The sequence below is a fragment of the Rhyacophila brunnea genome, unplaced genomic scaffold (genome assembly GCF_057557595.1).
Source record: "Rhyacophila brunnea isolate RB1 unplaced genomic scaffold, BYU_Rbru_1.0 scaffold_9, whole genome shotgun sequence".
In the NCBI taxonomy this organism is placed as follows: domain Eukaryota; kingdom Metazoa; phylum Arthropoda; class Insecta; order Trichoptera; family Rhyacophilidae; genus Rhyacophila; species Rhyacophila brunnea.
This window is the reverse complement of record NW_028233361.1, coordinates 34922238-35039308: the sequence shown is the minus strand read 5'-3', so window position 1 is coordinate 35039308 and position 117071 is coordinate 34922238. Positions and strand designations below refer to the sequence as shown.

At 33.8% G+C, this 117071-nt stretch overlaps 2 protein-coding genes across 3 annotated transcripts; both read right to left on the bottom strand.

Annotated features, from left to right (window-relative positions):
- Positions 1-4920: 4920 nt before the first annotated feature.
- Cdc27 (cell division cycle protein 27) lies at positions 4921-9280 on the bottom strand. The gene is made up of 4 exons (XM_085959563.1): positions 9090-9280; positions 8920-8995; positions 8651-8798; positions 4921-8255 (listed from the first exon to the last, which is right to left on the bottom strand). The coding sequence occupies exons 1-4, from the start codon at positions 9111-9113 to the stop codon at positions 6371-6373; spliced, it is 2133 nt and encodes a 710-aa protein (XP_085815689.1). The 5' UTR covers positions 9114-9280; the 3' UTR covers positions 4921-6370.
- A 7693-nt stretch (positions 9281-16973) lies between these two features.
- On the bottom strand, positions 16974-111429 carry axo (axotactin). 2 transcript variants are annotated; one of them, XM_085959561.1, is made up of 31 exons: positions 111363-111429; positions 111031-111201; positions 60819-61048; positions 58726-58908; positions 53214-53442; positions 50934-51073; positions 49629-49844; positions 48151-48435; positions 47104-47210; positions 45722-46345; positions 44942-45122; positions 44635-44752; positions 43459-43607; positions 43140-43342; positions 42002-42213; positions 40440-40654; positions 39040-39213; positions 38625-38850; positions 37625-37872; positions 36012-36440; positions 35587-35787; positions 35098-35315; positions 34116-34195; positions 33098-33210; positions 32067-32270; positions 31413-31606; positions 30369-30521; positions 29265-29399; positions 27792-28056; positions 25639-25820; positions 16974-17237 (listed from the first exon to the last, which is right to left on the bottom strand). In XM_085959561.1, the coding sequence occupies exons 3-31, from the start codon at positions 60964-60966 to the stop codon at positions 17124-17126; spliced, it is 5946 nt and encodes a 1981-aa protein (XP_085815687.1). In that variant the 5' UTR covers positions 60967-61048; positions 111031-111201; positions 111363-111429; the 3' UTR covers positions 16974-17123. The 2 variants fall into 2 exon arrangements, with proteins under 2 accessions (XP_085815687.1, XP_085815684.1); XM_085959558.1 differs by having other exon boundaries at positions 111031-111423.
- Between the last annotated feature and the right edge of the window lie 5642 nt (positions 111430-117071).

Here is a 117071-nt window from a genome sequence, read left to right as displayed (position 1 = left end):
CACTAGTACTCACTACTCGAATACTAATTCGCCCTGTCTACACATGATGCGAGTAGTGCTTACTAATAGCACTCAGCACTCAACAAGCTTTATAACCTATTTTACACGTGCATGGATTTACTGATGGCAGCGACCATAACAATAAAATGCAAATGTATTATCGTGCAAATTGCAAGACTGTATGCATAGATCAAAAAAGTTTAGCGGTTTCTAAAATTTTCACGCGATTGTTGCAACTTGTGCGCGATACAATGATAGTGGCGAACCTGCCGGAAAAAAATACAAACCACAACACACGCAGGGTATTCCGACGTTTACCAATTTTAACAACCTGTCAAATTACATGACACAATGTGACAAAGCGTCCTGCTTATGCTTGAAGAATGAGAATGCCGAGATAGTCAGGACCAACACCGACTTACCGAGTGCTGTCCTGAACATCGCTGTATTTTGATTTATTAATATTATATTCATGCCACGCATGGATATATGAGGAGGGGGGGGTGGTAATTAATAATGGAAAATAGTCATGATAAATCATATTTATTAAGGGTGACATTTATATTTAGAGTATACAGTTCTATTACATTATAATGTAGCTGCTGATTTTAATCCTTTCAATTTTTTTCAATATACAGTTACCAATGGTCAGCATAAAAATTCATCAGTTTTTTTAACACAAGCCTAGTATTAAATTACTGTTAAGGATACTGTATATTCAGCATTATTATTTATAATCACTATTAAATAAATTAAAAACCAAAACATGCTAACTTCATTGCTGTCATAACGTGGTTGGAAGGTAACTTAGTACAAATGAAGACAGTTGATGCTTAATTAGTGAAACCAGTTATAAGATATATGACAATTTGTATTATGGATGAACAGAATAATAAAAGCATTAATTAGGTATATCAAATAATTCTTACGGGCTTGTTCAAATGGCACGTTTTGATTCGCGTGCATTCTGGGTACATGCGACCTCATTGAGCCATCCCCACGCATTCGTGCCGTGACGACTGTTGCTTACGGTCGAGGTACGGGTGACCTCATTGAGCCGTTCACACGTACTCGCACGAGACATACAGACAAGGCCTTAAAAGTTATTATTTTTAATTTAATGTTTTCTCGTTTATGCGAAGATTTAAATGAAATTATTGAAACAAGGTAGATCTTTTTTAACATAATATACAAATACACTACAATATTATATATATATATCAAAATATGGCACAGGAAAAAAGAATAGCTTATAATAATTAGATTATTTGGTTTCTCTTTTATTAAATTATAATCCTTCCAAGATTTTTGATACAACATTGTAATACTTTTAGTGTTTGGAAGTAATTAATTATCTGAGACTTGCTGCAGAAAAGTCATAATATGTATCAGTCAAAATAGTTATGCATTTCAGTGCAAAAATCAAACTACAGTATACACAGCAAAAACAATACGTAAATTAAGCATATACTTGGGAGGGGGGGGGGGCTATAACCATTCTTATAATTCGAGAAATTCAAAAAATACACTATTAATCACATCAGTCCCAAGCTAAACCACTCCATTTGCACAAAATCTACGTTCAGTAGATGGCGTTGACCGACACTTTTTTCGATTAAATTGCTAGCACATATGCAATTAAAAGACAAGTGTGTGCTAGACAGATTCAAATGCATGCTGTTTATTTTAATCATATAAAAGTGCCTATAACTTGTCACCTACTAAGGAGGTAGTGTACACAATGTAAGTATATAAATATTGACACGCCTGTTCTAACTTTCGAAATGAACAAGTTTGAAGATTGAATCCAAATGTATATATATATATTATACGTGGTAGAACAAAAATATAATCAAAATGATAAAAGTATGGCAATACTTGATTGACAGCAGGGTTGATGTGATTAACAAAGCCTGAGTACAATATGAAAGGTGAGGGTTAGAAAAGCTTACATTCAGCAGTGTACAAAGTTATGCAGATGCAGAGAAGTGTTGAGTGTCATTGCACATTTTTTTTGTATAAACTTAATTATTTACCAAGCACCTTCATTACCACTTTATGAAACACTTTCAATTGGATACAATAGCAATGAACCATACTATATTAATAATATACAGTGATCATTCCTCATAATTAATGTTTAGCAATTTTCAATAAGCTATTACTATCTGTTCAGACAGAGCCAGTGATTTAGTTAAGTAGCTTTCACACACCAAATTAGTGTTATTTTACTTGATTCAAAATAAAAGTCTTTTCACACTGACAAAGGTACGTCATTGCTTGCGCTGAGAAAGGATTACTGTGATCGCCAGCGACTAGACACCCGTGTGAAAAGGCTTTTAGATGCAACCTTTTAAATGAATGATGGCATTTTTGTCAATTGTCACGTCGGTTGAAATTAATCACTGAACAAATTAATGGCTGTATCTGAATAGATTAAGATTTTGATGAAATAATACGTTGAAAATGGATTAGGGGCAGAGCCCGACAAATAAATCTTTGGTCTTAATAAAATAACAATCTTAAGTAATACTCTTGACTCCATTCCACAGATGAGCAATACTTTATGGTTTCAAGCATTTCGCGGACTTCAAAGCATCTTCGGGCTGACAGATAATTTAAACACCTCTTTTGATATAATCAGTCATTGTGTCTTGAAAAGCATTCAAATTAATAGTTGTTTATTATTATGCACTAGAATGGGTAGACCGGATCCTGAGATTATATTCTGGTTTATCTATAGCACCAATGTTTCGGTTGACATTAATATATCAGCTGTTCGCTATCGGCCATTGTGAATTCATTAGCAAATAATTGTTTCTATACTTAATTAGGTAGTACACAAATAGCATTTAGTTTGAAAGTGCCTGTACCGACATACTCTTAATTTAGTTGTCATAATGCACAATGAATATGGATTTAAATTCTAATGGATTCAAGCTCTGTAATATTCCATTTAAGTCATTTTTTGTGACCCAGGTTTTGAGTAGTACAGAGCTTGAATCCATTAGAATTTAAATTCAAATTCCATCAAGTACCTTCGGTCGATAGTATGAATATGGATTTGTTTTTTGAATGTTCAATAACTTGTATCGATGTATGTGGTGTAGACAAAATGAATACATGTATCTTTTAAAACTCATATATCTCATTTTTATCAGGTATCTGTGTTAGATTCTTGCACCCATAACACATCTAAATATTTAAAAAAAAAATCATAAATTATGTCCATACAACTGAAAAATTTGCAAACCTCGTAAATACTAAGAATCGGGTGTCATTTACTATAGATTCTTCCTTTTTTTCAATTTAAAAATTTTATTTAAAACGAAAATTCGACAGTTTAAACTGTCTCTTGAAAAAAAAGTTGTTTTGGATTTACAAGATAAATATGACACAGCAAGTAAAAGGTGAGATTTGTTTCAGAATCTAAGCAGAAATGTTAGGTTTACACATTTGACTGATAACCTATCTTACAGATCACCTTCCTGTATTATCTTCTGGGAAGGTCTGATTTTGTGTCTTAGTAAATTATCGAAAATATAGCATCTGTGTAAAATTTATGTATATTCCGTTTATGAAATTACACATACATATAGTTACATGGCTGCTTGTTATATTTTAAATGGTGCAATTTTGATTTACGGCCAAAAAATAAACCTTTTGATATTGAATCAAATGTTTCAGGCAAATAAACAATTGTAGATGGAAATATTTAGACCGGTTTTGCTGGATAATAAGAAGTCATGAACGCCTGCATCATACATTTTAAATGACACATGACAAGGACAAAATTTGGCTTTTTCATTTTGAACACAATGAATATCTACTTCAAAATATTGATCCAAATGAAGAACGCAACAATTTTTGCAATGGAAATGTGGTTATAAAATTGGAACTGACCTTATGGAAATAAATGATTCAATATACGGTATTTTGATGAAGCCACATTTGGAATAAACGTTATTGCAATACAATAATAAATGTAGTGTCCATACTGAGTGTACAATAACAATTAAAACTAGAGATAATTTCTATACAAAATAATGTGGAATGGAAAGAGTTGTACTCTATATTTTATTTTCAACTAAAATTATTTATTAATACCATTGCACAGTAATTAGGTATTGACCCGTTAGCCTAATATTATTGTATTTGATTATGATCGATTAATATTTTGTAAACAGTGAGTAGCATCGGCACATGATACAGATTTCGGTCATTCTATGACTATGGGCAATTGTATGCCAAGATTAATGATACATTTCCGAGGTATAGGGTGACCGATAGCTGTTTAATCTATCTAACCGAATCCGCATTTAAATAACATGAATATTGATGCTTGCAAGATTGACATTTTAATAGATTTTTTTTGTCTAATGAAAAAAATTCACTCACTTCTTGATTAAATGTAACCGTTTAAGCAGATACATAATAATTTAATATGAAATACCTAATTTTTGTGATTATTTTTGAATTATAAAAAAAATGCCCAAAATATTAATAATGTCTAACCAAAAATACCTAGTAATTCAGATGAAAACATTAAAAAGCATTTTACGATATCTATAATTTCACTGTCAAAATTTAAAGTGAACAGCTGAGTAAATGAGAGATCAAATCACAGTTTTCCATTATTAAATATTTGCCACTGGCGCCTGTATTACATTGCACCAACAGCGAGTGGAAAGTATCGCTTGCGGATTATCGAATTGTTATTACCTCGGTTCAGTGTTGCCATCTTGATAGTATGCGGTTCAAGAAATTATAGTATTTCAGCAAAAATTATAGTACGCGTTGTCATCTGTTGAAAATGTATAGGTTGTTTGTTTCTCACAAGAAAATAGCAGAATTTGAGAAATTTCTATATACCTCTCCCGATCAAAAATGTTTACCAACGAATTCAATATTTTCCATTTTAAATTAAAGTCCTTTTTTCTTTTTTTTGAACAGCTTTTATTCTCGGCAGTATTTTGGGCATACCTTTTTATTATCGTACAACCGAGGTAATAACTACTCAATAATCCAAGTGCGATATACTCCATTCGCAGTGGGTGCAATGAAATAAAGGCGCAGATTTAAAAAAAAATAGCTTTTACACGGTTCCATATTGTAGAATAGTGACAAGCAAAAACATATCGATCTGTCATTTTTTATTCAAATTGTCTATAGGAATTATTAGTTTCAACCGCAGACAGATTACTTATGTACAGACCTACAAACTTATCTGGATAATAGCCAAAAATGGAACTACGGACTACCATAGGACGCCGTATTGAAAAACGTCATTCGAATGTCAGATTTTGCCAGTTACGAGTCGTGATTGGGTAGTTTTCGACAGTGGCTCCCCCATCTCATTCTCCAGATAAGTTTGTAGGTCTGTAACACTATTTTTGTTTACTTGTAATATTTATAGTGTTTTTATCTGAATCACTTTGTAGAAAATGGATAACTTGGGTGCTTACAATTAAAAGATCTCTGCGCTCATTAGCAGCAATTCGAGGGGAAAATTAGCAACAGATTTCAGACAAACATAGACAACGGCATATGGTAGCAAGTAGCAAAGGCAGTCAAATGTCTATATTTCTCAGTAATATAATAATTACGCTACCTAATAATTATAAATAAATATGTACAGGAATAAATTGAAGGTAGGTATGTACATTAAGTGTTTTATTTTTTATATAATAGTTCATTCTTCTTATTCAAAATTTGATCGAAACCGATGTGAATAGGTGTTTTCTATGAAATGGAAACGATAACATCATCATAATATATTATATTGAACTGACATTTACAAGGTAGAGTTCCCATTGTAATGGTGACAGACCGACTTAAAATAATGAGCTAATTTTACATATTATCTTCATTGAACCTGCGAATGGAATTCAGTCCTGTTGCAAACTAGATTTGAATGTTCCTTCAAGGAGCGAACTGAAACAGGTTGAACTTTCCAAATCTCCGGAATCAGGGTAAGTTTTCTTCTCATCATTGAAAGAGTTGAAAGCGGAAACGATTCGATTAATAAAAATAAGAATATGCACATCGTTTGTCACAGTCCGACTCGTCGATCTCTCACACGATAAATATTAAAAGCGACATGAGAAAATATTTTTTGTAATCTCAAAAAATTCATATTCACGGCTGGACGATTTCGAGGACTCGGTCGCGCGGGACATATTTATTAACCCGGGACGAGTTCCGCACGTTCATAGCGAGCCGTCTCACGTTTGGGGTCACCGACTCGCTCCCGAGGCCGTCGGCCACAGTTCGGGAGGGAGGGCCACGATGCATCACGGCACGATTTCACACAAAATTCGACAGTTCAGAGGCGGCGGGGCGCGGGGGCGGAGGGGCGTCGCCGACGCGGCTACAAGGCGGAGTCGGGGGCGTCGTCAGGGCGGGCGGGCTCAAAAGCCTCCTTAATGTGGCCGCTGGCTCCCTTAGGGTCGAGGTCAGTCGCCCAGCTGAAGTGCATGAGCGCTAGGTGGGAGTCGCCCAGTTTGTTGTGCACTTTCCCCAGCAGGTAGTAGACGAGCGACTCCTTTGGCACGGCGTCCTTGAGCTCCTCCAGCTCGCCCAGAGCTTCTGGCAGACGTCCCGCCGAGAAGAGTACGGAAGCGCGGTGGAAGCGGCAGAGTGGGTTTTTGGGATCCACGGCCACCGCTCCGTCTAGTGTGGCGAGCGCCCGCTCCGCCTTGCCCAGCGCCACCTGTACCACGCCCAGATGACAGCGCAGCACACCTGACTCGGGGTGGATGTCGGCAGCGCGCCGGAAGTGCACCTCGGCCAGCTTGAAGCGCTCCTGCTTGGAGTAGACTGTGGCGATGCCGAACCATGCGTTGTAGTGGCGCGGGTCTAACTTGACAGCGCTGCGGAAGCATGCCATGGCTTTGTCCGTTTCCTCGGTGGCCACGTACTCATGCCCTAGTAGTGTGTGTGCATACGGCCGGTCCGGTTGCAGCTGGATGGCGCGCTTGAAGAAGCGGACGGCCGCATCGTGCTCCTTGTGCAGCGAGAAGCAGTTCCCGGCTACTAGCCATGCTGTGGCGCACCGCCGATCACGTGCCACTAGCTCCCGCGCCAGCGCTGACAGCTCTACCTCGCGTTGCAAATGCCACAGGCACGTGCTGTAAGTGTCTAAGTGTTCCGTTCGTAGTGGCCGTGCCGCACGCACCTCCGCGAAGTGGCGCGCCGCGGCCTCATACTCGCCCAGCTCGTGATGTGCCAGCGCCAGGAGCGTGCGTACCCAGGGTGAGCGGTGCTGACGGGGAGGCAGCTCGTCAAGCAGGGCCAGGGCGCGTCGGCACTCCAGTCCGGCCAATCGCCGGAACGCTTCCCCCAATGAGCGCATCAGGGCCATCAGCCCCTCTGAGCTCTGACGTGCGGCCAGTTGGGCGGCCGCTCCGGTTCCGGCTGTTCTCTCGGCGGCGTCTCGTGGCCGGCCGTCGGCCGCTTCCCCGGTCCCTACCCTCGCCGGAGCGGCCGCCTTGGACAGGCGGTGTTTGCTCTTTCTGGAGGGGCTCTTGGGTGCGGCAAACTTCCGGTTGGGTGACTTGTTGTTCTCCTTGACGGAGTAGCTATTGCTGAAAATGCGCGAGGAGCGGCGGGTGGGGCCGGCAGGCGTCTGGCGCGGGGCAGGGTTGAAGACGGCCTCCTTCAGCTGACCGACGTGCGCACGTAGGTTGTGCACTAGTTTGGGCAGCGCCTTCTGCTCGTTGGCATCCGTGAGGGTGGGAGCGTAAAGCGCGAGGGGGCTTTCTTCGAGGGGCAAGATGCCGAACGAGGGCGTCAGAGGACTGGTCACCCCCGTCCCGAACAGACTGCGCAGTTTCCTTCCGGGGACTACGCTGTCCGGGGTGATCGCGCCGAGACCGACCATGGTCAGCGCCGTTGGGGCATTGGCGGGTGTGACCCCGTTGGACGCCGAGAGGTTGGCCCGATTGGGTGTGGAGACTGCGATTTCGGGAACGGGCGGGACCCCCGTCGGCGCCCCGCCCAGGCACGCAGAAAGATTTTTCACATTGGACAGCTGGAAAATCTCCTCCGGGTCAGCTCTCTCTCCCGAGCGGCATAGGCGAGCGAAAGAGTCCCACAGGAAGGGGTTGAGGCTCAAGGCTCGCCGGTGGCAATCGGCGGATTTGCTCTTGCGCTCCGTGGAGCCGTAGAGACGTGCGAGAAGCTGCAGGGCGAAGGGTGTCACATCACCGAATTCTGTATCCACGCCGTTCAGAGCTATTTCTGCTTCGCTCAGTCTGAAAATCATCAAATAATATGATCATCCATTTGTTGAGTGTAATTATTTTTATTTGATCATCTTTCTGATTTCCGACTGCTTTCCTAATAATATGCTTCCAGCATCGGTGAACTAGCACCGTTTATAAAAAACAAATAATTTCACATAAACTGCACACAGACATGAGGGAAAAGTAATAATAGTGCACAATTTTACACACAAATTATTAATCTAATCAGTCGTACAGATAACTCAGGTAATGTGAATAAACTTTTGATAATGTTATAAGTAGAGGACGTTGACATTGTAATATTGTAGTTAGTTTTAGCAAGTCTAGTTATTCAATTAGTAGTATAATGGATAAATAAAAAAATCTATATATTATATTGATTAGGTACGATGTGATATACTCACTTTTCTAAGTCAAAAGCGCATCTCGCCAGAAGAAATCTTGCATTAGGCGAGGTAGGCGCCGCATTGCTCAGTAACCAAAATGCCTCATTGACCCTGCCGGTTCTGTAGTAACAAGTCCCTAAGAGAAATACGCTCTCTTCCGATTCCACTGTAAAAATAAAAGAACAAAAAGCGTGGTGATAAGTTTGTACGTACCCTATTCATATTGTGACAGCATACCTAAATAATTTGAAAAAATTACAAGGATACACAATTACATAAACACTCACATTCTGCATATAATCGTTCGGCAAGAAAAATAGCATCCGCGTACGCGTAGTGGTTAAGACAGTGCCATATTGCAGCCTGGAAAAGGTAAGAGCGAATTTCAGTCAGAGGTGCATTATTTTCCAAGTCGGTTGTCAAGAAAACTGACAAGTGAAATTTAAAAAAATATTACCTGGACCGGTTCTTGAACAATCATAGTCGCTAAATTTTTATTATTATGTGCACGCGATACGTGATCGATCAGATATAACAGGGAAATGGGTTTCTTAAATACATTTCATAAATTACAAAGCTAAAATATTATATTTTCAGTCGACGACAGTTTACCAAGCAGACATTTCCTACCGATAAAATTGTATTGCCATATGAAAAAATTAAATCTTCAAATCGTCACCGTTTTAGCAAAACCATCTATGTGCACTTTCTCAAATTGTGCAGGAGAATTATAAAACTGAATAAAAAAATAATGTTACATTTAAACATTAAAATTATGAAGAATGCTTTATTATAATCAGAAAATGGTCTAAGATTATTATTTTGTTTACAAAAATCTTTTATTTTTAATACAAAAATAATAAAAATACAGTTTGTGATGTCACATAAGTTGTTTTGACCGTTTTGTAAATACACATAGTTTAATTTATTCATCAAAATGTGAATAATAATAAATTCATGAAAAACTGTTACATAAATAATAGTTGAAATATACATAGTGCGAGTGATAAATTGCAATATCATTTTATTAATTATTAATGCAATAGTGAGATGATATTATATTTATAAGTTCGTTTACTTTCTATTAGCAGGTTTAAATGTTAGGTTATCGTAGAAATAGTGGTGATCTTTCTCTATTACACTTTTTAATTCCTGAAGATGTATGTATTTCGACTGTGATATTGGCAATGATTCATTATATATATTATAAAAGCTGTTGAATCTCGATGTTTTTTCTCTCTAAAGATATAACTTAGAGCAGTAGCGAATAATTTATTTCGGTTTTGATATCCACACCCATCCGATATTAGAATTATTTCATTGTATTGTCCTGCTTTCGATGAGATGAGACAAATTCATTAGAAGATACATTATGAAGAATGTATATGGTGAAATTGTGTAGTTGCAGCTTTTGTTTATAATACATTTGTGCCTGTGTTTTGGACATAGCAGCACACTTTGGAGATCCATTGTGATTACTAACCGTCCAGTAATACTTCTGGTACTCTCCTTCATTTCATTTTTGGTCTTCTAGCATCTTTTTTTTTTTTAATAATGTGGCTATTGTATTCCATTTCTGAAACATTCTTCATTTTATAACTACAGCAGATGGCAGTGATGGCACACTGATCTTTACGTGGTTGGTGGATACTGATTTTTTGGTGGTAAATATACTGGAGTATATTCAGCTGCTTTATGACCATTTTCCAGAGACCATTTTTTATATTCATCATGCATTTGTATTTTGGATCGGAAACACGATTCCACATACACCCTGGAGGTATTTTCTCTGCAATAATGGGTGGGAACTTTGGAATTAGATCCAACCATAATGTAACATTTTTCCACAAATCTCTCCGTTTTGATTTTTGGTTGCACTACCAATTATTTATCTTCAGTCAGATTATTATTACTTGTCATTGTTGCTTTCAATTGGCCACTGTCATCGAGGCGTTTGTAGTTGTTTATCCAACTTTTAAATTAATTCTCGCCTATACCCTATTGACCATGTAGGCATCTTCCAGAAATTATTGAATATTTCCTGTCTCTCTTTTTGAGAAAGCATCTTTCAAACCGTCGTGCAAGACCATAATGCATAGCATATAACATAGAAACAAACAATGTGTAGCCAAACTGTAAAAAAACATTACACTCTCGATATCAAAATACCATCTTACTTATATGTTACTATAATATACACATAGTTGTTTTTGTGACCGTGGTTTTTGAACCTTACACATAGCTGTTTTTTATTTTTTGAAATAACTTCGGAGCGAGTTTACCCAACACATAGATCATTTTACTGGCCTATAGAGAAAAAAATAAGGAATGACGTGGTATTTAAAAGTCATTTTTGATAAAAGTGACACATAGATGGTTTTGCTAAAACGGTGACGAAATACCAATGTTGAATGTTGCTGCTGGAAAACATTTAAATGTAGATGGAAAACTTTGATTTTTTGATTTTAGCCACTAGAGATGTTCCTACACAAGATTTTTTGTAAGTTGAAATTCATAAACATTCTAATTTAGTAATGATTTTGTGAATCTCTATTACAAACCGACAGTGGATTGATATTTTAATATGGATAGTTATATCAATATAATTAACTATAAAATCGATGGATTAATGTCACCCCAATTTACGGTAAAACATTAAATTTATTATTGGCGTTTCAAACAGGTTGGACTGTGGAGTTAATTTTTATTATTATTATAAAAATAAAGAAAAAAAAAATTATTATTATAAATTCTCAAATATAAACAATCGTCTATTAAAATAAATAAATTAAAACAAACTTCGGATAGATGAGCTTACCAACATAATAATAATATGAAATAAAATTTTATTTGGCTTTTGAGCAATTATCAGGTAGGTACAGAAAAAACAAAACAATGATTTGGTTTGTCGATTGCATGTGTACGAATACGTATACCGTTGTCAGCGCTACGAACTACATCGACTACCAGGTAATTAGTACCACTAGTATGGCTAAACGGGCTAAACATCCGCACGCACACCATCGATCAACCGAATCATTGTTTTGTTTTTACTGTACCTTATTGAAACAATTAATCCGTATTTAGGGCACAGATTCTAGATGGGTACCTACTTGGCTCTAGAGCTTGGCAATACTGGGACCAATCTAATTTTCTTCATCCTGAAATCCAGATATTGAAAATCTTGAAGCTGTGATTAGATTTCATGTTATGATTTACATTGATTACTGGCCGAAAAATTAAAATAATAATGTAGTTATTAAATTTAAAGAAGCCACACCATGGCCGATTTTTTACAGGAGGTTGTTTATTATGCCAGTTTGTGCGTTTGATATATTGATAACCCAGCGGGTAACGTGTTGGCCTATAATGTCATGAGTGCCGGGTTTGAATCCCGATCTGGCAAAAAATTCAGATGTTGTTTTTCAATGTGTGTTTGGAACCAGAGTATGGACCTGATAGGCTATCATCCATTTTTCGTCAAAAGAAAAATCTGTTAACAGAACCTCCACTCTGTGGAGGCCCATATTATGATCTTTTTAGGATCGGATATGGTATTAAAAAAAATATATTTCTCCAAGGCGTTTTCAAATTATGTGTGTTCGATAAAGAATGTTACATTCTTAAATCTTGTGAATTATTCGTTTAATAAAAAAACGGTAAGTAGGTATATTAACATTTATAATAATATGTTGATTTAAATATAAGTGGTATTTGAAGCCAAAGATGGTTCTGATCTAATGATCCAATAATTCGGGGTGATGTGACATTTTTTAAATTTTCTTCCTTGTTTTCTTCAGCCCCCGATGATTAAATAGAGTGTTTAATAAATGGCTGACAATCCTCTTGAGCAGCGGTTTACAAACTGAGGGACACTAAAAGCTTAACTTTTATTAATCCTTATTGGTACGTGTAAAAATACATTATTTTTACAGAGGTACCTACAATTTTTATACATTTGAAATAGGTGGGTGCCAATATATTTTTTTAAAATATGGGACGTAATAACTTGGAAACCACTGCTCTAGAGTCTAGGGGCAGGGTTGTCGAACCTTTTTATGTACGCATGCCAAAATTTCCAAATATTATTTTTCGACTGTCCGCAGTGAGCAGTTTTTCAAGAGGAAAAAATGAAAAAAAAATAGTTTTTAATGATACTATCAAAAAACTTTAAAAATTATAATTGGGTTTATGAGATTCTATCTTTCATCATGTTTCTAGTCGAATTTATAACTTTTATTCTTTGATTTTTTGAAAATTTTCAAAGAGATCGAAGGACCCAGTGGGACCCTTTTAACCGCTCTTTTTTCATTTTCATTCTCCATCACTGAACAGTTTTCCATTTGTAGCGTTTATGTTTGAGGCAAAATAACAAGCAACAATTATATTATTTGAATGACTGCCGATAAATTTCATTAGATTTGTCGATTGAATATTTTTATTTTTAATTGTTAGATCAATGAAATCTTTTTGTTCGTCCTTGATTTTATAAAGAACTGATTTTTGGTTTGTCTCATAATACTGATTTAATGATGAGGTTCTGCATACAACTGCCACATGATACAAAATGCATACTGTCGTATTTATAGATTTTTGGGTTTTCATCGTGAGTCCTTCCTTCCTTCTTTCCTTCATGTTTAGGGCTCGTTGCTGAAGCCATTGTCAGAAGATATGTTATGATGAAGTGTAGTGTAGTTTTATGAACGCGAAAACCGCTTTAAGAATGTCGTTCCTGTTTGCGCATGGCACTGCGATTGATAAAAATCATATTAAAAACCGAAGAAAATACGAATGGCTATGTCGTCATTATTTTTAAATATCATAATTATTATAATTAAGTAGGTACCTATATATAATTATATTTATTTGTAAAAAAAATATTTTCCAAGGTATTTTTTTTTCTTCTCTTCAAAATAAAGCAATCGCATGCCATGCAAAATCTCCTCGCATACCATATGTTCGCCATCACTGATCTAGGGGTATCAGAAACTCTGGGGTGAAAATTAGGATCTGGATTTTAAGATCAATAAAAATAAATTTTTAAATGATTTTCATATTTACTTTATTCACATTTCTATAAGAAGAATCAACCTTAATCTAGTATTAATTCATTATCACATTTTTTAATTAAATTTCTAATTTATTGATGAAGAGTATTAGTTATGAACTATTAATTATTATTTATTATTAATTGGAAAATAAGTTATGTTTATTTTACCAATAAAGTCAAGTAGGAACAGTAAAATAATGATAACAAACACGGTATTTATGATTTATATGTGTAACAGGAAATAAATTTATTAATTAAATTTCACTCATTTGAGGGTTGCCGTAGTTTTAAATAATTGAAAATTCTTATATTCTGCTGGACATTGTACTTAAAACTAAGTATTTAAAATATTATATTTTTAATTAAATATATAAGGCATAAGATCCAGTGTGCGATATACTGTATATTAACATTTTAAATATTATATTTAAAGGCTATACTATGGAAATATAGTTTTTGAATGTATTGATTTTATAGAAGATAAATATTGATTTATTTAGTTTGATATTTAAATACATCTTATACACATGTCTAATTCATATTTATTATTTTTTGCAATGGATTACTTGATGATGTCCAATAACCCTTAAGATATGAGTATTAAAATATTAAATGTTCTTTGGAGACTTAAGGTAGAAACTCGGTTCCTTCCAATTTTGCGGCAGTAACGTGGATGGTAAATAGTAGAGTTAAACATTGAATAGACATTTTTGATGTGTACCGTTGGGGAAGTTTTACAAATACAACAGCGCAATGTATGAACACCACGATCCTTCAAGAAATGCAGTTGCGGCAGGTGCTCTCACTGAGAAATTTCTTCAGTTATCTCATTGACATCACCCGTCAATAGAATAGCTGTATAATTGAAATAGTATTAGATAAAGCAACTGGAAAAAGAGGAGCTGGCGGGTCTGTGGATGCTTTGCAGCTGACAGGAGATAAGTTGGAACAACAACATTGTGGAGGTATATTGACTTCACCAAGAATTAACAGAAAGTTCAGAAGAGAGATTTAAATGTTGGACTCAAGTGACAGGAGAGATTCCAGGCTTGCCGCTGATGATTCATCTATTATTGGCCCTCCTAAATAGCTAATTGGATTTCTGAAGATTCTTGTATTGTCATAGAATAGTATTTGACACGGAATTTTGATTTGTCGCCTTGGTTTGTTTAAGTCCTCATTTTCTGATTCTTCGCTATCTAGAAACATAATAAAATATTAGGTACATTGATGATAAATATATGTATCACTCACCAATCAAAAACAGGAGAAATTTCTGCTTTTCTGAGATTATTTTGAGCTAATTTATTTCTGACATGGTAAGGGAAAAGTTAATTTTTGAATTGCTATTAGTTATCACAAATGTGTGTTATACTTTTTTTATCAATAATAGTTGACCTAATTAAGTCTTCGCTACCCGGAATTCTTTTGGTGCTAGATTCATTCTTCAAACTCGATTACCATAAAATTGATAAATTGCATTTATAAGTTTAAATTCTTCTTTTTCTTTTGACCATGTCTGATCTTAAAAGGATCATATCGTCTCTGTTCTGGCAGAACACACTAACTGAAGAATACTAGTTTTGAGTAATTTGACTTTGAAGTTGTTAAAATGTTTGAAATAATGGTCTATCATGTGAGTTTATTAAGTAATCGTAAAAAAGGTGACTGTAAAATAAAGACTGTTTATTTATTAAGAAGGTTTCCAGACGGTAAAGTTTGAAATAAGGAACATTTTGATACTAACTAAATATGTCATTTTTTCGAATTAGTGTCTTCTGCCAGAACAGTGACGATATGGGCCTCCACAGAAATGGATGTTGGCCACTTGCTCAACCTATTATGTACTATGTATTAACCTATTAGGTCCATACTCTTATCTTCAAACACAGATTGAAAAACAATATGTGTATTTGTAAGACCCAGGATTCGAATCTGGGACCCACGACATTATTAGCCAACTGGTAAGCCGCTTGGCCATCGCGGTTTAAATTGGAGTGACATTATCTAAGTTCAATAAAGATAATAATTAATTATGTAAGTAAGTACATACATAATATAATATTTTAAAAATTTGTTTGCCGCTGGCTACCCTTAAACCGAGAAGAACCAAAACATTTTCTCAATTTTAGCTGAAAATCAATAACTTTATCATTCTTCGTATTCATAAAGAGATAATTTATTAATTATGGTAATTTTGGAGTCACGTAAATAAGAAGTAAATTACTTGCTAAAGAGGGTTACATACGCTCATGACGTATTCTTGTGCAAAAAAAAAATGTACAAGTATACCTACCGATCAAGTATACATAAGTTTGTATGTAGGTATATCAGTAAAGAAAATTTTTACAGCTTGCAACAGAAATTTGTAAATAGAATGCTGCTATTAAATAAATAACAAAAATTTAAACTGACCAGAAAATGAAGATTGTTTGCTGTAGTCGAGACAATTGAAATTTTCCAATTCGTCTTGGTCCTAGAAGAAATATTTGAACACATTGTATGAGAATATGACATTGTTATTGTATAATAAATGCATTTACATATTATGTGATATATATATATAGTAGTTCCTATACATTAGAATACAATCTTTTATTATTTATAAGATAGACATTCTGTTATTTTTTAGAAACACAACAAAACCCTTCACCTTGAAGATAGAGACAGAAGTAATCTAAAGCCTCAATGACGTTGAGCTACTTTACAAGCTGCTTGTTGGCGAATTTACAATCTGCTTGTAAACTCCCCCAGTGTCATCATCGAACAAGCTAACAAGCAGATTATAAACAATCTACCAAGAAAAGTTGAAAGCCGGTCAACTTTACGCGCTACACGCTGGCGTGTGGGCCTACTGCGTCTGCGCAGTAGAGCAATAGTAGCGACCTCACGGTAAAAAAATGAACTACTCAATACGTCCTGTCAAAATAGTACCAAAAATGACAGTTTCAACTCGCTAGTTTGTTGGGTTCTGAGCGAGTGGAAAGCTTTGTGTCTCATCATCACAATCGCACTAGCTGACTCGCCGACTAGCAGCTTGTAAAGTAGCTCAATGTCATCGACGCTTATGAAAATATCGAAAAACAGAGATAGGCGAATCATTTTTCAATTCTTTTGTTTTCCATTATGTATTACCAACAATTATTTTAGTAAAATTATTAGGTTGCATTGAAATTTACTGGTTATGTTCTTCTAAATAAAAAAATGCTTAACTAATCTCTGTTTTTTCTTTTATTATATAAAAATGAAAATAGTAAAACGAATTCCCACCTTGTCGATTCATGAACCAATTGACGCCGATCACAAGTGATGTCGGCTGACATAGAAAATGGCAACAATAAACATGTAACATAGTAGTCTTTATAATAATTAATGGCGGTAATTTTTGCTAAGACAAAGGGTGACCGATGGAGAAGTACCAGTCGCGGAGCAGAAGAAGTGTTAGTTGTTAGAGGCGAGCAGTTCATTGGATCCTTGTTCGTCTATTTTGTATGGCAGCGGAGTGGTGAGCGTCGGCGGTCCTCTGCCCATCTTTCTTTGAGGCCTCTGGGACACCTGGATGTATTGTACGCATAGATTAGTTACAAAATAGACACAGAAAGAAATATTAAATGCATTTTTTGACCGGCCAATATGGTCTAGGTTTTAGAATTTAGACAAGAAGTCAATCAAATCATATAGATAAGTTGATTTGCATTGCAAAGAATAACATTGTTTTGTAAAACGTAAATTAAAATATTATGCAATAATTGATATGACGCATCCATATTCAAAAACTGATAGTCCACATAATAATGGTCAAAATACAATGAAAAATATGTAGGTTTCACACAATATCTAATTATTATCTATAACTTCCAAAATCTCTCAAAAGCAAACATTTTTTTTTTAAAATTAAACTTATAAGAATCAATAAATTAAAAAGATTTATATATGATAATGCTGATAATAATATGTCCAATAATTTTAATTTGATTATATTTATTACAATAATTAAAATTTAATTGACTAATAATTCTGTTGGTAAAATCAAATTTTTGTTTTTGTCTCTATAAGTCTGTATCATTCAACCTGAATCAAACAAATGAAATGGAACCGTTTGGTTTGGGACCGTTTGGTAAATGTCCACAGAAACGCTTTTCTGACGACTAATTAGTGTTGCCAGTACTTAAAATTAATTCATAACATATTAGTCTCTAAAACAGAAACATATTTATTGAAACGTCAACTTGTTATGAAATTCTAACCTCCTATCGTTGTCTACAATAATACAAATTCGTATTCATTCATTTTAAATGTACAAAATATAAAGAATGCTTCGTGAATAGGTAGCCATTTAGTTAATTTATAAGATTTATAGGTATGACAAGTTTTTAAAAATTACTTTTGATAAGAGCTTTTTATAATTGACCACTTGTTCATGTCGACAGTATGATTTTGTGACTTAGACGACAATCGAACATATTAAATTGATAAAATTCATTAGGTAGGTAATATAAAGATCATTCCGGGTTGATTTAACACAGCTTGTAGTTTAGAATCTCTGTTACAAAATATAAATAAAATGAAAATAAATCCTTGGTCTGACATAATAATTATAGTAATGATATTAAATCAAACTCTTTGCATAGAAAATATGGTTGGATTTTGAGATAATAAGACCAAAAGCGGCTTTTTGTTCGCGTATGGTTATGTTATTATAGGTATTGATTATTAATCTATAATATCCATAATTCAAGTAAACTTCTATGGTGTAAATGTCTAACATATTAATATGAACACCTCACGATATATAAATGCCGAATAATGCTTGTGAACACTTTGACAGATTGCCATTAGTCTATGGATCGTCCGAATCGGTTTGACGTTTCATGTCAAACCATTTCTGATGGTCCGAGAACGGTTTGATTTTCAATGATACACTGAACCAAACGTCAAATCTCAAACCATTTCCGGTCAACTTTCTACTCATACAATTTGTATGTATATTGTCTATGGTTTAATTTGATTTGTTTCGTTCAGATTGAAAGAAACGAACCTTAGAGTGCATTGTGCAAAAAATGGGGTAAATTAAATTTTCTTAAAATTTCAAATAATAGCTCTATGTACTCATAATTGTAGGAAAATAAAAAATCTCAATATTGATTCATAAATTCAACATATTGATAAAGATGTTTGACTTGGTACATAATTATAATAATATATTATAAGTGGGTACATGATATCATTTACTTTTTTGTAGAGACATGCATATAATTATATAAACAATTAAAGAAATAAAGGCATAGGTATAAGGAACAATGGTAGTTTATCTGTTTTCCAATTGAACTAGTTTCTTTATTAAATTTAATATTGTGCCATAAAATTGTGTGGATTAAATAAAAATGGTGGAATTTTTATACCCAGTAAGGTACCGAGCTTATTAACATCATAATTTAAACTCAAATCTTGATTTTCGAATAAAATAAATAAGCATGCTATTGTTTAAATTTTAAAATGTGGAAAATGGGCGGCAATATTTGGTTGTTAGCGTAGTTATACGATTCATGTAGAATATTTCACAATACCTTTATTTTCTTTAATCGTATAGTTGATATTAATTTATAACCTACATAAAATTACAATATTATCCTACCTTGAATCAAGCAATCACCAATATCATGCAATTGTAAAATTAAAATGATTCATGCATTTTCTCGTGCACCCGTTGACACTAGGGAATGTAAATAAAAGAAACTTTATCCAATCCGAGAATACAGTTTTAATTTAAAGTGATTGAGCAATGTCTCATGCAGTGCTTTATTTTTTTTATACATTCGAAATAATGATGCAATGAAGGTTTTTCTTCTCCCTCTCCTTCTATTTATGAACTGTTTATTCTTCTACGTCCGACTGGATTGTTCTTTGATTGTTCATACAGTGCACATGCGAAACGAAACATCTCCCAAGCTTGATTGATCGAAACGTTTTGGTAGCATCGTTGAGACCATAGAAGCTCAGTGTTGTATTGTTCCTTCTAATTGTTGGATGTGTTTCGGTCATTGGGCAGATGATTGTGTTGTATAATTAATAATGCAATGTATATTAACAAACAAAGTGACATGTTTAAAATGAGTTATTAATAACACATTATATTAGTAAAACTTTTTAATCGTACACCAATTTTATTAATGTTATACATATTATATCTTTTCTATTCTCATGCACGGTGAAGAGTCATGAACTCTTACTTAAGGGGGATGCTTATACATACACAGGCACCTAGCGGAAAAATATGAAGCTTGCAATTTGAGACATTTTTTTAAAAATTTTCAATTTCAACTGTATTAATTAATAAATTAATATGTATCTGAAAACATTAAAAAGAAAAATATTTTTTATTTTAAGTCAAAGATAAACTTACAATTATTGTAAAAAAATGTTATAAAATGTGAATTTGTCACAGGACCGCATCTTATTATTACATGATATTTTATGGTCATATTTATTATTAAAATTTCGTTTATTAAGTTTTCAATTTTTCCTTGTAAAGATTTTTTAAAAAAAAACATAAAATATATATTTTTTAATGCTTTCAGATACATATTAATAATTATACAGTTGAAATTGTAAATTATCAAAAAAATGTCTCAAATTGTAAGCTTCGTTTTTTCCGCTAGGTGCCTCTGGTAGGTAGAAGCATCACCCTTAAGCAATGACTGGCAAAATAAAGACTTTTGAGATATGGGTAAAATAATTAAAGAAATATCTTCAGTTTTAGAAAAATGTCACCTGTTTATACTGTCCATTTAAACAGTATTGTATAGATAGAATGATGAAATCACAAAAACACAAACAGTGAAAGTTCTGAGACTTGATTTATAATTTATTTATTTGATAAGCAATTATTTTATTGATATATTATATTTAATGACTATACAGATATAAATTTGTTGATTCTACACAATTTAAGCAGTTAAAATTACGCTACATCGTAGAGAAGATAATGTAACTTGTCAGATCAATAATTGAAATGGATGATTAACTAAGGCACACCATATTATGGATTTCTTTCAAACTTATTCACTAGGTACCTATGTTATTTTTTCACTTAACAAAATTAAGTGAGATCGACTGATTTGTCCATTACTCTCCCAGTATGCCGTTTACAGCTTGTATTATCAATTCAATATCCACACAAAACACTCTCCTGACAGTTAAATACCTTCATGGATATATCAGTATTCTCTAAAACTTCTGTCAACATGGAAAATTTAGGTTACAGTATGAAAATAATTGTAACAAATCATTCGACCACCCTTAACTAGACTAATTTGTTTATAATACTGAGTTCACATGCATTGTAGGTACTAATTTTGCAATGATTCATTAACCCATTGGAGACAATCGGCGATGTGGTGAAAATCAAACATTTGTAATTATATTGCTATTATTTTATTGCATTAGTTGTATAGAGTCTGATATATTTGTTAAGAATTATTTGATTTATAAAATCTATTTTTATTTAAAATTGTCAAAATAATGATCAGTTTGGTAGGTATCAGTTGTTTAAAAGAGTAAACAACATAATATAATAATTGTCCTCTGTCTTCTAACTATCCAAAATTATATTATTTACCTCCAGTTTTAATAATATATCTTTCATTTATCATTTAATTCTATCATAGACTTATAACCTTTGTCATTTTGTATAAAAAATGCTAAAATACATAAAACACTACATTTTGCATGAGTGGTCCTGAAAAAATTACCTTGTCCCCAATGGGTTAAAATATTATATGAAAATTTGAATACATGTATGTAATTTTAAAATTGTATGTAGTACAAATTTAAAAAACAATTTTTGGCACATAGAAAAGTTCTCATGGGTCACCCATTTAATAATAAGTAATTATAATTTTAATAATTCTCAATTATAATTTGGAAAAAAATCAATTAAGGTGCTTTTAAACGATCAGTTTTGCTATGCAATCAGTCTCCGTTTCTGTCGAGCTGTCCGTTAAACTGACGTGTAAACGCAAAACTGAAACGGCCGACTGAAACCAAAACGGAGACGAGACAGAATGGATTTTCTATCAGTTATCGTATCCGTCTTTAGAGTTGCCAGTTAAATTGACGTGTAAATTAGTATGTTGCCATATTTTTAACACTACTTTTCTAATTTGGATTGAAATATTATAATTTCTTTAAATATAGGTACTGCATTATACCAACCAATATGTTTAGATAGTAGTTAATTATAAAAATAATATTCATTTTCAGTGGATAAAAAATACTTAAATATACACCGCTGATTTCGACCTGACCTGGCAACTGAATGGACAACTGATCGTCTAAATACACCACAGTTTCAAAACTGAACAGAACAAAACGAAAACCTCTACTAAATGGACAATAGAACTGATGTTTAAAAAAACCTTTAATGAAGCAGTATTTTGCATGACACATTGTGTTTTCACAGTGGCCAGTCTATAAAAGGCAAAAAGAACCGCATATCATGAATACACACATTGAATATCAGTGCATGGATTACAAGGATTGAATGCAATAGTGAAATAGAGGACGAACCAACTAAATTAAAAATATTATTAAAATATACAGTTTTTTTAATTACAGTCAATATTATGATTATAAATAATGTTAACAAGATTTTATAACCAATTTATATTCTGTTAATTTTTAAAGAGTTATAGCCTGTATACATATGCATGGATTTAGTACAAATTATCGCAGCTGTAACAAGAAAATGCATGTGTAAACATGTATTATCGTGCAAGTTGCAAGATTGCAGGCATGGATCAGAAAAGTTCAGTGGCTTCTAAAATTTTAAGCGATAGTTGGAACTTGGTGCGATATCTGTGTGTTACCAGCAGAATGATAGTAGCGAACCTGCCGGAAAAATACGAACTACACCGAGCAGATGATGTTTACCAATTTTCACAACCTATCAAATAGCACCTTACAATGACAACAACGCTTCTTTCTTACATTCGAACAATGAGATTGGAGAGACAGTTAGCAGTTATCGCGATAGTTTAATTTACATGCTATCCACCAATATAAGTTGTCCGCTGAGTGAGGGCGCCACATGCTAACATTTGACATAGAATTCAATATTTTTTATACCGTGATGAGCTTAGTTCTAAATTCGAACACTGGACGATTTATGATGGTATATCAAATTCATGCATGTGTCATTACCTAATATATAAATATTATTATCTATATTTTATTACACGATACACTATTTTTTTGGTATTTGTGACCAAACATATCAGAGAATACGTTTATTGTATGATAACACACAATAGAAAAATACTTGAGACATTGACTAATACTTAGGCATTTAAATTTCACTATTTGACAACTACATAATATTTAAATTTATATTAGTAATGGCAGTTTACATATAAATATAACAAAATAAATTTTTAAAATTTCGGTATACACCAAAGAGATTTGGTATACACAAATATCTACATTCAAGTTTGTAATTAAATCAATTAGGCCGCGTCCAGACACGTGTAATGTAACGTGAATTTGTCATCCATACGTAGCTACGATCCTGACATGTAATGGTCATAGTGACGTTAACGCTGATCCATCAGCTGTCGGTTTTTGACACAAACACAAAGGCGCTCGCAGTGCTCGATAATTATTCAAACAATAACAGGATTCGCATCGAGCTCGTGTGCCGTCCATACAATTCGCGTTACATTACATATTACATCACACATAGTCTGGACCCGGCATAATTTATATAAAAATAAAAATAAAGTTATTTACGATCATAATATAAACAATAATTCATATACCAATTATCAGTCATAAATTCTACAGCTCTAAATGTTGTAATGCATGATAGTTTTAGTACTAAATTATGAAATATTAATTATTATTAGCCACATTTTTTATTAAGCGTTATTTAAGTTGATCCATCACCATTGTATTAGTAATTAATTAAGTACATACTGAAGGCTTATTATTAATTAATTAAATAATTAATTTTAATGATTTGTATCTTCCTCCAATAATAAGGTTTTATCAATAAATAAATATATAATAACAAACTGTACGATTTTCATATAAAAATAAATAATACTAGATTGAGAAAAGTTAAATTTTATGAAAAACTTTCAACTGTATACAATTAAAAACAGTAAGTAGAACAGGTAGTACCTACCTTTAGCTGTTCTAAAATGATTTTTATCATATTTTAAATTAAATATGTATTCACATCTAGTTATCATTATATTTTTAAGTTGCCAACAGCTGTATCTTTTTGGCCAAGAGACTCACTTTAGGGCCATACCTTTATCCTTTGGACCAAGCTTTTGACATTTCCGGCCAACGTGGCCAAAACAAAAATAAATACAGCTATAAAATGTCAAATTATTCATAATTTTTCTGCAGAAGTAAATAATTTCGTCACAAGTTAGGTGGTTTTTTTTTTGTCATCTTCCATAATGATTCCTATATTTTTACCCTTTTTATCGATTGTAGTACTTATTTCAATTGACAAAGATGTGGACAGAAGTCTGAGTGTTCTGAAAACCTTCCAACTCAAATCATCAACTGAGTTTCTCTGCATTTACAAATACTTGGGTAACATCCTTAAGCCGCGTTGACACAATCAGAGTACGATCCGAGCACACTCGGACCGAGTGCAATCATTCAAGACAGCTTCATACTAATTACTCCTATAAGAGCTAGCTCGGAAGAGTAGAATGCGGTCCGAGTAGCTCATATAGGAGTAATTTGTATGAAGCTGTCTTGTGCTCGGATCGTACTCAGATCGTGTCAATGCGGCTTTAGGTTGGTAACCGTCATAATAGCATTGACTATCTTCACAGCGATGTAATAAGTGCTTATCATATGCATGCATTTTATTCTCCCCCTCACAATGCGCACAGCAAAGGCAAATGTTGGTGTTCTTTGATGCGTGTTAAAACACTGACAATGTGTTTATAGAAGGCGAACATTTGCCAGCCAAGGGTCACAAACGAGAATGTTGTTCTCTTCACAATGGTGACGGTGTACATTCACCCTTCTTATGCCATTGTGAAGGGGAGCATTATAATAATAAATTATTGGATGCAGCAAAGCAATTAGTAAGTTGTGGCCATATTTTTTTACATACACTTAATACTATTAGTGGTTAATTAACTTAAAATGGAAATCTGCTTTCATTCATAAGGCAAAACTTAATCCCCCAGTTAGTGCATGTGGGTTCAGTTTTTATCGAACTTGCATTATTATACCTACACAAAATTATTGTGTACCCAAATAGGATATTTGAATGGGATTATATTTATTTAAATATAATCCCATTCAAATACATGATATTATCCATTAAGATAAGTCCATTTTTCTATTTTAATTTTCAATCAATCCACACAAGATTGCACCTTCAACATCTGTGCACTAACCACGGCTCGAAATGGACCGGAGCACACCGGAGCGCCGTTCCGGTTTATAACACAATTATTTCTATAAAATTAGATAAATAGGTTAATATTTTCGTAGAATTATCAAGCGCTCCGGTTCGTAAAATTTTCCATTTCAAGCGCTGGCACTAACCCATCGAACAAGAGTACATAATTAATTGTTAGTTCGATTATTCATTCCATGCCGGTATGTAATTAAAATTTAAATATTATTATATAACAGATAAACTAAAATAAAAAATTAGAGTTTCAAATACGTGCTTTAAGGAACTATTTTTGGTGTTTTTTTTATTTCAATTTTTTATTATTATTGGTAAGGAAATTTTAAGCGCAATCGTGGTTATTTGATATATAAAATAAGCCATGATTTTTAACATATTTAAACTAAAGCGTTGAAAAGTCTTTCAGAACTCATCGTCAAATCTCTCATATCCGCGAGTCGGTTTCCCAAAGTCAAGTTTATCGAGAGCACATTCACTGATGGAAGACAAGGGGGCGCGCTTGCTTACCGCTGGAGCCGACGAATCGGATTCTTCGGTGGCAAGAGCGGCGCCGCCCTCCGCCTTTGTCTTGTTCTCATCATAGTCTCCTTCCTCCTCACTGTCCTGCTCGCTTATTTCTCGCTCGGAGGGCAGCAGCTCTGTCGACTCCACCAGTGGCTCCCACGCCAACTCTTTCTCTACCAGACTATCTGTAATTCATTGTTCATCGTATAATATTGGATATTTGAAAAAACTCATTGAGGTGAGGCGTCTAATTACAAAAAGCGACAAGTCCACAATTCAATATTTTCGGGAAACAACGTTTTTATGTTTCAAGCTTCAATTATTTGTTTTAACGTGAGATTATTTCCGTCCATATATTCCGTTGTATTCTATGTCGAAATTAGAACCAAATGGCAATTTGTTTCAGCCGATAAACTCTTAAATGTAATAAATATAGGCAAAATAAAATTGGACGTAGCGCTATTTGTACCTCACTTTTAATTTATTCCGCATAAGGCACATATTCCGTGGCACTGTCACGAGTTTACCAGATGCTATAGCATGGGAGACGCCCTTTTCAATATTGAACGTTTCCTTATTGGTTGACTTAAACACGCGCGAAATCAACCAAGCAAGAAACACGGACTTGGCGCTTTTTGTAATAAATCGAAACTTAAAATATTTTTTTTCATAGGGTTATGTCGCGTTTTGGAATTTATAGATCAATACATAGTGTAAAATTATACAAAGAATGCGTGCGTATTTTTGTCTCCATTTTGACCAAATGTGGACTTTTCGTTTTTTGGAATTAGACGCCTCATGTCACGTGACATGGGAATTCTGCAGTTTTTAAAATTGACAGATGTTGTATTGTGTGATGCTGTCTATTGTGCGGTTCATCTGTTTCAATTGAGAAGTCATGGATTCAAATCCCACATCGGGCAAATTCACATATTGTTTTCAACGTGTGTTTGCAAGCATAACATGGACCTTTATGATAATGGGTTATCATTTGGTATTCACTACATAGAGATATTGTTTCTACAACACGTGTTTTGCTCACATGGTGAGCTTTGTCATGTATGGCTACTGGAATTTATATTTGAATGTGTAGAGGGTTAATAGTTATTGTCTGTTGACTACAATTATTGTATGTGGATCTGGACCGACTCATGAAGAGGTTGCTTAATAGATTTTTATTTTACAAGAAATGGATGTTAATCATTTGCTCAAGCTATTAAGTCCATAGTCAGGGTTCAGGTTTAGGTAGCTGATTTTTAAAAACTTACCAACACCATCTGAAAATTGTATTCTTAGTTCAATGATAATTAATACATACGGCTGTCAAAGTTTAGTGTGCACCATTTATGTCAGATCTTAACAGCTTACTTCCACTATTCACCACTGCCTTCTGCTGTTCTACTTCCTCTCTTGTGGTTGTTGGCTTGATAATATGATTTTGTTTGAATATTTCTATCCTGTTGCCAATGTCTGCCAGATGAGTGAATGAATGAATTACAAACATAATCTATACCTAAGCTCATACTTTCTTTTCTATGTACAGTCTGATTTTATAAAGTATTTTTCAATGTGAAACACATAATTTCTAATCACGTTTATAAATTTGTTGGGTCACTAGTGTGGTGTTCGATGTGTAGGTTGAGGACGATGATAATGAAGTCTACGATGTAGCAGGGTGAGATTTATTAGCAGCGTATCGGTACAATAGTATATTATACAATGATAGTTACGAGCTAAGTACTTGGATTCGAGTGACATGTAGATAAATTATTCTTCGTTATTTATACAATAAAAAGTAATACATTAACATAAAATTCTGGTACATAATCATATTAGACTAATTATTAGAGAATCAGCGTTTTAAATCGAGTTGCGAAATGAAATATTATTTGTTATTACAGTTGTAAGAAATTGTGATAAAAAATGATTATTCGGCTAATACACCGTAATGGTATAATGTGCTGTGATATGATGTAATAATACACCGTCTCTAATTTCGCCAATCGACTTGCTGGTCTAGCTAAGTTGTTTACTGGAAATGGATTCGCTGGGAATATATTACTGCAGAGTAATTTGAAACCTTTAAACAATAGATATTTGATCGCTATTACTCTGCAGCTACAAATTAATTTGAATTATAAAAATAAAATTATTACCTCTAAATCCAATTGATTTAGTTTTTGGTGGAGGCGGTGCATTGTTTTCATTATTTATTTCCTTATCAGGTCCATTGATTACAACAACTGGATAGCCAACAGGAGTACTGGGTGTGGTGGCTACATTGTTGGCTACACTTGGTACACCGTTAGTCGGTGGGCTTACTCCATTGTCCTTGATGCCCGAAGAGGGCTTCGTACCATTTGGTATGGCGATTGTCACTACCTTTTTAGGTGGAGCTGCGGCATCATCTTCGGTTGGAACCTGAAAGAAAAATTATATGGCAACAATTAAATTTTGCTGTTCAAAACTTTATAAACATGGTATGTTTATGGTAAATAGTATAATTGTGTAGATTGTGTCACCACAGTGGCGCAGAATGCCTGTTGGACGGAACTAGGTTGGCAATGGGTACATAATTGAGAAAAAAAGTGCTAGGACAGTACTAGGAGATGTAGTTGATTTTTGTTTCATCTTTAGTATTTTACTGAACATAAAAATATATTATATAATATATTTTTTTAAAATATAAATTTTACTAAAAAAACATAACATGTACGTCTGCTGCATGATCGAACCTGCAACCCACGCCATGGCTTCATTGACAGCTGCTCTATTTCAGTAGGTCAAATGGCAAAGTTAGATGCAAATAATTGTGTTATTAGAATCGCTAATCGGCAGGGAGCCAACCGAGCCGGCGCGGCGCTGACGACGCAGTGCTGCCACATTAGATCGGAATGCTTCACTCACGGACAATAATTGTATTTAGCGGCATAAAGAGTGGGGAGTAGTAAAAATCTATATATTTTGGCACAAAATGGAAAAGCCAAAAATATTGTATATCGAAAAGCCCTAGAATGATGGATTGGATATTTTATATTATATAGAGAAAAAAGCCTTAAAATAATAAATTTAATATGTAATACTTTTTAAAATATTTAAATACAATAGATGTTCAAAAATATACTATATTATGTTAAAAATAAAAATCTCTAATATTATATTTTCTTACTTTTTAAAATTCAATCCTTTGCACTCTACGTATTAAATTTAGAATTTTTATTTTCAAATATTAAACCATTCCACTCCTGGGCAGCGCCGGGTGATACGGTTAGTATATATATAAACCAGACTAGACACAAACAAACTCATAGTAGACATACCAAAAACATAAAACCGCTATCAGTATATTGTTATTATCATATCATTATATTTCTTTTCAAACATACTGTTTCATTTTTCCGGTCTGCCATAGGTTTCACAAAAAAATGCCTATTTCGCCCATAATATTTGGAATATTATTTGTGACATCATCACAGGTGTTTATTTAGATTTTGAATTTGTGGAAAAGGCTGTGATATACAATAGATGACACTTCAATAAAATTTTTAACACAATGAATAATTAATTAACAAAGTTGATTAATACAATGGGGTAAATAGATTCCTAGATTTACAAAGTGAAAGTCTTACAGATTTATAAGTGTGTGATCGGAGTCCAAGGCCGGGTGATTCGTGAAGTTTCGTGGCCTGCTCCTTACTCCAAATTATGCTTTCGTCTGTCTCTCTTTCTAATCTCGCTTTGTGCTGCTTGTTGTTCCTCCATACCTTAAAAAAGTAATAATTATTAAGAGGGTCTTTCAGAGAAAATGCGATGCCCGGAGCAACCGGTAATTTAAAAAGAGTCCTTTTCAAAATCAAAACCATCAGAAAGATTTTATAAAATGCTTGTTTTTATTTTAGATACAATTTAATATTATTTAGGACGCAATGACATCTGAACAAAAGATGCGCGAATCTCTTTTTGTTTACCTGTAGCCGTTCGACAAAAGCATCATTTAAGACGATGGCCGTAATAGGAAATTGTTTTGTACAACTACCATATAAATGTGTTTTGTTGTATGTTTAATTTAATATTATAAATAATTACAAGATAAAAAGAACTTTTTATAGACAACATTTTTACATTTTCTGTTGAACCATATAAACTTGACTTGACTAGCTTAAACGATCAAAAATATTTGTTCTTGACATGTCATATTGATTTCCATAGTAACGCACGTATAAATTAATAATTTAGTTGCTAGGACCCCAGACCCCTAGCAACCAATAATGGTGTCGAAATAACTTTTCATACAAAACAGAATTAACTGAAAATGAATTCAATTCTACTTAAAGATGGCTGAAAGTATTAAAAAAATGCATTAGCATCGTGTTCTGATATATTCTAAAAGTTTCAAATGTCTAGCTAGTCGGGAAGTTAGTTAAAAATCGATTGCAAGATTTGTACCGGACAAAGAACCACCGGATAAATAAGAATACGAGCTAAGAAAAACGTTGTAAAATAAATGTGTTTGGTAGATCCTAACCATAAATAAAATATCTGCCATCAATTACCACACTCTTCCCTGAAATGAAGTCCCAACATGACCCTCTGCCGTCAATAGAAAGTAAATCAAAGCCTGAGTGGATAGAGTCCATAGTTTTACATTTTCCACCCACTTTCATTGATTCCCATTATAATAAGTATACTAAGTAAGTATATAAAATAGGCAGATATTTGGTGTCTGTACTTACCTCATAGGAACAGCCTATGACCACAATAATAAAGATTGTCGCTAGGATTATAAATACTATATTGGAGCTCTCTTCTTCAGTAGAGGTACTCAAATAAAGAGATTTGTAAGGGATTCGGGCTGGAGGCTCTTCTGACCACGTTTTATCAGTTGCCTGCAATGAAAAACAATGCCAATTAGTAAATAAAAGTAATAACAACTAAGGCATGTAGAATTACCGAAAAAAGTCGTTACCAGTAATTTCGTAATGAATTTTTGGTGTATTTACCGATCAACCAGATTACCGAAAAGCAGTAAGTAATGCATGCTCTAATATCTACTCAAAAATTAAATTGCTCATTTGAATCTGAAACCAAATAACATAGACTGCATGGGGAATGGGACAACTGGACGCCAGGACAATTGGACGCCGTACTGTCGTAGACACGTATACAGAACGTAGACGAGGAATTTTAATCAGTATCTATCTACTACTTAGTTGTTTTAATTCATTTTACTCTTAACAAAATGTTTTTTTTATTGCGGATTGAGAATTACAAAGCCTAAGGCTTTATATAAAAATAAAGAACTCTTATTTCGTTGGAACTTAAACATAATATGCACGATTAAATCATTATTTACATGTGCATATTTAAATTCTCACCAACTATTAAATCATAAATTATAATAATCTAAATTAATATAAATAATAATATTAAATATTTTTTTTAAAAGTACCTATAAGTATCTAACGTTTATTTATTTTCGAATTGCGTGGCGTCCAGTTGACCCGGCGCCAAATCTTCCTAGACCCGAATGCATGATCGTTGTTTTATCTTCTCATTTCTGACAAAGTCGTCGGTACCATCATACTCGCAGTATTAACTACAAGCATTTGTTCAAGAAATTCAATATAAGGTTGCCTCTGATATGCTATTCTAAAGTAGCAATGTCTGAACAAAAACTTAGAACAGGTGGCAGTTGGAATTACATTTGGTAAAATTAAAGGCTTCACATTCGTTGCTGAAATAATTAATTGTATTAGTGTGTAAATGTGGTTCCTCACCAGACTGCCGTTGTATTTATCGGGATAAGGATTCTGGAGTTGCATGTCTGGCGGAAGGTCGAAGCGAGTGGAGCACTGAGCGCTTCTCACGCCCTGAGAATTTGTAACGTTCACTTTCTCCGCTCCGTTCTTTGTGAACAGCATGTATTCCTCGAGAGGTTTCATCGTGTATGAGTTCACCGATAAATAAATATCTGTAATATATAAACATGGTAAGAAAAAGTAATGATGTTATTATTTTTTTCTCACCCTCGATTTTTCGAAAAGTGCTTTTATTAGATATTAACAATGTATACAACTAAATACACGTTCTATAAAAAGGACGTAAGCCGCAAATGCCGAATTATTATCTAAATTCAGGTTTTAATTGAGATTAATTAAGTTTTAATTTAAGGAAGAAAGCATTTTACCTCAATTTTAGTGATTTTTCTGTAATAACTTCTTTAATTATTATTAGATCGAAAATATATTACACCAAGTCATCAATCATCATGCACCCAATGTCAGTGCCTATTTTTTAAAAATATTAAACTAAAATCATTCAAAAAACGTTTTTGCCCCTCCTGTAAAATTTGTTCTGTGAGGGTTACGCCCTTTTTTCTAAACACGGTCGATATTTAATTTATTTTAATGTCATAATAACGGTAAACGTACTGGAGACACATCCACTGTATCCTTTATAAATGGCAAAGCGGGCGTCGGTGGTGTTGAGGCCACCGATCTGAACCTCATTGGAGCCAAGATCCGGTGCGGAAATAAGGTTCTGTATGGGCACAGCCAACAATTGGATCTCACTTCTGTCGATCAAGAGCGATGCTTCCGATCCATTTCGAGTGTAGTAGAGAGAATGACGAGCACCTGCATTAGAAATTAGGATTATAAATTTACAGTGGTAGTTATATTTTTATGGATCATGTTGTTATATTTTATAGATCTAATAATATATTATATATTTTATAAATCATGTTGTAAAAATGTTATAATTAATTAATTAATATTTCTAACTACTTTCAATTGAATCTCCAAAAGTAATAGTGGTATATGAAGTTATAGGTAAGATAGGTAATTTTACATTTTCCAAAAAACTAAGAAATGTAAGCTAAACGAAAGTTGATGACAGAAGAACAAAACAAATGAATGAGAATTACTCTCTGAAAAAAAATAGTTATTAATTTAATTACATACATTACATAGGTATTATATACCTGCATAATTAAATTATAATATTATTATAATATATTGTAGTGGTTCCATAAAATAATGGGGAGCATTTTTGGATTTATTGGAAAGTTTCAGAAGGCATTCTGGTCAATTGGATGACTTCATTACTTATTAATTTTGGAAATAATACTTCCATATACCTAGTTATGCAAAACATTTTTCTTGATAGTGGTAAAGAAAGGTGATGGGATTAGGTACCAACATAATAGGGGGACTTTAGGTAATATTATTCTGTTATTTTACATGAGACACATTTGTAAATAATTATAGATGCCAGAATAAAGTTCTTAATAATGATTATAATAATAATAATTATAACAAGGATTTAGATAATATGTTTTGTACATATTTGGATGGGCTTTGTGGCCGGAATATATTGTTGCAGTCATTATCATCATCTTGTCAGGTTGTGTCATTTAAATTTAGTTGTGTAAGTGATAATTAATTTTGTTTGTATTACCTACCATTCAAGAAATTGCGATCCTTGATTTCAGCACCAAACGCAGATCCTTCTCGATCTTCTTCAAACTTCAAATAGCCTTCTGGAGTGATGGCCACTAATAAATAATAACTGCGTCTGAAAAGATTGAGTAATATTAGTTATTCTTTATTGTTATAAAATTTAAACAGAATAAATGTTGCTGTAAATGCTGTAAAAGTAGAAGTCCATTTATATGGGAGGTTTCCCCATCTAAATTAACGAATTTAATAAGGGTTTTTCTTTTTAGTAAGACGTTGATACCAGATGGAAGTCCTCCACAGGAGCCCACCTCAAAGAACGGACCGAACCATCAACTTTCCCATAACACCACAGCCTACGTCCACTCTTCGCGGCTCTCGCAACCCCCGGCCGAGCGGAGCCTACCTCCACTGAAAATACGAACTTCAAATTCGTCCACGCTCCCGGCAAAACACAGACGCAGTCCGTCGAAAACGGCCGCTCGCGTCGTCACTAGTCAATCCGTCGGTAAAACAGGGAGGTTCCCGACCGACAGACGAACATGACGCCGCCAATCTGATAGTTGGACATGGACGCGCGCGAAAAGCTCTCTCTCGCATCGGACGCCGAACAGTCAGCATCTGTTCTCTCGCTTCAGACGCAAAGCTAAAAGCATCTCCAGCCCAGCCAGCATCTCCCGCCAAAAAGACCGCATCGGCAAGCCACAAGCCCTGACTCTCTCGCCTCGGACGCCGACTAGCCAGCAGCATCTCAAGCAACAAGCATCAGCAGCCCAGCCCGCGACACCATGTCTGCAGCCCGCCAAATCGCCATTACCAACCCACCGCCTAACGACAATACCCTGCAACAACGATAAAATAAACCAGCCTCAACAGCATACACCGTGCGTTTCTGTCTCCACCCACGCTTCTTTGGCCATGACATTATCATGGTTTGCCATCTCCGCCTAAGCGCGAAGAAGGCCGGTGATAACGTTTTCTTTAAATAAATGAATTTTACAAAACATAATCGGAAAAACTCACTGATTTTCTGTTTGCAGTAACAATAATACGGTGCTTTTTTGTCTGAGATCGTTGCTTGAAAATGCCAACTGCACCTTCACCTGTAAAAATGAATAAAAAAATAAATTATTAGTAATACAAAATATACCCTTCCCAAAAAAATGTCTCTAATTCAATATCGAAAATCTAATCTAAAATCGCAGCGTTCGACGGAGCAACAGAGATGACAAAAATATACCGTTACATTGCCGATGTAGAGTTATCCTCCACCTAACCTTGCCATTTGGAATAGATTTTTTTGAATTAAAACGTGAGTAAATCAATCAAGTGCTTGGAATTTACTAATACAATAATTATACGGAGTACGTGAGTAAGCCAATCAAGTGCCTGGCTTTTACTAATACAATTATACGGTTGTGTATACACACAAATCCTTGTCACTGTGTACAATGGGCAAGGTTACGTGGAGGATGCTCTACATGCTTGAAGTTTACCCCCCTGCACCTTCTGCTTGTGAAAACCCCTCACCCTTAGGAGATTTAGATATTTTAAAATAAAAATCAGTTGAAAAATCATCCCCGTATCGAAGAGTCACGTCGCCTAGCATAGTGGCCCTACCAAACGTTACATTCACGCGCTAAATATCCTCAAAAAAGTTAAAAAATATACTGCTTAATAATAACCTAGAGAAACACGTCTAAAATAACGAGTTTTAAGAAATTGCAATCCTTTAATATCAGTGATATAAAGTGCTGGTCAGTGAGTGAACCACATCGCCTCTACCTTAACCACGTGTAATTTTACTGACAATGTCTCCAGTGTTTTCACTCATTAATTTTCCGATCTTTATAATAAATGCCCCTAATGACAATGTTTTCATAATAATAATAAATATTGAGGACTTTAAAGTACCAGCCACGCAGAATCTTACCCACTTCGATGTATCAGTTGGTAGGTAACTAAAATTAATATTTTATAAAGTATGATAAAAAAAACATCTAACTTTTTCCACGGGTCCTTCCAAAACAAATTTCCTTTGCAAGACACTCTCCCCACTGAAGTCTGCACCCTTCTCTTCCATACAAAACTCTCCAAAATAACTGGTATGCTCGCAATCACATGAACTTTCTTGTCGGCTGAAGTCCTCTGTACAAATACCTCCATTTTTACAAGGCTCTAGGTCACACTTCATGTTGCAGTGTGGCAAGACACCAGTGAGATCTGCAGATGAAGTGATAAAAATATTAAAATCCTAATGCTCCCCTTCACCGAGGCGAATATACGTAGTCAACATATTGTTAGCCGTACTTCGACACGCATCAAAGGTCGCTAAGATTCGCGATTAGGTAGTAAAATAACATTATTTTTTGGTGAAAAAAAATTGACATTGTGTACATGGCACACTTTTGGATGTGACATACTTTTGTTTCTTTTTTTTTTGATCAGTAATTAATTTCAATAGTTTTGATGCAGGCAAATTTACAGACCATACCTTGATCAATATTTTGTTGGGCTTTCAGAGGTAGATCAATGACATGACCACCGATCTTGAGTCCCCTGACGCAGCCCACATAACCTTTGGTTCCTTCTTCCGCCCCGGCATGAGCCGCTAACGAGTGGCTGTCGATTCCACCAAGATTCACTTGGAAATAGTCTGCAGGCGGTGACGGTGGCCGCTGAGGACGTAATACTTCTATAAAAGAGAATTAAGAAAACAATTAAAACGCAACAGTAATGGTAACTATTGAAGAGTTTCTATCGATATAAGAGCATGGATTTTGGATGGCGAAGTGCACTTAAATTAAAATGTAGTCTAACTTGCGCTTTGGAATATTCCTAATTAAGATCAGTTGTCGGTACACAAGGCAGGATGGGATGGATGTTGTATTAGTAGTAGATAATAAAATAAAATCTTGCCTGCTTCCGGATTCATCCAAGGCTTATTAGAATACTCCGTCAAGAGAAGAGCAGTTTTTTGTATGGTTGCATTCTTTTCGTTGACATGTAGAGTTGTCGAATTCTCATCTCGGACTATTGCCAATTGAATGCTGTCTCCCTTGTTTAAATTGTCGTAGCCGACCGACAGGTTGACTATTTCATTGCCGTGGTTGAACAGATAAACGATTCTGTTTCCCTGCGCTATGTACAGATGGAAGAAGTTGTTCAGGTGATCATTGGCATACAGCACAAGGGCATCACTGTCGTAGGTACGCAGATTGACTAAAAGATTCTCAAACATCATCTTCTTGAGACGAATCTTCTCTTCCACGGTTGTGTTCGACGACAGGTAATTTTTCCTTAAATATGAATCGGCAGTGATGAATGTCAGAGCTTTTGTATTTATATCTAAAAAAAAGAATAATCAATGAAATTATTAATTCATCTAATTCTACTCTTACAAATACTCGAGTTCGTGAGCAGACACGGCAGCCCTTGATCATGAAAAGGCGTTACACATGGCCGGGTGCCGCCAGAGAGTGCAAAACTTCATACCTTTGTGGCACAGCCTCAAGGATTCCGTCGCCGTGGCCAGCCCTCCCTCACCCTGTAACGGTGCTATAAAACCGACCCACGCGCTGCAAGTCTGACATGGCGGGAGGCGCGTGAGTTGGCATTGGACCGAGGGAAGTGGCGCAAACTTGTGCTTGCTCTATGCCCCAACGCTGGAGCGTAACAGGGTGAAGTAGTAAGTAATAGTAGTAATTCTACTCTATAATTTAAAAAAATAAGCTTAAATCTGAAACACTTTCCTGTCTCGAATTTGTGTCACGTCTATACGCTCAATTTTCACCTACACTCCGTATAGATACCCAGAGACTTGAAATTTGGTACATAGGTGCTAAAACGGTGACAATGTTAAAAAACTAACTTTTTTTTAATGACACTATCGGTGTTTCTTTATAGAAATATAAAAAAAACATGGGTGTGGCTGATCCACTTTTTGAGATAATGAAACGTAAGGAGTACATTAATGAGTGTTGCCGTTTTGCACGTGTAGTCAAGGACTGGTATGGACCACTGCAATGGACTAATGGGACGTTCTGCCTCTGAAGACGGCCAGGGGGCAGAGCCCCATTAGTAATAGTGTAATTATAGATATGACGAGTGGTGGGGCGTTGAAGGGGATAGTTAGTTTACAATTTTGAGGTCTGGGAATACTGCACTAATTTTCAGATAAACTCTCAGAATTATCCTGCTTGTTGTGTCTTTCTTCCATATAAAAATGATACTTAATAACATGTCAAACAGGAACTTGTTTCTGTGATTTCTGGATGAAGGGTAAACATCTTTAGTATTTACACTGTCTACATAGAAGTTGATTGGCAAGAAAGAGGTGATTTCAGACATATGGGTAAGTATACGAAGAAATTAAAAATCCCTTTATACTGAATGACTTGCATATCCAAGATAATATATATACATTATATAATATACATACTCTTTCGATTCTTTAGAAATTTCTAATAGTACTTATACAATTAGATGTAAAATGACTGTTCAATGATAAAAATAATAAAAAAAAAACTAACTTATTTCGCAATGTGTGCCTAAATGAGCCCAAGGATTCTGACAGATGCATTGAAACGTAGACCACAATTCCTTGCACACGGCTTTGTTTTGGCAAGGATTCGGTACACAGGAAGGTTTGCAGTCTTTTATGATCTCTGAAAGGTGGACTGACATATAGCTGTAAATATCCAGAATTTCTCCATTCACCACTAAGCCTCTGAAGCATCCGATTAGACCTTGTTTTACAGCAGATTTCTTCAGAAGGTCACTGAAAATGTTAAAAAGAATGATTAATAACTAAGTGAGATGAAGTACAAACTAATTTACTTGTTGGGGTATTCATATAACTGCATAAACATGACATATCTTTTTCTCTTAACATCTATGGAACTTTGAGACAAATATAATATTTTTATAATTTATGTAAGTATTGATTATATTTCATAATTATTGTTGTACCAAGGATTAATCATTAAGATTTTATAGCGCCTGGATTACGTGCATGGATTTATTTGCAGCAATAGTAAATATTTTAAACTATCGTGACAATAACTGTTTACACGTAAAAGTGCTGACTGTCTCTCCAATCTCATTCTTCAAGAGTAAGTGAGACGCGATATTGTCATTTTATGGTACTATTTGACAGGTCGTAAAAATCGGTTAACCTCAAAATGAGTCTCTCCGCGCGGTGTAGTTCATTTTTTTGCCGGCAGGTTTGCCACTATTGTTCGTAAAAAATGTCTAAAATGATCAGTAGTGATGTTAGAATTATTATTAGTAAACTTTTGGTTTATTGCGAAGAAGAAAAGGAGTCGCATCTTAATAGAGAGCCGATACATTATTTAAACACGCCTGCCGTGCGCGCGTTGCTGCCATGATAGGTACTTCACTGAGAAGTCTTCTATATGCGACTATAGTGACTTTTATCTAGCCTGTTTTAGCCGATTTCTTGTTATCGGACTGTAAGAAATGTATTTGATACTAATAATATATTTTTGAAAATGAACATAAGAAACTTACGCTGTTGCTCCACCAATAAACATGGATCCTTCGAAAGGTCCAAACTCCTCCTCCAGCAAAAGATCGACCATCTGGTACTCGGTGTTAATCATGAATCTCACATGATAGAAATTGTAATCGATCCATATCTTATGCCATTCTCCTCCATTCAGTTTCCGTTTCGAATTGATCACCATTTCTCTAGTAGTTCCCGTGTTTAATGTAAAATTGAACGTCAGTTGGTAATCTGAAATAAGATAACAATCATTGCAGCCAAGTTTTTGTAATTTTATGTTGTGCGAAGTGTTTTACTATTTTTATTTTCTGGCAACATATGAGGAGTGTTGGTAATTTTTTTATCACTGAAAGTGTATTAGCATGTTGGAAGTGTGGAAGACACTGACATTGGTGAAAAGAGATTATAGAAAATTCTTACCGCTTGTAAGTGCGACCATGAACGAGGGATAGTTTGGTCTGATTGGCGGTTGAAATAACAAGATGGCACTGGTGCCAGTGGTTCTGAAACTGAATGCAATGTCACCCTTTATCCAGCCTGGTACCTCTATGTACGATTGGGAAGTTGTGAATGTCACCACGTACTGCTGGGTATCTGAAAAGTAATGATAGAAACATAGTAAATATATTTATCAAAAGTATCTATCTTAACAAAGAGTAAATGAGGCAGATGGATTGGAGTCTATAGATGACTGCGTATATTGTGTTGATGAAACGTGATGTTTGTTGAACAGGTATGACTATATTATAAAAGAAAGTCAAAGTGAGAATGTGTTAGCTGTTTACAAAAGAAGAGTGGGGTATTTAGATACAATTAAAAATATTATAAATTGTACGAGAATCAAATCATCATACCAGGGATGGCTCTACTCTTGGGGTTCATAGGGACCATCCCCAACATATCTATCATATCAAAAATACACGTATCATATTTTTATTACATATTGCAAATAATATTCGTCACATGATTAAATTAAATACTTAATTTATTTCATACATCTCAACCCGTTGCTCATCCAGTCCAATCCCGTTGCCGTGGTACAAATCTCGTTCAACACAGGACTCGAATGCATTATCATTAGTATACGCATACTGGGGATGAATTAAAATAACCCCGAGATAAATTAATTACATTGTCGAATCAATCTTACATTTCAAAAAAATAGTGATATCTATTAAGTATTTAACATATAAAATTACCCTCTATCCTCATTAATAAAAATCAAATTGATATAAGTAGCTTATAATGTATAATGTGATAAAGTATGTAGGTTTATTTAATAATTAATGGCTAATCATGACACTATATCATGACATACGATTTCGATAGCAATTGGCGCTGGTCTTGATGATGAATAACAGTTAGCTAGCAGGTGTTCTACGAAAGTTATAAAGGGCGAAGAAGAGTTGGAGGTTTGAGTCTTTCATAGGTTGACGGTGCCAGCACTGATGCTAGGTGGATTGATATTCATGTTTGTTACATGTCAGCGGAGGATTGCTGAGGTTGGAATCTACTACTTGAGGATGCTGGATTGTGGGATTAAGGATGCTGAGCATGGTGATATAAAATAATGCTGGAATATTCAATTTATCTATCACTAGACTCACTCTGTCTATCACCATTTTTCCTGAGCACTACCTTCGATTCTCTTCTGATACTGCACATATGTCATTGATATAGTATAATTTGGATAGCTGTTGCTACTTACCTTACACTTAATAAAATGACGCACACAGAATCAACACAATAATATTGTCTATTGTAGAAAAAGTATTAATCACCACTGACAAAATTGAACGTGGTCTTATTCGGTAACTTACTTGTTTCAACACACTCCAATGGTCCCAATGTAATTCGTCCGAGAGCATTTTCATCCAAATCTTTTTGCTGCAAGAACACCATTTCAATGATCCCCAGGCTCTGTGGCTGAATGTAGTAACCTTCATCCGAGTGCCATTTATTTTCACTGATGTCGCAGTTGCATGACAATGATTCTTCAATACATGTCCTGTTAACACCGCATGGACAAGAACCCCTGGAATTATTTTCATTAATTTAATAATCATAAACAAAACAAAACAAAATGTAATAAATATAAAAATTAAACAAAAATTATAAACAAAGAGGTCTCAAAAAGATCTTTGTCAGTATTAACGTATATATATAGTATTAACGAATATAATAAATAAACTGGCCATAATCTGTTAACTTGATCTAACCCACACGCATGTAACATTCTGATATAACTAATGCGACGTTTGAGAAAAAAAAATGATTTTTGTGAGGATATTTAATTTTCCAAAAGGATACTACTGCGTCCAATGTTAAAGGCACTGGATTTTCATACCAGGAGTTCTGGGTTTGATTTCCGGTGTGGTTACAATTCATATAAATGTATATGTGATTTTCGCAAGCCCGGGAATTTCTGATGTGTTTCACTATTATAATATTGGGAAATCGTTTGTTGTATTGTAACAACTCTACAGTGTAACCACGCGGCTTAAGTGTCAGCTTATAACGTCGTTGGTCCCAGGTATGAATCCTGGGTCTGGCAAGTACACATATTGTTTTTCACATTGTGTATGAGTCAGAATATGGACCTAATAGGTTGAGCAAATGGATAACATCCATTTTTCGTAAAAACAAAATCTGTGAATACAAACCTCCACTCTGTGGAGGCCCATATGATCTTATAAGATCGGACATGTTTGAGGAAAAACAACTTAATTTTTGTAATTTATATGGGTTAAATCTAATGTTTAGAACTAATCAATAATTTCCAGTGAGAGCAGAATTGATATGTTTTTAAAATGTGAGAGGTATCTAATGAAAACTTGTAAAATGGTAAGCTAAACCTCTTATAGTGCTTGTACGCATGGATTTACTGGCACCAATAGTGTGTATTTTAAACTATTGTGATAATAAAGGTTTACAAGTAAAAATGCTGACTGTCTCGCCAATCTCATTCATCAAGCGTAAGCGAGGCGCGATGTTGTCATTGTATGATGCTATTTGACCGGTTGTAAAAATTGGTAAACGTCAAAAATGTTTTGTGCAGTGTAGTTCGTTATTTTTTCCGGCAGGCTCGCCACTATTGTTCTACTGTGCAGGCGCAGATATCTCAAAAATTCTAACTGGCATGTGTAAATTTAGAAGCTTCTAAATTTTTTTGATCCATGCATGCAATCTTGCAACTTGCACAATAATACGTGTTTACACATGCATTGTTATCAGTAAATCCATGCAAGTGTGAATAAGGTATTTTGCCGTCTCCAAATTATGAATATAGTTTTTTTATTTGTTTATACATGTGTATATGTGTATAATATGTACATTGTTTGGAGCCGCCTTTTTATTATTAACAATCAAATATTAACAAAACCTTTTAACATTTCCCAAATAGTCGACGGTGTCATTTCTGGCAGATGACAAGAACCAGGTAGCACTGTGAAGTTCCAACGGAGCCATGTAGCAGTCATATTTAATATGTTGACTACAATACAGGGAATGTGATATCAACTCCTGAAGCATTTCAGCTGAGAATTCTCTGTACTTAATACTGAAACTGAAATCACTATCTGCTGGTCGGACATCCTGAAATTCATATACAAGAATATTGTAGCAGGGAAAACATAAATAATTGGTTTCAAGTAGATACAGAGATTCTTACGAGGCCAAGTAAATGGAATCAACTAAAGGGTTCATAAATGACGATGTGACATATTATTCTGGAATTTTTGAGCCGTGCTTCCCTCATTTCTAATAAACACATAATTTAGAACACCTCAGGCATATAATTATACTAAATACCAAACCTGACTTGGCTCCTTACCATCTTTTGTAATTTTTAATTAATGTACATTGTTAACGTCGGATGCCTTCATTGACTATATTATTATTGGGTAGGTATTAGTTTTTATCAGCACACGATGGCCGCGCGGCTTAAGCTTCAGCCTATACCATCGTGGGTCCCAGGTTTGAATCCTGGGTCTGACAAGTACACATATTATTTTTCAATTTGTGTATGAGTCAGACTATGGACCTAATAGGTTGAACAAGTGGATGACATCCATTTCTCGTAAAAGCAAAATCTGTTAATACAAAACCTCCACTCTGTGGAGGCTCATATGATCTTATTAGGATCAGACATGGTCGAAAGAATTAGTTTTTATATTAAAACGCTACAGCTTTGTCATTCAGCTGCTTTATTTAATATACAGAGATTTATGGACTCGGACAGTCGGTAATAATTGATGGTTCTACTTTACCTCGCAAAATGTCTCGATAGTATTAACAATAGCTACTAATTTTTATTCATGGATGGCATCAGAATTTCTTTAAATTTTAGTTTTAATACACTTGCACTAACTTGAATTTTTTTTTTAATAAATAATAGTACTTGAATAAAAATAGTCATATTACACATGTTTGCATAATTTCCATGGTAATTGAGGGCAGCAGAGGCTTAGGTATAATAATTGATAATTAATTCTGAGCTTGAATTCAATAGGTGTACAAACCACTTGACTTGGTAGATTATGTTCGACAATAGTTTTGGTGGCATCTTCAAGAGTTTGGAATTCGCATTTGACATGAGCTGGAGGAAACCTTCCGTTGCCGTCAATATCAATCAGGTAAACATCAGGCTGAGTGTATCCCAGGAGAGCCAACTCTTCACACGTCTTACGGAATTCAGCAAAGTGGCAGTTCTTTCCCGTGTACCCTAGAACATTTTAAAATTGAGGGACTCGTCACGGTCAAGTTGTTTTATTTCAAAGAATGATTGAAAGCAATTTGGTCAATTTATTTTGTCCTTAAGTAATAATACTTTATAATTACCAGTTCCATTGCAGTCACAGACGATGCGATCATCTCTCACCGAACACCGTCCGCCGTGTTCACAAGTGTTGGGCCTCAGGCAGGGGTCCACGAACATGCAATTGTCAATTGCCACTTCTCCAACAACTCGCTCTGTTTTGATCACATATCTGTAAAAAGTTCAAAAATCAGGCGTATGTACATTACGCTCTGTGATGTATAATTAAGATTGTATTGTTGCAAATATGGTGACTACCAAACCAGTCCAGAGTATCTCAGTTGGCTACAAACGTTACTGCGTTACTGCGTGACTGTAGAAGCGACATGAAAATGTTTAAATTTACATGATTGGTCATGCATGCTTGCACAGGTATTATTAAATGAATGTAACAGAGGCTTGCGCAATTCTTACCAAGTCGAATTTATTTATTGGATTTTTTGACAACATGATTCAGGTGTAAACTGAAACAGTTCCAGTTACAATATGTATGCAGTTTACTTTTATAGCTGGCTTAAAAGAACCGAAATCTCCCGGTTTAGGGTGTCAAAGGAAAGTGTTGTAAGACTAACAAGGTGAGCAGCTTGACCAAAGTAATGCTAGAAGTAATTTAACTAGGAATCTTGCGCACTCTGGTGAAGTGATTCACAACTAGAGTTCTGCTCGAAATTTCTAAAGTTTGAGAAAGAAGGTGCCAGTCTCACCCTTTTATACTTGATTGAGTAAAAAAAAACACGTGGTATTTGTTTATGATGTACAATATTTGTTTTTAACCAGTAATTAACTATAATTATAGTAATTTTTGTTATCCCTGTCGAATTTAATATGTTTCATCCAGGTAGGTTCCCAGGTATTTTACAAAATATTATAAACATTTCTCCAATAAAATAATGCTCTAGTGCGTGTCACTCACAACTAGGGTCATGTGAAGGTTTTTCTTTACTTCTGGCAGAATTCTGAATGATGACTACATGTACAAAAGGCCGTGGAGGGAAAAAGCATGTTATTTTGTATGTCATTGTGTTTTTATCAAAGTATTTCGGTTTACATTGACAACTCATATAATAGAAAGAATTATATTCCTAATTCACAGCAAAGGTGCATGTTGGGCATTAGAATTAGAAACTTAACTAGGTATACAGTTTTAAGATTATTCAGATCTATTTGAATATCACAATGTCAGAAATAAGAATATTCACCTCGGCTCTATGAGTACACCGTTGACTCTTATATCCCTCATGCATCCTACGAGGCCAGAATTGGCAGATTTAAGTCCGCTTCCAATAATAATCTTATTTGCAAGATCAAATTTAAGAGCTGAAACAAAAGAAAACAATATTATTATCAAGTCCAGAGAATCTCCATTTCAGTAATTGGCGACATCTGTCACATTGTGTACTCCTGTTTACTTCCTTTCATATGTATGTTTCTTTTGTGGATATCTAGCATTATGCTCAACATTTGTGATTTGAGGAATAGATAATAAACTAAACAAAATCTATTTACCAAACATTTCTGTGTGTTTATTTTTAAAATCAACGGTGAGTGTTATGCCTCCATTATTATATTGAAGGTCCACCGTATGCCATGTTCCTCTCGGATCAAATTTGACAGATGTCAGATGTGTCACATTGTTTTTACTGTCGGGTACCAGCTCAAAACGAATTTCTTCTTTGACAACTCTTACCTGGAAATAAAATATGTTTTGGACAGGTAATCAAATAATTGATGGAAAAACTTTGGACTGTTTCACATGTTGTGGGCTCAAATTCTGTATCAGGGTTAAATATAAATGCTATTTTTTTCAATCAATATGTACAGTTTGATCTGATGCATAGATTTAATGGGTTGAACAAATGGTGTAGACTTCATTCACATATTAATATGAACATTATATATTACAACACTCGATAGTGATTCCAGATTTTTTTAAGTCTAATTGAGTTGCTAGCCATGAAAAATTAATATTCTATGCCTTGGCAATACGGTGGCATAAATAAAATGGTGGCCTGTTTTGATGTTTTGCTAAAATATTTTTACAAAAATGTGTGTATTTTAACGCCTATTTAAAGCTTCGGTTAGTTTTTTCAAAATGGACTCACATGCACTCCAAATCCTTTACGAAATTCCTCAGAAAACAGAATTGCTATTATATCTTGTTTCTTCATTGGGAAAATGAAATATGTTATAAAACTTTAAATAAAAGTGGGGACATGGCAGATCCTTGCCTATGCCCAATAAAGCACTGAGTATATTATGCATGTAGATAAAATTACTTTGGCTTACCTCCCAATATCCCATACCGGCAGTGGTGACCACGTCGCTATATGCCAAAACAGCCATGTTGCGACTCGATTTAAAGTCAAAAGTCAAATTCAAGCTCGACGTGATGTTAATTGGCCACCAGATGTGCGAGGAAGCGAACGGATACGTAATCGGAATAACGTCCACATCAGTCTCATAAAACTCCGGCTCCAGCACTCCAATATAATGAACCTTCGGATTGCCCTTCTTCAATTCGTAAATAATTGAAATGTCATTATAAAAAACATACTTGAAACTTCCAACGAAATTGTTATCGGACAAGAGACCTTTTTTTTGGTTCAGTTCTGGTCCCCCGCCGATATATATCTCCGGGTCAATATACAAATGGTACGAAGGACCCGGTATTTCAAATGTTCTACTTTCTAAGTCATAAATCACTTCGACAGTTCTATTATTGTGGTATATAGATAGAGTATTCCAATGGTTCATGTTGACATGGGAGCCAATATAACAGGTTATGGGTCCATCACCAAAGTCCATTTCTATATAAACTGAATTGTTTTTTAATGATATGGCGATATAATGGTGTTTTTGGGAACTTGTTTCTCCACTTGCATAAAAGAGGACTGAGTTGTCATATCGAGTCTGTAATCATAAAGAAACAATATTCATTACATATACATACAAATTATAGACAACATACAAACACTTTATATACAGTCCCAACTGATCATAATGGGTTAACAAAATATAAAGTGATTTATCCCAAAAAAAGTTATGACTAAAACTAATTATTCTAGTAGTAAAACTTTTGGTGTAGATACAAACATTTAAAATGACATATTGGTCAATGTTACTTTTTAGCGGGCTTTGAATAAATGCCATTGTGCCAATTATGTACTATCGCCGCCAAAAGGTGTCATCCCCATGGGATCTAATTCCATGGAACACTAAAGAGGCCGGAATAATTATCAGACAGACTCATACAAATATGAGCATTGTTGACTACAAGACAGCAATTTTCAAGCCAAAAATGTAATCATTTTTGTTGATATTAATATTCAAATTTTGTTTTCATATCCGCAATGTATTAAGGCAGTTATTTTTTGGTGCTGATTTATGTCATGTGACCAACTCGTTGCCGATTGGTTGCGGCAAAACCCTCTGTGTCTATTTTTAGATAAGTGCATTTTTGCACTCGCACAAACAAGGCGCGGCGCGTCAACGCTTTTATTTTAAAAATTCAACAGAAGACAGAGCTCGCGCGGACATGAAACCAGTAACAACGTTTTATTTTTTCGGCCACCCGAAGCCGCACTTTTGCAGTGCGGCTGCAGATCTTGTAATCTTGTAATATTTTTTATAACGTACAACATATTTGGTACTCCGCAACCTCCGATTACCTTGAAAACCATACTGATTCTATTGATAGCGGAATGTACTCTATCTTTCCAGTCGTAGACTCTGTACGATACAAAACTGGAACCCCGTAAAGTCAATGTGGTAGCACCTGTGAAATGGAAGAAAATCATAGAGTAAGAAAATAAGACTAGAGTTTTTCCTCAATTTCTGTGGATGACTGAAGGAATAACCTGTACACTACGCTGGGCATAATATAAACATGTCCATAAAAATACAGTTTAACATGTTGCGATTACCAATTAACCAAACCTGAAATTAAATGAAAACAAATTTTGCTACAGTTAATTATCAATAAGTTCTAAAATAATTGGTGTGCATCGAAATTTTTAATTGAGGGTATTAGTTTCAAACTCGGTTAAGTACCTCCTTTTTCAATTTTTTAAAATATATTTCTTGATACTGGTTCTCTAAGCACTTTGCAATCATATATCACATATGTGTATTCATAAACTAACTATAAAATCCAGCTATTTTTTTTATCTCTCAACCAACTTTAAAGATGGTTTTTTGTTTATATTAATAACAATTAGGTTACTTTATTTAGCTATTTGCTTTTTCTAATAATTACTTACTAATATGTTTGCAAAAAGAAAAGTTCGTTTTCGTACAGGCAGAAGTCACTAACTCCAGTTTTGACGAAATTGAGATTTTAATATCATTATATAGAAAAAGTAATGCTGCTTGACTGGCATAAGTCACGATTTAAGATTATTGAACATATAAAAAAATAAAAGTAATGAAGAACTCAAAAAATAAAGATTTTACAACCATTTTAAGAAAAATAAAAACACAAAACATTGATTGTCTCAGAACTGTGTATTTGGAGTTAGTGACTTCTGCCTGTATGCCCACAATATTATATTTTTACAGTCCTAAATGTGTTTGACAGTTTCTGTGATTCTTTCAAAAAGGTGGAATAAGAAGGTAACCAACTTTGTTCTGCTAGCTAGTACAGAATATCCAACACAATAATAAATACTACATAAAATATTATATAAACTTAATTATGTAATTAAATTGGCTCTTACTGTACATATCACATTGTTCTCCCTCATATTTCATGCCGAAGCAGTCACACGTGTAATAATTATAATGGTTGATACAGGTAGAACCAAAAAAACACAGGTTTTCTCTCGTTCGACACTTATTAATGCACCCCTCTTTGACGTTTTCGTGTTTTGTCGCAATCAGAGGCTCTATCGGTAGCAAATCTGATGCTGCTTTCCCAGAGCTGAGGACCATATCACTTATGCAGCCGATAAATGACTCAATTATATATTTTACACCATGCAGTTTCTCCTCTGAACTGAGACCTGAAAATATAAAAAAAGAATGCCTTTATAACATCTGAGTACCTACTACATTATTTCATTTTGAGTTTCTGATTTGACACTGGCGAATACTGCCTGTTGGACAGAGATAAACAATTTTATACTAGATGATAATTATTATACTAGGTTGTCACCGTTGACAGAGATCAATGCGTTGTACCAATTTGCAAAATATAGTAACGCTAGGTCATTTGCGTCAATTTGTTCCATAATATTTGGTTTAGGTAGAAAATTTCTGAATAAATTCAGTGTATTTTAAATATTAATTATGTATGGAAACTAATTTTTAATGTTATGATAACAGACTCAGTAATTTCATAGACAGTGGTTACTGATGAAATAATAAATTAATTTGTGTTATTCGTGGCAACTGGATTGTGGGTATTATATTTGTATCTGGAAATTTTTCTAATTGTAATTTGTTATAGTAAGCGATTCACTCAGAAATTAGATTGTTGGTATATGAATAATTATTATACATAGTTAAAATGTATTCTTTTTGAGAATTTTGTCAGATGCGTAAGTTCAATGACATTAATATGGACGAAGCATCTGGAAAAAAAATGACACTCACTTTTTTTGTCGGGTCTGCTGAATGGCATAATCTGTTCTAACGCCATTACAATAAAGGTGATATTGCTATAAATTCCCGAAACTTTTTGTCGGGTCTGCCGAATGGTTCGGTTCGAACAGGTTCGCTCAAACGAACATTTATACTAGAAACACTGTTCTAACGCCGTTACAATAAAGGTGATATTGCTATAAATTCCCGATGCGTGATATCGCATAATGGTTATTGCGTGACGTCTACCTATGCACGTGCGAATGTCACTATGGGCGAATTTACTTGCTAGCTACTGTACTGAGTGCGTCGTCCATTAATAATGTCATTGCGTAAGTTGGACTATGTCTATAAGACATCTATTTGATTGTAATAATAATTATACTCACTTAATAAGTTACAAAAACATGACTAAAAATCATTTTAATGAACATTCATTCCAGCTTAGAAATAATGATAAGAAACTGCGATTATTTTGGATTTAGTATACAAAAAGTAATGGCTTAATAAACTATTATTAATATGATATTCTACATTTGCGTTGAACTAAAGCAGAACATTTCGAGATAAGTGAATAGTCTTAAGAATTAGGTATGTACATAGTTATTTTCACCTCCAATCAAAACAACTGATGTCAGATTGCTGGAGATTCCATAGTTCGTGTCGTGGTTGAGTCCTTTCAAGTAGACTTCCTCCTGTTGTTGATCCACTTTGGCTATGAGCCTTGCCCCGTGGACGTCGATTCTGACCACCACGTTATGCCACTCGTCTCGGTTCAGGCCCTGCCCAACTGTCACTGATGTCAAATGCTTTCCAAATACGTGCACAACTGAAATCATTAGATCAAAAAATAATATATTGACTAATGGAAATAGCTAGTGATTGTAATATCGGTATTCTGAAAAACAGGATCAAGGTATTTATCGATATCGAAATGCCGGGATCCCATGATTTTTAGTAAGTATTAACAGAAACAAGAAAAACAGACATCTGAAATTTCAGATGTGCTACAATACTTGCATAGGTAGCTCAAAAAAAAGATCCAATCTCAAAATCAAAAATCATGAAAACAATCATTAACCTGTTCGAATGTTTTTCTTAGAGAGGCAATATAGAAATTTATGTTTTTATTGACGATGGTGATATCACATCTTCTGACCCTGTAAACACACTATAAGAGCTTTGTCAAAATATATTTAATGAAGAATATTATATAAAATCTTTGACATTGTTATAGATAATATAATTTTATAAAATATGTCTTTTATAAAAGGTATTAGCATGGCATTTTCTTATATAGTCAAAGATTGGTCTGTGACTTTATGGTATAGTGTTCTCAGGTCACTGTTTTGACAGCTCATGTCAAAATGGAAGATGGTAAAACATTAACCAATTAATTTGGAAACACTTCTGAGAAATATACAAACAATAGGAAAAATACAACAACCAGCAGGATTCGAGCCTACTTCTCTTGAGATTCGCGCTCATGGGAATTGACCACTATGCTATAGGAATCTTATCTAATTGCGACGAATTTTAACTAGCGGTTCTTACAATACTCTCTTAAAAGCTCTTTTTATATTGCGTTACTATTGGCAATCGGCTTTTGTATTTTAAATCAAAGTAGGTATTAAATTACCTTAATTACTAACCGACGTCACGGATTACTCCAAGATATTTTGTTGTAACTTACTTGAACTTGCTAATAATTTAATTAATTTAATTTTTCTTTATTCAAACAAATAGATTTTTTCTATTGCTTATAATGTTATAATATATTTCTCAGAAATGTTTTCAAATTATGTATGTTAGATAAAAAGAATATTACATTCTTAAACTTTGTGAATTCCCCGACCATGGCCGATCCTAATAGGATCATATGGTTTGTATTGACAGAAACAGAGTCAAAACAAAATACCTTTCAGCTGTCCTTTTTCTACTATAACGTAGAGAGCGTAAGGCTGCATCTTGAGTCCTGCTAGATTCTTCACATTGTGGTACACCAGTAAGCCATGTGGTAACCTCGTCCGAAACCTGAATGAGATTTCCCGACATATTCTGGAATGGAAAATGGAGTAATTACATATTATGCTATGTGTAGTAATACCTGGAGGACAACGAACTCAGGTGCTGCGCTGAGCGAAGTCCTGGTATCTTGGGGATTAGAGACAGGCATCGGGATAGTCACATTATATTAGGGAGAAGTTGATAACACGGATGTTTGATTTGATAACGCTCCGCGCAGATCTGGATTTATTCATCCAAAACATTGAAGTCATACATGAGGTTATACATTGATTCAGCATGACTAAGATAAATTGTAGTTATTATAGGGCACATGATCGGTGCTAAAACACATTAAATTGGCGGGGTTATGCATGTCAGTCATTTATGGGCATGCATGGTTGGGTTCACACAATATTAGCGGTTACGCACTTGTACGGCTTGGAATCAAGCATTCGCCCATCATGCCGCACGGGCGCACGGGAGAGGTGTTTATCTCTCCTCTGACGTTGTATCGATACTTTAAAAATATCTAAAAATCCTTTCACCCTCGGAAGGCGCAGGGGGAAGAAACTCTGAACGGTAAATGCGCCCGAAGTATTTAAGGTTGCAAGTATTTTCTAAGAAAGGCGTTCAGGTACGCGGCCCTGTGTGAAGGAACGCTGTCAAAATGCGTGTTCGTTTGCGAAATATTTATTTAGTGATATTTATCGGGGATTGTTGTTTTTAAATTTGTGGCTAGATTACTGATTTGGAATTTGAAACGTTTTCGTGCTAGGGGTTTCGTTTTGTAATAGCAGTTATTTCAAGTGGCCCCCTAGTAACACGAAGTAATGTTAAAAACATATGTGTTAAAAACAACAATATGTTAAAGGTTTGGTTCTGGGATTTGGTTTCAGTGGTTTGGTTCTAGTTAGAGGTTATTATGGATGTTTTCGTGATTTTAAATGGCATGCATTAGTGACTAGAGTGTGCATGATTCCTATTTTGATTTTTATTGTTCGTCGTTGTACTGACATCAGTCGAAACAAGTTCGAATGACATATTATTCTCTCTTGTACGATGCCACAAATTTACTAGAAGCTATGGTTGTAATACCTGATTGGTTCTGTAGTTCTTCATTATTTCAATTGTATTTTAATATGATATTACGTCCAACTACTAAGTTTAGTCTTTTATACGGGTACATCTTTGATTAATAAACACAGAACTGTTTTTATGGTTGTTTATTGTTACATGTCTATTTTAATGATAGTATGGCTTTTTATTTTGGTAGTTTTATGTCTTTTGCTGACACACACAGTATGAGAGGAACGGTTATTTTATTGAGAGATTATTTGTGAACTGCTTGATTGAAAGGTTTGATATTGACTACTCCAAAGAACAGATTAATAAATAGAATTCAGATAGGCTATACCCCCACCCCAATACACTACATTTTGAAGCAGGGTTTTTAATGTGTGAGTGTCCTACGAAAATGAAACACATCATAGTGTGTGTTGCAACCTTGAAATACACCAATATTGAATGAGCGTCAGTGCATAAACCGAGAGAAGTTGTCAGAATGAAGGACATGCTTAGAATGATGTATTCTTGACATGTGTTTTTCCCATATTATTCCACACTCGAGATCAGTTGCCTGTTATTCCACACCTGTTAGGTATTCCAGTTCCCATTAATTCTATGTTCCTTGGACTACTCCTTATAATCTATAAATATATAATATGTATATACGTTCGGTTAATGTTAGTTTATGTCAACTGTTTTTGTGACGAGTACTTCATTATTGACAGAGATCATTAGTTCTATTTTATGTCGATAGATTTTACTAGTTTAATTTAACTGAAGGTTGGACAGACTTTAGTAGCGCTTCTCTTAGAACCGACATAATATAGGGACATTCCCGGTACCAAAGATTTGCCAAATAATCATGTGTGCGATTTTATTAGGCCAAGTAATCGTGACATCCATACACATGTATAGTAAAAAAAATTCCATTTATACTGATAGCCATAAAAAGTGTTATGTTGCCAATTAGGAATTCACTTGTCTCATTCAATGTACTTAATATGAAGGTAAGTATAATATATTGTTATAAAATTTTAGGTGGCAAATTTAGTTTTTGTAGATATTATAGACGATGCTAGGTATCCAGTGTTGTTCCTTTCAATATGAGGAAAAACTATGTACACACCTTAGTTGAAACGTTTGAATAATGTCCCCATCCAATTGAATAAACGTATTGTCTTTTGCAAACATGAATGTCTTATGACGTCCATTTTCTGCAAAGGTCAGTTCTTTCCCTCTCTCGTGCCGGGGGACAGGCGGCAGAGTGGAAGAGGGGGGCCACAGCGTTGGTGGAACAGTCGAACTGGATGTCGTCGATGGTGCCAGTGATGACGTCAAATATGGCGGTAGAGTAACTAGAAAATATAAACAAATAAATTATGTATTACTAAATTAAAGGTTTGGAACAATCATAGAATCTAATGGTGTGCGGTGACTTCTAAGATGGAGGATGCATTTCAAAATAGCTAGTAATCCAAGAATTTTTAATAATATTTATTATTTGAACTTGCTATCTTACTTATCGTCACTGTTCAGGCAGAAGACACTAATTACCAAAATGTTCCTTATTTCAAACTTTACCGTCTGGAAACCTTCTTAATAAATAAACAGTCTTTACTTTAAAGTCATCCTTTTAACGATTGCTTAATAAACTCACATTATAGACCATTATTTCAAACATTTTAACAACTTCAAAGTCAAATTACTCAAAACTAGTATTCTCCAGTTAGTGTGTTCTGCCAGAACAGAGACGTTATGAAGGATTTATGTATAGAGTAGATTTTTGTAAAATAATATCTTTACCTACTTACCAGAGGCACCTAGCGGAAAAATATGAAGCTTGCAATTTGAGACATTTTGGATAATTTACAATTTCAACTATATTAATTAATACACATGTATCTGAAAACAAAGGGGATCCTATATGCCAACAGAGAACCTAGCGGAAAAATATGAAGCTTGCAATTTGAGATTTTTTTTGATGATTTACAATTTCAACTGTAAATATGTATCTGAAAACATTTAAAATATTTTTTTTTAAATCAAAGATAAACTTACAATTATTGTAAAAAAAATGTGAATTTGTCACATATTTGGTACATAGGTTATGTTATTATTACATTATTTTTATGGTTATATTTATTATTACCACATTTTTATTAGCTCCTATTCTTGTTTGTCCAAGATTTGTATTGGACGATTGAAGATTTTTAACTAACTTCCCGACTAGCTAGACATTTGAAACTTTTAGAATATATCAGAACACGACGACAATGCATTCTTTTTTTAAGCAGAATTGAATTCATTTTCAGTTAATTCAGTTTTGTATGGAAAGTTATTATTGTTGGCTGCTATGGGGGTCCTAGCAACTAAATTATTAATATATACGTGCGTTACTATGGAAAATCAATATAAATGACATTTCAGTGTTCTATATTTATTCAATATTTCTATCAAGTACAATAAAAAGTTTTTATTAATACATAGAATTGTCAAGTTTATATGATTCAACAGAAAATTTAAAAACGTGGTATATAAAAAGTTCTTTTTATCTTGTAATTATTAAAATTTAGGTTAAGTTTTCAATTTTTTAGCGTTTAGATTTTTGACTAATTCATAGTTTTAATATTTTTTATATCTATTTTAAAAAACATCGATTTTTATAAAAAATACAAATGTGTAAGTATAACTTGAAATCATTTTTATTTGTTGATTGCCTACTTTTTACACATTTCTTCACAATCCAATGTAAACTAAATTTAATAATCATCTTATTTAAAGATCGCATGCGATCATCGCCCAAGTAAAGTCATCGCACATTCAATTCAACTGCGATCATTATGTGCAGTGACGTCCCGTGGGTGCAGACAGTCTATGCGCCGCATTTTCAGTATGCATAAGGGCAGCACTTTGCCTATCGACGTCACTGAACGTATGCAATGATCCAACGCCATCTTTAGATTAATAAAGCCTGAACATAACTTTTTGCATAAGCAACGAGTGGTCCACTTTTCAGCTGCTGTCAAAATCAGATCCCAGGTTGCTTGACAAATTGATTCGCCCTTTCTCGTTTCAAATTTCATATGGCTATCAGTGTTATTAATAAATAATATACATTCCTGTTATTCATCAGCTGTCGAAGTCAGACTAATCCTTCACACAAAAATTGGTGGTAATATCGATTTCCAAAAAATATGTAGCATTGATCTATGCATTACATTTGTAGAAGGTGTGTTAATGCTAGTGTATTATTTATCATATAACTCATCTATCCAAATCAAATCTTTCCCTGTGTGAACACGACAGACGCGTCAGTATGAGCACTCTATAGAACAATGGCAGGCGAGGGGTGGAAAGAGTAGGACCAGCACCGCGATTTCCTAACTATTGTCTCGTGTGGCACCAGACGATAGTTAGGAAATCGGGCCCCAGTCGTTGTGATGTGATGTATCGGCTTTCTACTTGAGTATGCAATGAATGATCGCATAAGTAAAATCACCAGTTTACATAATATTAGAACCAGCTATTCATTGATTTCAATGGTAAATAGATTAGTTGAAGCACTCACAACATAACTGTCAGGAAAATTAGTAAGATAAAGAAGCAAGACTAATCATTCAATGATAATTAATTGTCGTGCTCGCCTCGCGCGTTACCTGACAGACCATTCAAATGGTAATTATGAATGCATTGTTGACAAGATTATCTTGTGTGTTCTAATTTGAATGGTCACCTTTCATGTCAATCTTTCAAATGATTAGCCATATAATAATTGTACGTGTTTCGTATTCTTTTTTTTTTAAATCGTTCATTTTATGATGCTATCTAGAAATTATTTGATATCTAGTGAGGTCCCGTGGGGGTAGGCAGATTGAGCGTCGCTTGGGAGCGGCAGTTACTCGAAGGGCGGCAAATCGAGGAGAATCATTAGGCATATATCGTCGGTGTTTTGTAAAAAGGGCGAATTAACCAAAATGCTACTTTACAGGAGGAGGATTTTTAACTTTTGACATTTATTTGTTTTTTTTACCTGTAGGTATATGATTATAAAAATTGGGGGGGGGGGGGGGGGGGGGGGGGGGCATTATGGCGCTGCCTAGGGGCGGCATTTAGTTTACGGACGTCACTGTTGGTATCGCAGAGTAAACGATTTCGTCATTATTATAATTATCGAGGTTGCTAAACCGGAAGGGTTTTAGGCAGGGATGGCAAATAGGATTTGATCGGCATGCCAAAATAAGCTGATTTTTTTTAAGAGTTCGTGGCGCATGCCATTTCTGTTTAAATGTACACATGATATAATCTAAATCATATTTATTAAAATAAAAAAAAATTGGGTACATTGGTAACTATAATATTGTTTATTGAATATATAAAAAAAAATGATACACATAAAATCAAAGAAAATAAGGAAACATAAAAACATTTAATAACACACTAATTTTTTGTTTGAGGTTTTTTGTTTCATATTATTTGTGAGACTTTTTATATCAGGCTGATAATATGTCGTTGATTGCAAATTAATACAACCTGCTGAATCTTCCTTTGTCAACATATTATATCTAATCTTTGAATGTACATGATTCAACATATAACATTAACTGTCCAGTGTTGCCACAATATACGTACATACATGATTCCGCTTTGATTTTATATTTTCCCGCTATAAACGTTTTGAATTATTTTTTTTGGCTGTCGTTGAAAACTTTCAGCGTGCCAAGTTGGGCACGCGTGCCACGTATTTGCCATCACTGGTTTAAGGGATAGATTATGTTATCTTCAGTGTAACAAAAGTGCGACTACAAGAATAATTATTTAAAATCAAATTACTCGAGTTTGCTAAGCCAAACTAATGTACATGACAGTTGGCTAATTTACATTAGACCAATTTAAAAAAAGAATTACAAAGAAACAATAAATTCGTCACGCGATAGTTGCATTTTGGGAAGCTGAGGATGATATTCTAAACAATCAAACCACAGAACAGATAATAAATAGAATTCCGATAGGCTAAATTTAATACACTACATTTTGATGCAGGGTTTTGAATATGTGATTGTCCTACGTAAATTAAAAACGCATTATGCACGTGCAATAGTGTGTGTAATACACCAATATTAAATAAGCGTCAATGCATAAGCCGAGAGCAGTAAGTTGTCGACGTATCACGTATTCTTGACACGTGTTTAAGTTTATTCCGGATCATTCATTACTCGAGATCGGTTACCTACTTCTCCTTACCTGTTAGGTATTTCAGTTCCCATTATTTCTGAGTTCCTTGAATCAAACCTTAAAAAATATTCATTTTCGTCCAAATTTCCATTACTATTTTATAATATATATACCTGAGAGCCAAACTATAGTATGGCCGAACAGAACACTTTCGGGAAAACGCAATTTAAGATTTTTCATATTTACAGCTTTATTATTTTAAGAATTTCGGGTTTCTGTTATGAATGGACACAACATGTGAATTGGGCTTAATAAATATTATAATTTACGTATAGAATCGGTACTTAACTAAAAAACAAAACAATGAAACGAAACTTAATGAAAGATTCCATGATTTCTGTGTAAGGGCCCAATATTTATAGCTACGCCACTGCTACCTTCACTAGACATAGGGAAATAAGTACTCAGTAAATAAGACTCGGTGAGTAATGTTTGTATTAAGGCCATGCATTAGTTGAGGCACGGTCTAAAAAGATCGTTGCCAGGCGATGTGCGGATTGCGGGTCGCGGGTGCAAAAGACGCCTGTCAAACGAAATATTATTTCTCATATAAATCCAACATACGTCCATTTTATGTTCTGTTTATTATTCTATTAGTAACAATAATAATATATTCATTGACATGTTTTCTTTTTAAAGTAAATGGGTAACGTTTTTAGTCATCTTTACACGATTTTAGAATTAATTGGCCCGTCGCTATCACGCAGCAAAGTGACGTATGTCTGACTCGACGTTCCCTCCATGAATGCGAAGCGAGTACAAAATTTCGTCGCGCGTACAGTTGGAAATTATTTGGCGTTTCACTGATGCGTCACCTTAAGGAAAGAGCATGATTTGAGTTATCCCATCTCCACGCCGGTCATGAATACGCAGCCGCGATTTGTGCATGGCCGCCTTCCATGACGCTGTAAGTGTGTCAGAATGAAAAGATTTTAGTGCCACACTTCCTTGTCCCGAAACGAAGCTGCACGGGATTGATGTAACAACCATGCACCTTGGTGCTTAAAGAAAGAGTTTGGAAATAAAAATAGAATCTTGGACGTGCTCTTTAGTGACGCAAAGGAAAGAGCAGTACTTATACTACAGACCTGCAAACTTATCTGAAGAATGGATGGGGGAGCCACAGTTGAAAACTACCCAATCAAGACTCGCAACTGGACAGAATCTGATATTCGAATGACGTTTTTAAAATGGCGTCCATATGGTAGTTCCATTTTTACCGTTCTTTGGATAATATATTTGTAAGACTGTACGTTGAAATAATTTGGTTATCGCTTGAAGAACCATCATTATGATAGTGCATTGGTGTATTCAATTAAGATTGTCTAGAATTATTAAAATTTTAGACTGTGACTGGCGCACGTACGAATTATTAATCGCATTAGTGTTAAATTAATTAATCTTACACGTATCTCCTATACAATGATGCAGGCACTCTGCTTCCGAATTGAACCTGTTGGCAGCATTGCCTCCACAACCTCCCCATACGAACATGGTGCAGTTTCCGGGTCCTCCCATGGTACCCATGTAGTACCATTTGTGAACAAAGCTTTTGCACGGTCCCACCTCTGGTTGACCCGTACATAATTCTGGAAATACAAACGAAATATAATATAGTATTATTATTGGAAATCTAATAAACAATTTTTTTATTGAATGGAGCATCATTATTTTTTGAATATTTAGATCAGTGATTCCCAATGTGGGGGGCAATTTGAATGTTTGGGGGCGGCAAAAAGGTCATCTTGAAAATCATTTGAAGACGAAGCATAGCACAAGGATCACACTAATTTTCTTCTTAGATGTAATGTAATATATATATTTACTTACGAAATTTAAATTAAAAATAGTATTGCCTTTGTAGTGCATTTTATATTTGAGAATTAGGTAACTATACAATTTTGATATGGGGGCATGGAGATTTTTGAAGCGTTGAAGTGGGGCTTGGCAGAAATAAGGTTGGGAAACACTGATTTAAATGAACAATCATAAAAAATGCAAATTACAGTACGTTATGCATAATATAGTATCACGAAACGTCAAGACAGTCTGTCACTTTGTTTGTACCACTACGTTTTAATGCTCTCAATGCTTCTGAACTAGTAAATTTCATACAAAAGCATAGAAGTTAAAATACAAAGTTCTTCAAAAAGAATTCTTTTTTTAGCTCTCTTAAAAAGTCGTTACTACCATTTCCTTTCGTACACATACAGAAATATTTCCACAATATATCAGTTTGTTTTAATATAGCCATATGTCATGTCTAAAAAACGAGACATCGCATCCCACCCGTGGTTATAGCCAGGTGTGCATCGCATGAATGAAATCGCGAAGTGAATTATATACCCAGTGGCACTGGTTAGTTGTGGATTTTTCGAACTCTACACCAGTGCAGATAATGATATTACGTTTTTTTAGAATAATGGTCCCATAACATTTTTGTCTGTGTAGGTTGACTACTGACTACTACACAAGTCAGTTTTTGACAGGCCATGGTGGATTCGGTGCCAAGCTCTACGAGTTACCGCCACAACATGCCCATGTGGCGGAGAACTACAGGATTCAAACCACAACCCCTGGGAATGTCTCCGAGAGGGAAGAGATGCTTACGTCGGTCCAATCAGCTGTTGGGTCCATCGGGCCGTCCGACCTGGTTGCCACGAAGGCCAGTAATTGGCCTTATTATATTGTATTAAAACAAATTGCGGCGTCTTATTGCGGACGTGAAGGTCTCTTCACATAGTTTTGTTTTAGCATTGTCTTTTGTATCTTATAAATCATTAAATTCATATACTTCAGTTAAACGGCAAATAATTTTCAGCGATAGGTGGGACGTAATTTCGCATGCGTTGCCAGTCGGAGAGCGATTGTCGATATGTTAGCACGTCAATTTGTTTTGTGATGACGTCGGAGGAATTAATTCTTAAATCGTGTAAAGATGACTAATAAACGTTATGTATTTAATCGAAAAACTAAACATGTCAATGAATATATTATTATTATTAGTTAAATAACAATAAGCATGACATTAAATGGACGCATTTTTAATTTTTATGACAAATTATGTTTTGATCGTCACTCGTCGTTTGCACAATCTGCACGTCGCGTAGTCACGATCGTTTTAGACCTTGCCTCAGCTGAAGTATAGCCTTAAGTCTCCATGCCTTTCTCTCCCATGGCACTTTTTTTTTTTTTTTTTTTATTAAATTGCGTCTTTCAGTAAACTCAGTCAAAACTCACTTGAGAGCGTGGCTTGGGCATCTGCTCCTGCGCCTATTCCCAGGCGTAAACAACTACCGATGCTTCACACCCAAACGTAGGGCCTCGTGATACGCTCGATTAAGACCTAGTGTGGTGCGGGGCGGGTTGATTTGGAGGGGTCCATGTTTGTGTTGTGTGTAGGTCTGGTTAAATGGTATCTACTAGTAATCGGAAAAAAGAGTCACTATTCTTCGGGGGTAGGTACGTACCTAAATAAAAAAACAGAAATGAAACAAACCTCGTTCTTCCGGCTGAGTGTCAAATGGAAGACTCGTTCTAACATATTGAAAACTTTGCACAAAAATGCACAACACTATAAATAATTTCTTCCCTATATTACTATCGAATATGAATAAGTTATTATTGTGTTTGCCATTGCACGGCATTATCCTTTGTTTGGAACTTCCTGAAGGCGTCCCGATGGTAATATTCTAGGATTTTTGGCGGCTGCATTAAGATTTCAATTACCTGAAACAACGAGAGAAAAAAACAAATTAGTATCCGGTCAATTAATTACAAATAACCAGGGCACGAAATGGAACGGAACGCACCGGAGCGCCGTTCCGGCTCGTGAAATTTGTAAAATTATTGCTCCGTCTCGTGGAAAAAATATGTTAACCGTCTGAGCTAGATAGGCCATATAATAGAAAATCTGACACCCTTTTTAATAAAATACACATACGATTTCATAACTATGTAAATATCTTCAGACAATTTGTCGAGCTTTCCGGTTCGTAAATTTTTCCATTTCGAGCGCTGCAAATAACATAAAAATAATATGGATTATTCCAAAGTTTCCTAAGTATGAAGATTCTTAGCCGAATTGAAATTTAAAATTTTGAATTTTTCGCGGGATGTAGAATTTGGAAATATAGGTATAGAGATGAGCAAAAGGAGAGAAGTCGGTTTAAGCGTTCGTCGGATCGGTCGGTTTTGTTGACAAGTTCTAATTAGAATTTATTGTAATTACGTCTTATTTTTTAATGTGTCGAATCCTCTACCTACCAAAGGCATCTAACAGAAAAATACGAAGCTTGCAATTTGAGACATTTTTTTGATAATTTACAATTTAAACTGTATAATTAATAAATATGTAAGTATCTGAATGTAAACGTTGCTCTAAAAATTTCAAAAGGAATCCGATTAGCTAAGAGCAAACATTGCTCAGAGTAATGTGTCAATCGTAACGACCAGAGATACCTGCTCGAATATTGGATGTTGCTGATAGTGTCGGAAGCCATGAACGTTTACATTCATATACCTACACTACACTTCATCATAAAACATATCATTTCTTGATAATGGTCTCTGAAACGAGGACGAAACGTCGAGGAAAGAAGGAAGAAGTACACACGGTGGAATTCCAAAAATATATTACGATAAAAAACAGCCGTGAAAGCCTCAAACATTATAATATGTAAATATCTGAAAACATTATTAAGTTTCCTATATTGTCATAATTCATAGTTTTAATATGTATTTAAAAAAAACATCGATTTTTATGAAAATATAAATGTCCATAACTTAAATTCCTTTTTATTCACATTAAATTGAGCTTCAATATTGGTACCATACGTGAATACAATGGAAAGTAAGTTATTCCAATGACGTTAGAAAACAATCGACTATTAACTGAAAATCAATCAAAAAATGCGATAATTATAAACAAATTTAAATTATGGCACCATATTGTTTTTGAAGTTATACTTCTTTTGGGGCGTTTGGTAGAGAGTGAGACTGATAGCTGCGCGCGCACACCGTTACGAAAGTGCGAGACAGTATGAAGTTAGCTGCGAATCAGTCAGCTGTATATAAACGAAAGTTTGATAGTAGAATTGTTCCGTTGCCTAGGCAACGAATTCATTATTGTCAGCCATTTGCAATTCCTTACGTAAACAAACGATTAAACGTCAGAGTGACAGTTGTTGATTTAAAAATAAAAAAACGCTACAATAAGCGGTCCTTTTTGTTGAGTGTGTAATTTAACAAGATAATTAAGAACTAGTCGAATAATCTAGGTTTATCATAAGTTTTGTTTTTGTTTTGTTACGCCAAAGAAGTATAACTTCTAACGCGCCTAGAAGTACACATACCGTTTTTTTTCTCATAATGAAATGTGGATTTGCGCAGAAAACACGTGAGAATTATTTGCTTCAATTATTATTGACTACTGTATAAGACGATCACTTATCTAATCTATTGATTTGTGATTGCGTGTTGTAAACACAATCGCATTGATTTGTTTACAACGTTTTTCTTAGCTCGTATTCTTATTTGTCCGGTACAAATCTTGCAAGTGATTTTTAACTAACTTTCCGACTAGCTAGACATTTTAAACTTTTAGAATATATCAGAACACGATGCCAATGCATTTTTAAAATAATTTTAGCCATCTTTAAGTAGAATTGAATTCATTTTCAGTTAATTCTGTTTTGTATGAAAAGTTATTTTGACACCATTATTGGTTGCTAGGGGTCTGGGGTCCTAGCAACTAAATTAATAATATATACGTGCGTTACTATGAAAATCAATATGACATGTTAATAATAAATAAGCTATTTAAGTCAAGTTTATTATGATTCTACAGAAAATTTAAAAACGTTGTAAGTATATAAAAAGTTCTTTTATCTTGTAATTTATTAATTGTATTCAACTGTTATTATTGATCGGCAATCAATCAATAGCCATAATATCTAAGCTGCGCGTAATGAGTCATTAGATTGGTACAGTTATCCTAGATATTATGTACAATATGTTTAATGTCAGAATCTCATAGTGCGATACAGAAATATTCGCAATAATAGGTACCGGTTCATTTTGACAGTCGGTAGCGTCCGTCAAATGGCATGGCCGGCGTCGGTTTTATGAGTGAGAGGTGAAATGTCACTGCATCCTTTTCATTTTACGTAGGAGAGTTCAACATTTAAAATAAATCTGCAATTTATAATATTATTACTTCAATGAAAACAATTAAGTATGACTGTCAAAGTTTCACTTATGACTTTAGGAGTAACGAGGGGATAAGATAATGCACGAAGCAGCCCTTCATTACGCTGAGAGAGAAGAGGCGATGTTGGACCTGGGGCCCGATTTCCTAACTATCGTCTCGTGTGGCACCAGACGACATGACGTAATTGTGACGTCATGTCGTCTGGTGCCACACGAGACGATAGTTAGGAAATCGGGCTGCTGGTCTTCTGCAAGCTGGCATGCCGTTTCCCCCCCCCCCCCGCTTCGGCATCCATCTCGTTCCCTCCCATTGAAAACTTACAACAGTTGAACAGGATGGCAGAACGCTTTCAAGAAGAGAAAACTTGGCTTGCCTGTTCTTCAAGTAGACTGGATTCCAGCGTCCTGGAAGGTCGCTAAATACTATCTATAGAGTATACGGCGAAGCTGCAGGATTTGACCTGGGACAATGCAAGCAGGCTGCGCGAAGAAATGCGCTTGGTGTCCATATAGTCCAACTAAGAGGCGGTAATGCCGAAAAAGAAGAATAAGTCAAAGTTTAGTGTGCTCTATCTAAGTCGAATTTCAACAGTCTACTTCTACCTTTCGCCAGCGGTAGAGCCTTAATCCGTGCCAGAACTTTTTATCAACTTAGTATACGACAAGCAATTCCCCAAGAAATGCATATACATAGGACACATGTCATAATAGTGTGTTCAGTGGTTTGAATTTATCCGCACTCACATAAAAATGATGGAGTTATTCCCCATTTGTGCATGTTGTACGTCTATCGGAAATATTTTTCACAATATTTGCGGGGAAGTTTGATTCCTGGAAGCTCTACCGTTGGGTCTATCATCAGACGTGTTACTTACGCCAGATGCTCTTCATGTAGAGCGCCAGTCTTCTTCAGGTGTATCGTTTCTTTGAACCAGTTAGATTATAATCAGCTTATTATCCGTCCGTCCATTATTTCGTTTTAGACAACCCTTTGGGAGTCGTAACCCTCTTGGAGGTCACGATCCATGGGTTAGAAACTTGTGAAGTAGATGAACATTTAGAAAAATAAAAAGATTATCTCGATGCAATGAATAAATACGTCGGCTTTCTCAAATTCGAATTTGAATATACATAATTTGAAAACATCTCATGTATACATACTAGAAAAAATCGTTTTGTAGAAAATAATGGAGTACTTAATCCGCGACGTCGGTTAGTAATTAAGGAATAAATTGATATCTACTTTAATTTAATATACTAAACCCAATGACATTATTAATGGACAACGCACTCAATACAGTAGCTAGCAAGTAAATTTGGGCATAGCGACATTCGCACATGTATAGGTAGACGTCACTTCCATTATGCGATATCACGCATCGGGAACTTATAGTAATATGACCTTTATTGTAATGGCGTTAGAACAGTATTTCTAGTGTCAATGTTCATTTGAGCGAACCCGTTCGAACCGAACCATTCCGCAGACTCGACAAAAAGCATCGGGAATTTATAGCAATATCACCTTTATTGTAATGGCGTTAGAACAGATTATGCCATTCGGCAGACCCGACAAAAAAGTGAGTGTCATTTTTTTTCCAGATGCTTCGTCCATATTAATGTCATTGACTAAACCCGATAGCCAATATTATAACGCAATTCGATAATCATGTCATGTACTACTAGCTTAAATCGTCGTAATTACCAAAGATTCCCATAGCTTAATTGGACAAGCATACTGGCATGAATCCAGCAGGTACATATTCAAGTCCCGTCGGGTGTCGTTTTTTCTCTACAAAATGATTGTTTCTAGTGTGTATATGCATGATATGTTTTCAAATTATGTATATTCAATAATATTGAAATCTTGTGTCTTATTTGTTGATTAAAAAATAGTTTATTGAATTAATATTTATTTATTTTACATACTTGGAGTGATTTTTATAAATAATTGCAAATCTAAGACGTTCACAACACGACATGAAAAAACTAAAGACATAGGTACCAGCATTAAACATATTATGTTTACAAAAAACAGCGAATCAGAAGAGTAAAATAGAAAAAAATATGAAAAGTACCCAGTGTGAGCTAAAATAGCGTCTTTTAAGAACTAATAAAACAATATCCATCTAAGCTCATCCTAACGCAAGTGGAATATATCTATATCTGATGCTATTTGATTCAACACAGTTATTTCCCTTATATCCATTACCAATGGCAGGTTATGTTAGTCAGTTATTAAAAAGGTCGTTATTGAATGAGGTATATCTAAATACTATTTCATGGTCCACGGGCCGTTGATTGGAAATGGTTTTATCTGGAAGCTTGGTGGTCACCGTCAATTAGGACCAATTTAACCACTGACGCGACGGCGTGTTCTCTGTTCTGTCGCCAGGATTTGCTCCAGCGCGAACTAGCCGACCTACGCGAAATATGACATTTTAAAATCCTTATTTTAGATTTTAATTTATCTGACACGATTGATCAAACAAAGACATCGATGTTATCATTATGCAAAGAAAACTCTCTATTGTTAATTGGATTCAATAGTCTAGTGCAGGGTTTCCCAAACTTTTTTTGCAATGGAACACTTCGCAAGCCCGGAAATTTTTACGGAACACTTAGTTTATTTTGTAGATTATTTAACACAATGCTTACGGGCCCTTTTAATTAATTTTGTAATTAACGTGTTAATTTGCATACCCCATTACCCCATATTTTTCATGCGCACGGTGTGAGAAAAGATGGTCGTCCGTCTGTACCTAGATCATGGCCCCCACATCCCGAAGCGGGCCCCCAGGCTAGGATCTTTGGCGGGCCCCCTACTTATCGCTAAGGTTAAAGGCAATGTCACGATCAACAGTTGCATATTCCAAATGGTGTTCGAGGTAAAATTAAGGGTATTTTTAGAGATTTTTTGTATTTTTAATACACCCACTATTATGTTGATATGCACAATTATGGACATGTCAAATATCGACAATAATCAAAAATTGTAAGTATGGCAAAACCACATATTATTAAACAGCGCCATTTTTTGACTATTAGTGCATGTTTGTGATGTGTGTGTTATCTCACTTGACTGGTCGATCTCTCATGCCGGCCCCCCAAGCTAGAGGCCTGTCAGCCCCCCCCCCCTTGTGGGAGCCATTACCTATCTAGATACTTGACGTCATAAACATCAGTGGAGATTGATCATCACTCGCCTTTCAATGTGAAATAGATTTTTTAATTATTTTAGTTTTACTTATTTTACTTCTACATAGTAGAAGATCTTTTTAAATGTGTTGCAGTATATAAAACCTTTCCAAATGGTCGCGGAACACCTATTCAGGTTCGGCGGACCATAGTTTGGGAAACCCTGGTCTAGTGGTAGGTAGGTACTAACCTTTTGCATTTTTGCATGCTGAGTGCAAAATACCTTTCAAAAATATTGAACGCAATTAAATTGGATTTTTGTACATGCATTCCGATCACCTTAGTATGATTTGTTGATAGGTACTATTTTACAATAAAAATAAACCAAGACGATTTTGAGGTTAATCGTGGGCCTATAGCAGGGTGTGCGAACCTTTTTAATACAACCTATATAATTTAAACCAAATGTAATGCTTGAAGAGTACCTGCCTGCTATTTTTTTTATACAATGCGATCTGTCATTTATGCGTGAATTTCGTCGTTCCCGTTTGCGCATTGATTGGTAAAAATATTATTAAAAACTGAAGAAAATACGTAAGGGTATGTAGTCATTATTTTCTAATATTATATATGTAGACTAATATATTTATTTGTAAAACTTTTTTATAAAAAAAAATATTTTTTAAATTATTACAACTATATTTCCCTTCAACATAAAACATTAGCGTGTCATGTAAAATCACTTCGCGTGCCACTATTCGCACGCGTGTCATAGGTTCGCAATCACTGGTCTATAACGTCATGGGTCCCACGTTCGAATCCTGGGTCTGGCAAGTACACTTATTGTTTTTCAATTTGTGTATGAGTCAGAGTATGGACCTAATAGGCTGAGCAAGAGACTGACATCCATTTCTCGTAAAAACAAAATCTGTTAATACAAACCTCCATTTTATGTAGGCCCATAATATGATCTTATAAGGATCGGACATGGTCGATTTTTTTGTCAAGACCTAACAAATAGTACCAAATAATCATAACAGCGCGTTTCGCTTACTCTTGAAGAATGAGTTTGGAGAGACAGTCAGCACTTTTACGTGTAAACAGTTTTTATTGCGATGCTTAAAATCATGGCCACACAAGGGTGGGGGGGGGGGGGGTTCACCGGGCTCTAGCCTGGAGGCCTGGGCTCAAGAGAGGCCCGGCGTAGCGAGTCGATCAGACAGAAATTTGCTCTAATAGTAAAAAAAGGTGCTATTTTCCTTCAATAATGCGATTTAAAATTATGTGGTTGTACAATACAATTTTTAATTGTGTATTGATACTCCATAATTCAAATGAATGTATTAAAATATACAAAAACAAACACTAAATATCCATTTGGAAAACGCTACTATAGAGTATCACACTGCCTTTATCCTTAACGATAGGTAGGGGGGCCCGCCAAAGATCCTAGCCTGGTGGCCCACTTCAGGATGTGGGGCCATGGTTAAAATACACACTATTGATGCAGGTGAAAAGGCGATATTATAATATAGATTAGGATTAGATATCGACTGTGTTGAGGAAAAAGGGCGTAACCCTCGATTTTTCTAAAAGTGCTTTTATTAGATATTAACAATGTATACAACTAAATACACGTTCTATAAAAAGGAAGTAAGCCGCAAATACCGAATTATTATCTAAATTCAGGTTTTAATTGAGATTAATTAAGTTTTAATTTAAGGAAAAAAGCACATACCCTCAATTTTAATGATTTTTCTGTAATAACTTCTTTAATTATTATTAGATAGAAAATATATTACACCAAATCATCAATCATCATGCACCCAATGCATGTGCATATTTTTTTTTAATATTAATATCATTCAAAAAACTTTTTTTGCGCCTTCTGTAAAATTTGTTCTGTGAGGGTTACGCCCTTTTTCCTAAACACGGTCGATATTATTCGCCCAATATTCCTAAAATATATACGAAAAAATATTTTTGATATTAAACGTTTCTCGATTCTTTGATTTTTACAAAAGATGTTGAAAGTTGAAGCCTTTTCTCTCAATACTAAATATTATACAGTATTGAGTTTAAAATAATATGATAGTCTTGCAGTTAATGTGTGGTGGAACACGAGAGAATCGCATAATATACCTACATCAAGATAATTCGTTGAGCGCCATTTATGTTTTCAAGGATATTTTTCCAATGTTGCTTTAATAATAAATCTGTTATTTGAGACTAGAGCTAAATAAATATGCGTTATGTTTATTGAGCATAAAAGGTGAGATAATGAAATAAAATCTGGAGATAATCTAAAGATAAAATAATTTTGGTATCTATCTACCTGACATACAATGTTTGAATCTAAGTCAGTGATTTCCAAGTAGGGCTCTACGAATCGTATTTTCTGCGAGTGTTTTCAAAGAATGATGCTGTTAATTTCAAAGCCAGTAATCGCCATATTCCGCCATTTTGTGATAATCAAAAAACAACTATCAAGCACATTTAGGACTGCAATTAAAATATTTTATTTTTGCAAGTATATTACTAAACAAATAGAATAAGCACATTTTAAAATTTAATATTTTTAGCATTATTCGAATTAATAATAAAAAAATCATCTTCAACTTCAAGTTCAAGTAAGTTACAACAAAAAATCTTGGAGTGATCCGTGACGTCGGTTAGTAATTAAAGTAATACCTACTTTGATTTAAAATACAAAAGCCGATTGCCAATAATAGCTCATTTTGGAAAACACTTCATTGACTATTAAAAGCCATTAGTTAAAATTAAACATGATTTTTTTTGAACATACATAATTTTGAAAACACTTCTGAGAAAATATATTGTAACCAATAGAAAAAAATCTTTTTTGAAAAAAATAAGACACCCACCAGGAATCAAACCTGCATCTCTCGGGTTTCGCGCCCATGCACATACCACTATGCTATGGGCGTCATACTTAATCGCGACAATTTTAACTAATGGCTCTTAATAATCTCTGAAGCGCTTTCCTAATTGAGTTACGATTGGCGATCGGCTTTTGTATTTTAAATCAAAGTAGGTATTACTTTAATTACTAACCGACGATATGGATTACTCCAAGATTTTTTGTTGTAACTGAGATACAGATTCGATTCCTGCGGTGTCTCACTTTTTTCAAAAATATTTTTTCTATTGGTTATATTATATCAGAAGTGTTTTCAAAATTATGTATGTTCAAAGAAAATCATGTTTAAACTTAGTCGTAAAATATAAATAAAATGGCGACTTACCTACTCACAGAATCAGAATCATGAAAAATATCAAAAAAAATAAAAAATGAGTTTATCGACTTTGAAACTATTTGCCTCATATACAACTACAAACATTTTTGTTCAGTAATTGATTAAAATATGTGGTATTGATGCAGCACACCATTGAAAATCTTCCAAAAAATTCTCTTATAATACTTTTTTCAAACGTATTAGTTAATAATAAAATAAAACACAATATTTAGTACGAAGTCTACTTTAAAAATATTATTCTGAAGCGGATAAAACCGGTCCAGAATAATATAAAAAAACAACGTGGAATTAGCACTAAATATTGCGTTTTATTTAATTATTAATACAATGCATTTCCACCATTAATTGACAGTTAACACTATAAAATAATTATATCATTTGTTGCTTATTATTTATTGATCCTACTGGCAGTAATGTCCCGTGCGGATAGGTAAGTCATGTGTTGCTTAGGTGGTTGATACTTTCTAATGGGGTTAAATTCATTTAAGGAAGGAATAATAATAATAAAACTTTTTACGGTAGATTCCGCGGCGATAACCATTTATTTCTTTGCATGTATCTAGTTTAGCTATACAGAAATAAGAACATGCATAAGGTAATGAATTTACAAACAAAGTGCAACATAAATGATATCGTGTTGCATTTTGAGGCTGGTCAAGTTATGAATGAATATCACTGTCTACAATTTCATTATTTAGCCTTCTGTATAGATAAATCATTCTCGGTATAATAGGCAATTCGCATGTTGTAGGTATTGATATAATTTGTTAAAATGCATGTTTTAATACTATCAAGCAATACTAATACAACTATGAATCGCTTCTGCCGTACCCATGATAACACTATAGAATGATTTACATATGTTTTACTATCAGTGAATCCTTACAGCCAGGTAAGGATTCACTGAGGTTTTTTTTTTAATTCCTGTAAGGGTTATACTAAATAGAAATCGTTGGGAATCGCTGCTAAGTGTAGTCATTAATTATTTTACAACCGGTCGATTCCAGTTTTTACCAATAATAAGCTGACTTAACATGCGGTGGAGATGTCTCATCTATATCTACATTCTTTACGTTTATAAATGCTACATTATTAAGAAAATCCCTTTATAACCGAAGGCTTAAACCTCTTCTGCTATAAAAAAGGATACATATATAATATTACAAGGTGGGCGCGCAGGACAGTAATTAGTAATTATTCACAGAGTTATTCATTTGGAAATTAAATTCATTATAACCAGAATTTACATAATACTACAATGTTGTTCTACGTATTAAACCAAAGATGTTAGAAAAAGTTAGTTTAAGGAAGTTGGCAAGGCTTTATATTACAGAGGTATTTTCAATAAACTTTTATCTAATTATTTTCTATGGCCGAATTTAAATATAAATGGCTTGAAAGTATAACCCTTAAAATTAAGTTTTTTTATATGATAGAGACCAGTGGGTCTATTCTATACTTATCGACCGCTAAAGTGATAAAGTAATAAATATTATCAAACTTAGGGTAGGTTTGTATCAAAATATTAGCACGTATTGTAACAATTACACGAAGTTGGTTTTTATTGTTGCAATAAGTGCTATATTTTAACAGCACCTATCTTGTTGCTGCTAAAGTATCGCACTTATTGGAACAATAAAAACCAACTTCGTGTAATTGTTACAATAAATGCTAATATTTTGATACAAACCAACCCTAAGTTTGATACTATTTATCACTTTAGTGTTCGATAAGTAGAGAATAGACCCACATGAGTCAGCAAATCGCGGCCCTCGAGCTACACGTGGCACTTAAGTATGTGCACGCGGGTCTAATATAACGGGAAACTATAGTAACTATATTAATTAAAAAACTTGTCAAAATATAACCGAGAATATCGGCGGCTATCGAGGGTAGTTTATCATATTTATGTATCGTGGTATTATAATTGTTACAAGTTAGTAGTAATTGTTACAATAAATGCTATGTTTTAACAGTACTGTGTTAACTTTTAGAGCGAGATAGACAGTTTTGACAGTTTAGATGGCTAACTTATTGTAACAATTATAATACCCCAATACATAAATATGATTAACTACTATTGATAGCCGCCGATAGCGGCCAATAGCAGCCTTGTGTATAGAATAGATGAGCATAACAGCTATTTCAAGCTTGATAAACTCTTTTCTTTGAATGTTTCTTTCTTGAATAGTGAAACGAACATGGATTTTGAAATAAATTTTTGGCTCAATCATATTTGGCTCTTCATGTGAAAAGTTCTCTGATACTCGCAATTGATCATGATATCTCAAAATACTCTCTACTGATAGTTTGTATACCAATATGGTTACTAATTTGTTTATAATTAACTATACTCGTATAGCGGTATTAGGTATTATATCAGTAGGTAGAGTTTGTCTTCTATAAGCTGACGTGCCGGTTTCCCCCCGCTTCAGCATCCATCTCGTTCCCTCCCATGAAAACTTGCAACAGTTGAACGCGATCGCACAATGCTTTCCATGTGACGTGTACGCTAGTTTATAGAATACAGACTCCAGTAGAATTTTCCTACGTAGGCTTGTTCGTAGATGTCATTAGATTGTCTATAACAGTGTTACCATTTTATCTAGTTATTCTATGAAAAATAAAGACTACAATGTAGTATGTATATCAAATTGAAGTAGGTACTCTTTTAATACGTCCACGGCCATTGTCTATTGATATTTTAAGCAAATAGCCGGACAAACGACTGTTTACCGTCTTATTTTATCTGCTACGAGTCGCTTAAATCAGCGTTTCCTAGTTGAATTTAGTCGCGGAACCCTGGTATATTTTTTACAATCTAACAGAACCCCTTAAATATTTTTAGTGTGGAAAAAAATGCGCCGCACGCTAAAAATGATTATTGTAAATTAATTATTTATTGTAAGAGTAAAAATTTTTACAATTTACTTCTGAAAATCTGGCTAGTTTATCTTATACTAACTTACATACAAATGGATTTAAAAACACAGTCATTAGAGTTTTTAAATGTACGGTGAAAATATTGATTAACAGATGTTTGGAAATTGCGAAGATCATTTCCAATGTTGCCAAAATGATCTTTCTCAGTTGATATGATGTACCTAAATACCGAATAATTTGAACTAGTAATGTTTTGTATTTTAAAGTTTATTCTTTTAACCATATCTATTTATTTCTAAATTCATGGAAAATTTAAATGTTAACACTTCTAAAACTGGTTACAATTAAGTACGTATACAAAACATAACAATTAATGCAAATCAGGAAATCTAAATATTGTCTAATTCTCCAGATATTAACATACCTACAATATTTTAAATTTATGTTTTATTTTATGAACGTACGTACCGAAAATTGATGACTCCCGAATACTGTGGAAATTCCCAACGAGACGCACGATGAGCACATAGTAAAACTTTTGTGTTGAATATTGAGTCTTGCTGACTCTGTTATGCCGAAATCAGCCGCACAACGATTGAAAGACTATCGTGAAAAAATTCATGAGAAATCATCTCCCAAAAATGATAGAAGGTTCCTTAAGTGGACGAGAATAGTGAGCAAAACAAAAAAAAACGTGGTCGATGAAGACAATATTCTTTTGAGTAGGTAACTGTTTACTTTATCTCGCGAAATTATGTATTTATGACCAGATGAACCATGTGAAAACTATTCCTCATAATATATCCTACCCATAGAGTTTTTAGTTTATCGGGGTTCATACATTCGTATAAACATAAACAAACAAATACAGATGGATATTATTGGAAAATTAATTCTACTTCCAATGTAATAAGGGTCTTTTTTCTTATGTATGTCATCATCATGGCCCCCACAAAGGGGGGCTGATAGGACTCTAGGCTGGGGGCCCGGGCTCATGAAGGACCCGGCGTGACGAGTTGACCAGATAAGTGAGATAAACACAGATCACAAATTTGCTCTAATAGTAAAAAAGCGCTATTTGACTTCAATGATATTAATAATTAAAAATTTTGGTTGTACGATACAATTTTTAACTGTGTGCTGATACTCAACAACTCCATAATTGAAATGGATGTAGGTAGGTACATATTAAAAATACAAAAAATCGCTAAAAATACACCTAATTTTACCGCGTACCCACACCATTTGGAAAATGCTACTGCAGTGCGTCACATTGCCTTTAGCCTTAACGACAGGTAGGGGGGGGGAGCCAAACATCCTAGCCTGGGGGCCCGCTTCAGGATGTGGGAGCCATGGGCACCATTGTTACATTTTGTTAATTAATACGTATACTGCTATTATATATATAGGTATAATACCAACCACAAGGATGTTTATTGTAAAACTGTACTTTATTATGAGATTATGTATATATTATTTAAAAATTAACTGTATCTACACTACAATAAAGATAATTATTCTTACAGATTATCGTCAGATGTCTGACTTATTAGTTTACTGTAGATGGTGTATCCTGTATTCCGCAAACCCATTTGAGAAACGCAGGCTTAAATTAAAGCGCTGCCTACCGGTAGTCACGTGCGATTTTGTATCGGTATTGAAAACGGCGGGAGGGAGCTGGCAAATATTTGCTAGCAAAACGATTGCTATTATATTTGCTAACAAGAAACATACGCCCTGACGTCACGAGTATGTTAAGAAGCATCCGAATGGAAAATAGACTACCAATAATCTTACAGTCAAGGTTTTAATTTTATTGTTATCTCAGTGTAGGTTATCAGAAATAGTCGTAGCTTACTTTAACGGCCCACGTGCGCCACGTAGGTCAAAAATGGAGATTTTATGGTACTTTCAGAGCATAAGCCAGGACATTCATTAAACGTTGTAGATAATCTGTTTATATACTTTTTAAGCCTTATTATCCTTTAAAGTTATTTTAAACATTTGATGACTGTATAAAGTATTTTTATTACATAAAATAGTATTATTTTAAACCTCTCGATTTAATGTTTTAGAATATAGTCATATTTCAGTACATCCATGTGCAGTGCTGTAAATATTTTTTGGATTTATTAATTTTTAAACGAATTTATAAAACCAATAATAAAATTGTAGTTAACATTATATATTGAAATATTTACGATAAAATATTATATTTATAATTACTGTGGTCCCAAATTTGACAAGAATTAGGCATTTTATTAGTCAAAAAATTGGCAAGATTTACACATTTAAAGAAAATTTTAAAGATACTGATTATAAGCTATGTCTTTGACCATTCAAATGTGATAAATATTCTACGAATAATTTTTGCTTTATAATAATTATTGATCTAAGAATAAGGTAGTATTTTTTTGAAATACGCCATTTCTATTGGCATTTCTAAGTGGTTAAGGGGGAAAGGCATGTCAGCAGAGAACCTAGCGGAAAAATACGAAGCTTGCAATTTGAGATTTTTTTTAAATTTTGAAAATGTAATACATTTGAATTCGTTGCAGGGTCACCTCTTATTATTACATTATACGAGTATTTTATGGTCATATTTATTATTAAAATTTAGTTTATTGTTTTAAATTTTTCGTCGTTTAGATTTCTGACTAATTCATCGTTTTAATATTTTTGAAATTTTTAAATCCTTTTTGATTTTACGAGAAATGGATGTTAGACACTTGCTCAACCTATTAGGTACATATTTTGAATCTAAAAACACATTGAAATACAATATGTGAAATGTTTGTCAGCCCCGGGATTCGATCCCGGGACTCACGAAGTTATGAGTCAGGCGCGTAACCGCTCGGCAAACGTGATATAATATAATATATTGTTTAACAAGACTATGAAAGTATTTAGAAAAAATAAAATACTTAGTGTAACTCATGGTAATGATAATGCTAAAATTATGATGTATATACGATTTGAGGATGACGGTGTTCATTCAACATCTTTGAATGTGCCCAGTTATATTAAGGGTATACCTCAGTTGAGGCATGGTCTAAAAATATCGCGGGTCGCGGGTGCAAATGACGCATGCCGACCGAAATATAATTTGTCATATAAATCCAATATGCAACAAAATGACGTATTGACACCTCGACGTTCGCTCTCAGACTGCCAGCGAGTCCAAAATTTTGTCGCGCCTATAGTTGAAAATTATTTGCCGTTTCACTGAAGTATCGCCTTAATACAAATCTGAGAATCATCAATTTTATTGTTTATTTATAGAGAAGATTATAACTATATAGTACGCAAACTAAAAAGGTTAATATGCACACTATAAAATGATTAAATTTACAATGTTTGTCAAACTTATATAAAATCCAAGAGTCCATAGAATATATTATTTTATGGTTCACACCATAATGAGTGCAATTACACTTATGTATCCCAAGGCTAATCTTATGGAAAAAATATAAATAGATAAGACTTGAAATAACTGTATTTTTAATTTTTTTTTTAAAAATAGTAAACCAATTTATACTTAAATGCAGCTATGAAAGTTCTTAAAATGAATAGGTAATCTAACCTAACCTAACTATTCACACTTAACGGGAGCGGATCAATCAATTCCGAGCTCAATCTAGGAGAGTGATGTGATAATAATTACTTACTTAGTGACTCACTTCACCATGTTCTATCCTAGAGGATCATACGGGCCTCCACGGAGTGGAGGTTGTATTAACAGATTTTTTTTGTGAGAAATTGATGTTAGCCACTTGCTCAACCTATTAGGTTCATACTCTGGCTCCAAACACAAATTGAAAAACATGCGTATTTGACAGACCAAAGATTCGAACCTGGGACTGACAACATTATATAAGCCGACGCCTAAGCCGCTCGGCCAGCGTGGGCATAATAATTACTACTCCCTAAATTATTATATTATACGATACACATGATTATTTTTCAATTATGTATTTTCTTCAACACCAAGGTTAATTCATTTTTACCCAGGAATATTAGATTATACAATGCTCCTAAAAATCTCTCAGATGAAAATACTTTACGACTCATCAATGCACTACTTTAATATAACGCAATACGTTTTGTTTTGTTTTAGATGACGTTTTCTTCATGTAATTTGCGATGATTTTGTATATAAAATGTAAATATATTTTTTCAAGTGAAATCTATTTTGGCCCTTGTATTAACGCTTTCTGACTCAATTATAAACTATATGAATTTATATTCATATGGAAATAAATATATATTTTTTTATGTTGCAATCGTTCCTGTTAATAAACTGTGTAATTATTTTTTGCTCAATAAATAAATGATACATAACACAATTCACGATAAAAGATTTTTTATTACCTTTATTGGTCAATAAAACAAGTTGAAAAACATATTTCCTAATAAATAATCCGATAAATAACTAATTGTTTTAAAATGAAATTTTATTTTATAAAGTATGTAAGTATATTTAGACCGGAAAATAAGTTCTTATTCCGTTTTAAAATATATGCCATCATTTGCGAGGCTCACCGGACAATAGGTTAATAAACTGATTTACCGTTGATAGTATAATATTAATTTTAAGTAATTATAAATTCTTCAAAATAGTTTTTAGTTGATTTATATATATAATAATATGTTGTCATATCTATGATAGTAACGAATATGTGAGTTGTGCACTAATCTATTGAATCAAGACACAACATATTTAATATTTTAGATCGTTTCCTCGTGGCTGAGGACCATGGCCCCCCACACAGTGACGTCCTCAGGCAAAATGCCGCCCTATTTTTTATACAGTATTTTTCATTATCCTTTCATGACTAAAATATCCAAGAAATGTGTTATATATATTACCGACAAAATATATACTACTATATCTAATTTAAATGCCATCCCTGCTTCAATAGAGATATTGTGAGTCCTAGGTTTCAGATACATTTAAACTACACCTGGCAACTTCCAAAATTAGTGACTGGCAAAAATATTTGGAAAAATTTTTAATTGGCCAAGTATGTACCTACCTATAATTAAAAAATCTGCACGTGTCATTGCTGGTCATCAAGGACGTGACCTCCAAGGACAACGGAAGTAAACTAGACATCGCGAACCCGACAAAAATACAGTCCTGTTAAACCTTGTAGGCATGTTAATTACTTTTTGTTTTTTTTAATAGAAAAATATTTACGTTATTACGAAGTTAAGGCAGCTATTTATATATATACTTAATGATTCACCTCCATTTGCCGCCCTTCGAGTAACTGCCGCCCCCAAGCGACGTTCAATATGCCTACCCCCACGGGACGTCACTGACCCCACATCTTGAAGCGAGCCCCCCTACCTATCGTTGTGGTTAAAGACAGTCTGATGCTCTACAGTGTTGTTTTTCAATTGGTGTTCGATGTCAAAAAAAAATCAGTGTATTTTAAGTGATTTTTTAACACATCGAATTATGGAGTTGTTGAGTATCACTCAACATGTCACAACAACCATATATTTTTAAATGGTAATAACTCCAAAGGAAAATAGCGCGCAGCCTACTTTTTTTTTTTACTATTCGAGCAAATTTAAGATGTGTGTTTATCTCATTTATATGATCGACCCGTCACGCCGGCCCCACTGAGCCCGGGCTCTTGGGCTAGAGGCCTGTCAGCCCCCCCCCCTTGTGGGGACCATGCTGAGGACCGTGACCATACTGATATGCGGTCATTTTATGAGAGATCAAAATTTTCAACGATAGACTAATACACTATAGGTATACTACTCTCCGCCCTTCATGATCATCTGGTTATTTCAGGGTAGAGTGAATGCTACCCCCAGTGAGCTACTTACCCTTTCACTCCAGTGCACCGACGCACATATTGTTAAGAGTCGTTCCTGGAGTCTCTGGATGATTGATTGGTTCGTTACGTATATTCGGTGCCAACCTCCCCTAGTCGGAGTCCATGACTCGACACACTACACAAATAATATAATGGAAAACATTAATGTGTGCACAAACATCATTTTCGTGGCAATTGAAATTCCTAGATTCTTTCAAATACTCTAGTGGTATGACGTGTCATCGTATTTTTCGCAATCTGCTTCTTTTGTCTGCTTCACATACACATTTTCCACTAAAAGTCGAATCCAGATTTACAAACTCGTCCAGTGTTTCTTGATAGTTTGTAGTCGAAATATACTTGTTGCGGGTGGAAGGTTAGCCTGAATTAATCTAAAATGTATAAATTAATGAAAGCATATAATTTTACGCAAAGTGAAGAATCTCATTTTCTTATACCATCACCGTGGTAATCTAAAAAATAATTACATACCAGGAATAGATCGATCGCATAAGGGTGACAAAACATCGAGAGTTCATGGCTGGATGGGTTAAGAAAGGTCCCCCAGACTCTCGGCGTGTCCCAATTGGCAATTCAGGGGATGGTAAAGAAACCGGTGAAGAGTGATGTTAGGAACGTAGTACTAGTGATGATGTTGAAATGGATTGATCAATAGTAATATTTTACAACTAAGCTACCTATATTATTATTCAAAATAAAATATGCATATGGACCAATATTTAAATATTTTCTAAAAGGAAAAATATCATGTGACCAACGACAATAAAACAACAGGGAATTCCCTGCTATATATTTTACGTCATTGATTTAATTAAAATTTGAAGATTTTTGTGATGTGTACGCTGTAAGAATGATATTATATTAAGTATAATTTTAATTATACACTAAGAAGATACTCACCGTCGCACAGTGGTACCCAAGGGCCGAACGGGGAAGGAGGTTTAGATAGGTACTCCCTATCGCTCGGTGGGCTGTCTGATGACATCTTCTGCTATTTGTGTTCTTTGCGGAGATATAAAAAACATAGGATGGTTGCTTAGAAAATGACGAGATTTATTTGCAGGATAATAATTATGTTGTTAAATTATATTGTATTCAAAAGAACAAATGGTGGTGACACTACAGTGTGAATCGGATGTCTGAAGGACTCTGCCAGCAGTGTTGCCATCTTTTCAAAGTGGAATTATAGTACAGAGCCTCCAAAATTATAGTGTTTGGGGAAAAAATATAGTACGCGTTGTCATCTGTTGAATATGTATAGGTTTTTTGTTTCTCTGAAAAATAATAACGGAGAATTTGAGAAACTCTGAGACCCTTTTTAATGTAGGTACCAAACCTTCCTACCAAAAATTCTTACCGAAGAATTCAAGAAATTTCATTTTAAACCAAAGTCAAGGGGTTTTTTTTAAGTTTTTCATACATTTTTTTTCCAAGTTCTCCAAATCTTCTTATATTGCGAAATTATAGTACTTTGCACCAATCTATCGAACGGAAATATCGAAATTTCAGTACTTTTATATATTTTTTTCCGATATTCAAAATTATAGTATTTTGGGCGTACTATACCTGTTTTATATCGTACATATTACTTGGATCAAAATTATAGTATAAATACTATAATTATAGTATGGTTGGCAACACTGTCTGCCAGTCTAAGGGCCAGTGTTGCCAAGTCAAAATTTAAAAGTTCAGTAGATTTTGACAAAAATTCAGTAGATTCCATAAAATATTAGTAGATTTTGGAAAATGTAGTATATTAGATATGATTTTTAAGACTAATAAGAATGAAATTCACTAATAGTAGTAATTTATTATAAACAATGATAATATTAATGGGTAAAATGGCACTCTTGGGTAGAGTTGTAATGCTTTCTTTGTCAATTTAGAAGTGTCACACATCAACAAAGGGCGTGCGTAAATCATTTGAAGTTTAGTATTATAATAATCATCAGTTAACTTATTATTATGGAAAAACACAAAAATATCAGAAGATTTCTTGAATTTCAAAAAAAAATTAAAAATTCAGTATTTTGGCAAAAAATATCAGTAGATCTACTGTAACGTTGCTAAGGGCTCTGCCTTCCCGCAAATATTTTGCTGTCGCCGAGTGAGAGGTCGAAGATTTTTTGCTGCACGTGCATATTCACGTGCACATTATTGCGTATCGATCGACAAAAAAATATCGGCCGGCGAAGGACGCATGCTTTTCTAACACCAGCGTGGTTATGTAGGTATACAAATTATTTAACTAAGGGAGTTTATACATTTTTCGCTTGCTTTTAATTTGCTATTAATTAATTAAAATATAATTATTATAAGGATTTAAACACTGATTGAAATATGTTGAAGGCTAATAAGTAATTAAAAATAATATTGATTATTTTATCCGACGTATTATTCCGATGATTGCTTAAGTTATATTAACTAATCATTTGATATTTATTGGCTTTAAAATAACGGCTTGCTTCTATCGTGATTGATTTTAAGATTTAATTATATAACTTACATGAGATTTTAAATATAAAATAGGTATGCTAAGATTAATGTAAGGAAGATAAGGAGTTTACGTACATTAAGGGCTGAACACGATTCTACCCAACTTGATGTAAAAGTTATCAAAGGGTGACTAAATTTGTTTTATGGGGTAGAAATTGTTATGTCTCGTAATCAACCTAGCTCATTTTAGGGTTCTGGAGGAGATTTCCCAACACATTGACTGCTGACTAGATAATTATTTTTTAATTACCACATTTAAATAGCATGCTAATTATATCGAATGGTCACCTAATCGTTACGCGCCATGCGCGTCATTAGCATGTCCAATGTATTAATGATGACACTTTCAAGAGATGTCAGTACGTGACAGCTAAGAACTAGGGGAGGCTATCACCCATTTCTTCTCTGGAAATGAATCTTTAAACAGATATCAGGTCTGGGAAGGAGCAATCGATTGGGTTGGTTGATGATGTATGTTTATAATCTGCGAGAAAAGAATCCTCATTAAATTAGTAGACAAAATATATCATTAAATCGTAATAGATTTTATAATAAATAAGTATTATTTAATAATGATTAGTGTTCACGACTATAAAATTGTTTATATATGTAGGCGTATTCAGTTTCTTAATTTTACTCTCGATTAATACCTGTTCAACCCGTTAAATGTCAGTGCGTATTATCAGTTTGTTAAAAAACCTTTACTTATTATTTATTTATTTATATTTATTATTATACTAGAGATTCACGATAAAGAATGTTCAAGCATACAAATGAAAAGGTGATGTAAGTCAAACCGCGAGTGTTGTCATACTATAATTTTTTGTGGTATTTACTATTAAACAAATGCATGCATAAAATTAAACACGTTACGACTCGTATTATATAAAATAGATGCTATGTAAGTACGTCCAATATCTAGATTTTACCGATGACACTGTACTCTGAAGCTGTTTGTTCACGGAACGACCTGATCGACTGAAATTCTTGATTTGAATTGTAGGTCCGATGTGACAGCTTTTACATGGATATACGTCGCTTTTCCATACAACGTCTGTCATCCGAGATAGTTGGATTACGGATTCGGGCGCTCGGATTGTACCGTGAAAAATGCCTTATTTTTGAGAACTTAATGTGAGGCATTCAAAAGACAATTGTCAGGTTGCGTAACAATAATTTGTGTCGCATTGGTTTGAAAATCAATACGAAGGAAACTTATGTTCTTATGTGATATCGAAATCCCGATTTTCTCCTGATTAGCGAGGGGAAGAACATCGAGAGAGTCGACTATTTAAATAGCTGGGGGTGCAAGTCTGCCTATTCGACACATACATTCTGATTGTGCTGCTGTTCAGTAGCGTGTCATGGGAACTTATGAAAGCTAACTTATGACCTTCAAGAACAGATGCTTGCGGCGGATACTGGACACCTATGCGGTGGTGAAGAGTAAAGAGGATGTGAGAGGACTGATGCAGCCTTTCGTCACGTCTAAAGTGAAACAGTGTAAATGAATCTGACATAAAGTCCATAATGTCAATTGGATTCCGGTGTCCTGATAGGCTACTAAATACTATACCAAGCTAGAGAGTGACAGGGATTCTTTGAGGCACCACATGGTGTCTATACCATATGATTTAAATAATGAGAATTTCACTAATAAGAAGAATAAAAAAAATCATGTTGTTTTATCAATTAATTCGCGTTCTTGGATATAAAATATCGAGTTGATCACGATCGATCTATTAAATAATAGAGCGACTAAAATCGAACTGAATTATTGACCATACGTAATTTTAAAACATCTCATACATATACACACTAGAAAAAGTATTTTTGTTGAAAAAATACGACACTCGACGGGACTTAAACTGTATCCGTTGGATTCGCGCCAGTGTGCTTTTCCAATTAAGCTACGGGCATCCTACTTTATTACGACGGTTTTAACTAGTGGTTGTTACATGAAATGCTTATCGAATAATTACTGCATTATAATGTTGGCGATCAGTCCAGCAGGGTACTGGCACGAATCCAGCAGATACAGGTTCGAGTCTCGTCGGGTGTAGTTTTTTTTTCAACAAAAAGATTTTTTATAGTGTGTATATGCATGAGATGTTTTCAAATTTATAGATAGAATATAAATAGAATGTTACATTCTAAAATCTTGTGAATTATTCATTGAATAAAAGAAATAGTTATTTAATGTATTCACTATAAATTTGTGAAGCTTAGTAGAGGTATAAATATATAAAATTTAATATAAGTTTGGCAGGCCAATAGTTAAATCTCAATCGGTCACCGAAGATATTCGCTACAAAAACAAGAAACCGGTTAAATCCAAGCAACGTGACCGTAGATTAGAAAAAATGGGCAATATTTTGACCTAAAAGTTGTTATTATTCAATACAAATTGAGAGAATCTCCTATATATTATTATTCTAAGAGATTTTGGAAAATACGTCAACTTTTTTATTTAAACACTGTTTTGTTGATTATTAAAGGAATTCACTTCAATTTTTAGAGTCCCGATTCTACTTCCATTTGAATCGGGCACAAATTTGATATAACTCGACACAATCACAGATAATATCGTTTTTAAATCGCGTTTTACATCCGTCACCATACATTTTCGCATCTTGCTAGCCATCTACGGCAAATTGATTATATTGTCACTTAATACTTTTTATATAATCGATATTTCACAAATCAGAATTAATATTCCACCAAACTATTCAAATCTGTAAGTAGCACATTGGCGTGCTACAAGAAATAAATACATCTTTCCTCACTTATTACTACGAAAATATAATCTAAAACCATGTCACTGCTATTTATCTGTCAAACTAATAGACTTAGATTGTCATTTGTTTTCTTTCACAAAACAAGTTCATTTGACGTGTCAGAATTCAAATTTAGAATTTGCAGAATTAATAGAAAAAATGTGAAATTTCTATTAGCATGTTAAATAATCAATTTCAATCAAGACATTTTTATTGTAAGATGAGTTTTCTATTAATTAATAACAAATTTGATTTTTTTTAAATACTTCTTTGTGGCTGTTTACGCACTATTTTTTTATTGAATAATTACCTAGGCTACTAATTTCCATAGATATAGTCATATTAAGTTGCCATTGCAAACAATGAAATAAATTAATACGAATTGTTATAATTAACAAAATGTGTGATATTGTATAATATCTACCTATTTTTACCATCTTTATCATCATCAATCTGGACCTATCCACTGCTGGATGAAGGCCTCCTCAGCTTTATTCTACTCCTTACTTACACATGAAAATCAGTGATATAATACTATCTATATTTATAATGCCATTTTTATCACGAGCCTTAATAAATCCACTGCTGGATGACGGCCTCTCTACGTTGATTGTATTCTTGATAGTCTTGAATTTCATCATCATCATCAATCCACTGCTGGATGAAGGGTTCAGTAACGTGATTCTACGACTATCGGTTTAACGAATTTGTGATATTATACCTATTTCTATCGTCCTTATCATCATCGACCTGAACTAATCCACTGCTGGATAAAGGCCTCCCATGCCTGATTCTACTCCTTTATATCATTTGAATTGCTGTATTTATCAAAATTGGTGATATTATATCTATTTATATTGCCATTACCATCATGAGCCTGAATCAATCCACTGGTGGATGAAGGCCTTTCTAAGTTGTTTGTATTTCTGTCGATCATATGAATTGCTATATTTATCAAAATTGCTGATACTATATTAACCCATTCATAATATTGTCATTATTATCATCAACCATGATCAATCCACTGCTGGATGAAGGTTATGCCAACCTAATTCTACTCTTCTTAGTCATATAAACTGCTATATTTTTTTTAAATTTGTGATTTTATATACCAACCTATTTATATCGTCATTATCGTCATCAATCCACTGCTGGATGAAGGCCTCTTTAAGCTGATTCCACATTTTTAGGTTTTATAAATTCCTATTATTATCAAAATTGGTCTATTCCTCTCAGATATAATATGTATTGCTTTCTTATTTATCAACATTTGTCTCGATATAAATGTCCCGCACAGGGAAACTATATTGGTTAAGGTTAATTTTGAATTCAAACTTTGAATTTTAAATATTATTCTATGGCTGCAAGCATTTATTTTTTATAGACAATGAAACAAAACAATGTTTAAATTTGTTTTTAATGCTACTAATCTTTTTCTATTATGTAAATGGGACCCGAAAGAGATTAATATTCGGATATATTAGATCGCTTTTAATGATAATCACATAATATTGCTGAATATTCAAATGAATGAGATGTATAATTATTTATCATATTTAAATGCACATACCTACACATATAATGTATTAAAATTAAAATGTCAATGGTAGCAATCGTTGATTGCCAGCTGTTCTGCTAGGCCTAGCAGCCTGAAGTGGTGTCAGGTAATATTGTGAAGGCCTGACTCCAGAATAGACTACGCATATGACTGCAAATTTGTATTGGCAGTGACGACATGCAAATCGCAAAACTAACAAATCAGCGAAATGTCAAAATGTCTGACGTAAAACTATAAGGGAAAACTATGGCGCCGTCTATACATACTTTAAAATTATATTAAAATCCAACACCATGTCATTATGACGAAAAGCTGTCTGCAAGACCTAGCGAGACAGACTGGCGAGAGCCAGCTGGCTCAGCTAGTCATTATTAATAGAGTTTACTTTTTTATTTATAACATTCGATAGACGTCTCGCGTTCACGTGACGCGTCTACGTCATAGGATCACATTTGATTACATTATCCATATGATAAATATGGATGTTTTGGGGAATTTTCTCAGTTAATAATTTAAGTGTTAAACTTATATCCAGTGGCGGCTCGTGGATATTATATCTGAGGGTGCTGCGGTCAATGACATTATTAATGGACAACCCACTCAATACTACTGTAGCTAGCAAGTAAATTCGCATATGTATTGGTAGACGTCACGCAATTTCCATTATGCGATATCACGCATCGGGAATTTATAGCAATATTACCTTTATTGTAATGGCGTTAGAACAGATTATGCCATTCGACAAACCCGACAAAAAAGTGAGTGTCATTTTTCCAGAAGCTTCGTCCATATTAATGTCATTGGCTGCGGTTGATTAAAAATAAAGATAAATGATTATTTGGATTATATTTTACTATTAACATCAAAATTATTAAAATTAAAAATTATAATTGTTTTTATTTCATTATACAATTTATTCTTCTGTCTTTTTTCCTCGAAAGAAGGTCTATCATCTTTTAGTTGCTCTCGACATCTCGTCGCTATAGGATTTGTTTCCCGAATAGACCAAATGTCAATTTTACAGGAGACGAAAAACAAATTTCATTGTCGTATATTTTAATATCAGTAGATGTATCAATCATTCTTTCTTAACTGTATGATTGCAAAATTATCTAAGAATAGATTCCAAGAATATAATACTGGTATAAATCATTAAATGCACAGAAAATGCGTTTTATTTACAAGTACTCACTGTGGATATTCGGGAAATTTTTAGCGCTCTCTCAGAATAATTAATATTCGGGACAAAACATGAACGTTCGGGATTTAAGACCGTAGCGTATTGCTGCACGGCCCACAGGTTACTGAGTGGTCAAAAAGTACGCGCCTCAAATGTTATATTTATTTACACGATAATTGTTAATAATTACCTCTACTATTTAAATACTTAATGATCGTAATTACCCAAGTTCGTATGTACTAATAACATGCGGCAATCGCTTTTTCGGTTTTTTTCGGATTAAGTAATAAAATAGTTTTTAAGTAATTAACTATTTTTTTATTGAACGAATAATTCACAAGATTTAAGAATGTACCATTCTAATAATTGAAAATACTTACATAATTTTTTAAAATCACTTCTGAGAAAATATATTATAAGGTATCTACTACTTCAATTACTAACCGACGTCACGGTTATTTCTCCAATATTTTATGATGGTACTTACTCGTACTTGCTAACAATTTTATATTTATACTTTTTCCAAAAAAAAAAAAAAACTATTTATATATATCTGTATATTATTATATCTATATATTTCTGTAATTGACAATTAAACTTATTACAAACCACCAAATAAATATTATATATTTACTATTGTAAGGAATAACAACACAAAATAATAGCATTTATAAATTAATTACCATTGGCTGCTAATATTAGGTAGGTACCAATATCCTAAGTATACAATATCCACCAAATAAATAGTTACTAACATACATATTAAATTAAATTAACTATCAGCGCATTTAAAAATAAATAATAGCATCGCCTTTATTTTCATAGAAATACCTAGATTAAAAGTAAAATAAAGACAAACAATGTTTGATTAATAATAATTTGAAATAATCATTATTTTTTACGTCATAGTAGTTGCCGGGTCATACTGTAGAATTCATATAACCGTTGGGATTTTGTGTCAGTTATCAAAACAAAATGCAGTTATTTAGGTTAAAATACTCACTTCCACAACTCTACTGTAAGTTCAGGGCGAACGTATCAGCTATAAAAATGATCTCTTAAAATTTGATGAATTCACTATTAAAACAATAGTAACGTTAAAAACAATATCAATAAGACGAAATTTGAAAGAAGTCTCCGGACGGCCGAAAAATATGAAAGTGGGCGTGATTGTTTTAGAGCTAGACAGCGTGAATGTGGGAGCGAGATGCACGGCGTGAGCGCGGTTTGATTGGCTAAAGTCATATTCGGGAAATAAACACTCAGCCATAGATATATTTCGACCAAAATTAACTTGGATATTCAGGTACGAATAGTTGGACATTCGGGAGAACACCACGGAGTAATTGTAACTAAACATGGCGTATTCGGGTTTTTTAAAAAAATATCTCTGTTCCTAGATAAAAATATACTGTATTTATAAATGATTTCGGTAGAGTTCGATAAAAGAAATTAAGTAATTTCAACAAAGTGAAAATATTACTTTCAATAATTGTCATTTTTAATCTCCACCCACACTGGGACCGTATTGTTAACGGCGAGTGGTCTTTAGCCATTAATAATTATATATATTTAATAACAAAAGTAGACAATGGTTACATGTGCTAAACATATTTTTAATGATGCATTTTGAAGGGGTCATTGATGGGGTGAGACGTGTCGGTGAACATTCATCCCTATGGCAGTTTGTCAGGAGTTTTAAGTCAATACTGTATAAATCTCACGTTGTATTCACTTATTTTTTACTAAGATTTTATACTAAGCAATTATTGACTCGTAAAAATAATTTATTATGCCATCCTAAGTAATGTAATTACCAGGGAATCTGTTCTCTGATAATTACTATAATGTTATTGGGTCTTTAACATGAGCGGCTCTACATTAAGGGTTCGTAGGGATCACCCCCACTTACTATACCATGTCAAAATACACTCAAATATTTTTATTATTGAACATAATATACCTACTTTATTACAATATAATTAAATGAAATAGTTATTTAATCATTTATTTTATCCATTTAAACCCGTCGCTATTTTATAGAGATATACATTATTATTATACAAGTAAATAAAATACTGATTGTAAATAATGTAATAACATAATGATAAATACGCGATATTAGAATAATTAATTAAATTAAATACGCTCTATTTCATGGTAACACCTATGTACAAATTATGAAAGCTATGGCGTCAATTTTTCGTTGACCAGGGTGACTCAGTCTCATCCCGTCTCATCTCATCTTATTCCACAATGGATGCGAATGCATTAGCGTTAGTATACGCATACTGGGGAGCGATTAAAATAATCCCTAGGTGAGTAAAAAAGCTCGCTGTATGTCGTTCTTCAATGTCGTTGAGCTGCCACTAGTCTGTAATCGAAACTATTCTTTCTTCAATCATTCTTTCTATCTTTGATTAACTTTGGCAAAATAAGAAACATCAGTTTCTGCAAAACAAATATAACATATTAATCATTGTCTGTATTCTGCAAGTGTGTATTGTTTTTATTTCTTACAATCGTTTACCTACCTAAAACAGGCACTATTTGCCACTGATTAAGATACATATTTTTTTTTTTTTTTTTTTTTTTTTCGACCATGTCCGATCCTGATAGGATCATATGGGCCTCCACAGAGTGGAGGTTTGTATTGACAGATTTTGTTTTTTTACGAGAAATGGATGTCAACCACTTGCTCAACCTATTAGGTCCATACCCTGACACACACAAATTGAAAAACAATATGTGTACTTGCCAGACCCAGGATTCGAACCTGGGACCCATGGCTTTATAGTCCAACGCTTATGCCGCGCGGCCACCGTGGGCGTATACATATTATTAGAGACAATATAATATTTTTATGTATAAAAACCGCACGCAGTACAGTATAGTTTCATAACCATATATCTAACAGTTGCCATTATATCTTTTTATTATTCTGTGGTTAAAACCATGCTCCATTTATAGGATGTGGAGAAATAATTTTGAAAAAAAGCAGCAGAAGAGAAAAAATGTTTTTCCAGTATGAATTCATTAAACCCTAGGTCCTAGACAATTCATTTATATTTTTTGACTTTCCAGTTGATACAATTTTATTATGACAATCTCAATGTATTGATGTACAATCAGGGATGATTTTCTTAAAAGCAGATAAAGCAGCTGGTTCCTCAGAAAATTTAAAATAGTTTTCCACAAAAAGTTGAAACCAGTTATTAAAGTATACGAAAATCTTAAAAATATACGTATTTCCCATAAATTAAGTATAAATTATTTCTCCAAAGTACGAGTACCAAAGAATTCCTATTTCATGCAAAAAATGAGTCCAGTAGGAGTAAGTGGATCATATATGTTCCTCAGATATATACAATTAATGGAAACATGCGATTGATATATTATTTGATATTACATTCCGTTACGTTCTATCCAGGGAACACATAATTAATGGGAACTGAAATACCTAACGGGTGTGGAGTAACAAGCAACCGATCTCGAGTGTGGAAGAATATGGGATACGCTTAAACACGTGTCAAGAATATGTCATTCTAAAATTGTCCTTCGTTCTGACAACTGCTTTCGGCTTATGCACTGGCGCTCATTCAATATTGGTGTAATTGAAAATTGCAACACACACTATTGCACATCTTAATGTGTGCTTCATTTTCATAGGACACTCACACATTCAAAACCCTGATTCAAAATGTAGTGTATAGCCTATCTGAATTCTATTTATTTAATCTGTTCTGTGGTTCTGTCTCAATCATGGAAGTTTTATATATATTTATATTTAAAAAAATGACTAAAGGTACTTCTTTTATTATAATATAATATAATATATATATATATATATTATATACTAGTGACTATTGTATATATGTATTGTGATTTGTAAAAAAGGTGGAAGTTTGCGTGAACAAATTTGAGCATGAGGAACTCCCGCCAAATTGTAAATACGCTGGACGAGTTTCCTGGTTATAGGCTTTCATGAAAATATACCGTGTATCGGAAGCGGAACCAAATCCGGTGTTGGCATTTGAGACATATGAGTTCAACGAAGGCGTTTCAGTCATACATCAGGCCATGTCGTAGGCTATCGCTTGAATTAATACCTCACCGGTTCCACTGTGACCTGTTATATGACTAGCTCTGTGATTTTGTTTTATTTATTTTTTACTATCGCCATGATTATAATATTAAATGCAATTAAATCTTGTTTGTATAATTTATACAAAATAAAAATAATAAATTATTGGAATTTATTGTTTTATTTGGGAAAATAAAATTTGATATTGAAATATTTTATCGTAGATGGTCTCAAAATCGCCTAACGTCGCAGTTCTCTACGACGTAGAGACCCGCAGACCAGCAAAACTAGGAGATATATTTCGCAGACTAGCGGTCTCAGAAATAAACATTATTTATATAGTATTTCGTGTATTAGTTTTTAAATTTTATTTAATAAATGTAGACATAACAGACAGAGGTAGGTAAAACAGTCTAAATTCTAATTAAAAAGAAACATGTAACATGAAAATTCTATTATTGATTGAAATAATTACATAAGAGCCCGTTAAATAAATAATATATTGGTTTCTTAAAATTCCAGAAGTTATAATAATTAACCGGAAGAAGTTATTGCAAGACAATGATATGCCAAAGAAACATTGTTTGGAGATATGAACAATATTTTAATGTTCTTGTTTGTTAACTATTGTAACAGGAAAAATTAATATCCTCATTAAAATGTTCAATATATCTCACATCTAATTATTCTGTTTGGAGCAGAAGGCGTGGATGACTGACCGATATCAATTTTGACTGGCATGGCATATCATATTATTGTTATAACCATTTTTATAGCAAAATTTGAATTTGTAAGAACTACACATTGATCATATTATTGAGACATCATTGTTTTTTTTTATAAGTATCTTAAGTAAAACGTGAGTGTATGCCCTGGGAATTGGTTTTATTCAAAATCAACGAATTCATAATTATGTGGCATATCATTGTCTTGCGATAACCCCTTCGATTGTCGTCAATATTGGAACTGGAATTTTGAGAAACTCATGTATGGTTTTTTTTAAATACTGTGAAATCCTCAGTTGCATATTTGCTAGAATACTTGATAACCGTGGTTTTAGTATTGAAGTACACGAAGTACTTCAATGATATTCATTACATATTTGGTTTCTCTGTTTCGTTTTTATTACTGACTAGCCACACACATGTATGGGTATTTAATTTTATTGACTGACGATTTGCTTGGAATTTTTGGCATAGGTTGGGAAACACTGTTCTACGTCATTAAATCCACCACTGATGAATGTATTATTAAATTATTATATAATCGCGATGTCATAAATCTACATTCAAAACAAGTTTAACATGTCTCATCTGCTACTGAATAAAGATAATGAATTACAAATGAATACATCATTATTGATTCATAAAACAAAACGTATTACATAATATTCATGAAGTTTTAATGTGATAAACGTAATAAAAGTTTGTGAATCATTGGGATTTCAAATTATTTGACCGGAAGATTTATAATGTAATATTATATTAAGTATATCATTTTACACGCGTTGAATATAAAACATTTCAGTGATTAACTTTCAAAACTGGACATGTCCATATATGCCCAAAATGAGTTATTATCGGAATATCATTCTATAACCTTTTACACCTTAACACACTTTGTTGACTTTCAAAAGTAGCCACAAAATACCAATTTCATATTGAAAAAAGGTTTCAAAAAGTAGGTTGACATTCAAATAGGGACACGTCCAACGTTGTTGACATTACTTATTTCATTATTTTCATCATTATTTCATTACAACTTATTTCCACTGCATATTATATTATATCTAAGAATTGTTATTAACGTTAATAATGTGCAGATTATGTATATGAAATATTTTTTTTTCTTTGTCATTGTGGACAAAAATCTAGTTGCAGAAAAAAAGTTCATTTATCTGTGAGGAGTGAATAGTGGACATGTCCAGTTTTGAAAAATAACCACTAATTTGATCTGTGTCTGGCGATTTATTAAGAATTTTCGTTAATCAATAATTGAATAATGCATCTATACTCCAAATATTTATCCCACTGCACATTTCATGTCAAATTGACACAAGCTCAATTAAAAATACTTCTAAATAATATAATATACTGTATAAGACCATTATTCAACTATTAATGAACCTTAACGAATCTCCACAACGAGTTCTAATCTTCAAAGTCGGTGGGATGGGTTAACTGGTTAACACATTCAATTAACTGTATTTAGTGTAATTTGTAAGCACTCGGTTTTGTCAAAATAGTTTACTTTGTGATACTAATATGAATTTTTACATGCATTTGTTATACTTTACAACGTTTTTATTAGGTCGTATTCTTATTTTTCCGGTGGTTGTTTATCCAGTACAAATCTTGCAATCGATTTTTAACTAACTTCCTGACTAGTTACACATTTGAAACTTTTAGAATATATCAGAATACGATGCCAATGCATTTTTTTAATACTTTTAGCCATCTTTAAGTAGAACTTAATTCATTTTTAGGTAATTCTGTTTTGTATGAAAAGTTATTTTGGAAGAAATCCGTAATCCAATCCACTATTATTGGTTGCTAGGGATCTGGGGTCCTAGAAACTAAATTATTATTATATACGTGTATTACTATGGAAATCAATATGAAATGTCAAAATGACATTTCAGTGTTATTTCTATCAAGTACAAATTTTTTTGATCATTTAAGCTAGTCAAGCAGTGTTGCCATCTTTTTCTATGATGTTTATAGGACAAAGGCATAAAAATTATAGTATTTCTGAAAAATATATAGTACAGGAACATTTTTCGTCTTGAATCCTTTAAAATTATAGTATTTTGGTACATTTGGCGTAAAATTATAAACGTATTTTACATTTTTTGCGGAATTAAAAATATAGTATTGTACTATAATTGTAGTTATTTTTAATATTACATTTTTTTTTGATCGTTTAAGCTAGTCAAGTCATGTTTTATATGATTCAACAGAAAATTTAAAAACGTTGTAAGTATATAAAAAGTTCTTTTTATCTTGTAATTATTTTATATGAAGAAACAGAACGGTGACAAAACAGAACATGAACAAAACAGGACAGTGAAAAAACAGATCAGCGATAAATAGAACTAGGACCTTTCAGAAAAAATATAACATTTAATATTGAAATCGTCGTATCGCTATGTGGTGTATATATTTTTAAAAACACAGGTTTTCAATACGTCGTAAAAAAATCAAATTATATAATTTCTGCATATCTAATCGGTGGAAAGCCTCAATTAAACAGGACTCAACGCGGTGTTGCCGGCAAGCTAGGTATATCTCGTCTTAATCAATCTAATATGTTCAAAATGCTTGGATGACTAGGCACAACGAAATAATGAGTTGAATAATTCTGTGGAGTTGTGCATGATTGTCAAAATCAAGCAGATACTCGTACATTGAGGTTTTTATACCGAATGGCCAACATGCAGTGATTATAAATGCTATATTAAATATTTATTTATATTTTGTTTATAAACTTAAGGGGGGACATGCTCAGCGTACGTCAAAATGGAGCTTTTATGCTATTTTCAAATCATGATCCTGGAAATTCCTTAAACGTTGTAGATAATCTATTTACATACTTTGGAAGCCTTCTTCTTTATATTTATTTTAAACATTTGATGACTGCATAAAGTATTTTTATTACATAAAAAAGTATTCTTATAAACCTCTCGCTCTAATGTTTTAGAATATAGTCATATTTCAGTACGTCCATGTGAAGTGGTGTTGAGATTTTTCATATTTATTATTTTTAAAAGCATTTATAAAACCATTAGTAAAATTTATGTCGACATTATTATAGTGAAATATTTACAATAAAAATTATTTTGATAATCTCTGTGATCCCAAATTTGACTACAATTAGGCATTTTGTTATTAAAAAAATGAGCAAGATTTACACATTTAAAGATACTGATTATAAGCTTTGTTTTTGAACATTCAAATGTGATAAACATTCTACGAATAATGTTTGCTTTATAATAATTATTGACCTAAGAATAAGGTAGTATTTTTTTGAAATATACCATTTCTATTGACGTTTCCCAGTGGCTAAGCTACAACATACGGCCGTAGCCATAAACTGACAAACGATAACTGAAGTAGGGAGTAAGATCATGTTAACGCTGTTTCTTCATGTTCTGTCACCTATATCATGTTCTATTTTGTACTGTTACCGCCAAATTTAATGTTGGCATCGCCAAGTGTGCGATTATGCTACTGACGAGGTAGACTAATTTCCACGTGGACCTTAATGACGGACATTTTTAATCTACCCGGCATAAAAAGTTAATGTTCACGTGATTGAAACTGCGACCGTTTGACCTCATTCCGGGAATTATCCCGGTGTGTACGACCTGTTGACGTGTTTTGCACAAGACGACCGCCCACGCGTCCCTGTTTGACACGAATTCTGGCAAATATGAACTTGGTCTATAATGATGATGATGATGATACTGAAACTGAGTATTCTTAAACATAATTCAATGGCAAATTGCGTCTTAGAACAGGATATCATAAGACTTGTAATTATTGTAGTCGTAGCCAATAATACTTGTATAATACAAATTATGTAGCATACAGTGGTTTTATAATAATATGAAGTAGATACCAACACGATGTACGAAAATCTATATAACCTCAGAAGCGTACCTATTAAAAAAAATCTTGGGAAAAAGGATACACATCTTTCACTTTCTGGATGAGTGCTCTCACCTTTAAGCTATCTATATTTATGTCTATATATCTATATTTCTATGATTCATGCAGATTGTTTCTTATATCTACGTTAGGTACCTACCTACTACAAATTCTGTCAATCAAATAAGGTAGGCAAAAAAACTATCGATTTGTAAAATAGAATTCTGCCAATTAAATGCTGACTCAATAATAAATAAATGATATTACATACTAACTTAATTGTAACTTGTAACCACTGTCCAGTATTGGCTATTTTTTTTTTATCTTGAGTCATTTTTGAGGTTCTTCAAAATTATACTTTTTTCTGAAATAAAGACTGTTCTGTACTGTAATTCAGTACCTACTGTATATTTTTTATAATCTGAATCGTAAGTGAAAAATCAATAAAAGCAAAACAAAACATGGAAACGTCATAACTCATTACTATTGCTGTGTTTTAATACTCATGAGGGGTTTGCAGCATAGACAGAATTTTTACAAGGGGTCTCCAAACATGTCAATGCTTTCTCGGGCCTTCAAATACTTAAAACCCACATTGAAAAATGCTATGAAGATATTATAAAATTACTAATATTTTTGAAATTAGCTTTTTAGCTATATTTTTAATTTATTGATTGAATTGGCGTATACGTGGTAGATTAAAATAGTTTTAAAACAATGTATTTTGCTGATGTTACTTGTGATGACCGTAAAAGCTTGTCCAGATCACGCGTGTCTCGTCGCGATATACCGCGAGTGCATGTGGACTACTCAATGAGGTCACATGTACCTGGAGGACGGACGACTTGTTACGCGCGAGTCAAATTGCACCATATGGACAAGGTCTCAGGACGGCTCAATGCGGTTACGTCATGTATCTGGAGAACACGCGAGTCAAATCGCGCCATCTAGACAAGGCTCCAGACAGTTGACGCGGTTCGTAAGACACTTTCAACCAAAGCATGCGTAAAACTACTCGGTGTTAAAACCAGAATTAAAAAAATGAAATGAAGTGGAAGATGAAGTGATCGAATGTAAACATACCTAGTAACTTTTAAAACTCGTGAAACTCTTTAAAAACTGAACAACTGACAGATACTGATTTAAAATCATATAAATTTATTAAAGCCACAACAGGCCATGATGCATAATGGCGTTTGTATAATAGAAGTACCAGTGAATTAATCACAGAAACATACAGACTGATAAAATCATATACTTAAGCCGGCACTCCATTAGCACGCAAGTCAGACGATTTACAGTCTTCGGACTTTTTTTTTCGCGTGGAGCACCCCAGACCTGCGGACTTTTTAATCCGCAGACCAGGCTCATTGGATTTCAAACTTGTTTGATATTTTTGCCAGACTTCGTCAGTCGATCACTATGCAAATTCGATTTAACATTAATACGCAATCATTCGGACCGAAAAAAAATCTGTAATTGTTTTAAACATTTTCATTGATTAATTTGTTAATTTACACATTAGAAAATGAAAGATTTACCAATTATTTTTTTATTTGTATTTATGAAATTCATAAAAGAAATCGTAAAACCGTTGTTTTCACTGCTATATTATTTTATGCAAGTCTACATAGAAATAACACAAAATTATAGGATTATCGGAAGACATTACGAGAATCTAACTTTTCACTTTTGACAGCTCGACTTTTTTATTCGTTCGTTGATCAGTAGCAGAGCATAGACAAATCGAACGATTTATTGTCCTCGGACTTTTGGCTCGCCAATGGAGCGCTGGCATTAAATATTATATTGTTACCTCTCTAGAATCGAATGCGTTGCCCCTGGATGAGAATCTAAAGTCTTAGACATTGGAGTACGAGGTCAAAACGGGCATATTGTTCTAATTTTAAACTAAAATAAAATGGAAAAGGGACTAACGTTATAACCAATCAGTTACGCATGACTTCTTTTACCGCAAATATTCAATTATTGTGGACTTATCGCTTTTAAAAAGTAAACGTTTCAAATAAACTTCAACAGTGCGCGCAAATTACGTCTTGACAAGTAAACGATATTGCTAGAACAGGCGTGTACACAGAAAAATGATATGGGGGAAAATTATCCATAATAATTTATTAATGATTTTTTAAGGCGGCGGGAAGGGGCGAGGTTAAAAAATCTAGCAGTAGTCACCGGATTTACCCCTTGGACCTTTGCACTTTTCCGTGTATATACTCCACTAAATAGTTATTACGACATGTCACATTCACAAGTGGTTATCGAATAGGGAATGGGACAACTGGACGCCAGGACAATTGGACGCCGCACTGTCGTAGACACGTAGACAGAACGTAGACGAGGAATTTTAACCAGTTTCTATCTACTACTTAGTAGTTTTAATTAATTTTACTCTTAACATAATGTTTTTTTTATTGCTGATTTAGAATTACTATGCCTAAGGCTTTATATAAAAATAAAAAAAAACATTTTTTTCGTTGAAACTTAATAAGTAGCACGATTAAATAATTATTTACGTGTGCATAAATTCTAACCAACTATAATAATTTAAATATACATAATATTATTAAATATATTTTAAAAGTACATAACGTCTATTTATTTTTGAATTGCGTGACCAATCCCAGTGTCCAGTTGTCCCGGCGTCAAATCATCCTAGACCCATCGAATACGCGTGGGATACAGTTATAGGTAATTTATTGTCAGTGTCCGTTCGTTTCGTCCGCGCTGTTTTGTATTTTAGACATGCCGTGTCAGAATATGAAAGCAAATATAGGATGCCTTTGATTATTACACTATTATTGAATGCCACCGGCCTTGCGTGTCGTAAAATGCCTAGAAGAGTGGGGCGAAAATTTTAAGATGGCTGTTTGACAGTCAAATCATCTGGGTAACAATCGTCAGTCATGAGTTCATGACAAGATGAAGAAGAATAATTATTTAATTCATCTGAATAATTAGTATTTTTTCGTTCCTAGGGGGGGTCCAGAGCAGCAAACCTCCCCTTTGCGTGCGCGCGCCTGTGCCAGAATAAACGTACAGGTGCAGTTGCACTGAATGAAAGCAGTTTGTATGAACGAGTTGGGCCAAATGAAACGACTTAGAGTCTTAATATAATAATATTACAATAACCCTCGCGTCCACTGGATTGTGAATTGATTCTATCTATATTATGATACGAATAGCTATGAATGCGTGTATAATGCAGCTTCAATAATTATTCATCATATTAATGATATACAGCATTATTGAAAGCGATGCTTTTTTCATGTACAAATGTGTCAGAAGAAATGCAGAGAAAAAAAGTGTACGCACATAGAGAACTGTTGCTAAATTAATAATATCTATTATCACAAAAAGTCTTCACCATTTTCCAGTACAGTACTCTAACTATACGGGCAGTATTGAGAATATCATTCACAAAGACATGACAGAAAAAGAACTAGATTTCCTCAAACTTAAATAGACGAAACAGGTATTTTAAAAATTACGTCGTAATTTGCATCATTGTTTTCAGGTAAACAAAGATTGATGATTTTTTTTTTGTTTTACATCTAAGAAATACGTCATACAAATAAAAAATAATACAAAAACGGAATGTGGTTATCTAATAAATATTATATTGTATGTTACATTTATTTCACTGTTAAAATATATGGTACACATCAATGCAAAATCAACTTTTTATGAAAATTTCACATCTATTTCCGGTGTTGGAAAATACTAAATTAAACGCGAAACACCACATCCGTACCTATTTGCAAGCTAGATACCCATTTAAACATGTTATATCGTGTACAATGCGCCTTATTTAATGAATAATCTATAATAATAATATGTAATTAGTGTTTTTGTATACGTATGTGATAATCGCATTCGCAAAAATGGTTAGGAATACATTCTTTTTCATATGTTTGAAGTTTGTACGAAAATATGATTGTATCTTTCAAACCTGGTTAAGACTAATATTTTTTTTTTTTTTTTTTTAATAATAACCATACCCTTGCTTTTTCGTACAAGGTGGTTGGGTGGGTTAGTTGCATTGATGTGGGGCTAATTAGGTGCCTCCATTTATATCTTTAATTTTCTTTATGGCCAGGATTAAATATTTTGTGTAGTGTTCTTGTGTTGTTCTATTGCTTAGTGCTTCGTGAGGCTTTTGGAGGTCAATTTCGTGATTATAGTGTCTACATCGAGTCCTGAGAGTCCATCGCTCCCTTTCTAGTATAGGGCAGTCGTTGATGACATGCCACACAGTTTGAGATGTGTTGCCGTCACATGGACAACAGTCGTCATCCCTCAATTTAAATCTTTTTAGATAAGCTCGCACCGATCCGTGGCCTGTTAGTATCTGTGTGAGTTCGTATGATATTTTTAAGTTCCTGGCAAGAGTGATGGCACAGTTTATGTTTGGAATAAATTTCTGCGTTATTGATCCTGTGGCGGATGTTGTGTATCTGTGGTTCCATAGCTCTATGGTATCTTAATGTATTATAATATATGTATTCATCAGTTGATTGAAAAGATACATATTTTCGCCGAAACAACAAACAAATGTGATCGATCGCCTGGTTGAAACATTTGATTATATCATCATCATCATCCATCATCATCTGTATCTATCCATTGCTGTATGAAGGTCTATCCAAGCTGATTCCACTTCCTCCGCCCTGTGCGTTGCCATGTACTTCCGCAGAACTTTATCATTTCATCGTTCTAGCGGCCTCTGATGAATTTTCTCGTAGGTACGACTCAAAAGACCTTCAAAGCAGAATGCAGCAACTCTGAAGCAAGCAACAAAGTAGGCTTGAAAATAAATGTAACAAAGACGAAAGTCATGTTTAACTGCTTTCCGGGCCAAAAAGAGATGCTTATCAATGGCACTCAGCTCGAACAGGTGTCAAACTACGTCTATCTGGGACAATAAGTGTCTATAGATGGATGTATATTTGATGAAATTGTTCGCAGAGTAAAGCTCGGCTGGAGTGCTTTTGGCCGATTGAATAATGTCTTCAAAAGTGAGCTCCCACCGTGTCTAAAGCGTAAAGTGTTCAACCAGTGTGTGCTTCCCGTAATCACATACTCGTGTGTAAAATGGACCCTAAGTAAAAGAGAGATCCAGAAACTTAGAGTAGGACAACGTGGTGTGGAGAGGTGCATGCTGGGCATAACGCGAAATGATTATATCAGGCGAGTTAAACTATAAACTTAAAATAAGCTGTGATTCACTATTCAGTATCAATGGAAATGATCTACAACACTCTCTCATTGTCATTATTTAACTAAATTAAAAGTATTATATTATTTAGTTGAAGATACTGAGGTATTACAAGTTAAACAACATCACTTGACAGCTACATCCTACATCCTTGAATAGGTTTTCCACCCTATTATATATAACGTATATAATTATATCACATATTAATGAATACATAATCACAAATTAATTGTATTTTTAATATACTCGTATATTATTATGTATATAAATGAGTACAGTTAATATAAAAAAATAGTTTCATAGATGATTAATAATTTTGTATGTAACCGCTATATCATGGATAGGTAGGCACCATATTTAAATGGTATACACATATTTAAATGCCGATATGAAAACTGTTTAAGTTTTTTTTTATTATTATCCAACATAAAATCCAATTACCGTCAGTTTATTGCATTACGCCAGTAATGGTGGATGTCAAACCGATCATTGATTTTGATTTGCTTCATATGAAAGCATCTTATAAAATGGCATTTACAAAAAAAAAATCGGCAGTACTCTTGAAAACATCATGGAAAATGAAAATTAATCATAGCTAAAACATACATATTATTTAAACACGTGTAAATGTGTGAGATCCATAAAATTATATATTTTATTTTATGTTCAGATAATAATATAGAACAGTCGTTCCCAAAGTTGACTGGTCTCCGACCCATCTAACAAAAATTTCCAATCTTGGGACCCACCTCTTAGCTGTCTTAGAGAAAAGAGGGCATAACTATTGGTAATGCTCAGATTCCCTAGTGGCGAGTCGTGGAACTACTTAATACTGTCTTATTTGTTCTAATTGAAATAAAAAAAATATTTTTTATAAGTGTTACCAATATGAACGAAAGACAGATGAAATAAGAAACACAACTTAAATAAAAAAAAATATTACTTAAATACCTACACGTGCAAGGTTTTTTTACAAAGTTATTTCAATTGGTAGGATGTATTTGTTTCTTATTTTTCTTCATTACAGTTTTAGCATCAACTTCAACTTTAGTTACTTTTAATCGCAGTGAGTTTGGTATATCCAATTTATTTCGGTATTTAGTTTTAATGTTAACCATAGCCGAAAATCCGACCTCACATATATATGAGGTAGTAAACAGGAGGAGGACTTACAAAGCTTCATAGAACAGGCAAGGATAATTATCAGCAACTGAGAGCCAGAATTTTACGATTGAAACTATTTTTCAATGACGTATCTTCTGATACTTCTTCACTTGCTTTTGTTGACATACTAGTTGGTAAGTCGTCTTGAAATGGGTTACAAATCCAACGCAACGAATCAAACTTTTTCATCTCTTCCCCAAAATAGTCGTCAAAGTTATTTATTAACAGTGATAAATGACTGGAAATTTCAGACAGTACGTTCATCTTAGGCTGCACTTGGTTTTCAATAATAAAAGTTTCAAGTGATTCAAAACAATCATACTTGCCATTCTCAATACAACTTTTCCACAACATAAGCTTTTTCATGAACGCTCGTATTTTATCGTGAACTGCAAAAATGTCTGATCCGTTTGATCCTTGCCAAATAAGTGAGCTTGAGAATGAATTCTTCGTCCAGTAGATGTTTAATATATTGAGTTTTTCCTTCCAAGTAAATTGTAACATCATTATGCAATCCCACTAATCGTGTCAGTACTTTAAGTCATGTATACAGTGGCAAGGGCCCACTCAATATTTGCTCGCGACCCACTGGTGGGTCGCGACCCATAGTTTGGGAAACCATGATATAGAATGCATTGGTAATCAAATATGATAAAATTATAATATTATAGATATATTAAATAAAGTAAGAGAGTATAATATGTTCGAAGTTTTGATTTTATAATACCTACTGACGGAGAATAAAATTAAGCCGAGACTCATATTATATCTACCGATGATTTTTTTGCATTGTGGGGCTATTGTCAGTTAAATGGTAATACTTTATTCGTGGTAATACTGTCAATAGTTGGTAAGTCTCGAAAGGTGACAGGACAAAACAGAACAGCCAGGGGAAAATGAAACATTAATTTTTGTGGAATATATTTAGGTTAGGTTAGGTTAGGTTAGGTTAGGTTAGGTTAGGTTAGGTTAGGTTAGGTTAGGTTAGGTTAGGTTAGGTTAGGTTAGGTTAGGTTAGGTTAGGTTAGCTTAGGTTAGGTTAGGTTGGGTTGGGTTAGGTCAGGTCATTATTTCATTGTACCTAGTCACCCAATCATTTTGAACATATTATATTGATTAAGATGAGATATCCTAAGCTTGCCGGCAAAGTCCCGTTTATTTGAGGCTTTCTAGCGATTAGGAATGCAGAAGTTAGGTATATAATTTGATTTATTATGGCGTATTGAAAATCTGTGCTCTTAAAAATCTATCAACATAATAGAGTTAGGACAATTTCAATATTAAATTTATATATTTCCTGAAACGTCGTGGTTATCGTTGTTCCGTTTTGTCACTGTTCTCTTATGTCATGTTCTGTTTTGTCGTATTCTGTTTTGTCGCTGTTCTGTTTTGTCACTGTTTTGTTTTGTCACTGTTCTGTTTTGTCATGGAACCGTCTCGAAATCATGTTGTGGCGTAATTGCAATTTGAAGTTTGACAAGTCGTCTAAAATCAGGCATAATGTTGGTTTCTTTATGCTTTATGTGCATATTCGATGTACCTATACCGGATGACCTTTTTCTAGTACACATATTTATATAATATATACACATAATCCGTTGTTAACCCCAAATACCTAAATTATCGACTTACTAACTTTTGGTAGGAACACATGATTTATTATTTAAATTTATTTCGGTAATGAAAGGCTGTACCTACTCACGCAATAAGTTGTATTATAAATTAGACTTTAAGAACTATATTTTACAGTGGCAAAGGGTGACTTTTGGAAAGAGGTAGGCTGTGGAGATCTGATAAAAAGAGCACACTTGTCAGGTATACTTACGAGAATAGTACGATATTTACTACTAATGAATAGGTACACACTAGTAAATGACAACGACACACTAATTCAATGAAACTTCAAAAACTCATTGACGACATAAAAATGAGCGATGTGTTTAAATTACGTATTTTTCAAAACATGTTTACCCATCAAAAATCATTAGATAAAATTTATTTTTATTTATAAAAACAATCTATACTTACTTATTTATTAATATTCGATTAAACGCCGTTGAAATTATTTTTTAAATTATCTAATTATTAATGACTTTGGACAAAGTGCGCAGTCGTGACAACATTATTATGCGCGAATTTTTTAGGCTCTGCGATAGGAGCTTACCTTATTTCGTACAAATCAGCAGACTTACTGCGGTTACGAGACGTAAAGTCCATACAAAAAAAAATCAGAATTATTTCACACATAATCGGAGATTTATTTACGTCGAGACGTCGCGGCGCTTATTATTTATTTACGGCGCGCTGTGGTATATTTCTTTAATACCTTTGCAGTTGTTTTGTAAGCTGTGTAATACTGTAATACATTCTTACATATACGACATCTCTCGTTGGCAAAATAAATTATTTTTATATAATATAAAATAATGAAGTGATTAAGTATATAAATATGTCAATATGCAATTAAAAAATATTTTTCTTATGAAGGTAGGCTTTAAATAATCGCCTAGTATGGAGTCTTCGCCACTGATATTTTAGTCTGTGTGTGAAAAGTAAAATGAGATAAGCTTGGAAAGTCTTTGAAAAATCCGTTGAATATGCCAAATTAACTATAATGTACAAACATAAAGGAACAGTATAGAAGTGTAAAAAAGGGTTGAGTCGTAATAATGCCACGAATTGATATATTTTACACTGAAACTAAAATTTGCATATCAGTGATTTTAGAATTAAATTGTCTCCCTTTTATTTTTTTGTTCCAGAATATTACCGTACTTATCAAAATTATTTTGAAATATAATTCTAGAAAAAAAATTTAACTGTGGGACTCGCTCAAATCTTTTATTATCCGGGTGATTGCTATAAGTCTTTAAGTTACCGATTCGTCTATGATTCATAGGAATTATTTCGAATAACTATATTTTTATCTTACTTTGAATTCTGTCAGTTGAAAAGGTCGGGTTTTTAGTGAATAACGTAGGTAACATTTCTTACTTAATTTTAACCGTCGTCAGGCGCTATAATATTCTTTATAAATAACTAAATGTAATAGATTTAAAATTAGTTACTTTATTACATAATCAATACGCAAAAAAGGCAAAGAATTATTGAATAAGAAGGAAACGACCTTTAAATAATATACTATTACATAAAAAATGTCTAATGGAATTTAGTGCAACTAACTACCAGTGATTTATGAGTTAATTATCGTCCAAATGACAATTTTTATAGCAGGTATAGGTATATTTTTTACTCTTTAATTGAAAATATCTGGTACCAAAAAAATTAGGTGGAAACCGGTCTTGGTTTTAAAAATTTAACTGCTGAAAAGATAATAAATACATACTAGTGACATTCACAACTAATTCATTTCAATTAAACATAGTAATGTGGAAATTATGAATACTAAAATTATTGTTAAAATAATAACAAGATAAAAAGAACTTTTTATATACCACGTTTTTTAATTTTCTGTTGAATCATATAGACTTGACAATTCTATGTATTAATAATTTTGGACAAATAAGGCAATTTTCAACAAATCATTTTTTTGCTATTTTGCAACAAACAAAATATAGAATACTGAAATGTTATTTTGATTTCCATAGAAACGCACGTATATATTAATAATTTAGTTGCTAGGACCACCCCCTTAGCAACCATAATAGTGGATTGGATTACGGATTTCTTCCGAAATAACTTTTGATATAAAACAGAATTAACTCAAAATGAATTCAATTCTACTTAAAGATGGCTAGAAGTATTAAAAGAATACACTGGCATCGTGTTATGATATATTCTAAAAGTTTCAAATGTCTAGCTAGTCGGTAAGTTAGTTAAAAATCGATTGCAAGATTTGTACTGGATAAACAACCACCGGACAAACTAGAATACGAGCTAAGAAAAACGTGGCAATTATGAAATACCATTGTGGAACGTGGATACAATAGTTTATTTATATTTGATGATGACTATGGGAATCATTACAAAATAATCATAGTTATTAGATCTTAGTAACTCTCAAATAAATACGAAATACTATTAGCCTTTCGGTTCACTGTGTAGTCACGAATTTAATTATTATACTAATAAATATATTAATGAAAAATTCAAATATGATTTTTGATACGATCCGGTGTGTCCAAACTCAAAATGTGCCATACCGACTTTTACCTATCAAATGACGTTTTATTTATAAATATAAATATAAGAACACAAAAATATATTATCTTATATCAGTATAAAAACCTACAGTAGGTAAAGAGTTGCCACTTCGTAACTTTGCACTCCGGCTGTAAAGTAGCATAAAAATACCTAATATATTCTAAAAATATATTTTACACATATAATATTATCTATTTATTACTACATTTATATTAATACAAGTAAATAACATTTGATCTAATTTTATGCGAACTTATCTGGCAAAGAGGCGTATCAGTGTAGTAAAAAGTGCGTTAAAAGGTTATAAAGCGTATACAGCAATTAACGTTATGAAAAAGTTTTTTCTCTTTATCGTTGTAGATTTTTGGGTTTCCATCGTATATCTTTCTTCCTTCTTTACTCGACGTTTCAGGCTCGTTACAGAGACCATTATCAAGAGATGATATGTCTAGTAAAGAAGGAAGAAGGACACACGGTGGAAACCCAAAAATCTACTACGATAAAAAAAACAACCGTGACAGCCTCTTTACTTATAAAATGTTTTTTTTTTAAATTTTAATTAAATGTAAACAAACTCTGAGATAGTCTACAGTAGCAAGATAATTGTTATTTTAATTTGAATGGTGTTTACATTATTATTATTAAAAGCAGAGGCATTATTTTGTTATCACATGTGTTTGGTAACTCATTAAAGACAATCTGTCAAATATAAATGCTTGACATATAATCATCTCCGCATGTGCCCAGGTAAATCGTAATAAATAATCAACGATAAAAGATAAGCCATACACGATATGAGTTGTGCACGGATACGGTGTTATTAAACGTTTGATATTGAATTAGTGAAATAGCTTCCGTAATATTTAAATAGATATTAACTAGGATTTAATATTGTTTTGCTAAAAAAGTTCAAACCATTATAATAATTAGTACGTATTGATGTCCCTCTCGCGGTCACTCATTGAAGAGTAAATGGAAGGTAAGGAGAATAATAAAAATACAATATTACACAGAAATAAGAATTAATAATGAAAATACCGGCAGGTCATTAAAATAAATAATATTATTGTATTTAGTTTTATGATGTCCCACCACTGTGAAAGAAGAAACCCGAGTATGGGCAGGAAACAAAAATATATCTATAACAAGAATGTCATAGTGAGTAGCAGGTGATGTTAGCAGTGGTAGGTAGGGTTTACTAACACAAAATGCTACGGCATGATAAGGAACCTCAGGCAAGTCAATGAGATTTTTGATAAACCAGATATTTCTAATTTAAAAACAAATTAAAAAAATGTACGTTTCTTAACTGCGAATCTATCTAGAATTTGGTTTTATATAATAACATCAATGAACGTCTGTTTTGATGATTACGATAAGTTTAGTTCATTATAATCAATATTCTATGGCGTATCAAAATACTGATTGAAAACATTATGGCGATTAAAACAATATAATTTAAATTGATTATTTTGTTACAGTATACAAGTCCACAGTTTTAGTTGATATTCTTAAATCCTACAATTCACCAACGGCCTTTTATAACTGTGGAAAATGTTCATTCCAAATTTTCTTTTGAAGAAATAATATAATATAGCTTTTTTCGAAATGCTTGTAAGTTTTGTCTACATAGATATTATTTATTTTACACGAACACACATAAATGCTGCTTTTCAATGGAAATAATAGTAATTGCTGATTGTATTATTCATAAAACTCAACAATATAGATCCCATAACTGACCAGTCATTTATTTTATCGTTTTTATTATATGGTATTTTAAATATATACATTTTTAAAATAAAATAATAAGATGCGATCGTATTCATTCGAGAGGACGCATTTAATGGCCTACAAGAACTCAAAATCACGACCCAAGCAAATGACTTACAGTAAAGTTAATACTTCTAGTAAAAAGTCTGTAAATATATCCTAACATTTTGTAGGTTCATCTGATAATGGGAACAGTATTGCTACTATAACTACTACGTAGAAAAAAAGTAGGGAACTACATAAATAAAAAAAACGAACTATATGAATTTTTGTTAGTTTGTAAGCTTAGAAAAACTTAGGAGAATATAACGTTTTCTCCCAATGCTTCAAGGCTGTAAAAAAATTACTTGGGTTGCCAATGAAAGTATTTACCGTACAAATTTATTGCTTGTTTAAAGATGTAATGATAGTATGGAAGGTTACTGACCAATGTCAGCATGAAATTTTAACTCAGTAGTTTGTCACTGATTATTGTTCATAGAATTTTGATAAAGAATCACTTTTATAATCTTTGAGATCCTGATATAAATCAATATTCATATGTATTGTAACTTTCGATACAATTTTGTTTTGTCGCAAATGAATAAATGAAATTTAATATAATACTTAAGCCAAGATGGCTTAAGAACCTCCGTGATTGGTACGAGTGCAGCTCCATCGAACTGTTCCGGGTAGCAGACGACAAAGCTAAGATCGCCTTGATGGTAGCCGACCTCCGCTAGGGGATGGCACAATAAGAAGAAAAATATAATAATCGCGGTAGGTACGATAGATATACCACCATAAATCGTGCGGTGTTCGAATTTAGAACTAAGCTCGTCACAGTATAAAAAGTAATGAACGATATGTCAAATGTTAGCATGTGGCGCCCTTACTCAGCGGACAACTTATACTGGTGGATCTATAGTCACTAAGCAACTGATGTTAAGTGGCACTTAAGTACGACTAATGGTCGACTTTTTAGGTTAATTTAATACTAATATCTCTGCATCTGGTCCGACATATAAACTGGTTATTTATTACAATTGCGCGGGATCCGCTACAAATTCCGATTGTGTAAAGTACCTGTCAAACAGCTTCTGTCAAGGTATTGCGGTAACAACATTTTCAATACCATTGAATGTCAATGCATTATGATTTAGTCTTCAAACAATATATCTATATTCTAAATTCAGTAGGTATGATAATTGGCAGGTGTTGATTTTATTTGAGTGTTACATAATACAATACGCATTCGATTAATATATATCAACTATGCTACAGCCGAGCTCTGATATATATAGGTACCTATATGAAAATAATATTTGTACAACTTATGACATTATTAAAAAAACCCATAAGGAATATAAAGAAATTAGAGAAAAAATAGTGAATGAACCTACAAGTACATACGTACGTGGTTAAATAACATATATGTAGCTACGAGTATCATTTTGAGTTTGAAATAATAAGGTACCTATTTAATCAGAAGAAACCTTGTTCGAAGAGCTAATTATTATAGGAAATGCTATGCATGTATGAGTTTTAGAAAAATAGCTATTGCCTGGATTAAAACATAATATAGTTATTACCAAAGATTCTGACTAAGTGGTGAGCTCAGCGGAAGTGGGTTGCAAAGAGGATTAAGCATGGTGGAAAAGCCGGAAAACTGAAGCAATTTTATGAAGGACAAGAGATTTTTGTTGTAGATCAAATCCTGGCGTAATAAAATGTTGAATGGAGAAGGATGAAATAAGAAATTGATATTCCATAATTTATTATATGTAAGTACACACTGTTTACTATTAAACATAATTTTTTTATTTTATTTATCATCACCATCATTCGGAAACGTATATATTTCACTCTATTGCCATCAAGCTCATTCCCATGGCCCCCACAAGGGGAAGGTTGACAGAGCTTTAGCCTTGGGGCCCGGGCCTAGGAGGGGCCCGGCAAGGCTGGTCGACCAGTTGACTGAGATAAACACACATGTCAAATTTGCTCTAATAGTAAAAAAGGCGCTATTTGCCGAGAGGAATTTTATTTTCTAATTATTTTTAGTGTCTCCTAACTAGTAAAAAAATACTATTTATCTAATATGGCGAAGGGTCGCATGTTACTTGGATATCACAAAAGGGAGTCGCAATCCGTGCTTCATAATATGTTATGCCGATAATTCATGCTGATTTATTTAAAAATACCAAAAATCGCGAAAAACACACGGAAAACCCTTTATTTTACACGGAACTCTGAAGTTCCACGGAATACCATTTAGGAAACACTACTGTAGAACATTTCACTTCCCCTAACCCTTGAAATAGGTTGTGATCCCGCCAAACATCGTGGCGTGGGGGTCCGCTTCAGGATGTGGGGGCCATGCTCATTCCTTTACCTTCACTCCATTAAATTTCTACATATTACTTTTACATCGCTTAAGAATTTCCGGCCCTTCATTTAGCTGCCCGTCTTATGAAGAAAAGCATCAGCATGATCACTGACTTTTTCATATATGCTTGAGACATGGCTTGCGCAACGGAGTTGTTCAACTTTCGTTTATGTGTTCATATAGTGATTAGAGTAGAATAATGAAGTCCATGGCACTCTATTCAAATTATCTTTCTTTTAAAAGATATCTAGCAACCCTTACCATTTTTTAAATAATGACCAAGATAAGCTGATTTTTCCAGCGAGTAGGTATATCGTATTGGTATTTTATTTGTTTGTCGAAGTTTATCACAACAGGCCATGAAGTGTAGCGAAACAATAATGTGGTAGTAGAAGTAAAACAATCAGACACCCACCCAGTCTTTGAGAAAATCAAAATATCTGGAATCGAATCCGGACGCTTCGGATGAAAGGCCAATGCCTTACGGATCGTTAGGTTAGGTTAGATTTGTGATCCTTTTAACTATCTTTAAGACGCTATATTTATTTTAAAGAAGAACCTGAGAGGGTTATTTGGTGTAGTATAAAAATGTATATAAGTATAATAAGCAGCTTGTGTAATCGATAAAAAATAAAAATGTGTGAAACGACTTCTATACAATAATTATTAATAATTACAACACAGCTTCTAACGAAATCAATTACCGAATCAAATTGGAATTTGATTCCTAATGAGAGTAATAATCATAAGTAAAAGATTTCTGTAATGATGAGTTTAAAAAAACTCAAGATGGTTTTGTAATAAAAAATGGTTACAAAAACGCTCACACGACTAGTCGTGCATCGTATTTGCAAATGTAGTTAGTTTACTTATGTATTATGATGAAGTTTTTAATACTCACAGCTCATTGGTCCAACTGTAACTGAAATTTGTAGGTATTAAAACTCAATCCGGGACGCTCAATTTCAAACGAAGAACTTTATAATAAAACAACAGCACTGCTTTAAAAAAACAAAACAATTCGTCTTATCCTGTGTGATAAAGAATGTAATTTATTATTATTGAAGTCAAACTGTAAACAAAATTAAATAATTATTATAAAAAAATTACTTATTAATCACTTGTTTATAGCAAAATGACCTCAGAAAAAAATAGATCCGGTATATTATTTTGGCACAATTTTTGTCCGGAACGGGGGTGTTTTTTTTTGTTAATTATATCGTTTATTCGCACTTATCGGACGTGATATCTCGAAGAATATACGTGCGGCGTATACGTTCTTCTTCCGTCGACTGACTCCAGACTTATGCTGTTATCATTCCGTGTGTGAATGATAGCAAAATAAATTAATGCCGCCGATGGAAGAGTGGGGGAGGTGTGGGTTGATGACGTCGATGTAAGTAACCAGTTGTGTACCGCGGAGCCATGCCAGCTTCTGAGTCGCTAATATTGTTAGATACACTGTTACAGAATCGAGATGGAAGATGGCACGAATCCTCGCAAGACGATAATTCGGACAATGTGTGGCACACTAGAAATAGTAATTTATTCATCTCGCTGAATATTAAGTTAGCAATTTGATCGTGTTACATAATGATAACATTCCAAATTATTAATTAAGATGCCATTTACTTGCCGAATTCCATTTACAAAAAATGTACACGACATAAATTATTCTGGTGTCTACTTCAAGAATAATGCATCTCCACATTCGTTTAGCTTCGTGGAGTCGGAGTGGAATTGTACGTATGTAGTTGGTTGAATCCCAGTTCATAGCGAGATTTTGTCTCAGAAACTGATGGCCGAATAGCATTGATATTAAATTGATGCCTAAACATCTAAACCAAACACTTAAAAATACGTAATAAAACCACAGAAATACAAGTTGCAGAACTAACTTGCCATTGGTAATGCAAATTGGGAAGGCAATAACTCTGTTCAACCAAATCACTTCGTATATTGACATATTACACTTGCGTGAGAATGAGTATAGGTGGGCATCGTTTTAATTTTTTTTTAAAATAGGGTCTTTTTAGCTCATTCGGTGAACGTAGGTAACTAATTTATATATATTTTTTTGTATTTACACTTTTCTACTGTTTAATGCTGATATATTTCTTTTTTTTGCGGTGAAGTGCAAAGCATGGAGCACCTATTTTCAGGCAAGGCTTGCCCAGTAAGCTGCAGTTTCGACGAGATCCTACAAGCCGAGGAAAATGGTGTCGCCTTCGCTAACTTCTAGAGCGACACATTGTAGTTACTGAGACCCGACACGATGAAGATCATAACGTCTGTGTTCTGGCAGAACACACTAACTGGAGAATACTAGTTTTGAGTAATTTGACTTTGAAGTTGTTAAAATGTTTGAAATAGTCTATCATGTGAGTTTATTAAGTAATTGTAAAAAGGATGACTTTAAAATAAATACTGTTTATTTATTAAGAAGGTTTCCAGATGGTAAAATTTTAAATAAGAAACATTTTGGTATAACTAACTCAATATGTCATTTTTTCGAATTAGTGTCTTCTGCCAGAACAGTGACGATAATAATGTATGTTCTGTATCATCTTCCAACAATATTCACAGATGTGTTGCTAATAGTATCTAATCCTTTTAAATATTTTGGCACCTATTGATAAATAGAAATATCGTACTTCTTATAGATTAGCATTGATTACTGATAGTGAAAGATTACATGTCACTTAAAATCAACAATGTTATATTATCGATATCGATTCAGAATCTCAAAACATCTTATTTGCTCATAATTGATTGAAGAAAGATATTTCATACATATTGCACCTATTTAGTGCCAGTTATGTATGTCATACTGAAAGATTAAGTACTGAGACTTAGTATCGAAAGGAATTACCTATGTATCCTAATATCGTTTTGGAGGAAAATTTCGCAAGGAGGGGAGTGGCGAATCAAAAAAATAATTACAAAATTAAAATTAAAATTTATTTATTTTACATATCATCATCATCATCAGCCGGGGTCAATCCACTGCTGGATGAAGGCCTCCCCAAGCTTTCTCCAACTCTCTTGGTCCTGTGTCGTTCGCTGCCACGTATTTCCGCCGAAATTTACCAGTTCATCAACCCAGCGGCTTTTAGGGCGACCCTGTGGCCGTTTCGTACCCCTTGGGTACCATTGGATGACGGCATTTGTCCAGCGGCCGTCCTTTCGGCGAGCAATGTGCCCCGCCCATCTCCATTTCAGCTGTTTGGCAACGTCTATTACATCGCGTACTCTTGTCTGCTTCCTAACCCATTCGTTTCTCTTGCGGTCCTTTCGCGTGATGCCCAACATGCACCTCTCCATGCCTCGCTGTGTGACTCTTATATATAATTAACATGAAAAATTATAAAGTCAAAGCGTTCACGACATGCCATAAAGTAAGTGTTAATAATTTTCAAATAAAAATACAGGGTAATATGGGTAAATAACACAATAATAAAATAAGAAAAATAAAAGTACATGGCAGCACATAGCGTGAACTAGATTGATAGACCCTATCTTAAAAACTTATAAAACAACGTCCACCTAAATTCAGCTCACGTAAGTGGAATACTTATATCAATATCCGAAGCGATTTGATTAAAGATAGTTATCGTCCTCCCAACTGGCATTAGGTACTGAGTGCAGGTTAGTTCTGCACCTTAGGAGAACAAACAACGGATGCCCCCCCCGTTGAACGGTTTATATTTTAAAGATAAAGACAGACAATAATTATTGAATAAATTAGGTGATCAAAATGAAGCAGCCTGACCGACGATGAGGGAGCTCTCAACTGACGTCACCTGTTCTCGGGTAACAGCAATTAGTGGCGAAGTGAATTTGGTCGCCACCATCAGACCTATTCACAAATGGCAGAAAAGCATTCAAATCTAATCGAATTTTCATTAATCAGTTCTATAGCATTGCAAATTAACTTATTTTACAATTCACACGGAAATACAGCAGTATGTAAACAACACGTCAACACAGGTAGCCATTTTCTTTTCTATATACTAACAGTCCTGTCAACACACATATTTTTGAGTAGATAGGTAGGTACTAATTAAATAACAACCACAAGAACGTTCTGCAATTTTTATTAAATATTTAAAAATAGAACGTTCATAATATATTATAATGTTTCCTTTTAGATATATTATGTAGTGCAAACTATTTTCAATAGTAAAAATCACATTGTCATTTTATTTTTCAGAAAATATGACGTTATGGCAATGTTGATCATTATGTCATACACGAGAAAAAGGATTGCCAGTAAATTTAATTGAATTTTAGTTGTCAGGTGCCAATGAATTTTACCTTTTAATATCATAGTAGGCCTTAATGAGATGAAACATACTAGCAAAATTTATCATAGGTGAGCTAATTTTGTACGAATCGCGATAAGACCGTTTTGGTTTTAATAAAAATAATTTTCATAATATTATCATTTGAATAACATATAAATAAAATTATTGTATGGCATAATAATTATTGTGTTATCATGACAGCGTTCAAACAACGATAACAATAGAAATTGGGATTTATAGTGAATTTCTATATCATATTAAATTAATAATGAATGGAATTGTAAATGCAAGTGAGTAACTTGTATAATATTATAATATTTACATACACAGAAGTTCAAAATCTTAGATAGCTCATTATGTATTGGATCTTTTTTGGTTATTAAATTTAAGTAGGTATATAGGTATCTGTTAGGTATTGTTCATACTACGGAAGTCAATACCACCCGACCGAGGCATACCTGCTACCCCCACGGTGAAGCTATGCGACCTGGAATACGCCGATGACGCTGTCCTATTCGACAACTCAATCGAGGGCATTCAAGAGACAATCGACAGGTTGCATAACAACTCCTCTCGTGTTGGTTTGAAAATCAACGCTAAGAAAACCAACGTCTTGTGTAATAGCACCTGTCCTGATACAGATTTCTCTCTGATTAGCGACGGACAAAACATCGAGAGCGTGGGGGTACACAGGGAGATGGCATTTTGCAGAAAGAACTCGCTATCCAAATGGGAATGGCTGGAGCAACATTCGACTCGATGCAGAATGTCTGGGACTCTCGATTGTACTCAGTCAAAACCAAATGCCGCTGATTCAACGCTTGCATTCTGACGGTGCTGCTTTACGGTAGTGAATCATGGCACCTTACGAAGGATCAGAGCAACCGTATACTGAGCTTCGAAAACAGATGTTTCCGACGAATACTGGGTGTGCGGTGGTTTGACTTTAGGAGCAACGAGGAGATAAGAAAACGCACCAAGCAGCCTCTCATCACGCTAAAAGTGAAGAGGCGACGTTGGACCTGGCTCGGCCACGTGCTGCGGATGCCAGAAGAGAGCCTCAACCTGGTTTGCCTGTTCTTCAAGCCGACTGGATTCCGGCGTCCTGGAAGGCCGCTAAATACTATCTACAGAGTGTATACGGTGGAGTTACGGGATGCTGGTTTGACCTGGAATGAAGCAAGAAGACTGGCGAGCGACAGGGATTCATGGAGGCGCCGCGTGATCTCCATATGCCCCAATTAAGGGGCGGGTATGGCCAAAGAAGAAAGAAGAAGATAGGTATCTGAATATTATTATGAAGTAGGTAGTATTATTTACTTACAGTTATTGTTTACATATCAATCATTTATTTAAAAATGGTTATCGAATGGTATAAACTAGCATTATGAAGCCTTAAAAATATAGAGAATGCTTTAAAAAAATCAAATATAAAAGTAATGTTTACATAGTTGTGGAATTTTAGTATTAGCATGGAATGACTGTGATCGAGGGTACATTGGAAGGACCAAGCGAAATTTTAATACTTGCTAAGTATAATGTTCGAGTATCCAATATGCGATCTCGTAAGTATTATTGCCATGGTAACTATTGGAAATTTTATAGGGTAGTCAAGGTAATAACAACTCAATAATCTTGTAGCGATGGGTACAATGGAATAACAGCGTTGGTCGTTGCAAATGAGAACCACTTTTTACTCTGGCCAACGTTTCCTCAAAGATAAGCATATAAACCTTTGACACACTTGGAATTTACATTCATCTACCTAACAGTTACACTTTAGTACATTATATCTTCAGAACGGCCGAACCCGAAATATTAAGAAAGAAGGAAGAAGAATACGCGGTAACAACCATAAAGATAATAGGTTTTAAATTCTTCATCGTGAGATTAAATTAGGCTTAAAAATTCAAGCTTACGCGTCGGCTTATAATATTGTGGGTCCCAGGTTCGAATCCTGAGTCTGACAAATACACATATATTATATTATTGTTTTTGTATTTGGAATCAAAGTTTTTATATTTGTATTTGGAGTCAAAGTATGGAGGTAATTGGTTGAGAAAGTGGCTAACATCAAATTGTCGTAAATACAATAATTACAAGATAAAAAGAACTTTTTATATACAACGTTTTTAAATTTTTTGTTGAATTATTATGCTTAATATGCTCAAACTTGTACTTGATATGAAGTAAATAAAAAACAAACAAATAAATATAGAACACTGAAATGTCATTTCGACATTTCATTTTGATTTCCATAGTAAAACACGTATATATTAATAATTTAGTTGCTAGGACCACCTCCTTAGCAACCAATAATAGTCATTTACTGTTTACGGATTTTTCTGAAATAGCTTTCCATACAAAACAGAATTAACTGAAAATGAATTCAATTCTGCTTAAAGATGGCTAAACGTATTAAAAGAATGCATTGGCACCGTGTTCTGATATATTCTAACAATTTCAAATGTCGGGAAATTAGTTAAAAATCGATTGCAAGATTTGTACTGAACAATGCGAGCTAATAAAAACGTTGTAAAAATCTGTCAATACTCTGTGGATGTCCATATGATTTTATTCGGATCGGAAATGGTCAACTTTTTTGAGAATTTTATAAAAACTAGAAATAACAAAT

What these genes read in the sequence shown, in the direction of transcription:
- Cdc27 (XM_085959563.1), bottom strand. Translation starts at nt 9,113, where the DNA reads ATGATTGTTCAAGAACCGGTCCAG. An exon ending in CGAACGATTATATGCAGAAT is followed by an intron (nt 8,799 to 8,919) that starts GTGAGTGTTTAT and finishes TTATTTTTACAG; the next exon opens with TGGAATCGGAAGAGAGCGTA. An exon ending in TGCGCTTTTGACTTAGAAAA is followed by an intron (nt 8,256 to 8,650) that starts GTGAGTATATCA and finishes GATGATTTTCAG; the next exon opens with ACTGAGCGAAGCAGAAATAG.
- axo (XM_085959561.1), bottom strand. Translation starts at nt 60,966, where the DNA reads ATGCCGTGCAATGGCAAACACAATAATAACTTATTCATATTCGATAGT. An exon ending in AGAAAAAGGACAGCTGAAAG is followed by an intron (nt 49,845 to 50,933) that starts GTATTTTGTTTT and finishes TAATGATTTCAG; the next exon opens with TTGTGCACGTATTTGGAAAG. An exon ending in GATCACACACTTATAAATCT is followed by an intron (nt 28,057 to 29,264) that starts GTAAGACTTTCA and finishes TTTTTCTTTCAG; the next exon opens with GTTCCAACCGAAGATGATGC.